At 30.8% G+C, this 121,896-nt stretch overlaps 2 protein-coding genes and 1 non-coding gene across 3 annotated transcripts; 2 read left to right on the forward strand and 1 right to left on the reverse strand.

Moving 5' to 3' along the window:
- The first annotated feature begins 29,762 nt into the window (after positions 1-29,762).
- LOC129973032 (calcium permeable stress-gated cation channel 1-like) lies at positions 29,763-44,628 on the forward strand. Its single transcript, XM_056087384.1, has 7 exons — positions 29,763-29,811; positions 30,635-30,797; positions 32,338-32,443; positions 34,384-34,551; positions 37,337-37,461; positions 38,669-38,716; positions 44,257-44,628. The coding sequence occupies exons 2-7, from the start codon at positions 30,783-30,785 to the stop codon at positions 44,425-44,427; spliced, it is 633 nt and encodes a 210-aa protein (XP_055943359.1). The 5' UTR covers positions 29,763-29,811; positions 30,635-30,782; the 3' UTR covers positions 44,428-44,628.
- On the reverse strand, positions 43,024-43,112 carry Trnay-gua (transfer RNA tyrosine (anticodon GUA)). Its single transcript is given in 2 exon segments — positions 43,024-43,059; positions 43,076-43,112. It is a non-coding gene; the product is annotated as a tRNA-Tyr (tRNA).
- A 9,614-nt stretch (positions 44,629-54,242) lies between the features above and the next one.
- On the forward strand, positions 54,243-115,928 carry LOC129972791 (uncharacterized). Its single transcript, XM_056087058.1, has 28 exons — positions 54,243-54,303; positions 57,935-58,012; positions 58,093-58,258; positions 59,890-60,096; positions 62,168-62,301; positions 63,120-63,264; positions 66,784-66,946; positions 67,035-67,312; positions 69,399-69,586; positions 72,766-73,045; positions 73,147-73,294; positions 74,828-74,973; positions 77,366-77,734; positions 80,105-80,710; positions 83,359-83,406; positions 85,099-85,578; positions 86,923-87,273; positions 88,272-88,642; positions 91,994-92,141; positions 97,302-97,415; positions 99,506-99,666; positions 103,543-103,693; positions 104,757-105,026; positions 107,411-107,674; positions 108,450-108,650; positions 111,086-111,336; positions 113,795-114,110; positions 115,800-115,928. Exons 2-28 carry the CDS (start codon positions 57,935-57,937, stop codon positions 115,835-115,837), a joined length of 6,072 nt encoding a protein of 2,023 aa, XP_055943033.1. The 5' UTR covers positions 54,243-54,303; the 3' UTR covers positions 115,838-115,928.
- The last annotated feature ends 5,968 nt before the right edge of the window (positions 115,929-121,896 follow it).

Below are 121,896 nucleotides of genomic sequence, written 5' to 3' on the forward strand. Positions count from 1 at the left end.
TAACAAACTATTTTGGAATTTACATTAAAAACTTCTAATAGCATGTATTGATTATTAGTTATATACGATCCTAATTTGTAGCAATAAAAAAAATCAAATTATTGTGTGGAATAAATAATTTTTCCTGAATACTGACTACTTTATCATTTTTTTTAGAAAAAATACATCTTCAAGCCCATTTTCAAATGTTTTGTTTTAATTAATATCTTTCACGTTTGTAAAAATGGAATTTCGAAACATTTCTTACTCCTTCTATTATGTGTTATTAGTTTTGCAGTGTCACAAAGTGGTTAGTTATTCCTAATGGTAATGGAAGTTCAAATAATTTTAGAGCTTACTAATCGATTATCAATTTTGATTCCATATGAGTAGATGCCATCAGAAACGGGATAACGAATATGTGAATCAGCGGGAGTGGTCTCATCAAAACTTTCCCGTACAGTATCTAATGAAGGTGCTAGAGAATTTGATGAATTCCAACATTGAAACAAAATGCTGAATGTACGAAAGGCGTTTAGACCAGAGGTTCCCAAACTTTTTTTTCTCGTGGACCACTTTCAAAGTTTTACTATTTTCGGTAGACCCCCTGCTGCTACATTTCTTCTGTATTCCCAAAACTCCTAAAAAATATCACCCTAAATTGGGGGGGGGGTGCTAAGAAGAAAAAAAAGTAGCACATTTTCTTGTGTCCTATTTATTAAAATAATACTTGTGGTTATACAAAATTATAAACATTTATTATTACAAACAATTACAATGAACTCTGAAATGTAAATCAACAATAAAAAATAGTCATACTTTTAATGAGACGGATGTACTTGATGAATTGACAGCAAATTATCAATATTTGGCTTCAGTTTTGTAAGAAGTAATCTCAAATTTCCTCGTTCTGTGATGTTCAATCTGCTCCTTTTTTTTTTTTTTTTTTTTTTTTGTTAACAGGTTGGTAACGGCATTAAAACTTTTTTCGACAAGATATGACGAGGGAAACGCTATCAAAAAGTTTCTCGCAATTTCCCACAGTCCAGGATATTTTTCGGGGATTTCTGCCTGCAGCCAAAATGTTTGATAGCCTTTTTTAAATTTCACCTTCAGTTCCTCGTTGGTGCTGAGCTCAAGTAGCTCCTCTTGTAATACTATATTCGCTTCTTCGTTTCATCAAATGGGGTTATGATCCATGGTGGTATTTCCATCGTCAGAATATCTTCAAATCTATTTTTGAAGTCACCATGTAGGATATTTAAATGTTGAGCGTATGTCTGAATATCCTCATCAAGACATTCTATCTGTGACAAGTGCGGAAACTGGGAGAATTCGCGCCGACTAATATTTTGCTTCATTAATTTCAATTTACCAAGAAAAGCCGAAATTACACCCTTTGTTTTTATTAAATTAAGGCTGTCCACTTGTAACTGCAAGTTAACTTCATTGAATTTTATGAACAAATCTGTTAAGTACGCAATGTCCGCTTTATATTTGATCAGATTTTCTTTTAAATCTGGTGCTTTAGTTTCCAGACACTCTATCACTGATTCAAAAAGTGAGTAAAATCTCCATAAGCATGCACCTTTCGACAACCAGCGTACTTCAGTATGTAAGAGCAGTCGTTGGAAATCTTCATCATTTTCATCGCACAATAGTGCAAATAAACGGGTATTCAAAGCATTTCTTCTTATTTTATTAACTGCGTTAATCACAAATTGAAGCAATTGGTGCAATCTATCCCTCAAATTTTTCGCTACAAGGTGTTGCCGGTGGATGACACAGTGAATTGCAATTAGTCCTGGTATTATTCTTTTAAGATGGCTTATAAACCCACGATATCACCCGAACATGGCAGGAGCTCCATCTGCTCGCATTTCATCCCTTTGCAGGTCTAAACAAGCATCTCGGACGAACGGGCGCACGGGCGGCACTTTGCAAGTCTCGACATGTGGTGTACACTTGTACTATTATCTGTTGTTCTATTCAATTCTGTGTTTGAACTGAGTCTTGAATATTTTTGAGTACCTACCTAGTGAATGATGCTACCTGCCTACGTTGATAGGTAAATCCAAGCCAAATTTTTTGTTCTTTATTATGAAAACCAGAAAATTTTTCGTGGACCCCCACTTACAACTTGTGAACCCCTGTTTTCTTTTCACGTCTACGTAGACCCCCGTGTGGTCTCCTATGGACCCCTGGTGGTCCACCTGGACCACTTTGGGGACCTATGGTTTAGACCCAGAGAACGTCTTGCACCTATCAACAACAACAACAACAACAACAAAATAGGAAATAGAAAAAAAACGAAACAAAACCATTAAAAATATTCTAAAGAAAAAATTTTTATGAATATTCATTAAAAATTTAAATATGTTACAAATATAGCAGAAAATGTAATTGATAGTTTTGTTAAAGCCTCAAACTTTCAATACTTCTGTTTTGGTATAAAAATGATTTTTTAAAATAAATTTCTATTTTTTAGTACACGAATAAAAGCAAATTTTTATTTGTACTAAAACATTAGATTTTTGCTTGAAAGTCATCTTCATAAAGAAAAGATGTAGAAAATGGATACCCACTTAATTCTACTGAGATACAGAGAATTATTCATCTGATATTAAATTTAAGCATTTTGAAGTTCCTAAATATATAGAATTTTTTTATATATTAATATTTTAACGTCTAAGTAATTTATTAATAAACATTTTTCCTCTATGTTGATGAGCTGTCATCGCGTGCAGGTTTTCACTCATGTTTACACATTTTGATTTAAGCAAAGTGGTAGCTAGATCAGCGCTAAGAATTGATTTTTGATTGGATTAAATTTTAAATAAAGACTTGACACAGATATTAAAATATATTATTTTCATGTCTGAGAAAAAGTACTTAATTTGTTTCACTTAGGTAGGCAAGAATGCTTAATTGAGTTTTTCTTTTCAGTTCGGTTAAGATTTGGGTTCCCGTTATATCGGGTTACGTTCTTCTGATTGTCATTGTAATAATTGTGAGGATTATAATGCTCAACTTGAGAATATTCTACAAATGCGCTTGGGTAAGTAAATTTCATTTCATTTTATTTATTTTGGAATTGCTTATGACAATGAGACATAATCACCGGATGCTTTTTTGCAAATTCATTAATAAATGTATTGTCTTTCATTTAATGTAACTGTACACTGGTGTGTAATTTTACATTCCCATGTAAAATTGTACACCTTGGCCAAGGCCATGAACGCCACGAAGGCTCAAATTTTTATTTTCATTATTCTGTATATGAGTGTTTTTGGGTTTCGTAATATATTTAAGAAAATCAAATTTGCATTTCGGAGAATGTTTTTCGATCATTTAGAATCAAAAGTCAACAGAACTACAACTGTAGTTAGTCACAAATCACATAAAAAATTCATTTGTTAAAGTCTTGAGCCTTTTAGTTATTGCGTTTATCTGCATGCGACCAACAGATAGACCAAGAAACGGCCACAGAATTAGCTTAAAGTTTGATAATATCTAAGCCTTAAATGATAAAACCGAGTACTAAGTTCCATCTAAGCTATTGTGTTTTTGTGTTATCACGCTGATATGCTTACGAACCCTTTGTGAGATTGCGTTCAAATTTTGTTATGTATTAGTTAAATGCTATATCCGACACTGAATTTTTATCTATATTGCTCTTTATGTTTTAAAATTATTGGTTTCGCTTTTACTCGAACAGTCAACTGATAGACTTTATTTAATTGGATTTTATTCAAAATGTGATAGAAATTTACAAATTTGGCTTTAAGACTTGTATCAAATTTTATTTGTTTAGTTCAATGCATTTTGAATTATAATGTTCGCAAACAGAAATAATTCCAAATATATTTTATTCCGATTCAAGGAGGTACGAAACGTGGAAAAAGTTCGATTTTTTTTTTTGTTGAGGATTTTTATGTTTCTTTTTGATATTTATATTATATTCTTTTTCCTTTAAAGTAAAAGTAAAGAATTTTCCTTAAATCTTTTGAGTGAATTTTTTAAAGGAATATAAGAGTGAAGGAGTTTTAAATGAAATTAAGAGTGCAAAACAATTGCATCGATTGCAAATGATTATACTTTATTTTTCAATAGCGTTAAGAAGAAAATTTTGAACACAGTGCAAAAGAATCTTAAAGTATCATTCAGTCATTCTATGTGAGTTTCATTGGTCACACGGGTAATAATCCTATTATATGTAAATATAAAGAAGCATGTTCCTAACCATTGATGCGCTTAACCTGCATCCATATTCAACATATAGATTTCCACATGATAGCATACTTAAGCCACTCTGATCTACCCGAAGGCATATAATTAAAATGATTGATTCCGATAACAATAGGCAGGAACAATAGTTTAGTCTTAATGGACCATCACCGGTTACAGCACATCCTCTCCGATAGGAGGTATATCAATGCCAGGCTTTTTCACATATTGTTATTTACAAGGATGTTATAGCCATTTATAATAAATTAAAATTCTTTTGAATAACATATATTGAAACGCACAAATGTACTTTCCATAAAAAAAAAAAAAAAAAAAAAAAAAAAAATTAAAGCAATAAGCTTGTTTACTTAAGGTATCTCAGTCCAGACATGTATTTTCAGTTATTAAATAAATCTAATGAGACGTTTTTTTCAATATTTTAAATTTTCTTATATACTTTCCTAACCATTGAATTTCTGCCTTTTCTGAGTAGAGGGAGCGATCCATCATCATCAAAAACATTCAAAAGGGGAAAGTATCATCAAGAGCTATTGAAATTTACTTTAAGTGAGTAAAATATCTCCGATTATTCTTTTATATAAACTAATCATTTCTTTAAAAAATCTAAAGCTAATCTCTATCTAATTTAAATCTGTGCCATTTATGTAGAAATAAAATACTAATTAAAATTGTGAATATTTCACGATGAATTGTAACACAAAAAAATAAATTGTTGCTTTGAAAATTTATATTTTCTCCTTTTTTGTCGAGAATTATTCACAAGTATATGGCTTTCAAAAGTAAGAATTCTCATCATGTTTTTTTAGAGCTTCTTTCTTAGTCCAGTGGTAGTTTTTTGAGAATTTAACACAGAGGAATGTATTTGTTTGTATCTAACAAATACAATAAGTTGCAGCAACAATTTTTCCCTCCTTTACAGATTTATACGCCCAATTAACAACGTTTTTAGGAATAAAAATATCTTGTGTATGTTTTTGAAGTTATTAAGCAGCTTAAGCAAAGCACTTATACCTACATATTATATTTCATTTACTTTTCCCAAAAATAGAATTATATGATTTTACATCTATTTATGCACGTCTTGAATTACTGGGTTTCTTGAAAAATAATTTTTATTAGCAAAAGAGGATGTTTCTTGAAAGATAATTTTATTAGCAGAGGATAACCATCAGAAATCGAACCATTATATTTATGTCTATGTGCTGATTAGATTTTTCGCGTCACCTATCTTCAGATAATTCAAGTTTTCCCCAATATAAGCAGAAATTGAATCGTCCTTTTTTTGAAGTTCTTTAAGCTGACTTGTCAAAATAGTCGTAAATTGCAGTAGTTATGATTACAGAGCAATTTTAGAAGATCTAAAGTTGCTGAACTTCAGAAACTTAAGAAGATCTAAAGTTTTATGAAATGAATGTATCAATTTGCAAAAAAGGTACACTTGTTCCATAAGAACGTCTTGTTAAGATTATTTGCACTTTCTTATTCTATAGAAATTTTGTTCATTTTTTAATCCTATTTTCACTGAGTTTCCTTAATTGTATCAGATATTTTTAATGACATATCCAAATTTAAAATTTTTGCTTTTCGAAGTTTTTTATTTTAATCATTAGTTGTTTATTTAAAGACAGGTGTGTCATTAGAAAGAAAGTGCTCAATATTTCAAAATAATTATCTACAGCATAAATTCGTATGAAACGCTTTGGATTACCTTGTAATTTACGTTAAAATTCCATTTTATTTCCTGTCTTGAAAATTTTGCAAAGTAAGCGACTATTGAAAGTAAATTCTTTCAGATCAGTTTTTAAATAGACGAAGCAGAAAAATAAACCCTTGCATGGACATTTATAAAAATAAAAATGCCTCGTTAAACAATAATGTATTATTCTGTTTCCAATGGATTTAATTTTTTTATTTTATTTCTAAAGCAATTAAAAACAAATTACAATCTCAAATGTAATAAGTTAAGCATGTATCCATCAAACATTAAAATCAAAATACTCAAAACACGAGAAAAATTTTAGCAAAACATATTTATTAGTTATATTATAAAATATGAAATAAAAATGTTCTATTTTATGTAATTTGATAGATGAAAGATTTAGAAAAAGCGTTCTACAGAATACGTGTACGTTCTACAGAATTGTATTTGATATCTGAATCATGGAATTTTATGTGAAGTTGTTGCTAAATGTGTTGTATATTCTATTAATCTTTTAATTTTATTACAAGAAAAGAATATCAAGTAATCTATTCTTTGTTTTAGATTATTAACTCGAATTAATAATGAGTAATATAGTAGAAAGGACTTTTCAAAATTAAATATGGATATACAGAGGTACTTCGAGGCAAGCGAAATTCGATATTTGATTCCCTGTAAATCGTGGAATTTCGAAATTGATACTATTTGTCCATTTCAATGATTCAAGGGGTGATCAAATGAAAAGGTACGAAACGGCTCTGTGGTATAAATGAAGATTGTATTCAAAGTATACACCATAGGCCTGAGCACAACGATCCCATTGATTAACGAGCCGAAGGATTCCTTGTTCCCAAAATTCCAGTGGCCGTGACGAGACCCAGTCCTTCGCAGCGTCCTTGAGTTCTCCGTCCAAAGTCCGCTAATTGTTGAATTCCTCGATCACAGAAGAACCATTAACTTTGAAGTGTACTGTGAACACTCCGAAGACTACGTAAATCCATCTAGAACAAAAGACTGGGGCTACTCACGGAGGGTGTGGTTCTGTTCCATGATAACGTGCGTCCACACGTCTTCAAAATCACGCACGCTGAACTGACCAAGTTCAAGTGGGAGCGGTTCGACCATCCGCCCTACAACCCGTACATGTCACCCTGCGATTTTCATGTGTTTGTTACCCTGTAAAAACATCTGAAAGGGAAGCGCTTCAACTCGGACGGCGAACTCAAGGACGCTGTGAAGGACCGGGTCTCGTCATGGCCACAGGAATTCTGAGAACAAGGAATCCTTCGGCTTGTTAATCAACGGGATCGTTGTGCTCAGGCCTATGGTGTATACTTTGAACAAAGTCTTCATTTATACCCACAGTGTCATTTCGTACCTTTTCATTTGAACACCCCTTGTATTAAGAAACCATAATTAGAGAAATTTAAAAAATCAGATGAGTCATTTATTCTAAAAAAGTTTTGATTTATTGCTGCATGCCATGCACATCTATACCGTCTGCTGCATGGTTTGAATATAAATTTATTTAAACTTCTTTATATATATAAATGAATTTATAATTCTTTATCTGTTTATGTTGGCATTGTAATTCATGTGTGATTATTTCAGGATTACCTTCCCTAGTGTCCAAATTGAAGATATAAAACTTGCATACGATTATCAACACTTGATTAGCATGAACGCGAAACTGTAAGTAATTTTTTTTCGAAAACTTTACAAATAATCTAAAGAAAGAATACAATATACAAGATGCTTGGCAGATTTAGGAACCTCTGAAAAGTTTTCAAAAACCTTAATTCTTATTAAAAGACTATTGATTGTACTTTAAGTGCATTGATTTTTTTTTATATTCCTCGCATTCTCGCATATTATAACAAGTTTGAAGGACAGTTGTGGTATCAAAGTAGAATTGATTGTAGAAAAATTAAATTGTTTCAAACCCAATGTCCTCTCTTGTATGATCTGTAAACTTGCAATTCAGATGCCTTCATATCATCTGACAATGTGATATGTTAATGATGAGGCCCGTTTCGAAACTACCTTCATATAATTTTCAAGCAAGTCATTATTTTAACTGACCTTTTCTTATCATACTTTTCTTTACAAATTTGATTCATCCACAAGCAACTTAGCTTTGTCGGTAATTTGCGTTTGCTGTACCAAAACATCGTGCATATATTCTTAAACTATTGGTAAAGATGAAAATTCGAGACCACTCAACAACAGTCAGATTGATTTACTTACTAAAGACTTAAGAAAGGATGAATCCTCACAAAACAAAATTGTCATAGCTTATAATATGGATTTTTTTAAAGCTATTCTTTGTTTGTGGAAAGTATAGTCAATCATTTTTATTATGTAAATTCCACCACCACCCCTCAAGTAACAAAATTAATTGTTCTGACGGAGTGTTGCCAAAAATAACAAGCTTTAAAAAGGATACAGTTTCTAAAATTGCACGATGATATTATAATATTTTTTTCCTTTTTCATAAACGAAGTACACAACGACAAAGTACTGAAAATGCCAAAAAATTTCGAACTCGAGATTCTGAAAAATTTCCAAGATTCCTTCCTCGAGCTCTAAAACGCGTATTTGGAATTAATTATGTCTGTCTGTTCTTTGAATGCAATAACTCAAAATGCTTTGAATTATGAGAATGAAATTTTTTATATTATCTTTGCACTAAATTTCTATATTTCTATCCAACTTGAACGAAATCTATTCCAAGAAAGACTGCCTGTTCGTCTGTACATATATTAGTTAACACGATAACTTCAAAACAGAGAAAGCTAGATGGATAAGATGTATTACATATATTTAACATCCAAAGTGCAGAAGCATTAAATTTTGAACCGCATTCATTGAGGGGGTTGACCGTTCGTTGAGCTGTACTTTTCCAAGATTGTAAATAATATAATGATAAACGCAATGATTTAATATGTGAAAATTCAAATGGGAATTTGTGACTATAATTGTAGTTTTGTGTCAAATTTTAATTTCTATCAATCGGAAAAGTTCCCCCCAAATATACATTTAGTATTCGTGCATTCACAGTATGCCATCAATAAAAGTCAAAAATCTCATGGTAACAGGCTCTTTTATAACTATTGTTAGCCATTCGCATGCGTTTAATAATTTATGTTTATTATTAAGTATACAAGGAAGTTTCGACCTGCATGGATTACCTATATAGAGACTTACAAAACCTTAGGAAAATAATTCTCATTTAAAATCATGTGGAAATACCAGGATAATTTGAAATCAGATCAAAATTATAGTGAATGAACTTACGTTTCCTTCTAATACGTTTCTTTCCTATTAATACAATATTTTAAAGTCTTTAAATGGAAGTTAATCCTTAATTATATACCCTATATAATATATATGCTACTATAAAATACTATGTTATCTATGTTTATCTATGTTTTAGGAGATACGCCGAGGATAACTTGGATATCTGCAGGTTCATCAAGTCTCGCCAGTCTCGCGAAGTGATGGTTCTAAAGTCAGGTTCTTTCCTCACACGAATACTGACATGCAGAGAAGGTGAAAAGGTACGTTAATGATAGAAATTGTGTGAACTTTTGTGATTTATTTAAATGTTTAAAAAACTATTTGTTTTATTTAAGTAAGGACCTAAAAAAAGTTTACATTGACCAATCATTTGTATTCAAATTCTCAAAACTCTTATGATCAAAACGCGTAATTTGTTAATAGAATCAATTAATATCTCATAAAAAATAATATCACCTAACAGGAAGCTTTCAAAATAATTATATGAGAAAATAAGTTATGTTTAAAAAGAAATAGCAGCTGATAACCAGCGAGTGTGGTTTCTCTGAAACTTTCTCTCATACTCTTCAATAAATATCTTATTCCACTTCCTCCGCATAAAATTGTGGATTTTGTGTAAAGACCCGAATATTTTGAAAGGCATTGGATAATAATCATGAAATATAGATTTTTCACATGAAATTTTACACTTAGCACCTGAATGCATTTAGAATTTTTACTGATTCTATCACATGAATTTATATTTTGGACACTCTTTTGCTGGCCGAATACACCAAAATTTGATACAAAACTACGGTTGTAGTCACAGGATTTAAATCATTGCGTTTATGAGTTAATGCATTTAAATGCATTCGTACAGAACCATAAAGGGTTGGAATTTGATGCATTTGGTTTTAAACTTTTAAAGTTTCTATATTTTAGATGCTTAACCTATGCACCAACTTTTAACTTCTTAGATCTCTGTGTTTTATAATTGTCGCGTTCATTTTTACTTGAACATCCACTCAGACTAACTCCCTGGGAAATGTCCTGTTTAATATTTGGCAAGGGAGAGAGTGGAGAAACCATGTGTAGAAATAAAAAAAAAGAGACAAATTTAGCATGACCAAAAAAAAAACAACAAAAAAACAAAAAAAAAAAACAAATAATAAATTAAACTTGGTCCAAATACAAAAATTTTGAATTTATTGGTACTTTACGACTATTACAATAAGTTTTAAAATATCCTAGATAAATGCCACTACAAATCATCTTACGGCATCACTGTGATCAAAAATATTCGATGTTTCGAGAGTAGATGCAGTGGCGATGGACATTCTGCCATTTCTTCATTCGTTTCTTCGTAAAGTTTTGCTACCAAAGCTTTAAAGGCAATCGGTGAAATCTATATTCTGTAGTGACGCACAGCGCTATCTCATTTGGGTCAAGTTTACAACCATATATTAATTTAAAGTGATTGATTAATGTAAGTGGAAATATATTGAGCTAGTTTCCTTGGATAAGATCATCAAATGAGACGTGATGGACAGTGATATAGTGAAAGAAAACGAAAAGACAAATAGCATAAAGAAACCTCTGGAGCAAACATTAGAGGGCGCCATGGATCAGATATATTAGCCCTCCTATGTCAAGTCTTAAGGTCAAATACGATGAAGGTGTGAAAAAAGTGCTTCCTTATCCTGGTTGTCTTTTACATTTTCTAAACCTTTGGAGTGGTAAGAAATCATATTACGTTTTGGGCGACAATTACTCTCTTCTGCATTACTCTAATCGAAACAAAAAACTTTATAATGTTATTGAAAGCGTTTCTTTCGAAAACAGTAATAAAATAATCTCTTTGAAAAGGTAGAAATAAAAGTAGAGCAATAAAATGGTAACAAAAAGGAATTTAAATCATTAATTTAATAGTTATGTTAGCAGAGGGTGAAAATGAAATGTGATTGATATATATGCGCTAGTACACTGTTACATGAAATGGAATTCTAGTTTGATACTGAAATCTGGGAAAAAACTATTATTTATTGATGTATAAATAATAGTTTTTATTATTTATACATTCCTTTTCATGTAATATTCTTAAAGAAGGGTTCGCTGCAACATCAGTTACAAAATTTTAATCTTTTAATATGAAAGCAAGCACTTATTTTTTTACAAATTGAATACTCATACTTTTTTATGAATTTGAACCATGATTATATTTTATATATAAAAATACAAAATTTACATCATTTGAATATTATCAAATTAAAATCTTTATCATAGTCGTAGTTAGCCAAAACATGGCTCTTGCATGAATGACTATGGCAAATCAAACCAAAACATATTTCTGTCAAAATAAAATCTCTTTCTTTCTCTTTCAGCATTTTATTATTTTTATGACATAGATAAAACAATCTATGCGATTTTTATGTATTTTAGAATTGTTTAAATTATTCTTTTGGAATAGATTTCAGGTGCAGAGCATTATGAAAATAAAGTCAATAAATACAAAATAGCTATAGCAGAGGAATTAAATCGTCTACCAAAAAAAGTTCTGCCAATTGCATTTGTAACGTTTAAGCATAGGCGAGATGCTAAACTGTAAGTAGGATTTCATTTCTCATGTTACACTTCACTAATAATGGATATATCGCTATTTCATCATAATAAGCTTAGTAGACTTTAATAGCTATTAGAATAACTTGAAAGCTTTTGGAAGTAAAATTAATTATTTAAATAAAAATACCATTTTAATATGCAACGGTTTAAAATAGACAAAAAAGCAAAAAAAAAAAAAAAAAAAAACATTTCTCCGAGTAATTTATAGAAAATTTTGATGGTGAATTTTTAAAATTCACAAGAAGAAATTATTTTATACATTTTAGCCTGTTTTAAAAACTAGGTATATTAATTTTATTTATTCAAATAATTATTTTTTCCTTTTTAAATCTTATGTGTGACAAATTTTGCAATAGATTTCAAACTAATTTCTCGATGAGCTACACCCAATGAAAAAATTTATACAGAACAAATGAATAGGCAGACAAAAAAAAACGAATTAGTATCGCGTTGTCATCCAATTCTGAGCTATGTTTAAAGTTTCAAGTCTCTAACTCATCAAGAAGTTAATTTAAAATCGATTGCAATAATTGTACCGAACAAACAGACAGACAAGGAATCAGACAGACGAATTAATCAAAAGATATTAAAAAGAATATTTTATGGGAACTTCTTTAAAAGAAATTTTTTAACATTGACATCATCATAAGTGCACTCTGACACTTCCCAATAGATTTTTTTGTTTTAGTAACAGTATTAATGTTATTTGCCCTGGTTTTCTTATTGTTTTGACTTTCTTTAGCCTTACTTTAAGGAGATGGTTGGTGTGAAGTAAGAATTGTGAAACGAGTCTATTTTAATAAATTAAGAAACGGATGCTATCCGAAATTTGCCATATTTGACTGCATTACACTCTTTTATAACATCAAATTCGCCAATAATAGGCAACGCATTAAGGAGAAAAACACGTTGAGTTCAACACAAGCGTATTCTTATTATTTCGTCGCAATTTTGCTCTAAATATCAGATTTTTCTTCCTTTCAAAAAATGCTGTTATCTTTTTGAAATCGCAGGCCACTCCTAAAGTTGTCCGAGCTGTACTATACCATGTACAATACTCCAAATATTTTTCTCTTGAATTAATACTCATGACACCCTATTGTATTACATTACTAAAGAATTAATGACATTTTCAGATAAAATACAGATCAAGATTCTTTAACACTAAAATTATTCCTAATAGCATCCTTTTTTTTATTTTGCAAAATTTTTGTGTTTAACACATGAAATATCTTTTTTTTTTTCTTTTTTCGAATGTTTCATCATACGTTAGAGGATTCAAAGTGAGACAAAAAAAAATCATAAAGTTATAATGAAAAACCATTTGCTGAAATTCTTTAAGGCATTATGAATTTAATTTGGGAAAATAATACTGTTGAAATGAAGATAACTTTGATCTTTTTAAATTAGAAAGATAATTTTATCATCCTTTGCTATTACGTCATACTTAAAATTATTATGTTAGCCTCATGTATAAAATAGACAATTTCTAGAGTGGTATGTTTTCACTTGTCACTTCTGTATGTGTAATTTTCGCATCTTTAAAACATTTCCCATTTTGAAAATTTTATGCCATATCAGAGTAACAAATAAATGTTTCGCTCTTTATATATATATATATATATATATATATATATATATATATATATATATATATATCCAACATTTTCAGAAAACATATTAAATATTCTAGTACATATAAAATAATATTCTGCGTTATTTTTTTTTGGAGGGGGGGGGCTCCTTTGCATTTTGAGGAAATAGAACGTGACGTCAGAAAATGACACGATACGAAGTATAATTAAATATTAAATGAAATGTGTTTTGTTATGTAATTGTGAGATTACATTGAATTTAGTGAATTTTGTGCTTGTATTTGGTAATTCTTGAAATAGGAAAGTCAATGAAAATGCCTGAAACGTCTTTTTTGTTTCATTTTGCGGCTTATTTAATCAGAGTAAAGTATCTAATTTAGAGCATAGTTAAATATATAAAAGCAAGTCATATTTGCAATAAAACATGATGTTGCAAACGCACAGGGTGGCCATTACATGGGAACTTGTTAGTGAAGTACAGTATGAGCATAAAAAATGCTGCTTTTATAAGGCTCGTCTTCATTAATTTACAACTTTTATCATATCAATTCCTGGGACGTTTAGCATTTATCAGCATTCATCATCCATTTATAATCTTAATATATCTACAATATTTTCTACATACGTGAAATTTTTTTAAAAAATAAAATTAATCGCCTCCTTTTTTTGTTTTAGCGAATGTTTACACCTTTTTCTTAGCTATTGTCTTGTTAGATTCCGTTTTTCATACTGATCGTTCCACCTCCACTTATGCCATTTTATTTTGAAAATGAAGTTCCATTAAAAAGATAAGATGTTACTACTGCAATTTTTTAAATTATGTCACATTAATCGTAATTGTAGGAACTAAAGTGTTCCTTTTCATGTCATTCTTGAGAGCACCATTGTAATTCAACAAAGTTCCACTGTAACAATCGCCTTTGTATTTGCGATTCTCTGCTCTATTGCAAAAATGACTTTCTTGTATGGTTTACTAAACCTTTAAAGCTTACCCGATGATTTTGGACACATTCTGTGTATTAAAATCGATACTCAGATTTTATAAAATAGATTGTCCTATTATTTTGGAAATATTCAATATAAGATAACTATTCATTGTATAAAACTTGATTCTTAGATTTTATAAAATAGATCACCCACTGATTTTGGAAACATCTTTGTATCAAAATTCATATTCAATCACAGATATTTGCAATATTTTTGAAAAATTTCTGAGAATATAATTTTAATAGTAATACTTTTTTATTTTCTTTTGCAGGTTGTAAAGATTCAAACTTTCTCAGCCTCTTCAACTGATGAGAAGTTTTTTCTCGAAAAAGTAAGCAGGAATACATATTCACATTTAACATTAACACAAACCAGGCCTAATTTCCCGTTTTTGTCTGCTTTACCGGCCAAAAATTGTTTTCGAATAAGAACAAAATGACTAATTCAAAATTTCCATTTATTTAGATTACAGAAATGATTATTTAATATTATTATCTATAAAATACAAATTTATTTAAATTTGCCTTTTTTTTAATTAAGGAGTTGTGTAGATTGATAAGACAGAAAACTGCTCATCTGATACGAATTTTTTTTTTTTTAATTATAAAGAAATGAAAAGGCTAAGAAGGTTTGAATCAATTGACATATCAGAAAGTTAAATTTTCTCTTTTATAAAATATCAAAATATTTATGAATTTTGTAGCGCTAAAGATAAAATTCTTTTCTAGTGCGTGTGGCTTTATCAGTTTATTTATTTTTATAACAAAGCCGCCTTTGGCGACCAGCCGGTTCGCCAATCTTAATGTTCATTTAAATTTTAATAATTAAATAGGTTGAACCGGAGTTTAACCCCCTTCTTCGCCAAGTTGCGATAACGCGCCAAAGCTGGCAATCTTTATTATGCACTATAATTGAACATCTGCTCCTTTGCTTTCGAACATTTCGCAAGGCCATTTTTGGAGATTTTTAAAAATTGCCCCAAGCAGGGAGTTAAACTCCGATCGTATCTTTAAACATTTTACGCAATTCCAACTTTAATAGATTCTTCAGCAAAATATTTTAAAACTTGAAATTTTGATAGTCATATAATTCACTCATAATATTATAAAGGCCTTCAGTCATAACGTGATATGTATCTCTCTCATTTTCTGTTACCCCTCGTAGAATTTATGCTTTAAATTAAAGTGTAAATGATTAATCTGCAATTAATATAATAATATTTTTTACTGAAACAAAGCATTTTTTTAAATAATATGATTACTGATAATAGAGTCACTGAGCGTTTAAACTTTATGGGCACTAAAGAATATCTTTCTTAATTTATGTAATATCTCAAGAATTTGTCAACAAAATTTTCTCAGATTCATCATGAACAGATCGATTCATTAACAATGTTTAATTTTAAATGCATCAATCACTAAGAAAATGAAATGAATCGTTTAAAATAATCGGTCGAAAACAGGTTTAAAAAAACTACTTAAAAATGATGTACTTAAAACTATAAATATATACAAAAAATATATAACTAACATAAATAAAACTTACTTACAAATGCATGCAACTAACCTAAAAATAATTTAAATCATCCGTTGATAATGGTTGCCATGGCAACAATCAAAACACAATGCGCAAGCGTGAATTTTCTTCACCACTTACGGTAACGCAAATGCATGGATTTTTCTACGCCAGTTGGGGTAACGCTATGCAGATAAGAAATTTTTAATTTCCTTTATTCTGTGTTATTTTAATTCAAAAGTACTTCAGAATGAATCTGAAACATGGATTAATTAACAATGTTTAATTTTAAATGCATCAAACATTAAGAAAATAAACAGAATCGTTTAAAATAATCCGCCGAAAAATGTTAACCCTAACCTCATCACTGTTGGGAGAAAAGAAAACTGACGCCTTACTCATTTGGCGGTGGGGAAAATGGAAGATTTTTTTGGCGGGAAAGTTAGTTTTTAATTAATATTTAAAATTTCAAAAAAATGGACCCCAGGTGCACATTCAAGACCTCTAAGGTATACATGTACCAAATTTGGTAGCTGTATGTCAAATGACCTGGCCTGTAGAGCGCCAACACACACACACACACACATTGAGCTTTATTATAAGTACTAGCCGCATTTGGCGACCAGCCGGTTCGCCAATCTTAATGTTCGTTTAAATTTTAATAATTAAATAGGCTGAACCGGAGTTTAACCCCCTTCTTCGCCAAGTTGCGATAACGCGCCAAAGCTGGCAATCTTTATTATGCACTATAATTGAACATCTGCTCTTTTGCTTTTGAACATTTCGCAAGGCCGTTGTTGGCGATTTTTAAAAAATTGCGGCAAGCAGAAGGTTAAACTCTGGTCGTACCATTAAATATTTTACGCAATTCCAACTTTAATAGATTCTTCAGCAAAATATTTTAAAACTTCACATTTTGATAGTCATATAATTCACTCATAATATTATGAAGGCCTTCAGTCATAACGTGATATGTATATCTCTCATTTTCTTTTACCCCTCGTAGAATTTATGCTTTAAATTAAAGTGTAAATGATTAATCTGCAATTAATATAATAATATTTTTTACTGAAACAAAGCATTTTTTTAAAATAATATGATTACTGATAATAGAGTCACTGAGTGTTTAAACTTTATGGGCACTAAAGAATATCTTTCTTAATTTATGTGATATCTCAAGAATTTGTCAACAAAATTTTCTCAGATTCATCATGAACAGATCGATTCATTAACAATGTTTAATTTTAAATGCATCAAGCACTAAGAAAATAAAATGAATCGTTTAAAATAATCGGTCGAAAACAGGTTTAAAAAAACTACTTAAAAAACGATGTACTTAAAACTATAAACATATACAAAAAATATATAACTTACATAAATACAATTTACTTACAAAAGCATGCAACTAACCTAAAAATAATTTAAAATCCATTGATAATGGTTGTCATGGCAACAATCGGAAAACAATGCGCATGCGTGAATTTTCTTCGCAAATTACGGTAACGCAGATGCGTGAATTTTTCTACGCCAGTTGGGGTAACGCTATGCTGATTATACATTTTTAATTTCCTTTATTCTGTGTTATTTTAATTCAAAAGTACTTCAGAATGAATCTGAAACATGGATTAATTAACAATGTTTAATTTTAAATGCATAAAACATTAAAAAAATAAACAGAATCGTTTGAAATAATCCGCCGTAAAATGTTAACCCTAGCCTTATTACTGTTGGGAGAAAAAAATACTAAAGCCTTACTCATTTGGCAGTGGGGAAAATGAAAAGATTTTTTTGGCGGGAAAGTTAGTTTTTAATTAATAATTAAAATTTCAAAAAAAGGGACCCCAGGTGCTCATTCCCGACCTCTAAGGTATACATGTACCAAATTTGGTAGCTGTATGTCAAATGACCTGGCCTGTAGAGCGCCAACACACACACACACACACATTGAGCTTTATTATAAGTATAGATAGAAGTACTTAAAATAAAAAAGCACTGGTATTTCATTGTCGTAAATTTTATACAAAAGAAAAATACAATGTTTTGCATAGAAAGCTTCATAAATATTAAAAGTGATACTTCTACATGATACTTTTTTTATTTGAACTTATATAAACACTGATTATATCTCAGCACAATCGCTATCTAACACTCTCGTATTCTATATGTATTTTTATGCAAAATACGTATAGAAACAAAATGTTTTGATATTTTTAAAAAAACATATAAAATCTTTTATTAATCACTATTTGAAAAAATGTAATTGATTTATTACCAAGAAAATCCCATTAGTGAGCATTCCTTAAGTGTAATAATTCCATATATTCGTAAATTTCTATCACAAAGATATTTCACGCACGTCTTTCCTATTATGAATTCTAGCTTATTAGGTTACCTAGTCACTTCAGTTTTTAATGCTATTATCATATCATGGAACTTGATACCATTAAGAAGATTCATATGTACACCATAAATAAAATTTATTAAAATAACATGATTTTAATATCTATCACGATTTAAATCTTTAAAAAATACTTTGTTGACGGTTTATAAGCATCGAGTTACGCATAAGCGATTTGATTAAAATTGTTCAAAACCAATATTTTCGGTGGACCAGCTGGTCCAATGATTTAGAAGAAGGCAATTTATGTGCTTTTCTATAAAAATCTAAACTTGTACATAGTGCCGTGGTCATTAAAGGATGAAAATTTATATACTCAAAGATATTATTCTTTCTTCTGTATGCCGTTTAATATGTATCTGATTTTGTTTCTTTATTTACTTTTTTTTATTTCTGGATGAGAACATATAATGTTTTATATTTTTCTCTAATTTACTAAGCAATTAAGGGGAAACAATAATTTTTATTTTGAAATATGCACTTTCTTTTTTTCTTTTACTTGTTTTGAAAATGTTTCTGTTCAGTTTTCTTTAATTCGATTATTCTAAAAGCATGCTATAGTAACAGATATTATTTATTTATATTTTTGAAATAAAAAGAGTTATATGATTTTTTTATTCAAGATTATTTTACATTTATTTCCAAATGAATTTTAACAACGAAATCTGAGACAAAACTACTGTTATGAGGAAATGTTTAAGCAGAAATAAAAAGAACCATATTTAGATGTATTGTAGAAACTCTCGTATATCATTCTTACTATAAATTTTATTACTGAATTATTTATTCTCTTTTTAGTGTGAACGAAGCTCATACGCCTTCCTTTTCCGACAAAATGGGCGGAAAATGGATTTTTAACGTAGCTCCAAAGCCTACGAACGTTATTTGGTGAGTATTTAAAAACTCCAACATAAATTTGATCTTATTTCAAACAGGTGTGTTTCTGAAACGTAAATTTATGAAATTCATTTAATTATTAAATTTAATTTATGAATTTAAATTTATGAAATTCATTTATATTTTTGCATACCCGATGAGCTAGAAATTGTTTCCCAATGAAACAAGCCATCAGCCATCCAAACTGATATAAATCCGATAACGCTAAGTCATGACAATATATAGTGGATGGGACAAAAATGCCTATTTGTAAGCGTCAATGTTAAGAACTTTCAAATGTGTGTCATGTGTCTAACACTATCTTTATGCAACTGGAAATCCGTTGTGCGCTATTACTGCTTCGCTGCTTCTAATGTACACTTCATATCGCAAAAAAAAAAAAAAAAAAAAAATGTTTCTTTTGGTTAACTGTTATTCCAAGATCTAGAAAGTTTAAAAGCATGTTTATGATTTCTAAAAAAATTCAACTTGAATTAATTTTTTATTCTGATAAATTGCGGTTCCTTTAAAAGCAAAGATCTAGAATGCTTCATTCATCAGGAACTGCCTACAAGAATTCGATCACTGCTTGTTGGTGTAGTAAGATTTCACTTTGAGCATTCATCTATATTACAGATTGTAGAAATATATGAAAATGCTATGATTTCAAAAATAATTTCAATATGAATTAGCTTCTAATCCTGATAAATTTCAGCTTCTTTCAATTCAAAGATGTATTATGGTCCAATCGAAAGTGCCAGAGTAATACAGTCACTGCAAATTGCTGTAGTTGGATGTCACACTGAATATCTATGGTGGCAAATCGGCAACGAGAGGGAATAAAAGTCAAATACAGACGAAATAACAGATGACAGTGCGAAAATGTTATTTCTTTAGTGAACTATAGCTATCGATATTTTACAGTGCTCGCTTATTTTTAACTGACTTATATACTTATTTCTATCATACAATCATAAAAAAAATCCCATTTCACATAATGAAACTTTTCTTAAAGTATACAAGACTATGAAAACAATATTACTCTTCGATGCAGATTAGAGAAGTATCACTCAATCGACAACTACAACATTATTTACCAGGGAACTTACAAAATAACGATTCTTACCTATGTACATCTTTTCTTTTCCAGGGAAAATATGCAGTTGGGACAAACACTTTGGAGTGTACGGGCTGCCTTCATTAATTTCGTTGTCTTCCTCGTCGCCATTTTTCTCACCACTCCAACAATTGTCATCACCAGTTTTAGTTTAGATAAAGTTAAAATGGAAATTGAAAACAAGGTAAGCCATCCAAGAGTATTTTCTGTACTTTGTTCTAAATGTTTTTTGTGACTAAATTTTAATTTTATTTTTAAAAACTAACAAATGTTAACTTTAAAAAAAAATCTATTTTTAAACGGCAAGTAAAAATATTAATTTTTGTAAATATGGAAGTAGTTCCATGAAAGAAACCCGTGAAATGTTAAATCAAAATGTAATATTAACACTACAATGCTTATAGTTTTTAATGGTATTTTCTGGCATAGTAATATGTAGCTATTGATATTTTACCAAACAAGTTACAAAACAATATTTTGTTTTGTAACGTGTTTGGTGAAATATCAACTATTACAAAACAATATTTTGTTTTGAAATAGATAAAAATCAGTAGCTGAGGCATTTTTCTACAAACCTTTACATTTTCATTTGATATGTAAGAAAAAAATCGTAGCATTCTGTCCGTATATGCAGTAATACTATCAATAATTTTAATATGCCGTATTTTTTGCCAAATCCTTCATTTAGTCTTATGGAATCCAAAGTGATCATTGATTTTAAAAACAAACTCAACACTATAATATTTCCTTAACAAGTCTCTTTCAAACTCTAATATGTTGAAATTCTTTAAAAATAATGAACAAAATTACGATCAATTCGAACTGAAAGCTTTACTTATTCAAGTAAATAGAATAACTGCAGAATTTGTCTTTGAATTTACCTTAATTGATTAGAAATTTGTATTTAAATCTTTTTTTTATTTACTTTCATAAAAGTCCTATCTATCAATAAAATAGCAAGGTTTTCTTATTTCCCAAAACATTGAGTTCTCTAAGCCATCTAATTTATGCTGAAATCCATGTTCTAGATTTCATAATTATTTTTTTCTTTGAAAAATCAACTGTGAATATTCTATACCTGTAAAGAATGAAAAATAATCTTAATTCCTTTATTTTCTTTCATTTTAAATAATTAGTAATTTCACTAATATCTTACAATAAATGAGAGACTTCCATTTCCAGAACTTGGTTTTCGCCAGGTTCTTCTTTACTGTCATTATTTGGATACTGTCTTTAATTATACCGGCCCTGATCACTTATTCGTCCGAATTTTTGGAGTACAAAACGAAGTAAGAACAACATTATTATTCTTAAATAAACGTTGAAATTCTTAATAAAATAGCTAAACGAAAAACTATAAATGGTGCTCAGAATTCGAATTGAATTTTATTGCACGTATATAAAGCACTTCAAAGCAGAAATAATGAAAATAAATATATTAAAAGTAGTACTTCTTCATAAACAATTTCCAGAATTTTAAATTACTTTTGCACTTCTGCTTTCGAAAAGATCCCCAAAGTATCAATCATGGAATTCTGCATTAAATTCTTTTTTATGGCATTAAACACAAAAATGTTTATATTTACATCAGTATTTATACAGCACTTATATACAATAGTATTTTTGAAGTACTTAATTCACAATAGTATCTACCATAATAAAATAATTATTCAACTAATTTTAATCATCTTTCCATATTCAATTGTAAGCGAGTTATAAGAAGAAAAACAATTCTTCATTTCACAAATATTCCTGAAAATACAAAGTATAAACGAAAAAAAAAAAAAACGCAGCCAAGATGTACATAAAAAACAGAACATGTAAAAAGTAACAGCACAAGCAGACAGCAAATCATTAAATAGAAAATAGTAATCGCCGTCAGCATAAACAATTAGAAAGCTAGTTCTTCGATCAATACTCCAAGAGAAAATGGATTTAATTAATTTAGTCTTTCGAGTTTATATAGATTTTCTGATAGAAGATCACGTCACACGGAATTTTCAGAACCTTCATTTTTGTCGCCAAATCGCGGATTAATTTTGTTGCTTAGGTCGGAAGCTATTCGATCATCTATTCAATATTCATTAAGGAATATCTGAAAATCATTTGTTCCAATGATAAAACTCACATCACAGCAAAATAGTATTACAAAATTATAACATATTATTTATCGAATTAACATATTAATATAATGTTATAACATTTTATTATTATTACAGATCATAAAATTATAACATAATATTATTGCATATTATTTATCGAAATGTTTAGTTATTAAATCATAAAAATTATACAATATTTAAAATAAATTTTGATAAATAGAGTTGACGATTAAAGATTTAAATAAAAATTCAAAACATTATTTTATTAAAAGAAAAGTGCTTGCATATTCTGTATTCATTCAAATGGTATATTAACAGCAGCACATTTAGAACGAATCAGATCATTCAGAGTCACATATCCATTATCGATGTAATTTTCTTGATTTAATGATTAAAAGTAGTAATTATGATATGTAAAAATATTAAAAATGGTATTTAATTAAACCAAGTTGTTTGGATATAGACTTTGATTTGTAAAGATTTTAGCATGTTGGGATTTCATTTAACAGGATTTTGGCTTGTCGAGCATTTGCCAGATATTTCTCCAATATGTTTTTGAACCACTTTTAATTTTAAAAAATTGTATCAAACTCAAATAAGAAATTTGAAATATTATTAAGAAATTAATTGATCTGTATCTAATGAGATCGTTAATTCGCTCTGCCCTATGAGTCAATAGTATCAATAAACCCCGAGACTTTTCGTATATTCCATGATAAAGATGCTATCCCTCTGCCCCTTGCATGGAAATCGTAGATTTTTTATTAGACTGTGATTGCTCTGAATTTTATTTTCAATCTCGTATTTGAGTGTTCTATACGTCTTAGTATAGTGACGAAAAATGAGTATGTATTTTAGTCACCTTATTTTTTTTTTTTTTTTTTTTTGTCAACTGTTTGAAACCCAAATTTTATACGGAATCATAGTTTTAGTAACAGGATAACATACCAAATTTCATTTATCTAAAGAGTTAACGCGATTATACGCAAATGAATGCAAAGATCGCAAGGAACCTTATCCTTCAATTCATTGACGGATAAGGTTAAACGTTGGCACATTTTTGTCAATACTTTAGATACTAAACTGCGTCATAAATTTTATGTAATTTGTTTCATTTTGTAGTTATAGTGTTAACTTTTACTTAACAGACAGATAAATAGAAAATTTCTTGTCAAAAATATTAAGAGAATAGAATTTGGTGTAAATACCGCATGCACAATTTCCTTTGTTTAGCTGAAAGTATTTTTAAGTTATTCTGTTAAAAGACACATTTAATTACAAAAATATGTTTTCAGAATCAGTAAAATCTCAAAAGTTAAATTCATCAAAATTTTTCAACGATTGTAATGATATCTCTTTGTATACATCGTATATGAGAAAATAAAAAAGCTAGGAGGAAGATAAAGAAAATGTTATGGATAAACTACCTTAATCATTACATTCAAGGGTCTGATTCCTTTTCATTCATTAAGTATTGAATTAGTTATCTTTCAAATTTCTTTAAAATGTGTATACATATTTTTTTAACGAATAACTTACAATCATTGTTGTACATTATTCTGAAAATTTCAGGTCTGCCATTTATATGTCTGAAATGAAGAAAACTGTTGTATTTCTAATTTTCACTGTTGTTATCCTGCCTTCCCTTGGCTTAACAAGGTAATTGCTATTGTTCTTTAGAAGTTTCCTATATTCTCATCCTTTATGAAATAACGATATAATATAAATTTTATTTTAACAACATCCCAATTCATTAAGATGACTTTCTTCAGGGTGGTTATGTAAGAACTTTGATCAACATTTAATCTTTGCTCGATCAAAAAGATTGTTGAAAGTGTATAACGTTTTAGTGCTGTTGTTTAGTATGTTTTTAAACCATCATAAGTAGAGTAACTCTTAAATATCTTTAATGTAATAAATAAGCCAAGAAACCTCTCAATAGGTGTTAAGCTTTAGAAAATATTTTCCTTTCTCAATAGACTTGCAAAGCAGTAAAAAGAATAAGTAAAGAAATAGTTTTAAACTTAACAATAAAAACATAAAAAATAATAACCTTAACAAATAATAACATAACTAAACATAATTGTTTTATAAAAAAAATAATCGGCATGAATCGATAATTACTAAAAGAAACGTAAGACGAATTAATTGTTTAAGATTTTTTTTCATTTACCATACTTATTTCATTTACAGATATTTTTATTTTTCAGCTATTTTATTTATAAATTTTCTAATGATAAATCACATACTGATTGCCTATTTATATATATACTAATAAATAGAGATCTTTTTAAGTTTTTTTTTTATTTACCGATTTATAATTTATTTATTGTTTAAAGATTATCATATTTTTAGATTACTGACTTATTTACCTACTGGAAGAATACAGACATTTTTTTAAAATTTTAATTACAGAAGTTATTTTATTTAGAGAATTTTTTGTTTACCAATAGCGTCACATAAAGATCCTTTCTGTTAGTGATTTCATTTATTGTTCGTTGTCTGATGCGTTAGCTTTACTTTTGATGCATACTACGCGTAAGTCTAATTAAAGATCATCACATGGTGTTAATGTTAATATGAAAAAATAATAAGACAATTTTCATCGTATTTTACATTTTATTTTCTCGGGAAGACAGATATAAATGAAATATATAATGTCACTCACCTGTGAATGTAATAGTTATAATAATAAATAACAAATAATTCACTTATCATAACTAGTTCGCTAAATTTCTTCCGCGTGATATTTTACTACGTGACTTCGTGGGGAAACGCTGTAAAATAATTGTATATTTGAACTTTTTCATAAAATAGATTGGGAAAAAAAACAGAATTTTTTTTAAATGATAGAATAAATTCAGATATTAGTTAAAAAGATTTCTAAAGTAAACTCTTTTAAGTTTGAAGTTAATCAAATGACTTAATCAAGGCCTTGCAGATAGCTTAACAAATATATATTAGCTAGAACTAAAAAATATGGCTTTCTATCTAGGGTTAAAAATTGGGGTTCAAATGATAAATTGCATGAAATTTTAAATTTTTTCGCATTGTAAAGTATTAAAACAATTATGGAATATTTCTAAATAATCTAATTGCTTATTCTCTAGTTCAGGAACTGTAGAACATATTGAGAAAATTATTATTACAAATTTGAACAAAAAATATGCATTAGTTTTTAATTTATGGAGTTTTTGTTTAGAAAATTCGACCAGAATTTTGAATTTGTGGAAATTGTATTTTGTGATATAAAATAACACTAAAACATGTATTATGAAAATAAAAGTCAATGTAAGTTTCCAAGAAATGAATTTAGAAACAAAATTCATATGAAGAAGAATTTTATGAAGAAGACTGTTCAGAAATTAAAAATATTGTATAAAAGCACATTTTATTTTTTAACAAAAAAGTTGATTTTTTAAATACATTTACTTATTTGTCTAATCATCTACAGTTGATTATGTTCAAATTGCCTTATCCAATTCGGATCATTATATTTATATACATCAAATTAAAAAAAAGGCTTTAAAATTATTATTCAATGGTCAACAGGCATTTGTAAAGGCTGATATTTTTCTTTTTATTAAGATTAATATTTGAGTTCTACCTCAGCTAAAAGAAATTCAACGAATTTAGCTTGTCAAATCTATTATTAACATCCCAAACATATTGAATCCATGCCTTTTTTAGAAAAACTGGTAAATGTCGATGAAAAATGGATTATTTGTTTCACTTGAAAAGTTTACGATAAGTCTAAACAAACTAGAGAGGAAGCTATAATTCTAAGAAATTTATGTCTTTAATTTGATGGTATCACAAAAAAAAACACCAAGTGGCATTATTTAAATAGCAGAAAAAATATCCTGAATTAGCAAATCATTTAGGAATCATGCTATTCGATACTAGAGGATCATTACATATTTGACATACCTGTCCAGATGTAGCGCCATCAATTTCTTGTCATTCTCACATACATACAGAGACGTCCCAAAATTTGTCGCATATTTCAAAGAAGTTCCGAAAAATTATTTGTAAATAAAATAGCAGATATAATTGATCACATTTATTAACTAATCTTCTTCAATTTTTTTTTAGCTTGAGCAGTTTTTTCAGATGGTCACTTTTGAATGAAAACCCGATTGGAGGTAAGATGCACATTACTTTAATAAAATTTTTTAGAGAATTTCATTGCTAATACATTACTAATCACTATAAACTTTAAAAATAATGTTAGAATTTAAATAATTCGAAATGCATATAATTGATACTCAGTGATTTTCTCCCAAATAGAAACAATAATTTACTAAATTAGTTTTCGAAATTTTCCCAGACTCGGTCCTTTAACCAGATATATTTTCATAACACTCTCCTGATAAAATTTTGAATACAATTACAGAAATGAAAAGTGAATTTAAAAAGGTAATTGAGTATTGTGTGTGCATGCGTTATAGCTTAAGAGGCCAGAGCGTTTGATCTTTTCAATTTCAATCAAATTTCCCACATACATGCCTCGGAAAGTGGAAATTTTTAATTAATTTTAAATTTAATTAAAAAAATTTTAATTAATTAAAAACTAAGCAATATTTCGGCGTTTCTTCCAGGATAACTATCGAAAATATTATTGTACAAAGTCGATATTGATATCATTCAAAAAAATTTGAAAACTACATTTTAAATTATGCCAATTTAACATCTGTGCAAATTTTTGCAGAAGTTTATCTATTTTTTAAAAATATCATTCTGCCTTATTTTAATTCCTACTATTAGCCTCACACTCTCTCTATATATATATCTTGTTCAAATTTTCAATCGTTAATAAAATACTTTTTATTCATCCACTCAAGTTCAAATACATTTTTTTAAACTTGCAGTGGATGACATTTGATGTTAATACACTTTTTTTTATCAAATATTAATTTATTAATTAAATTTGTCCAGTAATTTCAATTTGGTCGCTAAATCCGTCGCCAAGCTCTATTTTGCCACTTAATATTGTAATTCTGTCATACGTGTATACATATTTATATTAATTGTAACTATCTAATAAAAAGTAACTAAAATAAATTTTTGTTGACCTAAATAGGAATTGATTTAATTTTTTTTTAAATATATTACTTCTTTTTAAACAATCCTTGTATTGTTGCCCCAAAATTCAAACTACTACCAATGTTTCACCAAACCACTATCGGCATGATTTCAGTCCATTATGGAAACAAAGGAAGAAGATTTCCGTTTAACATGATGAATACGAAAATGAAGTTAGAAAATTGATAAAATAGACAATTACACATTTAATTGAATTATAATGTAGTTAGACATAATTATAATGTCATTGGAATTTTTTAGGATGCATCATAATACAAAATGAACAAAATAGAAATAAGGTTATAAACATGCTTTTGATATCTATTATAATCTGATGCCTAATAATAATTTTGAGGGACCTATAAATATTACGCTATTATAAAATATTTGATTGACATAAAATATAGCCAATGTTCCGGACGAACCAAATAGTTGCGAAAGGCTGCTGGTGAGGAATAAAAAGAGTTTCAGTAACTAAAATGACTGTTACGATGCAAAAGTTTACAAAAGTTACGGTACTGTTACAAAAGTTTTCTTGAAAACTTTTGAATTAAGATTTTTTTTGAATAAAATTATGTTATAAATTCTGAACAATCTAAAAGGTCTTCGCAACCGAGTGTCGTTCTTCATGATTCCACTTTGTGTAAGAGGGAATGAGAACACCATTTTGAAAGCTCTCATTTAGCAGAATCATAGTTTGTTTTTTTAAACTTGAGTTTTGCACCTTATAAATTATTTTGAATGCTTTTAATTTACTATTTTATAAATTTTCTTTTTTTCCATCTTTGACCACTGCACCAACTCATTATATTTCTAATATAACATTAGCTGCAAATATAGTGAAGAAAATATTTCAGATTTAATCAACGAACTCAAAAAACTCAAAAACCCAATCAACGTACCTGTCCCAAAGACAAGTTGTTTGTTTTAGCGGAAACTCTTCTCAATTCCGATTAAATAATACAACAATGCCTAAAATAAATACGTTATTAACCAAACTTTGGAGCCTTTAGCCGATATCCAGAATCTTAAATACGCTGTCAGCAGCAATCAAAAAGTGCTTTTCCCCATTTTCTCCAAAAAATTAATCCTCTTAGCTACTTTTAGCTGACTATTGTCATCATTAAAATTGCTCTTGTAACCAAACATTTACAAGCATTAAAATATATATACAAAACCGTATCAATAAATCTACATTATCTTCTTTGTATAATGTGATTCCCATATTATTCTGATATTTCCAAATTTTATCATATAATAAACTTTATTAAGATTTAAAAAAAAAAAAATGTTTTTGAAATTTTATTTTTAAGGAACTTTTAATGCAATATACATAGTAAGATATTTTAATTAATAAAAATCCACAAAATTATTTTATAATAATATTTAGTAAGTTTTAGAAGATATTTAGTTCTTAATATCATATTCTTGAACATATACAACAGATTTCATACGTCTTGAACTAATTTTATTAGTTTTTTTTTTCAATTTTTAAAAAATATCCGTATTTTTTTATTATCACTGCTTTTTATTTTTATTTTTTTATTTTATACATTTTTGAACTGCAATCTCCAGTTCTGTATTAACGAGCTCAATCTGCATTAAATCCGGAAGATGTAGTCACATTTACAGAACAACTGAACGATTGTAGATACACCAATAGTGAATATTCAGAGCTATTTACATAGAATTATATCCTAATAAAAAGTTAAATAAAATAAAGATTATTCCAAATCTTGTTGATGTTTTTCAATGATATTTTAAAATATTTGATTAAATATAATGAAACATTATGGAATCCATAAACCTCAAACTGTCTGGTTTTGGTGCTGACATGATATGCCCAAACTAGAATGACTCCACTTCCATGCTTCTAATTCAGAATAAATAAGACTTTGAGTTGAAAGAACAAAAATAGTTTAGTCATTTGGGTCAACTTTGACAAACTGCATTTTATCACAACACAAGTATAATAAAAGTAGAGTTAAAAAATACAAATAGGTATGGAACATTCTAATTGTTTATCTATACTTAAAAGTGGCGAAATTGTTCTATTTATTGAGGTTGTGTCAAAGTTTTATTTTGTAATAACTTTTGAAATGGAGAGAAATATGGATGATCAAGGACGTATAAAGCAAACATTTTTGAAATTACTTCAGTGGTTGGTGCTGACGAATTCTGTTGCGAATTTTCGTTTTAAAGAATATACAGTAAAGCTTTATTTATTTGTTATGATTTCTCCAGAAAACGGAAGGAGATGGAAAGCAGCTGACCCTTAATAACGTATCTTTTTGAAATCGGTCCAGTGACTGGTACTGGTAAACTTTATTGCAGGTTATTTTCATCAATGATGTTTATTTTTTCAATTTCTCCCAAAAAGGAAAGGTGCAGAAGGCAAGTGACCCCTGATAACCTAACTAGAGATCATTAGCTTTCATAAGAAAAGAATTGACAAAATCGGACCAGTAATTGGAACTAGGAAAATGATTCACTGGTTTTCTCTATTATTTGAAATATGTTTATAATAATAATTTGGGAAAATAAAAAATAGCAGGCAACTTTTAATAATTTAATGAATGAATTTTTCTGAAAGGTGTTTTGGTATCCTAATATTTTTTTTTTTATTTATTTGTTTATTTATTGCATATTTTTACTCCTCCTGTTTAAATTCTATTTTTATAAAAAAAATTAATACCTATTTTTAAAACTAAAAATTGTATATATTATTAAGAAAACTGAAAAATAAGAAAAATTAATTCATTTGCTTCTTCAGATTCTAATTTTAGAAATTTTTCTGCCAAATTCTTAAGTATTTGAACACTTTTGAGATCTATTACAGCCCCATAAAAATATCCTTTATTTATTCAAACTATAATCAAGAGCTATAAAACGCAATTAATTAAGAATATGCTTTGTCTTTTTTCGCCGTATCGTTCATTTCTCATGCATTAGAGGTTAATGAGCTTTGAGTTTTCGTACTACGTTCTCGCCCCTTACCCTCTTATCAGGGCTACTATTGAATACTTCGAAAATTGGCATTGTAACCGAAATCAAAGAATATATGATATGCATTTCTGAAAAGTGACTGAAGATAACTATTCATAATTTATGGGAAAATTATTTTTATCTTTTTAGTTGCATTTTCTTTCCTGACAATGGAGCGTTTTTTGTGGGATACGTTCTTACATCAACTTTTATTGGATCTACCTTACAGTTAATTCGACTGCCAGACATTTTGTTGTGCACTTGGCAATTACTAACAGCTAGATCGGAAGTGGAAAGGATGTCAATAAGAAGAGTGAGTTGAAGGTCATAATAAATTTAGGTGATAAGAATTTTATTGCAGCAATCAATTGTATTTCGATGTAGATATTCATTTCTTTAAAGTATAACTGTGGAGGCGTTTTATAAAGAGAGGAAGTACTGCAAAGATTGTAACACAGTAATAGTTTGGTTACATTTTTTTGGATGCAATAGAAATCTAAATTAGAAAATAGATTTTTCCTCAAATTTTGCTCAAAAATATTATAAAGCATAAGATATATTTAGTGAAAGTTTCATGACAATTATCTAAATTATTAAGATTTTTTTTATTAACACTACATAAGTCGTGTGTTTTTCTTTCTTTCAAATAAATATGGTTGCGCTGTATCTGTCAGGTACACCAGTATGCATTGTTGATATTAGTAAATAATACAGCTTAGTTATTGTATAATATAGATATAGAAGCCCTATTTAAGATAAACACAAACAAAAACAAAATTCATTTTTTACAACACAAACTACGAAGACAGCAAAAAAAAAAAAAAAAAAAAAAAAAAAGAATTTTTATTTAAACATATCATTATTTAATTATTGAAAAAAAGTATTCCTATATTTGTCAGATAAGGAACGACTAACGAAATATTAATGAAAAATTATATTTCGATTGGGCAAGAATAAATTAAGACCATGCTTAAGATTTCCTTAGTAAGATGGACTTAAAAGAGTTAAAACATGGATAAAGAAAGATATTTATTTAAATAAGATTTTACTTAGCTTATGGATATACAAAATGGTGTTTCTAACTTGAAAAGGACTTCTAGGCTTCCTTATACTTAAAAACTGATTCAAAACTTGAATGCTTGCTTCTAGCTTCGAGTGGAAATTTAAATTCTATTGTGGTTCAAAATGGTTGCATTCTTATTTCAATTTGTAAACAATTGAGTAAAGACAAACAATGTTTCATAAAATTTTACATCATCCTAAAAAATAACGGAAGAAAAACGAATTGTATTTAAAAATCGTTTTGACATTCTATAATTTTTTTAAAAAACTGTGAAATTTTAAAAAATTTTGGTGCAACTGATTTTCTTATTTTAATTAAAGAATAAAATTTTCTGTCCAAATTCTGTTAATAGTAAATATATTGTTACTTTCTTGCATATGAATTATAGCCTCCAGCAGCTGATTTGATTTCTGGTAACTTTAAAATTTGTAATAAAAATTTGTTTTATTATAATTATGTGAAATTTTGCTCTCAAATATTCATGTATAAAAGCGATTTTAATAAAATTTTGAAATAATGAATATTAATAGTGAATTTCCCATCTATTAAAAACATGAAAATAATTTCATTTGGAACGGCTCTCGACATCATCTAAATACAATTATTTTCGTCAAATTTCAAAAAATGCACCTTAAAATGAAGTTTTTGTTTTAAAAATAAAACATTTATGTTTTGAGTCAATTCTTTTCTGTTATACATCCAATTTTAGTATCAGTAGAAAAATTTTAATTAAATTTTTCCATGTTTTTGGAGTTAATATATTTTAACCTTATTTTTGGAATAATTCAAGGCCGTTATATGGGACTTCAGCTTTGGAATAGAATACTCGCATTCTTTACTTATTTTCTTCATCGTAGAGTTCTATAGTTTGGAATGTCCTATCATATCATTAACTGGTAAGAATACTTTTACTTTTCGTAATTAATTAAATTAAAGGCTGATTAAAGGGCAATCAAAGTCGGAATACGTTCTAAAAGCATGATATACAATTAAAAAAATTGATTTTCACTTCATTTACATATAGAGATATTCATTGATATATCTACAAGGCCCTATTATGAAATTGCAATAATAATAATTGTTCTAAGCATCAGCCATACAGGGATGGATTCAAAACTGAAGGTCCAAATTGTTAAGGTAAGCTAGAAAACAACAAAAATATCAAAATGAGATTAGAGATCATAGTAGAAAACCTTAACTAGATGTGCCAGAGATCGCCGTTCGCCAACGTTACTTTTAGATTTCAGAGTTAAATTCTCGACTATGTATGGATAACATATTACTATTAATTGATGTTGAGAGGGTCTTATCATTGAGAATCTCTATAATCATAGTTGCTGTAAATGTCAAAGAAATCCGAGATATCCGAACTCTTTGCCTACCTATTCGAAGCTTCTAAATTGTAATCATGAATGGAAAGTATTTTGAGCAGTTGTTGTCAAATTGGGTTTGCGAATATATTTCGCAAATGTACGGCATTGTTTAATAAAGAGCTCTCATCTATTATTGGCTGGTGTATTTCGGCCTTTTACATGCTTATTTCTTCCACTAACTGTTTATACGCGCAGTCACCCTGTATTCATATAATATTTTTGTTATTTACTCATCTTAAATGTCAATATCATCCTGCTGCATTTTAAATTTAAAAATAGCTTTATACCAACAGTTATTGCCATTTTGTATAGTTACCATAATTAGTTTTACAGGAAAAATTTATTTATGGATATCTTATTTCGTTCCTTAAAATTGTGTTAATATAAATAATAACGAAAATATTTTTTAGATTCCAAACATATTATTATAACAGAAACATTGTTTGAAATAATATTGAATATATTTTTTAAAAGGTTTTGCATCGAATTTCTATGAAAATCTATTCTTCAAAATTGCTGCAATTTTCTGCATATATATATATATATATATAAATATATGTAATATTATTTTGGTTGAATCAGAATACAGCAGGTTTAACAAGCAGTGAAGAGACTTCGTATCTTTAATTCGGTTTTATTCTATTCCAAATGGCAGGCATGATTTTTTACAAGAAGGCGCAGTGCGGCAGAAAAGCAGAAGTAAAGAAGAAAGAAGGGCAAAGAAGGGGTGAAACAAATGATCACTAGTCTTATATAACATGGGATTTCCGGTCACGCACCAATTCAATACATGTGTTGACCTTGAGAAGGGCAACGGAAGTATCACTTTCTCTCGATGCGTAGTACTGATGGCGCATTATTTTTTACAGAGGAATTAATTAAACCGAAAGTGGGTTACGAAATAAGAGAATATTTTACTATGGGCTAAATTAAGAGTTTAATACATATATATATATATATATATATATATATATATATATATATATGAACATTTACCTTCCAAGTACAAATCCAATGACTCATAACATGAAACAGTTGTATGAGAATATATATAGCTAACAGATTTCACATTAACACCGCAATGTGATTTTCTTGGTCAGTGTGTTTAATAGATTTGAAGAAAAAAAATCAACAACCCAAAGACTTGGTTAAATTTTTACTAATACTTTTCAATAATACTTTTTTATATTTGACTATTTCTCCGACTTGATACACCACATGTACGTTATGAAAGAATCATGAAATTCGTATAATACAAAACTTGTAATAAACTCCTTAAAGCTAAAAATAAAAAAAGTTATAGAAAGCAATCTCAATGTGTTAAATAAAAAATATTTTTTTAACTTTCTTGAGAGACATTCATTTTTTCAAGAAAGTGAATAAATTAACAATACTCATTTTGTAATAGCACTTTGATTAATGTGTTGAAAGAGCAGCGTAAATAATCTTCTGCCTTCTTATAGGTGTGGCTTATTTTTTCATTAAATACCAGGTGGATCGCTACAACATATATTTTGCTTACAGTCCGTCTCGTATCAGCCAGAAAGTGCACATCTTGGCCGTTAAGTTTGTAATGTTAACTATATCATTCAAGTATATTGGTTTCTTTTTCTTGATACTCGTACGAGGAGGTGAGTGCAATTGCCAAACCCATAAATGTTTATTTAAAAATATATAAACATCTGCTTTTAGTTATCATTTAAATTATTGTTTTATTTAAATTTTTAATATGATTTTCTAACTTCCCTTTAATGATTTGTAAGTTATTTTTTACACTCATTTTTTTAAAAAAAAATTAGGCCATGTTTGTAAAAGATGGATATTTGCAATTGAGTTTTCATCCACTTTTTGATGTAGTATTCTGAATATCTGTATTTTTGTATGTTTTCATCTTCAGAATAAATTTTAATTTTCAGAATTTAATTATCCATTAATTGATTAATTTTAGTTAAAATTTGATTCCATATGAAACAGCATCTAGATATGAATTTGAAAAAATATATGTAATACAAGATTCCATAATATTTATACTAATGAATTGGAAAATATTTTAAAGACTGAAAAATAAAAAATAATAAAAATAATTTTTATTCGCTTTTATTACAGCACTATAAAATAAAAATAATTATTCATCAAATGCATGGAATCAAAACTAAATCATAAGATTATAAGACGCTGGAAACGATACTTTTATCTAAAATTAAGCAGCATTTGTATATATAAGAAAGAATGTGATTAATTAATAATATATTATAAATGTGATTAAACTCCAATTTGTTAAGATTTTTTCCTGTCGTCTTCTCACGCTTGCTTTTAAAATTCTGTTTTGGAGCCCATTATTTTGGTGAAAAATAATAACTTTCTACTTTAATGGGATTTATATTATACATTAATAAATGGGATTACTAACATTAATAAATGGGATTTATTAAAATATATTTTCTTAATTTTTTATTCTACTGAACAACATTTCCAGTAATTAAATATATAAGCCATCTTAATTTTCTTTAAAATATGACAGGTATCAAGTGGCATTGTAAGGTGGAGTGCATTTAGTGGCAAATTATATGAAATTTTCAAGAATTTCTAACTGTCATGTCTAGTAAAATGGAGAATAAGAAACGATTACGTAAAATCTTGGCTAAATTTATCCCAAGAATTTTGCGTTCTGAATTCTTAATTTAAAAGACTATGTTTTAAATTCTGCATCTCAGAATCGTCTGCTTTGCTTAGTGTTTAGAAAGCTTTGATTTTTCAAATATTTAACCAAGTAATATTTTATTCTTACACTTTAAATTTTGCAGTTCATTTAAATCTTTATTTGAGGTACTTAAATAATTAAAAAAATTATATTAAGAATTTCCTATTTTATGGGGGGTTTTGTAACATATATTATTACAGGAAAACTATATCAGTTATGAATTTTAATATAATGTGATAATATATAGAATAATTAGTTACCTATATTTATGAAAATTCATATGAATTTTAATATAGAATATTTAGTGAATAGTATTTAATGTAGAATAATCGTATGAATTTTAATATAGAATAATTAATTACCTATATTTATGAAAATTCATAGTTTTAGTTTGTTCGATAAACAAGATACAACCGTTTTGCGGTTTGATTTTTTTCAAATTTTCAAAGGGTGTGGGAGTTCTCGTCCTCAGAGGTGAGAGCCTTTCGGTTCTCAATTCCTAAAATTCAAAAGAATATTAGACTAAAATAAATATTTATATATATAAATTCTTCCTCGAATTGCAATAGACTAATTGTGTGAACTGATGTTTGTGATGTGTCTTTTTTGGGCATATACTTCGTAATTTGTTCTCTGTACTTTATTAAAGATCTCTCAATTTGTGTAATAGCTTCATTTTTGAATTATCTTAACTGCAGGCGATTGATAATCAAAGTTCAAGCAATTGGGAGAGATCTATTTTCAAAGCAAATGGAGCAAAATGACAAAAATAGGGCAAAAATGAGATAGGAAATGAGTCAACAAGCAAAAACGTATGTAAGAGCTGGTATCGGTCTACTCATGAAAGTCCATTGCTTGATTTGAAGAACAAACACAATACATTCTTCCAGTGAATTTAAAATTATCAATTCGACCAAACCCAACTGGAAGGCACCTATCTTTCTTTTTCACTTCCATCCAAAGCTCGCCTTCCTACTCTCAATGTATTTCTTTCTTTCCTTTTTTTTTTTTTTTTCCTTCTGATTACTTTCGTTGATTGTTTATGAAATTCGGTTTCACTTCCTGTTGCCTGGATACGAAAAAAATATAAGTGGATGATTTTCTAAAATGTTATTACGGTGGTTTGGTTTTTTTGTGGTGTTTTATGGCGCAAAGGTCATATCTGATCATACTGCGCTAAGTTATTCCGGTGAAACTTTTTATAAAAGATAAATTATTATTAATTATTTCATGTACAATATCAATATATTACACTTAAAGAACAATAAAATGGGGTCATTTATTGCATACTTTATTTGGTATTCATTTTTGGACGATTAGGAGAAGGTAGAAGTAGATTAGTAGATTAGGAGAAGGTAGAAGTAGATTAGTAGATTAGGAGAAGGTAGAAGTGTAAGGGGAAAAGAGAAGATTGGGGCTTCTATTTGTTGAATCAGATATTCAACATTCACATAATTTTTTTTTGATAAAATTACAAAGAATTTATATCAAATAATAATTATTTAACGTGTTTAAAATGCAATAAACTTCATATCTGGTTTTTCAAATAAAATTTTTGGTTTATTTATTGGTAAGGCAAAGTTTTTTTTAATTATTATTTCTTGATAAACATTTTTGTAGTACTGTTAATTTCTGAGTTTACAAGCCACCATTGCAAATTTGATTACTCTTTATTCTACCCACAAACATATATTTATTGTTTCGTCTATCAACAGATTGGATAACAGTGACTTACGCAGCGAATGCACTCATGTGGATCAGCATTATCATTTTCATCATTGCCTTTGATCCTTGCAACTGGAAGCATATTTGTATGGTCGATCTGATATTCCGCCCAAAGGTGTGTTGACATTATAATATTTGCTTTTTATGAATATGGAGGAAGAGGTACATTCGGAAACAATATCGACAGAAGCCCCGTCTGAAGATGGCATTGTCTCATAATATATTATTTCAAAATTCCTCCTGTGGATATATGATGAAAAGTACACCAGGCTCAGTAACGATAAAGTCGCGTTATTCAACAACAATAAAAAAAAACGTAAAAAAATAAATAAACGAAGCTTAGGAAGAGAACTAGAGCAGAAATGTAGAAGAGAGCGTCACTTTCAGAATTCAACAATAATTTCTCTATGCAGCACGGAATTTCATTTTGCGATCAAATTCCAAAAGAAAAACTAATTGGACTGACTCGATCTGGTGGTCTCACATACATTTTTATACATTTCGTAACATTATACAGAATTTTCTCGAACAGTTTTTGAATCTCAAATCCGAATAGAGATCGCCAAAATTCTTGTTTCTTCTCAAATTTAATTCTTGTCGCTAAAGTTGCCAAATGATCGCCAAGCTTGTTGCCAAAGAAGGGCTTATGACCTCGCAACCATTCAACATCATTAAAATATTTATAAAATTCCTTTCCTTATAACAAAACAAAGGAAGTAATATCAGAGATTAGTAAAAATATCATCCTGTTTCGAAATGCAATTTCAATTTTTAAGAAATGTATTACAATTTTAAATTCCTAACATGGATAATAATAATATTTCCTCAAAATCTACAATATTTTGATCATCGGAAAATATCGAATTCAATAATATAATTTTGCAGAAGGTGTAATAATATTTTCTGAAGGAATTATTTATATTGTTATTATAAGTGCGTCTTTAAAATATTGCTGGCAGCTTTAGTATATAATTTATCGGAGGACTTCGTTACAAATTTAGCAGCAATATTTGTTAAAGTGCCGAAGTCTGTAAAATATTGTATAAAATCATGAATATAAAACGTAATTTCAATATTGATTCTCTGTTATACAAAAATTTATTTATAGTAACATTTCAGTTTTAGATTGAAAATCAACAATAATGTGCTCTAAAAATAATAAATCAGAATGATCAAAACTTCAGTGTTCATTTAGTCACATTTAGTATGAAAAGGCGCCAGGAATTCTCAGCTTTATGAACTGAAAATATTTGGTATAATTACATAGCATGTTTAAAAATATTAAGGCGGCAAATGTAGTGATTTTTGACCTTTCATTCCAGAAAAAAAGAGAATATAGAATAGTGCATCGGAATATAGAGCAAAGAGAGGTAAGCAAATTATAAATTCCACCGTTACATTTTAAGCAGCATACTGTTGTAATACTCAATTGTATTTTTTGTTGTGAATAAATTTGTTCGGAAATAACAGAAATTTAGGATTACAAGCTGGATAATATGTGTGAAATGTTCCCAAACTGAGTATCGCTGTCCAAAGTTGAGTTACGAGTCAATTTTTTAGTGGATCACGACAAGAGCATGACTATATATGCATCTTGGGAAACAAGGGTTCAAAATGATGAATCAAACCACATGGTGGCAGCAGTACCAAAAAAAAAAGAAAAGAAAAAAGAAAAGAAAGAAAGAAAAAAGGCAATGCGCAGACAAGGGAATCGTGTCAGCTCAGACCCTGGCCACCTAATCAGAAACTCTATTTCACTATGATCCTTCAATTCAGTTTGTATACACATTAATTTCATAACGGTTTGTTATAATTTGTGGAAATTTTTATTATCTACTTACACTAACATACATGGACGAGAATTTTTTTTTATTTTTATTGAATGGCAACAGTTAAATGTAAACAGAATGCAATATGAAAGCCTCTAATTTTTCGAATGTTTTTATAAATGCGCTTAATTCAATGTTTCGGTTATTTATTTATCGTTAAAAGGAGATTATTGAAAATGCTTGGAAACAAGCTTGTCGGGTTACCGAAACCTCTTTTCGGTAAGAAGAAAGAAGGGGCAAAAAAAAAAAAAAAAAATCTGAAAAACAAATATGGAATTAAAATAGAAAGTTTAAACGTGTGCAGAAATAGATTTAACCATCCCCAAAAGGTAATTGCTGTAACTTGCCTATGTAAATTGAATTTCATATTTTTTAAAACTATAATCTCGCAGAAATAATCCTTACATTATCTGAAAATTCAAAAATTGCCTTTTTTAATGATATTTATCTATTTTTCGTACAGCTTTTTCTTTATTTTTTATATTTTTTAAACATTTATTTAAAATATAATTGGTAACAATGTTTTTAGTGATGTGATGAAATTCAAACTGATCCAACAAAACCATCCTTTTACCTATGGTAAAATTAAGATTTTAAAAATTGTATACCAAACCACCGAAGTAAGATTTTCACTTCTGTTTTTATCCCATAATATACTCTTTCATTTAAACGTGCAGTAATGTGTAATAGACTGATGCAATTAAATCCATTGTTCAGCCCAATTAAATACTAAAATAATGTTGTTGTTTGTTTTCTTTAATGCATTCCATATTAACAGTTTAATAACCTAAAAAGTCAATAATATGGACGAATAAGCTAGGCACTGTGAACAATTAGTATTTAATAATAAATATTTTTGCTTAACAACAATTCTTTTTTCTTCTATAAAATCGTTTTCTTAAAAAATGTATGTTGCTCTTCTAAAAAAAAAAAAAAAAAAGAGAAGAAGAAACATTGAGCCCAAGATTAAGAGAATCGCAATAGATTCGGTTTCTAAAAAGTGAAATCCAACGTTTAAAAAATTGGAAATCTTTGCTATAAGCTAATATGCGTTTATATATAATTATATTATGTTATATGCTTATATATGTAATATACATGCTTGCTTTTAAGTTACATCCATTTTATTTCTGAGCAGTTTATAATTTTAAATTTAATAAAGTTTTGCGATTATATAAATTCCCTGTTGATATTAAATACTTTATTTATGCGCGCATTATCATTGCTATAATTAATAGTAAATAAAAATCAATCAAGCTTAAAGTATTATCCTGATACAATATTTCAGAATAGAGTTTCAAACTGTTTAATTTCTTTTTTTCTTGTTTCATATGCTCTCGTAAAACTCTAAAATCAGAAATAAGGTATTATTGAAATGTACAATAGATGGCAGCACAAATTTAAATGGATCGAAAATGATAAATTTTTCGTGTGTATGGTTTCTGATTTCTCTTACACGAAATAATATTGTTATCGTCGAAAAATTCTATCTCGAGGTTTTGACGAATTCCCATATTTCAGACCACCCGGAGTCCTGAAAAAACGCATTTTCAGAATTATATCCATTTTTCCATCTGTCGTGAACACAATTATTCAAATTCGTTTCTATATATAAGGAAGAAATTCAATATGTGGTCTGAAGACGGACTGATAAATTTACAGATATCTATCAAATTTTGAACAAAGTCTATTGAGTGGAAATTTGTCTGATTGTCCGTATACAAGTGAACATAATAATTACAGATCTTGAAGAGTTATGCAGATATTTATTACTCAAATTTAGTATCTAAAATATAGATATATAATACTTTGAAGCAATTCTTCAAGTGGTGGATCGTTTGTCGGTCTGTCCACCTTTCGTCTGCATGTTAAAGCGATAACTAAACACACACAAATAATTTAGATAAATAAAATTCGATACAAATTTTTGAATCTAAAAAGTTTTTTAGCTTCTAAGTTTTTGAAAATCCATTCATTTGTATATTTACATGTACATTTTGCATTCGTGTAAATGTAATAATTGAAAAATGCAACAATTTAGATAAATGAAATATAAGAATTGTGAAAGATGACATGAAATAAGACATGGAAGGGGATATAGATGCTTCGGGTATTAATCGTTAATAGCGAAATAAAAGCAAAACATTTATTATTTTGCTTTCTAAAGTGAAACATGACGAGAAAATTGAAAAAAGTAAAAATTTGTCTTTAGCGCCATTTTTCTTGGCTATACGACTATATTTGGAATTAGAAAGGAATGAGTTTCCTTCAAGTTTCTGTTAAATAGTTTGAGTAATTCTTAAAATTTATTCACTCGTGTTCACATTTGTATCTTAAAAAAAAATCACTATCTGAAACTTGTTTAAGAAATTAAATAAACAAATGAAAATTTATTTAATAATAACTGATTCTGATATTGAGTCCAAAAATTTTTATTTTGAATAATATTTTTATGAATTAATTTATGTTAGATCAATCTTTTCTTTCTAATTTTTGTAAGTAAAAATTACTCCATTAAATATGACGAAATATTAATAGTTACTAAGCGCAATCAAAGTGAGGTCACAATTGCCCTTTCTGTTTAGTGATTTTCCTTTATAATTTGAAAATTGAAAAAAAAAAAAAAAAAAACATTTTTTGACAAAAGAGGTAGTCCACTGGAGCAGGCCGAGCTAAATAAAAGGGTGCTGGTGTAAAATTGACTTGCGGGATCTTAAAACATATTTCAAATAATAACATGAAATAAATATATATTGATTTTAATAAGCACCAAATTTTTTACAAAAGAACTATTAAAAATACTTGGTAATGATAACTAATTGTATTATAGTATTCTTATAAAATTGGCGATTAACCTCATAAATAATCGCTAATAAAGTAAATAAAAATGATTGTTTAGTAAGCTTATTAAAGAAATTTTTATAATAAGAGATTGTGTTTGCTACATTTTCTTGTATATTTTATAACAAATTAAGGGATAACATCCTAATTAGTCATTTCGTTGCAAATTCGGATATGATAAATAAAATAAGTAAAGAGGTGAATTGTTTTTAACTGATGCTAAATCTCAATTATTTTCTCATTATTTTTAATTTCAAGGGAGACATTTCTGCAAATTCGACGATAATTGGTAAGGCCAATATAGCTTTTAGAAGAGAAAGACATTAAAGTTACAATTCAAATAATATTTTTAAATCAATTACACAATATTTATATTATTGAGAAACTGGAAGGTAAAGCACGGTGTTAAAATTTGATTTCATTAAATCTAGCTGAATCGCATTTAAGTCTTAGTAACAACTAACAAGATAGACTTCGGTCAATTTCTAAAAATTTCGATTTTTTTTTATAAATATATTAACACTTTCTATTTAAATTTTGGTCATGTAAGTAAGCTAGCTACCTGCTGAAATAACATTAAAAGCACCCAACTTTGTTTTGGACGTGAAATGTGCATAAATCGCAGGATAATTCAAATGTATATATATATTCTGAATTAAAAAAAATAGAAAACAAATCTATTGTCCTTTTATAAAATTATTCAGCTGCACAGGTTCTTTGGAAATGCTTTACAGACCTACAAATTTTATGTTTTAAAAAAGGCATTTCTATATTTATATTTCGATTATTTAGTTAATTATCCGCTATTTATATTTTTTAGCTGTAATACGAAAATGAAATTCATTTGACGTTGTTCAAAATATCAGCGTAAACGGAAAGCTAAAATTTATACCGCTTGCATTTATTATTGTAACTGGTTGAAAACTGTAATCTAGAGTGAAACGGTATTATCTTAAAATAACATATGAAAGGAGGGAAGCGGCATTTTCGATTTAAAAAAAGAATTATCCGTCGAGCCGGAGTCGAACCAGCGACCTATGGATATCTGTTGCATTTCACCTACAGTCCACCGCTCTGCCAACTGAGCTATCGACGGCCGCCGTAGTAGAGATAAAGAAGTTTGAATCTGATTTCTAAATGTGTTTAACAAGAAACTTTTAGTAGGAGGATGTCGTTTTTCAAGCATTTATTTTTACTTATCTTCTACTTCTTCCATTCGTGGGATCTTAGATTTAAAAATAAAATATTCTAAGATTCAGAAGAATAACGCATTGATCTTTTCTTCTAATTTAAATAATTAAATTTGAGTGTGTTGATTTAAAATGGTTATATCGGCGAATAAAAGCAGAACTAGATATCGATTCTGTATTCTAGCAAAACCGCTCATAACGCCGGAAATGACATGGAACCGAAATAAAATCAATGCATGAATACTTTTAAAACTAACGGGAGGTGAGCCCCCAAAACCTTTCTCGCTTCCTCTCTAATAAACTTATCATGCCAGAGAACGCTTTATTAACTTTTGGCATGAATTTTGCATTTTATTGAATCTACTCTGTCACCCTTGGCGAGCTATTTAGCGATTAATCGTTGACATGTGTTAATAAAATACAAAATCGAATTTGAGTTTTAGAATGTTTTCCTTAACCGATTGACACAAAAATGAAACAAAACGGCACTAGTAGTTACAAAACTCCATATCAAACTTGATATATTTAAGCCATCGATTTCTTGAGTTATCAGGATTACATGTTTCTGAAAAGACAAACAGTTAACCCGTTAATGAATTTGGCTCAGAATCTGACAGATGTCTACACTATAGAAGATAAATTTGTGCAATGAACTCTCTCGAGTTCTCTTCGTTTTATAGTTATAGTGTAAAATTATATTTACTGTACTATAAAATACTGTACAGATGGACTTCCTCTAAATAGATTCTACACAAAATTTGATAGAAACATTTGATGTAAAGACCGTGTACCAAATTTCAATTGTCTAGTTCAAAGCGCTTTTAAAATTATCTTCATCACCGGCAGATGGGCATTTTCCAAAATTATATTTTTCGTGCTCATGGAGATTTGAAATGTGGAGATTCGTCAAAATCCCGAGTGAAATTTTTTGACGATTACTATACTTTCTCTCTACTACGTAAACAAGAAAGTAAAAACTAATTTGTGACACACGAATAACCATATAATTACGATAAACGATCTCATTTCACATAAATTCTTTTTCAACAGGTCTATCAACCCATGGCACTTAGAAAGTATTTGCCCTATATCAGTAGCTTAGACAAATACAACAATCCCATTCAACCTCGGAAAAGAATCAGAAGTTTGGCAGAGGCTCTGGTCAGAGATATTGAGGGCCTAGAAGATTCAAGCTCTGAGAAAGAAAGTGACCACCCTTGATCTACACTGGACAATCTGGATGTATTTTATTTTCTTACATCAGTGTCTTCTGTATACAGCAGAACATCTAATTGACAGTAGTTTAAGATGAACGAACTGGACAAATATTGAACAATTTTCCCTTCAATGGTTGTCCTTTATTCTATAATAATAATAAAAAAATTCTAGTTTGTATGACAATTATTATGAATATTATATTCATCTAGGGCCTAAACGAGGAAGTTTTTTGGGTTTATTAATTTCAACATTGATTAGGAGATGAGTGTATAGGTGTATCATATTTTCTAGGATTTATTTTACTTGTTATAGATTTTCAATAAAATAAATTTATCAGCTTCTGTTGTTTTAAGAAATAATTTAATTGCGCAATTTTTTTGCTATATTTTGCTCAAATACTGATTTTCAATACAAAATTGGAACAAAAGAGGGAGAAAAATGAAATTCCGTCAATGAAGTCATTTGTTGAAAGAAAATGATGAGCTCATAATATTTATTTGAATTTATTTTACAGAAAAATAGGATACGTAACTTTTATATTTTAAGATCAGTTGATCATATTCTTTTTGTCTATTGTTATAAATTGAACAGGTATCATAATTTTATTAATTTTATAAAATATTCTTGTTATATGTTAATTAAAATTAGAAGAGCAAAAATAGAGTAGGTAATAAATGAGAATGTTTAGTGTACTTCATACTTCTTTAATCTTATCAGTACTATTATTAAATTTATCTGTACTATTTGAAATTTATTCGAACATATAAGTAAACTTTAAGTTTTGATTCTGAATTACTAGATGTTAAAAGTATATATAGTTTTTCAATGAAAAAAATATTCAGTATTAGTTTTTTTTTTAACACTTTTCAAGGGAGCAAAGGAATAGTAAAAATATGTGAAAATTCTGAGATTAAAAAGAAAGTGCTTTTATCGACAGAAAATGCTAAAAGTGGGAACTGCGACATATCGCTGTGTATCGGAATTTTTAATGAAAATAATTTATTAGGGGAATAAAAAAACCGCAATCACATTATTAAAACAAATCAATATTTTTTATACACTCGGACTTAAGATATTCGGTTAAGAAATGAATAACTGATTTTATTATTGTTGTTGAACGACGAATATTTTCAAATGCTCATGGGAATTATACGTTAAAATATGCATTTTGTTCTTGAGATTAGTTAGAAAGGGTAACTGGAACAAAGAGTAATTGAGAATCGTGATTATATGACCCACCGGGGAAGCCTTTGGGTGTGTGTGCGCGTGCTTGCATAAATATCATCTTTTTCCTTTATTCATCTAAATAAATTTTGAATTACATTTTAATACTACTATCCGTTATTTTTATTTCCCAATTATTATTTTCTTCTAATCTAATTTTTAAAAGTTCAGGTTAGTTAGTTAGATTAACATCCCTTTTTAAAACCAAGGCTACTTTCGGATTCTTTTTAGAACTAAGACTATCTCGTAATTCTGCGCCGTAGTCAGATGACGAGGACCTCCATGATTGTAAATGTCATAAAGAGTTTCGTGTTTTTCTCTACTTTTGTTGTAGTTTATTCTCTTTTTATAATTTCTAAAAACTTATGTCTTGTCCCCGTGTAACCACTGGCATCAAAATAGCCTTTCAATTTATTTTTTTCTGTATTTCATAGTTCCAAGGAACAAACAAATCTATAATTTTGTGTGTGTATGTTCCTTTATAAAAGTGACGTTTTCAAATCTATTCAACCTTTCAGTACAGGCATGGAGATCTATCTCTTCACAACTAAAATATATTTCGTGAATTATTTTATTTGTCATGTTAGCACGTAATGCGAATGTAGATAGAAGTATGAGATACAGCCTTCTTAGAGAAATAAGTAATGTTTTAGTTTGATTTTCATATATAATGCATAAGAATTTGCTCATAACGATGAATTTATAATATGCGCTCAACTGTGTTGTATTTGTGTTGTGCAGTCAAATATTCTCAATTGACATCCACAAAATCATCCTTAAAGATTTATGAATCCACAAATGGTTCGCTATCTTTCTTTCATAATTACTAAAATTTGATTGTTCTCGATGACTTAGGAAATTATTTCTCTAAGAAAATTATTGTTGCGACATCTTTATATTAAAAAAATTATCAATTCAAACTATGCAAGTTCAGCTGATGTACCTATTTTTATTTCCACCCTTTAGTAAAATATATAAAAAATAGCCTCGATACTTTACCTGTTCATAAATATATTGGTAATCAGCAGTTGTACGAATCGAATGTTTTGCAAAACTCTTTACGGAAGTTCCCTGTTTATGATCCTATTATCTCAAGCTTCCCCCTCCCCCTCGAACGACCTCGTGTCATTTTGAAATATTCATTCACTCATTTTCCGTCAATCAAAAAAAAAATGTCTTTTCTTAATTAATCAAATTTGAATGACGCTTTAATTGCGTTATACACATCACTATTATTTACCTGAACTTCTAAATGAAATGTTCGACAATTTTTTCTCAAATAAAGGAGTGCGTTCTTGTAGGCATCGGTGTTACGCTTCCTTTTCTTTTAAAGAATTAAAACTGTTTCTTTTGTGAAAATTGATACGAGAAAAAGTTCCTCTTTTCAACCAAATCTTTCTTTATAAGGAATTATCTTCAAAAAAATTTAATTTCTCTTGTTCTCTTCTTAAATAAACTGAATTTAAATTCATCTATCTAATTTTGATGTGATTGTCAAGGTTTACATATTACACGGATATATATTGTAGCTTTGACTTAGTACCCGAAATATACTGAATATTTTTATTGAAAGGTGGAGCCTTCGTATGAGTAAATGCAATAACTAAATCATATATTATTACCCATACATAAGGGACAATATGGTATGACGAAAAAAATATTTTTTTTGCTGGAAAAGACAACTTGAAGGCTGAAATTACTTTATATATATATATATATATATATATGCGGTTGGAATAAAGCCTAACCTTATTTGGTCTCACTTTTGATTTAAAAAAATTAGAACTTTGATGTATAAGCGACATGCCAGATATCATTCATCTTGTTCATTGCGTATGTGAGTTTGTGTTCACATACACACGAACGGACAGACAAGCAAGCATGCAGAAATAACTCCCAAAACAATTTTCTGTAGTTTGGGAAGTCTAAAATTTCAAAAAAATTGGAAGTCAAAACATCTGTACGCTTATAGAGTTTTTGCTTTGTATAGTTTATATAGAAGAAATAAAAATCAACGAACATTGTAAAAAGATCAGTAGCAATGTCTAAATTATGCTCTTTTTATTATAGAAATTTTGTAATTTATATGCAGTACAGTAAAATTTAATTCTACGTTATTATTTTTAATATAATACTAAATTCTACATAAAAGATTATAATTAAAACTAAGCAATTTGATCAAACTTAATAAGTACATTCTGTGAAGTACTCATCCAGTGTCTTCATTATGACAGCAATTAATAGGTTTACTTATATATTTAGAAATCGCTAATATAATCTCTAAATCTTTACTAATACTATATCATATCTCTACTAATCAATCTAAATCTATATTCTCTAAATCTAAATCCATCTGCGAATATAATCTATAAATCTAAAGCGAATTAGTTCAATTTTCTAACCGTGAACATAATTGATTTCTAAATGAAATGTCAAAAAATAACCGAAGTCAACCATTAAAAAAATCCTTCCCCGCTCAAAATTTAAATATAACCACCATAAGACCCTAAATATGCTGATATGAAATTGCCCTAAAACAGTCTTGAAATTTATCTGCAAATATTTCAGAGAAACATAACAAAAATTTAATTATCACATATACATATGAAAATACACGAACTATTTAACATATATAACATCAAGAACACAATCTTTTTGTCAACCTTAAGAAAATTATTACGAGAAATATTTCTTATTTGGTTGCCATCGCCGCAAAGTAAATAATGATTAAAAACCGATGGGAGGGATCTCAACAAAACCTTTTTGTAAAACTCTGTAATAAATTTGTCATGCTAAGGAACGCCTTACATGGAATTGGCATACAATAGTTACGAAATATTAACTTTTGGCGTGAATTTAGTATTTTTACTCAATCTACCGCGTCATTCTTGGCGAGTTATTTGGCAATGGACCTCTGTATAGATTTAATGCGTTAATAGTAACTGAATTTGTGTTTTAAACATGTTTTTCTCAACCGATTAAAAATTTTATACAAAAATGCACTTATAGTCACAAAACTCCATATGAAATATAATATATTTAAATGATTGCATTTATGAGTTATCACGTTTATAGATTTCTGAAAGTACAGACCGACAGACAATCAACCCTTAGTTGTATTTAGTTCAAAATTTTATAGGTGTCTACACTATAGGTGTTTACTCTGTGTACCAAATTTTATCTATCTAGCTCTCTTCGTTTTGTAATCATCGTGTTAATTTAAATTCAAACAGATAGACAGACGGGCTTTCACTGAACAGGGTTTGCATATATCTATCAAATTTTTTATTCAAAATTTGATAGAAATCTGAAAATTCTGTATAATAACCGTATGCCAAATTTCAACCGTCTAGCTCAAAGCGGTTTGAGTTATGTTTGTCAAAGTTAGCCGGACATTTTCCAGAAATGTGCTTTTCGAAGTCAGGGTGGACTAAAACGCTGAGTTTCGTCAAAATCTCGAGTTCAAATTTGTTGACGATTACTATACTTTCTCTATACTATGGATACGAGAAAGTAAATAGCTCATAATTGGTTATAGAGTTTGGCCTAATGCGTTTACTCTGATTTGACTTTGGATTAGAATTTCCCTTCAAGGCATTTGTGCTATTTCAACAAGAGCCAGAAATCTGCTTTTGCGCGATAAGATGAAATTCCGGGCCAGGTCTGTGACTTTGGTGATTATTTTCGTCAGAATGCCAAACAAAAAGAATATTTAAAAATAGCTTTGGCTCTAACACTTTGAATATAACATTTAATTAAAAAAAATACCAGAACAATATTTCCAAAATGCATATAAAATAGATTCTCGTAAAACACGTTCTTGTATAACGTGAATTTGTATACTACTACTAAAATGCTCACTTCTAACGCCATAAACTGTCGCAGTTAAGGATTTTCATAGTTTTTGATTTTTTTAATAGTAGAATTATCTATAATTTATATATATGAACTGTGTATAACCACTTCACTAACAATATGTATATGACAATATGCTATAAATTAGTGACATGTATGAATATTAATTTCTTGCGATAATGCATATGTAATATATTTCCTATTAGACGGAACGTATTCCCGCATGGGGCCCATTGTATTTTTAAAAGAATTTTAAAATATCAGCTGATTGGTTTAGGGATTAACAGAAATCCCTATACCAGAAAGAGTAGGGAATTAGATAAATATGAAAAGTTAGGCTCCAAAATTCCAAAGGATAATTTACATAAGGCTCGATTTTTTGGGGGGAGGCGAGAGCAGATGAGAAAATTGGGATGAAAGAATGCTGTGTGAACATATGAATGGAAGAAATCAGTTCTGAATTCAGGTTAAAACCAGGTTAATTAAATTAAAAGCGAAATCAGAAATTCAGTTAGTGTAATATATATATATATATATATATATATATATATATATATATATATATATATATATATATATATATATATATATATATATATATATATATTTCCTCTTTTATCATTTTCTTCTTTTCTTTTTACAAGACTTACCAAATATAATAGACAAGTGTGCGTGTGTGTGTGTGTGTTTGAAAAACAACAATAATTATTGCCTAAATCTAAAGAATACGATTAAAACCTGTAGTCTCTAAGAAATTAGAGACTATTTCAGTAAAGTACTTTGACACAGGACAGAAAACTATTTTACGTGAAACCACAACAAACATTATCATATCCTAATTTAGAAATTTCAAACCAAAAGGTCGTTTATCTGGAATGCAACCCTGCGTATTTTTAGAAAGGTTAACACGAAGTTTACATGTGGAAAACAGTTGGAAAGGGCACATTCCATATATTCAAAAAGCACAAAGATTAAATTGGGTGAGCTAAGACGAACTATGGAATGCAGAGATTAGCTGCATATTTCCAAGTCTGATAAACAAAAAGCTGCAGTTTCTAGGGAGTAGGTATTTTGATTTTAGATTTTTCGGTAATTTTCCAGATAAATATCAGAAAATTGTCGTATGGTAAATAAAAGAAAGTTTTCCGTACCATAAAATATAAAATTAACCCATTCGAGCCACTGGACGATTTCTTTAATCTTTTATTTCATTTCTAGTTATTTATAAGAATGAAAAAAAAAATTATTATTACAAAATTTCAATTAATCACTACCAATGAAAAATGTTCGATTGTTCTAAAAAACAATAATGCTTTATTCATAGATATTTTTTCTATTATTCAAGTATTAAGTAGAAATTAGGTCTGTTTTCGTCAAAAACATTCTCTCGTCAAAATACTGGTTATGTAAAAAGAAAGAAAATTAACAAATAAAATATCACTTCATGTTAAAATAAAATTTCTCTAGGCACGCCGGAAGGCTTAGACAAATTCTTTATCACCTAAATAAATACTTCCAGATTTATTTCAGTGTTAAAGAGTGAAATATGGAAGAGAATATAGATAATGGATTTATTCATATCGCATAATTCAGCCTTTATTATTTAATAAATATTTAACGTAACCTGTATTGTCATATTTAAATAAACAAATAATAATAATCAATTGCATTAAAAGAATTAAAACATGAGCAACTTCTAGAATTTTCTAAAACTGGCTATTTCTGCATAATGTTGCCAATAAATACTTCAGTTGCTTTATTTTTAGTTATTTAGTTTTCTTCAAACTATTAAACTTTAACCCGCATGTATTCATACAATTTTAGATTAAGATAAGAAAGTAAGCTTACAAGTGTTTTTACTTTTTCAAATGTGGCGAAACAGATCATATTAAAAGTAGTGGGAATTAGAGATAGCAAATCACCTTTCAGTTTTTAACTCTTAAGCAATCAAAAAACTTCTAGTACAAAAGTTGTTCACCTTAATAAGACGCTAATTCATCTAATTTTATTTAATTTTCTATCTGCAATCGAAAGGAAGTTATGGAAAAATGAAAATTTCCAACCGGAACACTGTCTGCATCCATTGAATCAAATAGCCCATTTAGGAGCACATCCAAGATTTTTACATTTCGAACAGCATATTCCAAGGCGGTTAAAATCCAAAGAATATTAATCTAGTTATCATGTTAAATGGGAAATGCGTTATATATATATATATATATATATATATATATATATATATATATATATATATATATATATATATATATATATATATATATATATATATATATATATATATATATATATATATATATATATATACCATGATCAGTGAAGATCTGCAGATATTTTCTCAAAGTTAGAGACATATCATCTTCCCCTAAAATATCTACCTCAAATTAATAAAATAATTTTATAAACTGTTCAATATATATATATATATATATATATATATATATATATACCATGATCAGTGAAGATCTGCAGATATTTTCTCAAAGTTAGAGACATATCATCTTCCCCTAAAATATCTACCTCAAATTAATAAAATAATTTTATAAACTGTTCAATATATATATATATATATATATATTATTTAAAAGTTAGAAATTCAATACTATTCTCGATTATTTTGTTTTGAAAGATATAACATAAAACTTCATGTCTAAATATGATCTCATTATTCTCACCGAAAATCCTTTTAGAATCAGAAAGAAAACCAGCGGGAGTGTTTTCCGGGAGCACTGACGTTATGAAACATTAAATTTTAGGATGAATTTAGTATTTTTACTGAATCTATCGTGTCATCCTCGGCAATTAATCCCTGAAAATTTGATATATTTAAGTCATTGCGACTTTAAGTTATGATGTTTATATGTCTCTGAAAATACAGACCGACAGACGATCGATCCGTTATTGGATTTGGCTGAAAATTTGAAAGTGTCTGTAGAAATTAATTCTATGTATCTAATTTTATCTAACGAACTCTCTTCGTTCTTTAGTTATTGTGTTAAATTATATTCGAACAGACGAACAGAGAGACTTCCTTTCAGTAGATTTTGCTCAAAATTTGACAGAAATCTGTAAATATGATGTAAAGATCACGTATAACAAATTTCAACCATCCAGATCAGAGATGTTTTGGGTTATTTTTGTCAGAGACCGACGGACATTTACCAAAAATGTATTTTTCGAACTTAGGGCGGATCTAAAACGTATAGATTCGCCAAAATCTGGAATTCGATTTCTCGACGATTGCTATACTTTCTCTATGCTACATATACGAAAATGTAAAAAAGTATATCGCTACATATACGAAAATGTAAAAAATTATATCACATTTCAATCGTCCAGATCAAAGCCGTTTTGGATTACCTTTGTCACAGACAGACGGACATTTTTCAAAGATGTATTTTTCGAATTTAGAGAGGTCTAAAACGTGTAGATTCGCCAAAAACTAGAATTAAAATTTCTTGACAATTACTATACTTTCTCTATGCTACATATACGAAAAAGTAAACAATTATCCATTGATGATCTATTTATCACTATAGGCTTTGCATTAGTTAAGAAAAGAGATTTTGACAATAGAAACAATATATTGATTTTCAGTCAATAAATAATTAAAAATCGATGCCCTATTTAACTTGAGGAATGATCAGTTCAATGTAGATATTGACGATACATGAGAATCAAGCCTCTTAAACATTTCAGATCGTGGATGAAATAGAGACTCAGAACATTTGACTATCCGATCACGAAAATTGTACTACGAACTCGCTGTAGTTTCCGAAACTTTTAATAAACACATTACATTTTTGTTACACCCTGCATCTAATTAATTAACTTCAAGTTATAAATATCCCATCAAGATTCAAATTTAATTTGATTGCATTTTATACGTTTAGAAGAAAATAATGTAATCTGTATGATTATTGATTCAAGTCGACCACCTACTTTACGAATGGGCTCCTGTAAGGCTATATTAGTAAGGATTGTTTAGTTTTATTAACGTCCCGTTTTAAAGAAATACTAGGACTATTTTGGGACTGATCTCGTAATTTTGAGCCATGGTCAGATGACGAGTATGACACTTGAGCTAGCAGACCCCTCCCCTTTCCAAAAGTTTCCACCTCACCAATGGGAGAACCTTTGACCTCGGCGGATTTAACCTCGATTAAAGACGCACTTAAACGGCGGTTCTTCGATGGAATCGATCCCGCTGGTGTCGTGTGCAAGTTTGGAGAGGAGGTACCAGCTCAGATGTCGTCCACGTCATCTGACCGCGGCTCAAAATGACGAGGTCCGTCCCAAAATAGCCCTAGTATTGCTTTAAAACGGGACGTTAATGTAGCTAAACTATACTGAGCTCAGTGGAATCGAATCTCGAACCTGCAGCCCTCCGGTCGAGAAGTCGAGACCTTACCACCAGACCACCGCGGCTTCATATTATTTAGGAACGTAAAGAATTACGTTTAAGTCTGAAAACTCATTCTATAATAAGGATGGAATAAAAAAAAAGATTTTTTTTTCAGTGAGCTTTATTTGAGATCTTCAGAAATAAAAAACTTTACTTTATCAATATAATGATAATTCTCAAGAAAGAACTTCTTAAGATTCTGGGTTCGAGAAAAGTCATCAGTAGTCTGTTATGGTTTAACCGCAAGAAATTACGTCATTTCAGAACCAATGAAATTGAAGAATGGTGGCTTGTCCCCTTACGTATATGTTATAAAATGAATTGAAACTCGAGTACGAGGCTGCTCGCTGATTGTTACTGACGAACTTGGTATTAAGGTAGGAGTTGAATTATTATTTTTGTTGATCTAACATTGTGTTTTGAAATATCTCATGTGTACTTATGGAATGAATAAATTAGAATTCATATCTTAACTGTTAAAAGGTTTATTTATCATCAACATATTTGGTACATTCTCTATATTTTAAACTCTTACTGAAACATAGTGGGTTGTTCGGAAAGTAATTTCACTTTCTTTATGAAATGAAAGAAGATTTTCTTACAGTGAATAAATATATTGAATCGTCTGTTCTAGTCCAATATCTTCTGTCATCTTTCTAGCAGTAGTATGATTCCACAGTCATGAAATTTTTATTTGCTGGCAAAAAACTGATCATGGGATTTTTGACCTGCTCATTTGAAGTTAAGATTTTGCATCTAAAAAAATTTGTAGAGACCAGAACAAATTATAAATAGAAGCAGCCAGATCTGGAGAATATGGTGGGCCTGGCATATATACCATCCAAACTGCAAAAGTTTGTGGCAAGTTGCCAAACTTATGAGGTCTCGTATTATCTTGAAGGAACCCTACACCTTTTCTATTTAAATGAATCATTTAATTTGTCCAGCTGATGACGGTATACTTCAAAATTGATTGCTGTGTTTTTCGGTAGAAGTTAAAAAAAACATCTGTTTGGTGGGATTTCAAATGGAATCATCTCCTCCTATTGATGAATATCGGTTTTCAAAGTGCTTTGAATCAGTTAATGTTTTTTTTTTTTTTTTTTTTTTTTTTACAGCGGGATCTCTTGCCTTTAATATTGTTGTAAACTCATTTGTAGTTCCCAGTGATGATGCGCTTCAAAAATGAACTTGAAGCGCATCATCACTGGGTTTCTTGACATTTTGCGCATCATCACATTTTCTTGAAGTTTTAAAAGCAAATCATTTTAAAATCGTCAATGTGACAGCACACATTTCTTTCCGTAAGAACATGAGGAACCCATATGTCGAGCTCTGAGATTAAATCTAGGCCTTTCAAATAATCATTAACAGTTGAATTCGATAAATTTAATTTCTCAGCGACCTCGCGAGTTGCTATTCGCAGATTTTCATCAATAATTGTCATTATTGTGGTTTCATCGGCTTCAACTGCCCTTCCAGAACGTGGTACATCTTCAAAATCAAAACTACCAGTTCAAAAATTTGCAAACCAGTTTTGACGCAGACACTATGTTAACACACTGGATAATTTCTTTTCTAGCTTGGACAACATTTTAAACTTTCAGATAAAAAAAATATGCCGAAAAGGCTGCCTTTCACTTTCCATATCTAAAAGGGTACCAATCAAAAACTACTGCGCGGAATCAATCTTTTTTTCACAAGCAAACCTTGCTATATCAACTGTCAAAATATATCGCAATTCGGCTTAAATGTGAAGTTAACTATGAAAAAATACAAAGTGCTCTGTTGGGAAAAAGCGAAATTGCATTCCGAGCAACTTAATAAATTCGATGGGTGATTGAAGATTTAGTTTAAATCAACCTTGCATACTCTACCAATCTAAATATGGCTTTGTTTTTGAAACCATGGTAATCCTAGTCAAAGTTTCGTTAAAAATGTGCGCAACAATTGAAACTTCTATCCAAAGAAATTTTATTTTTAAAATGTACCGAAAAGTCGGCAAAATCATGTAAGGTTATGTTACTAAAATAATATATTTGACTTTGATATTGCATCGCATTTAAATTCGAATATTTTCTTGATTGTATATACATTTGCAGACTGAAGAAAATTGACTTGAAAAGAACTTTTTCAAATTACCCGCCATTATTGAGTTATTTTACCATTGCTATCGAAATTCCACTTTAAGACACCACCCCTCACCCAACTATCAGGTTTTTGTAAAATGGCACAGTGGTGACTTTTTTTATGTATAACATAGCAAGTTTTTTTTAATACATCCTGTTAAATGCATACTTTTCTGTGTTTTATATTCTCATCTTTGAATCTAAATAATTTCCGTTGCTCGGAAATGCATTAGGATCCAAAACCTTTTTAACCCTTAACTGGGGAGGTGAAATTTTAGGACTTAACTGAGGAAGTGCGGTCTACGAGACCGCATTTCATTTACACTCAAATTTAAATTTTTTAATGAATGTATTAGTATGAAAAACTGCCAATATATTTTTCAAATATTTTTCTTGATATATAGGTATGCTTTAGAAAATTTTCAAAATATATTATCATTGAAAAAAGTAAATGCGTTGGAACATACATTTTCTCCTCAAATTACATGTTACAATAAATATTCTTGAAAAAGTATATTACTTTTTAAATGATATTTATTTTTACAGTATATGAAGGTATATAGAAAACAATATAATGTATAAATCGGCAATTATATGAAAAATAAAAAATAAAAATGACACTAGTTAAAATTGGCCCTTTTTTATATACTTGTGTGACTTTCATAGCGCGGTTTTCTAGAGCATTTTAAACATAAGTTAAGAACTAGTATAAAAATCAACCTATAAATTCTGTATATATATCTCTTGGTATATTAATATATTTTATAAATTTTTCAAAATACATTATCACTAGAAAAATTATGTTTGAACATACATATCAAAATCAGTTGAATGCGAACTTTCATCGAGAAACTCTTCTGTACAATAATTCTTATCACTAAAACCACTTTCTGCTTCATTTAAAAGTGTCTCGAGCACTGCTTCATAATAGGATCAGTAAACTGAATGATATTTCGGGTACACGTTTTAACGCCATCTGCTAAGCCTTGTTTATCACTGGGACACTAACAGGGAGATGCGGTCTTAGACCGCACTCGAAGAAATAACTGAATTATTTTAAAAAGCATCTGCTGAAATCGGTTGAAAAAGTGCACGTGTATTGAAGGTCACAAAACAGGAAGATACAGGGTCAATCCATTCAATTGACCTAAAAATAGAAAAGGGGTGACAGAAAAGCCATCGCCAGCGGTCTCACAGACCGCACGTCCCCAGTTAAGGGTTAAATACAATTTATCAATGTTTGCTGGTGTGTTATTACCACTTTTTTAATTCGAAGGCAGCCAGTTTATCAATGGAATAATTTTTTGATAAAGTAGGCAAACCTGCTATTGTGTTATTTAAAATCGAAAAATTTCGCAACACAGAAAAGGCTCCGATTTCCCTGGGAACTAAAGCCCCAAGGATATTATTTGGCATTGCTATGCAGGATATAATTCAGTGTAACTAATATGATGCCATAAATCATCGCCAGTAAATAGCAGAGAAAATTTCAAGCCAAAAGATAAAAAAAAAAAAGCTTGTCACAGAAATATAAAACTGAACAAGGTAAGAAATTAGACATAATGGCTAAATGGCAATCAAAGTAATTATGTTTAAAAGCCTTAAGAGATAAACACGAGAGTACAAACTCTTCAGTTTGGTCGGTATCTGTAAAAACAAAACTAAAAATCGCCAACGTTTGACATTAAATTGTGATCATTTAATGGATGTAATGAATATTTCACTTGCAGTGCACGTTGAATGAGCTAAGGTTCCCGAGCAAATCTAAATTCAGCATTCTAATATGCCATTCAATTCTCAACAAAAGGATATTTTTTAAGGCCGTTTAGTTTAGACTACCATACTCGATCTTTTCTAAAAATTCATCTGTTTCTTCTAGATGGGATGGTTAATACCCTTGTTGCTGACTTTGAGCGTCGCTTTGATGCTTGGACAAAATTTGGCCTCCGAACAAGACGTGAGTGCTAAAAGGTAAAAATTTGGTATAGTTTCCAATTTTTCACCAAATATTTTATACTATTTGTTTATGCTTTGTAGATAAAGAGTCGAGAAGAATTCGAGGCCGAATTGCAAGTAGAAGCGTTGAAAGTACTCAAACAGCACATGGACGAAATGTCCCAAGTACCTCAGATTTCGTCTTATGCTGCGCCACAAAGATTCATGCGATCCTTTATTCCGGGGACAGGCGTTGGGAACAGAGAAGGTAAACACTTTCCTCTAACGCTATTTATCCATAGTAAAATTGCACCAAGTAAAACGAATGCTTCTGGCTTAATTAAAACGATTATGTTGAATACGAAAATGCTCATTTTATTCCATGCTTTCGAATTGGAAACTGTTAAAATTTTCAGATTTCAAAACTTTAGATAAATTTTTTGGAAATAACTAGAAATTCTCGTTGCTTGTATTCAAGTTATTTTTTTCTTTTTTTTATGCAAACAATTTCAACATGAAACATTATGCATTGTATATTTAATCATTTCTAATATTTCAACTGAAAATATTGAACCCATAAATTTTCATTCTTTTATAAGTTGTGGTTCCTTAATAATCAAGTCAGTTCTATTTTTATTTGAAAAATTATGTGTTAGCAGTTTTATTGCTTCAAATTGGCTATTCAAAATTAAACCTAAATTTGCAATCCGATATATTGCTTTATAAATGGCGGCGATGGACGTTTACACGACGATTTTTCAAGAAGTAAAAAGCACACTTTCATTACCGCAGCAAATATTTTTTCAATTTAATCTAAGTTCTTAAATTTTCATTTAAATGTTGTATAAAAGAAAATAACTAGCAAAAATTTCTAATATCTGAACCATTTTTGAAAATTTTGACCTTATTTCGGAGGGAGGGGGCGTGTAATCGAAAAATGCCTGTTTTGTATTTTGTATCAATGACAACTCACGAATTATCATAGAAACTAAGATTTGAAATGATATCACAATGGTACTATTTTTCAAAAAGTTGTAGTGAAAATTTAAAGCTAACATATACAGATTGTTAAAATTATTCAAAGATGAATTAATTTTCCGAAAATCATTACCTTGTGAATCCTTTTGTTTCTCGAGAATCAATCGCCACAAAGATTTTTGTTAAAATTAAATTTTAACCTTTTTAAAAAATCATTTGAAATCGAAGAGCAGCATTTTAAATTAGAATCTTTCTTATCCTCGAATTCTTATGTACTAATAAATATATTTCGATGATTCTGTTTTTCCAACTTCGTCAATTTTTTCAAAAAATGCTGCATATAAAAAATTTTACCAGTTGTTCCTCTCGTAACATGTACTTACGATTCCAAAAAATTTTCTCAAATTCTGGAAAATGGAATATTTTTAAATTTACTCCTAGCCCAATTCTGTCGCTGCGTCTTTTAATTAAGCAGATCCTTTTAATACGTACCCCCCCCCCCTTCTTTCTTGACGCTAATAGTTTGTCGTTTAAACGCACAAACCGATGTTAAAGTTTTACCAAAACCACCGCCACCATCTCTTATCGGAGTGCAAACTCAGAAGCTTGTTTTGTTAGTAAAAGCAAATGTATATCAATAAAATTGCCGTCATGAATTTTTACGCATTTTCTGTGTTTCATGAGTTTGATTGGATTATAAAGGAAGCATTTTCTGACAACTTTTTTTTGTTATTCTAATTTTTCTTTGTTGATAAATAACTTTCGGCAGACGATGAATCTTATTTATTGGAAGATTCCACCCCGAATTTCGACTTGGGTCCCAAAATTCAAAAATCTGTGGTTCTGATTTGTATATAAATTTAATTTTTTACCTAATATTAAGCTTGTTCATACTATAAAATATTGAAATTTATTTTTCAGAACTCGTTATAGACAGTATCAAGCAAATACCAGCGTTCCAAGAAGAAACCTACACTCAATGGCGTTACAAGAGATTCAACAATACGGATTATATTCTGGGCCTGAATGAACGCAAAGTGATTCTCAACAAGCTCGATTCTACCAACTTGGAATATTTTACCTTTGCTAATGACAATGTCATCTTTAATTTCATTGCAGATCCATGGAGTAAGGACCACTTTGTGTTTTAATCTTTAAAGTCATTTACAGCCTTAAACGGAATACTCTGAGCACTATTAACAACCGTGGAATAATAGACTAGTGATGATGTACAACGATGTATAATCGCGTAATTAAGCCATTATTAGTAATAATTCATCGTCATACAGGGATTATTTAATATTCTTGTAATTTAACCTTCTTTGGTGTAATTAGTTTAGGAAATTCTAATTTAAAAACCAAGAAGCTCGTTTTTAATTGACCAATTTTACTATATATTCTAATTATCAAAAAAATTGAATCTGTAATTGCTGCCAAATTGCTATGTTTTAGATCTCCACGAATTCAAAAAATAACTTTTGGTATTTCTGTGCTAAAAACAACTCAAAGCTAGACTCATGAAATTTGGTATATGGTCTTTACAATAATTTTTTAGAATTCTATCAAATTGAGCTAAATCCATTCAGAATTCTGTCTGTCAGAGTTCAAGCGAATAACTACAAAATGAAGAATTAGATGAATAAAATTTGATGCACAGACATTGATCTCAAATGTCGGATTTTATTCCAAATTTGATGCGCATTTACAAGAGGATGACTTTTTGTTGGTCTGTACTTTAATATTTCGAGATTTTGATGACTCGCATTGTGTTTTCTAACTCACGGTGGTCTGTCACATCTTTGGTATATCTGTCTTTGAACAAATACTTCGAGTCAGACGGATGAAATCGGGTATATGGTCTTTGCACCAAATTAGATTTCTCTCTAATTTTGTGCGAAATTCAATAAAAAGACTGTCTGGCTATACGAGTACAAGTGAATATAATAGTTAAAAAACGTAAAGAGCTAAATAGATGAAATTTGCTACTCAGGATTAGCATCTAAAATATAGGTTTTTATCAAACTATGAACCCAATTTGTTAGTCTGTAATTCCTATTTATGTGATTGCAATGACTTATATCGATGAAATTCATTTTGTGATTTGTATTATTACAATTGTAAATTGCGTAACGCATTTCGTTTCAACTAATCTTTAAAAAAGCTTTCAAAGTGTATTCATACGGTGGATTCAGTAAAAATGTTACATTCACGCCAAAGATCTATATTTCGTGACTATTATCCACCGATGCCATGAGCGGAATTCATGCGCTTACTCAAGGTTCTCAGTTTCGTACGGAAAATGGAATACAAGACCTTCATTCGAAAGTATACAAGAATTTCGAAAAGATACGTAATATTTGAGCTGAAAGTTATTTTCAAATAAGCTTCACAAGGTAAAAATACTTAATCAAAACAGTATTCATGTTAGTTTATAAAGTTTCTTTGCTAGTTTGCAAACTTTGTTAAATTATTTTCTTAAATGGATGGTGGATTCCATTTGGCACTTTTGAGAATTATTCACTTAGGATTATGAAATTTTCTATACATACGTATTAAAATATAAATACGTAAAGTTTCTTAAACTTTTTAAAACATACATTGTTTTAAAAAGTTTAAGAAACTTCATGTATTTTTTAAAAATTTCAAAATATTTCAGGCGATTAAATTTTTTCCTTAATACCCGATATAAATTGATTTGAAACAACTTATAATTTCGTAATTCCGATTAAATGCTAAATTTTTAGAAATATTTCAATGCACTTTTACTGAATTTTCCTAGTAATTTTATGTCTTACTGAACTAAAATAGACTTTTAACTGTCTAAAAACTCAAAAGAAAATATGCATTTTATATTTAAATGTTTAACCAAAATCTTGATGATCAATTCTATTTTATTTCTTCAAATTAAGACACCTGGAACACTTCAGATATTTGAATCTAATTACAATATTTTGAGAAGTCATTAAAATGTGTTTTTCCCTGGAGGCCTTTCAAATATTTACTTTATTGAACATAACATTTATCGCTATTTTAGTTAAATATAAACGCATTTTGGTAATGATACGATAAAAATAAAATTTCTTTTTCGTCCATTTTTTGCTAATTTCAAAGTTCACTGTCCCCTTAAGACTCCTAGAGAAATTTTAAATATATTTTAAAGAAATTGAACGATCTAAAATTGGAAAAAATTCCATTTCAGGTACTGTGAAAGATGTAACCATTTTCACTCGAGTCATTAAACGATCCGCAGCACTTTATGTAGCTATCCTTACGGAAGCACCGAGGGCGAGCCTGGTTAACATTTATGAAATCATTGGAGAAAGAGGCATACCAGTAAGTAATCTTGTTTATTTGATTGTGTTCTTAATTAAAGGAATGAATCTGTTCGAAAGATTTTAAATGATTTTCCATCACTCAGAAATTTTGTCGAACCATTTTAAATGATGTATGTAGCCCTGAAGGGCTCTTTATGTGAATACGGGTATCTTAAGCCCGAAGTACCCAGGGATCTTTCCTCCCCTTAAATTTCTTTCTCCACATCTTCAGCTTTTTACTTCCTTCCCTCGACGTCAAGCGAGGGAGCTCTCCATGAGAAACTGTCTGCTTCGTGCTCCTCGTGGACAATCAAAAACCCCTCATGTTGGCCGTGCGTGGCTGCCTACTAGATGGTTGGACTGTTGGTCTGTATCAATTCGGCTGGTAGCTTGGTACAGAAAATAAACTAAAATTTGTGGGACATATAACACCATGGAATTATCTAAACCACAGATATGTCATCCTAACCCGTTTGAGGATTGGTCGTTCATAGCTGACCCACAAATATCTACTTTTCTCAGAGGAGATGCGGTGGTCTGGTGATAAGGTCTCAGCTTCGGAACAGGTGGGTTTCAAATTCGAGAGCCGATACCATCGAAGAACCGTCGTGTAAGCGGGTCTGGTGCAAGTTGAATCCATCGGGGACAAATATCCTTCCGCTGATGTGGTATGAAAGTTTGGAGAGGAGGTGCTAGCTCAGGTGTCGTTCTCATCTGACCACGGTTCAAAATTGAGGTCCGTCCCAAAGTAGCCCTAGTGTTGCTTTCAAACGGACCGTCAATGTAACTAAAACTTATACAACTTCTATGAAATTTGATTTGTATATTTCTTTTTAGGTAGGCCTAATTGATCTTGGCATTAGTCCATCGAGTGTCCCAAACGAAGCAAAAAAGATAGCCTTTGTTGAATCCGAATTTGGATCATCGCTAGTGGTTTTGATTGATACTCTAGAAGAAGCACGAATAATCTCCCAACAAAAAGGTAAGTTTCTATATAATTTTGTAAAAATGGATGAATTTCTTTCCCCTAATTAACACAAGATATTGTGCTCTATTCCCACGATGTTATCCGATGTCCTGAATGCTGGCCAATGTCGGGTAGATATCGAAAAATGTTATACGGCATTTTGTGCTAAGATCATTGTGCGCTATTCGGAATAGCAATCTGATTTCTATGATATTTTGAATCAACTCGTTCTGACGATTATAAATTATTCCATGATATTTTTATTGATATGTAATATCAAGCAATTCTGCGTATTTTATTATCTTGTACATAAAGTATATTAATCATCAGATTCGAACTCTACAGATCTCCATGTTTCCAAGAGTCCGAAAAACATTTTTTGCATACTATCCGTTTGCTGTTCTCTGTGCACAAAATTCAAATACTTTTAACTAGATGCATGAAATGCATGTGATCTTAGTACCACATTGTAAATATATATCAAATTTTGAATAAAGATATTCAGAGAATTTTTCTGTATCAAAGTATAAATGGCCACTATAACTACAAAGCATAAATTTTATATAAGCCTTTAATACAGATTAATACCTAAGGTGTAAATTTTTAACTTTTGAACCAAATTCTTCAAAGAATGGATCGTCTATCGTTCTGTCTTTTTGTATGCATGTAAACTCGAATCGAACGGCATAGGTAAATAAAATTTTTCTCAAATTTGTTACATTATCGTTCTGACTTTTATTTCAGTTGAAAAAGGCATTCAAAATGCATATTAGGTTTTCTTTTCGACACTACAAAGCACAAAACGCTCATATGCGAAGCTCTGAAAATCTGAGCTTTTGTGGCGTGAACGGCATTATCTAACTTTCAGTTTTCTGAAAGGGAAATAAGGCTTTTTTAAGTAGTAGAAAGTGGGCGAATTCGGTGCATGGGGCTCGAGTTAAAATTTTGCGAATTGGAAATAAAGGTACTATTTCTGATGAATTCTAGAAGCATTAAATATGGCTCGACTTTTATTTTAGTAAAATATACTAATAAGATACTTTATTAAAAGAAATTAAGTTTATTAATGTTCATTTACATTCGCATATCTTCTGAATACAAGAGTTCTATCTAGAGCAAAATGATCAATTGAACTTTAGACCAAAATTTTAGATTCCAGCAACATTCAAACCACAAAAAAAACCCTAATTTTTTTTTCTCTCCCAGGATTCTGAAATGCAGAACTGTTTCGTTCTTATCTGGGGGCCGCCGTGACCTGGTGGTAAGAACTTGGCTACGGAACCTGATGGTTTCTAGCTCGAGACCCGATTCTGCTAAAGAACCGTTATTTAAGCGGGTCTGGTGCAAGCTAAATCCGACAGGGCCGAACGTCCTCCCACTGATGTGGTGCGGAAGCTTGGAGAGGGGGTGCTAGCTCAGGCGTCATCCTTGTAATCTAACCGCTATGCCAAATAACGAGGCTGTCACAAAATAGCCCTAGTGTATCTCTAAAATGGGATGTTAATATAATTGAATTGAACCTTATCTGTACCAATCTTTTCAGCCTTTTTCGTGGTTTTTGGCTTCTAAATTGTAAATTCGTTTTTCCATTAATTCTTGAAAAGTACAATTTACTGATAAATTTTTGGACTTGCTCTGAGTCTCCTTTAAATCAGTGACATGGTACGATTGCCGGTTTGGGATATATTTTATTTTTTACATGAATATCTTGAGAAATTCGCCTTTAAACCGATAACGTATAATTTCATGGCATCTAATTTACAAAATGCCTATTGGGTAAAAGCATTTTTTGTACAGGAAAGTACAGACTTCTATACTGCGCGGAATTAATCCTCTCCGAATTTATTTATTCATTTCTTTTTTTTTTTTTGGTTTAAAATTGAACAATTCTCAATGGTCTATTCTAATGTTAGGTCTTATATTATTTGCAATTGTAAATTTTTATTGCTCTTTCAAAGCAATAAAAATATTGAGTCTAAGTTCGAAATTATAAGAAAAATTCAGATATTTTAAAATAAGCGATAATGTCCTGATAAAAACAAGTTACTAGGTTAATGGGGGGGGGGGGCTTATTTGAACGCACACCCTTCCGTAATTTAAATAGATGGTTCCAAGACCATTTCGCATGATTTTTACTATGGAAAACGATAGCACGCGAAATTATCCCATTCTCACCTACGCAAAAAATTGAGGGGCCACGGTGGCCTGGTGGTAAGGTCTCGGTTTCGGAACCGGAGGGTTGCAGGTTCGTGACCCGATTCCACCGAAGAACAGTCGTGTAAGGGAGTCTGTTGCACGTTAAATCCGTCATGACCAACTCCTCCCGCTTGTGTGATGTGATGTGGTGTTGTGTGGAGAGGGGGTGCCAGCTCGGGTATCGTCCTCGTCATCTGACCGCTGTTCAAAATTACGAGGTCCGTCCCAAAATAGCCCTAGTGTTGCTTTAAAACGGGACGTTAATGTAACTAAACCAAAAGATTTTGAGAAGACATAACTCCCTGATTAAACAGAGGTATTGAGGTATCCGACTAGGTTGAAAACATGGATTTAGATAAATTTGTATTTTTATATTTTTGCAGTTTTAAAAAAGTACGCTTGTTTCCAGTGATACATTTCTTTAGTCTTTCCAAACTATAACAAACTATTGACATTTCAATGATGTTTATTTATAAGCATTTTAAAACTTAAAATGCATTTTCTAAACGAGTTCTTTTTTTATAATTAAGAGTATCGTCATCTCAAACAATCGATACTTTAATGAAATTTATAATTAATGCTAGTTATTCTATGCGGAATGTAATGAACTGTGTATTTGTTTGTTTAATGTTAATATTGTTGAAAAAATTCCAAAATTTCATGGATAAATTCATATATTACAAATTTTATTTTTGAATTTAATTCTTGGATAATAGTTAAACTCTAACATGCGTTACACATGTAATGATGCAAAGAAAATGAAACTAACATTTTTTCTCTAGAACAATCCTAGTTTTTGTAAATGCTAAAATTTACATCAATGTTTTTTCTTCCAAAACTACATGTAACATAAAAATTTCACTTTCATTCATAATTTTATTCTTGTATTAATAAAAACTTTTACGTTTTTTGGAGCCTAAATATATTAATATTCCAAACCTAATCGGATACCTCGAATGAGGCAATTGGAATGCTTCTTTAAAAGTAACTTTTTCGAGCTTGACCCTTTGTACTCAGAAAAGTAATTCGATGCATAATTATTCACATAATACAAGGGTTTGTTTATTGCTCCAAAAAATATATAATTGTTTTAAGTTGAATTTCTCCAAAAAAATGGGTTTTTTTTACCATTCTGAAGGTATTTTTTTTAACAATCAAAATTGAAAAAGCGTCAAAATGATGCACCGTTTGGAATAGTGAACGAGAGGCACCATTTGAATGCAAAGGGTTAATTTTAAGATTCAGTTTTCAATTTTCTTGATACGAGATGCCAGTTAAAATTGTGTACATTTGATCTGATATTTTTGAAGTCCACTCTATTTATATTTGTTTTCCTAGGAAGCAGCGAACTAAATCACTACTTGGAGGTTCACTATCCCTCTGCAGTTGACTTAGTAACTTTCACAGTCCATGGTAATGGTTACCTGGCTGTCGCCAGTGACACTTCTTGCGAAATTTTCAAGCTGGATAAAAACGCTCAAAACAGTCGACAGTTTGACAGGTAAATATGAATTTGCAGTCGAGAAAAGTTCATAATGAACTGCTACTTAAAAGGGGTTTAATTTTAAATATTTTTCATGTTTCTTCAGAATAGCTCCACGTGTTGATCTAGTGGACCTCGAGTACTTCCGGCTAGGATTCCATCACTATCTGGCCGTTTCTGGTAGAAATGAGCAATATCTTTATATATGGAAAAGCGGAGAATTTGCGCTGAAACAAGTTTTACACGAGCAGAATGTGGGACAACTATACTCCGCGACTTTGCCCACTTGTCGAGATGACGTCATCGTATTTGTAATTAGAGATGTTTCAGTTGGGATATACGTTTATGATGGCAAAATAGATAACTTTGTGTTATCAAATGCAGGTAAATCTTTTAATATTCTAAATTTAATATATTTATCAGGAATAAATAGCTAATTTCTGTAAGCTGCAAACCTTGAGTAGGCTTTTTTAAATATAGAAGGGCGATGGCTGAATAAGAACTTCCCATTCAAACGGCTGATACAAATCGCGATTTTTCAATCCATTTGGAATAAAGATATTTTGCATACGAAGTTAGATTCCAACAATACTGCAATACAGATGTAATTTTCAGTTCTACTACATTCAACCACTTGCGATGGAAAGACATGCCACCTACATAGACGCTTTTGTCACAGAATCGCCCAGGACTTCCTACACGTCAATACAAGTAAAAAACTTAGCGACCTGTCAACTGCGACTATTTTATGGAACAGTTTACAAGAACACAATCTTGGATAGAAAATTAAATCGGGAAAACTTTATCCTCTAAATGATTTCTATAAGGTATCGGATACTTTGTGTGGCCTCGCTGCGAGTTAGAGAACTGTTTTGACACTCTCGCTTGTGAATTTTTCCACCGAAAGTGATTAAACCAAATTCAATAATAAAGCTCCCTCATTCACAAATATAACCATTTATTTCTACATCTGGTTTACATACATAAGCGAGTTTTGAAGCGTAACGAGCAAAGCGGCTAGAACGTGTCAACGGATTATATTAATCGTCTGCTATAGAATATTTAAATATTCCATAGCAGACAATTAACAACTTCAGTTAGGGACGACAAATTTACTTTGTGAGCAGTAGGCAATCCGTTTCTGCAAGAAATTTTTCTCCATATTTTGCACTATTTATCTTTGTACTTTTTGTAGGCTAATAGTTGATATTATATTGGCGCAGTTCTGGTCGTAAACTCGAAACTTTGCAAAGGCTACAAATAATCCAATGAATCATTTACACGTTTTTAATTTTGAAGGAAAATGTGCTTTAATATTTCCTAATGCACGAATTTAAAACTTGCAACTCTTTCACATATGGTTTAGGATCGATTTTTGAGAAATTTAATTCATAAGGAAAAGAATCTTTCATATATTCTAGAAATCTGCAATTGATCTTCCCAATTTTGCAAATTTTATTGGTAGTATTAAATCTTTGAGACGCAGAATTTAGTATTTTTCTAGATTGCATTATTTTTGCATCTTTTTCTCTTGAATACTTCCTTTGTTGCATAAAATTAATACATGGATCACCATAGGGAAGGGGTGATTGATGATAGACATTTGATTTAATTCAGTAAAGCGATTAGTTACAGGCGACTCGCAATATCATCTTTGAGCTATTTTTAACTGTGTATTTCGCAACATAATGTGACCTTTCTGGATATTACCGAGATTTAGACGGATCTTATTTGAAATAAAAAACATAATATATCCCAATTAAAGTGCCGTAATAGGAATTGGTGCCCAAACATAAAAAAAAATTAAATTTTGTTAAAGAACGCACCAAAATATATTTTACAGAATAAACCTAAAAACAGCCTTTTTTCATTTAATATAAAATTCTAAAACGATTAATGTATTAAATTTAAATGGAAAATTAACATTGAAGAATTTGAATATCTTGAATTTCAGGTACATATTTTATCTTGCATTATTTGGTGTAGAAACTTGAAAAATATGGATGAAATATTTTTATTAAAAAATTAAACGTGATCGCTTCTATGCTTTTCTTTTGCTGATTTATGAATTAAGTTTGATGCTGACTTTTAAGAATAGATCTGTACAAGGAATAACGGTCCGACATTTATCTACAGAACTCTAAAAAAAAGTACGCAGATTATAAATGATTGCCGAATTCAAAAAAGATTCAAACCTTTATTAGGGGCGATGATTTTTTGGATATGCTCTCAAGTATTGGAGCTATTTCGATTTTTAGGAATTTGGCAATTATCCATTAATAATACAAAATGTTAAGCTTAGTGTAATTAGAAATTTAATCGATTTTTAAGCTGAAATTTAAGAAACTGGCGATATTTCAAGTAAACGCAACACGAACTTTGTATCAGTTATGACCAGATCTCTAAATGATTAGCCATTTACTTATTGTCTTTAAATAAGATCTCATTTGAATTCTACATTCAATTTCAGATATCCCGTCAACATTTCTCGTTTCTCCTGGTTCGATTACTTCATTCACGAACAAAAATAAAGTAGAACTTGTATTCAAAGGCTATGATAATCTGGTAGCTTTCATTATAGAAACAAGCTTGAAGCCTACTGAAAATCCCTTCCTTGTCGCTGGTGAAAATGTTTCAAATTACATGAAAAAATTACAGGTAAATATTCTACAATTCAATTCAACAAATCAAACTTAGATTTAAACAAATATGTAGCTTTTTTAATATCGAGAGAGTTCTCTTTTGGTGTTAGTCAATGCACAACGTTCAACAGAATTTTGTAAGATCGTATTTTGTAAGCATGTATCGAGGGAGTCTTGCAGGAGTTTGGGCGTCGAGGGAGTCTTGCAGGAGTTTGGGCGTCGAGGGAGTCTTGCAGGAGTTTGGGCGTCGAGGGAGTCTTGCAGGAGTTTGGGCGTCGAGGGAGTCTTGCAGGAGTTTGGGCGTCGAGGGAGTCTTGCAGGAGTTTGGGCGTCGAGGGAGTCTTGCAGGAGTTTGGGCGTCGAGGGAGTCTTGCAGGAGTTTGGGCGTCGAGGGAGTCTTGCAGGAGTTTGGGCGTCGAGGGAGTCTTGCAGGAGTTTGGGCGTCGAGGGAGTCTTGCAGGAGTTTGGGCGTCGAGGGAGTCTTGCAGGAGTTTGGGCGTCGAGGGAGTCTTGCAGGAGTTTGGGCGTCGAGGGATTTATTTATGAAACTTTACTTCCCCGTATATGTAGTGTAGAGAAAGTATTATAATCGAAAGAAAGTATTAATCAGAATCTTAATTTTGATAACTGATTATCCAGAACTGACTAGATCCCTACGATCTGTGTTGTAAACAACTCGTTTAACCTCTTTTGTATTGCTGTGTAGTTTTGGCTCTAAAGATACAATTTACGTGTAGAGGGGATGCATAAATATCATTTATTTTAAGGTATGCGGTAGATTCAGCTAACATTTTTAGAGCTTCTATCGATATGTGGTTCTAGTAATAAAAAGGTAATGAGGAAATTTGTTATATTTTCAACTACTAATATTCAATGTAATGTATATGTTACGGCCAAAGCCCGAAATCGACCAGTTCGCGAATTGACTGGCCAATTCGAATTTTGACCAATTTTGCTGTAAACTATCCGATCTTTTCTTGATTTCGGGCTTTAACCGACCAATTCGCGAATTATCTTGGGACTATCGGCCAAAGTAGGAAGAAATCAAGAGCAGATTGTTTTACACTGTTAAAAATGAAGCATTTAAAAATTAGTACTTCTGTTGTTTTTTTTACAATTGTTTCAGAAACGAGTTCAAATATAAGTAACACCTTTGAGTTAAATAAGCTTGTAATATATAAATATGATCTCGTGTTATTCTATTCTCATATTAAAGCCATAATAGAAATTATTCAGTGAACGTATATGCTGTAACAACATGATAGCATGAAGATTAGATTTGTGCCCTTCAAAATGACGAATTATATATATCTTGAGCAAATGCTTTGAGCATCGTTAATGAATACAAAGATAAATTGAGTATTCAATTTTTCAACTACCATTAAGGATGATCCTTAGTCTTTTTCTGCTCCATAGATCTAATGTTAAAGATCCCAGATCACATTGTCTCCCGAAATATCACTTCAAAAAATATGAAGTTTTTTGCAAAAGCAAATAACCAATATAACGGCTAATTAAAACAAATAGGAAGGAAAAATAATTTTGTTAATATTTAGACATTTCTTTGTCATCTGTCGAAATTAAACTGCATCATATCCTTAATTATATTTTATACATAAATGGCATATTTATTTTAATTTACTCATAATATTGTTTTTCCCCTTGTAAAAAAAGTTCGTATTTTATGAATCGATATTTCGGAAGAGAATATAATCTGGAAAATTTAGCATTAGATCTATGAGGCAGAAAGACTGACGATCGCCCTTAAGACATTTCTTGGAACACGCATTTGACTGCTGGTCGAACGATCTCTTCGAATCCCTGTGGGTCCAAACATGTCAGTCGTTGTCGCGTTGATTCTCTATATCTATTAATATTGTCTATGTTTCAGCTTTTGTTTTGTTCCGAATGGCAACGGTGTTAAAAAAGATGTATATGTAGTTTGGAATTCATTAAAAAGAGGTTGTGTTACTTTTGAGAATGGCTTTGAGTTTTATATTTACGCCATAAACAAATGCCCTTTCATCCAAGAAATCGAAAGCAGAGTCTTTAATGAAAGTATCTGAATAAGAATATTATCTGATTCGATGTCAAACCGTGACAGTCGTTGTTTTTTGCAAGTTTAAGTTTGCATAATTTCTGCAGATTTGGAAAAGCACATACTTGCTTTCGAATCCTTGTACATATTCAAAAAGTGAGTATATGCAATTCTCAAATTTAAGTCTATCTTACTCGGAGCTATTATAACAACATGAAGTACTAAAGAATGAGTACATTTTACTTTTTAGTATTCTGTTTAATGTGCCGTCTACCAGTCAATCTACCATGATCACATCGGGCTTTGGCCAGGGATTCCCAGCCACTTCGCGAAATGGACAGAAAAAGTGGAATATACAAAATTAAGTGCAAGTACTTCGGACTTTGGCTAAAACGCGAATTGGCCAGCCAATTCGCAAACTCGCCGAACTTCGGGCTTTGGCCGTCACATATATAAACAATTGAAATGCAGAAGTAGTTTCATTTTCAAATCGCAGATCGTTTAATCTTTCAGAAAAGGCACAATTGGCCCTCTTTTTAAAAGATAATAGATAAGAAAGGATTTTAAAAATTTCAAAAATGCTTCACTCTGAACCGAGTGTTTTACTATGTCCATCTTGAGAAAAATCATCTTTGATGTCAGAACTCTAACTCCAAACAAAAAACTAGTTGAAAAGCTGTCGGTAAACATAAAATTGCCTGTATGCATTTTTTGATAAATTTACGAGGAAGTCGGAAGATTAGATGAAACAACATGTAAATTAAATAATTGTTCAAATCAAAACATATATCATCAAATTTTTGCGCAGTAACGAGGAAATTTTGGTGCCATTTCTACTAGCTTTTTTATATCATCCTTCATTTTGTAACTGTAAACGGTACTCTTCATTTGGCTTCCTTCGTCAGTACTGCTGTCTGCTCGGTATAGCAACACGGCTATAATATCCTATGTTGCATAAGACTAAATGCATTATAGGAAACTAAATCGTTAGTTTTCCTCGTATCGGATGTACTGTAAAATGTTTACAACCACTTTATGAGAATTGCAGATTAAATAGAATATTTATTGAATATCAAACTGAAACTTGACTGGAACGCTATTTATAGTTTTTAATTTTTCTTCTCCGAAGAATTAAAATGTTGCTTTTCTATCTGCAGCAAATATTGGAAGAACAAGCTAAGCAGCTTCAAGACATTAAAAACATTTTAAGCAATGCTGTTAGAACTACTGGGGATCAATACATCACAGCCTATCAAAAATTTGATAATCTGCACGCCAATGAAGGAGCCGTTGTTAAGAACATTGAAGAAATAATTTATGTCGAATGGGATAACACTGATCTGACTTTGGAACAATATAAAATTGGAACTGCAGACTTGGAGAAGAAAGTTACAGATCTTGAAAAGTTAGTTGAAGATATGGAGAAGATTATACCAGGTAAGATTTCACTCCTCATATTCTTGCCATAAAGCGTATTGCATAATGTAATATTTTATTTTGAACCTAACAACTTTAATAATCACTTTCTTTCTATCTAGATGTTGTTCGCATTGATGAAGATGCTGAAATAACTGGTGCTAAAACATTCTTGGGAGATGTTTCAGGATTGTCAATCTTGGCAGACTCCGTATACCTTCAAAATGTGGCAGGAATAAATGTTCCACAGCTTCAAAAGGAAATCTACAGGTGAACTTGCCAACCTTAACGGGCAAGAATTTGCAATTTCTGAAAAGATTTTAACTATGTGCACCATAGGCGACTATTTATATCTTAATATATAATGTCTGAAATTAAGTACAATAAGGGGCAATATTACACTAGGAAAACAATATTTGTTTAATTTATGGTCATAATCCATTCTAACTGATAGAGAAAAGTATTTTTGGACTTTTATACTTCTATGAAAGATGGCGGAAGAGGAACAGATATCGCATGTTTTCATAATGCTTCTCCAAAATAAAAATAAACATCCGTAGGCTGAGATTAGAATGGACAAGAGGATGATCTAGTATCGAGTATTCACGATTAAATGAATACTGTTCTTCATTTAAATGTGGCTCTCGGTTTATTCAAAAATTGCTTGTTCTTTTTAAAAACAGTATCGTTCTTTTCTGCTTGTTTATATAGATGGGTCAAAATGTGGTAATCATGTCAGCTCGGCAACAGTTTTCCGAAATGCAACAATATCCGAAAAACTTCACTCATTGTGTTCTGTCTTTACATCCGAACGTTATGCAATATATCTAAGCTTTCTGAAAATTGCAACGTTACCCCCCCCCCTCTAAATTTATTGTATATACTTATTCTAAAAGTAGTATTGCAGCTTTTAAGTAAGCGGAAAGTCGTCCCTTAGTTCTACATAGCTTGCACATATGCAATTCCCTCAATTTCGCAATTAAATCCTATTGGATTCCTGGACATGTTGGAATTTGTAGAAATGAAAAAGCGGACAAGGCAGAAAAAAATCATTCCTGATGAAAGAATTTTGTTCCATTGCCCGATGCATTACAAGCAATTAAAATAATTCAACACTTTTGGTAGTCTATGTAGCGAAAGCTCTCTGCGAATAAATTATTTCAGATGAAGCCATCTGTCAAAGATTTCAAAAGTAAAACTCTGACCAGAAAAAAGATGTCATTATCACGAGACTTCGAATAGGCCTATTTAACCCCAAAACGTTTTTCATTCTGATCATACACCACTGTAATATATGCAGTTACGTTTTAATCATTAAGCACATTCTGTGCGATAGCCAAGATTTTGGTACACAACGACAAGTTAATTTCGGCGCGATTTTTTTTTTAACTTAAAGGATATTTTTAGTGATAACTCTTCAAATAGTTTTGCCTTTTTAAAAGATATTCAAATTTTACATCAGATTTAATTGCATTTTTTTAAGAATGCTTTAATTTTTAACACGAAAATAATGTCAAACAAATTGTTTAATGCAGATTGACTAAATCTGATCCTTGTGCCATCAAAACCAAAGTTTGAAAAACGTTAATATATCTTAAACAAAATTGAAAAAGATTGTTCTTCTCTGCTTCGATTTCAGCTATTGAAGATAACTTGCAATTAAACTCAAAATTTTTAAATAGTTCTTTATATTGTGAATTTTGGCAGTTTAATGCTTTCTATAAAGCTGTCATTCGTTCAATCGTAGACAAATAAGTTATATAAATCATGTATTTGTAGGTATACAAAATATATTCTTTTCAGGCTTGATAAACCTCAGCGAATCTCGGGAACCCTCATTTTTGAGCAGCCTTTGACAATTAAAGGTCATTTAGAGATTGAAGGAACTGTAAATGGAATTGACATCAGCAGAGATGTCATGACCACAAATACTGAGCAGACTTCATATGGTAAGATTAGTTTTAGCGATACCGAAAGCTACCTTTTCCAATTTCATTGTGCAAGTTCGTTTCATTGGAACTCAGTTTGGTTATTTTTAATGGTTCAAATGCTTGAAAAGTGTTAAAAACTATACACTCATAATTAACCAAATATAAAAATAGATTTAAAAATAATACTGATAGTTTTTAAAATCAATTCCAACATGACAAATAGATGCATTCTTTGAAGTGTTATTGAAAAGTGCTTTGGATGAGAATATTATGTTCTATTTTCAAATCTTGTTAAGAAAAGTAGTCGTTAATCGTGTACATACTTAAACTGATTTACTGCACATCTTAAGCTGTGTTAAGCAGAATTGCATTTAGCAGGAGAAACTTTAAAATATATTTCGTAAAACACTGCGATTCATTTGCAGTTACTGTTGGCATACTACATTTTAACCTTATGATTAATTTAGTTTTCGCAATATAAATTAAACAAGCATGCATGCCGTGCAACTATTCAAATGGATTATCGTAACAAATCAGATTTTCGATTCGACAAGAGCCCTGGACCGTTGGCAGGTCGAATACAAAATGGCATTTGCCAAATCAGTGAAACATTCAATGAATTTTAAAACATAACGACTAGAATATAATATAATGGTATACAATTATTAAAATAGTTACTAAAGAAAATACAATCTCCCTCGTATATAACGCATTTGGATACTAATTATTTATGCAAGACTTGATAAACGGAATATGACAAACATTAATGTTTCATATTAGTTTTGAGTTTTTCTTTCCAATCTTAAATTAAATGCCTTAATTTGTAAAAGAAATTTACGAATATTATTGATTTCATAAAATTATATACATTTTGTATAATTTAGATTAATTTCTGCAATTTTTATCAATATGCGTATGTTTATCTTAAATGACATTTTGTCAATGTGGAACTAGATTGAGTCTCTGAAAGAGGTCTTGTAATGTGCTCTACATAGGTTCACAAAAGGCCTAAATCCACCATCACAAATCATTTTTGCCTGTTGCAACAGAAGTTCTAGAATTTTACTACCGTTAAACTGGAATTTAGAATATGTAGTTCGTGAATATTAATTTCGAACCCAAACTTCAATGTTATTTTACAAAAATTAACACTATTATAATGGCACCTGTTGTCATGCAGTTCGATGGATGCTCAGTTTTGCGAATTTCTAACAAAATAAGGCGTTAATTCGGTTCAATGTGTAAGTACTCCAGCACAAATAAGTAACAAATTGCATAGCAAATATATTTTAACAATTCTTGAATAACCCAAAATTTTCTCGAGTTCGAGTTAGTGGCTAGTGTTTTTTTATACCAAACACTTAAACATATTCAAAAAGTTATATAAACTTTTCTTTCATGAGCAAAATTATCGTATTTCTATATTAATACACCTTCAAATAGTGGCAAGCGATTGAAGTTGGGTGATTATATTAAATTCTTAACTATATCATGAGAAATTACTTCCTCAATGCATTTTGTCTGGAAAATCATCACTAAAAAATCTCTGGATTTAACGTTCAATTGGTACTGATATATCGTAGGATATATTCCTATTATATTTTGTCTGTAGGAATTAAATTTATGCTCATTGCATTTAAGACAAGTAAATACATTTGATCGTTACTGTATCCCTGTACTGAGTGTCACTAGCTGCACGTTTCAAAACATGCTAGTAGTGTAGGGACATCTGGATCGTAGTAGTGTAGGGACGAACTGCCATTGTGATATAAGGAAGACGCAATTTTGTCAACGCAGACAACGCATACGCAGAGAACTGATTTTTGCAGTTTCATACGATTCAGGCATTTTATGCTTGGCTATAAATTGCCGTTTTGGCATCCCTGGAATTTTCTTTTTCACTGCGTATCATATTTAAATCGTGAAATATTTGCACAAACATGGTAAAATGAAGTTCAACATACCTAAATTTGGAAAAGTATAGAAAAAGACAAAATGAAAAAACCGCGATATCGCATCAAAAAGAGTAGTAAGCAAAACACGCCAATTAATCTAATTATGCCAATTAATAATGAATTATCAATTTTTATGTGTGTCGCCAATTAATAATGAATTATCGCCAATTAATAATGAATTATCAATTTTTACGCCAATTAATAATGAATTAATTACACGCCAATTAATAATGAATTATCAATTTTTTTCAAACAAAAAAAGCTAAATTCTACAAACGCATGAGCAGTAAGAAAATACAATACAACGGCATGCTGTCCTGTCGGGGCAAGTACTTGCCATAGACAGAGCAGCATTTTTCAACCTTTCTACGAATGCACTGTTTACTGGCCGTCTTATAACTAAAGTGTAAACCCATCTTTAAAATCGTGTATCTTAAATTACTTTTTTTGTGTAGCTAATATGATTTTCAAGAACAAGGTGGTTGTTCAAGGCGATTTGAGCATTTCTGGTAAGCTTAATGATATAGATGTATCAACAGAAGTTGTCACTCTGAGTGGAACCCACAACATCACTGGACGAAAAAGCTTTCAGAATGGAATAATAGCTGGAAATGTGGAGACCAGTCTTCTGGATGGAGTAGATATAAACGAATTGTACGGCAAAGCTTTAACAAAAAGTGGAGACCAGATAATTTATGGTACAAAGACTTTCAGTGGTGGTTTGGTGACAAACAATATAATCCTAGATGGCTTACTAAATGAACTCAACATTGTAGATTTGGCTAATAATATTGTAAGAGTGGATCGACCAGCACATATTACAGGTAACGTTTTAGTCTAATATTAGTTTTACTTGCTTCAAATGTAAGATATTAACTCGTCTTGTCTACCTCAGAATTAGACGAATGTAAATTAATATTAAGGTAGCATGGTTTTACATGCAGTATCTATATGAACAGTTTATTTTGAAAATGGGGCAAGTCCATTTTTTGTTATTGTCAGATATTTAAAGGTTTGCGTTTCAATAAATTTTAAAAATATTGGCAAGTATTAATAGATATATTTTTTGTATTTTGTAGTACCAGACAATGTAGGTTTATGATCCAATAGGGTTTACGGTGCCGACTTAAAAAATAAAGAGTTCCATTATAACTGAATGAACTTGCCTCACTTTCAAAATTTAAGAATTATTGAAATCATTCATTTAATTGGAAAAATATTTCGGTTGCATCAGCCTTTTTTTAAGAATAAAAACAAAATACTATTCAAATTTTTATAAATATTTATTCATTTGATAAAAAAGGAAATAAAACCAAGAATAGTCTAGTGAAAAATATAACATAACAAACAATTCAGTTTTATTAAGAATTTCAATGAAATTCTATATTTCAGTTTATACGTAGGTATAATCAATTTGAATGTTATTCAAGATTTAACATTTTTAAAAATTCATGATGAACGGTAGGTATATATGGTAATATATCCATTATATCCTTGTATTTTTCAGATGTAATAAATCTCCTTTTTTTTTTCCTTGCATAAAAGATAATTTTATATTTCTGTAATTACTTGGAATTATTTATCTTCCTCGTTGTGTTGACAAATCGATAATTTTAAATTCAAAATCTCGTTTTATCGAAGTTTGGTTGAACATTTTGAATGGTGCATCCCTTGTAAATCCGATCCAGCATATAGTTAATCAATTTACGGTTTCTCCATCGGTATTTTTCTTTTTAAAACCGCTTTTTCCATGTTTAATTTCGTGTACTAAAAATTTGTTTTCGACAATTTTGTATTACTTTATAGTAATCTTGGGGAATATGCAAGGAACTGGTTTCTGGATTGAATAATTACTGGATAGTTCCGCTCCAAACTCACGATCGTTCGGTAGAAATGAATGTCCTTACAATAAATATTTGTGATCAATATTTATTTCGTTGTCACTGGACTTAATAATCGGTGATGGAAGTAAACATTATTATCGACACACAAAATTGCGATACTTTTTATTATTTATAAAATACTGTACAATCACCGATTTTCAATATCAAAAATAGATAAATAGAAACGCCCTAGATTTCAGACATGATGTCAAACGGCCACATTTGCTTCACCATAGAGCAACCAGAGCTAAATTTTGCCATAATATATTCGGCTAAATATAATTCCAATCTAAAATGGACTTGCCCTATTTTCAAAATAAACGGCTGATATGTAACCTGTATTTTTTATAAAGTTATAACAGCTGCTGGAAATTCTTCTGTAATTAAGTGCAAGAGGGCTATAAGAACATACTTAACCAGGCAATGAGTAAAATTTAAATTTTTCGCTCTATCGAGAATTTGATATAAGAGTAAGCGGTTTAATTTCGTTTGATCCTGAGATGTAGAATTTACGGCGCAATGAAAGTTTGAATCCATATTGAGAAAGCACGATTCAGATAATAAAAATCTAAAAGTTGCTCCATGACTTTTGCTTATTTCTCGCAACGCAATAAAACTAAGATGTTCATACCAGACGGTTGAAAGGGAAGAAAATGTCTGTTTTCACTGTAATGTATATTTTGATAATTCTATTTGTGGTTAAAATTGAGCGATTTTGTATGAATTTTCACTACCTATCCTGCTTAAATCTCTTTTAAATGATAGTTTATGTAGTATGTGAATATAAATGATGTATCAGGCTTGTGTAGTTTGTAAATGTTGTGTATGCTTTCCTTACAGCCCATTAAGTAATTTAATATATAAGGAATATTCTTGACTGTAAAAAATAAAATGGCCTGCCTTACCCATGATACTTGACATGCGTTGATTCCATCCAGAATTTTGAGGTGTCCATGTGTGTTTCCTGATTCGTGATTCATTTTAATCCATGTTTGTTAACATCCTACAAAAGAGAAATGTTGTGAACAAATTTTACTATCGAGCTGAATAAGAAATTTTAAAATGCAAGGTTATTTTTTCAGCATGTTTTTTAGTGCATCAAGTCTGCAAACTTAACGCAAATTTAATCGATCCAGTTTCACAACTAGATTAATTGAAATTTGCTTTAATAATTGAATTACGAGACTTTTATAATCTTGAGGATAAATTCTAGCTGAAATTCTTCATCCAGGAAGATAGAATATCTTTTTTATCCTAACAAGGAACGCTTAAGTTATATTTTTTGCAAATTAGATTTTACATTCTTTCTAGGAACCAAAATATTCTTTGAGGATGTCCACGTGCATGGCGCTCTTTCTGTGAAAGGGACAGTAAATGGTCTAAAAATTCCTGACGACTTGTTCCTCACTGACGAATTCCAGACAGTTACTGGGGAAAAGAAATTTACTGGAGTTGTTACTGCCCATAATGTCGTTGTAGAGGGTACAGTTGATGATCTTGACATTCCTAGGGACGTCGTTACTTTATCTGGCGATGAAGAAGTATCTTCGACTTTATATTTTACGGAAGGAATCAACGTTGATAACGATATAATAGTACATGGCTTAGTAGATGGAGTTGATATAGCTGAAGTCGCGAAACAAGCTTTGAAAATAAACGAAACGAGAACTTTTAAGGATGCCATTTTCTATGGCCCTGTGACAATTGCAGATAGCTTGAAAGTCGGTGGCACTGTGAATGGAATAGATCTCGATGCAATCGTGAAAGATATAATCTTCAAAGGTGATAAAGTCGCTGTAGAATCTGAAAAGCATTTCAAAAAAGTGGTCGCCGATACCGTTCATCTTGAACATATGATCAATGGTTACAATATTTCAGCAGATTTCATGAAAGCTAACGGGGAACAAAATATAACGGGTAAGTGAAGATTTCTATCTCAAATTTTTGTTTTTAACCAATTTCAAATATTTTCTCAACTTTTGTAACATAGTCCTATCGCATAATTATTTTAAATTTTGGCTATAGCGAAACATTCTATCTGGTGCTAAGTACATAAATACATTTTTGTATTCTAGAGTTGTACAAAAATTAAAGGGAGCTCATTTTGTGAACTCAAAATATGTGAAACAAATGGATGCTGCCTAATCAGAATTCCCCAGCACTTTCTCACTACTTCTGATAAATGCTTGATTAAGGAATTATTCGAATTGCAATAACACTAGTGAGGGTACACTCATTACTGTCGGATTTTGACCAGATTTTGAAAAAATGGGTTGATTTTATGCAAGACAAAAACGTTCGGTACTCGTGTTACTTCCTTTCGATGTATTACTCGGGTGTTTTCTTTTTCCGTTATTGAACATTTATAACTGAAAAGCCAGAAAAAAAACTAAAGTCATACCTGAAATGAAACGACTGGTTGCTTCTATGTACGTCATTTTCTTTGCTTATCATTGAGTTTGATTTTATAAAGTAAGCAAACTGGAAGTGACTGCTTTAATTAGTTCACTTTATTGCCATTGGTTTTCAGAATTCTAAATATCTAAGATTCTGCATATTTGGATTAGATTTCTAAGTTTCTGCTGTATTCAGTAACGATTATTCATTATTAAAATAAGTAACCATTACTGAATCTTTGAATATAAAAATTTAATGACGTTTATTTATTTTAATGGAGTGCAAGTATTACGAATAATAAATTTGATCCTCTTTGTATGTTCCCAGATTTATTGGAAATTTCAAACGATTTTTTTATCGCATGATTCTGCTTTGAATCTTTCATTTTGAAATAGAAATGGCAACGAATCAAAATGCATGTTTGAAGGAGTTGTAAAATCGCAACTCCTGACAAAGAAAAGTACCTTGGGTTTTTTCTGTTTAATATTACTACGGTATATATTGCATAGTTTATTTCTTAAAAATTATCCAAAACGGAAGTGAAAATCAGTTTGGTGAAAGAATATTGGTTATAAATTAAACGCTAAAAATGTAAATTAACATAAAACTGTATCATATTGTAGATCAATTTATATGCATATTAAATTAATATTTTGATTTATGGAAATATTGATCATTTTTAATGAAACTAATGCCGAATATTGTTTAACCTTAATCGCAAGAATATTACATAGTTATGTAAATTTTTATAAATCCATGAAATGCTATCGCTTTTGCGTATTGCTTTGCTACAAATAACAATCGAAATTACCAAATAATTTTAAATTGAGCATCTAAATTTTGCCCACTGAAGTTTCGTATTTTCACAAAATAAATTGCAACTCAGGGACTTAAACATTAAAACTAAATCCCTAAGATTTACAAAATATTAGCCTGAAAGTTCATTACAAATCTCGATAAACAGATTGAAATAACCGAATTCCACCTATTCTCTCTGCCCTTGTTGTGTAACGGTTAAATTTTTTTCTTATAAAAAAAAATTTACAGGTTTCATTGGATCGATTGAAAAGCTGTGAAATAATGCAATATAAAATCGAGTTCTTGTTTTTCCCTATAAGATTATCTTGGATTTTTGATGCCGAAGAAATTGGCTAGATATGAAGGTCATGAGAGAACGAAGATATTGACTATGGTAACAATGAAAATCTAAAATATAGAACGGCATTCTAATTTCAAAACGTCTGATTTTAGATTCTGGAAAAATTATCAGTTACTGTTTCTAATGACAAATTTCAAAATATTTCTGAAAAATGATTATATCAAGAATCTTAATCTACTTTTAAAAAAGAATATTTCTGACGGCGCATTTGAAAAATTTATTACAAATGACCAACTATGGTCAAACATACGACTCTCTACATCAAATCTAATATTGCAAAATAAGTGTGCTCATATGATAAACTTGGCATTTGTGAAAGCTGATATATGTATTCGAAAGTAGGAAAGAGTAGGAATATAAGACAGCTTTACCCTTTCTAGGGACGTGGGAAGTATGCTTACCACCAAATGTATCCATCTTTATGTGAAATTATGTAGGTTGGCATAAGTTCCGATTAAATTTTTTTTAGTAAGTCAGAAACTTAGATGCTTCAGTTCTTTATCTCAGACAAAATGATGCGTCTTGATTTGTTACTTAATTATTAATTAACCAAATTAATTAATCAAATTAAATTTATCTAATAAGCTAAATGAATCTCTTTTCTTATTTTAATTTCAAATCTAAAAATATTTTAACATGACTAGAAGAAAAAAAAGGGTAATTTAAAGGGTTAAGACATGATTTGTAAAAAGGAAAAACAAAAGTGAGAACTGTTTTTAATTTTTTATGGGCTAAATTCATCACATGACCGATCAAACGAATATGCCAGTTGTATTTCAGGATCTTGTGCACATTTTCCTGGAAGAAAAATGACGGTATCTTAGCAACTAGGAATCGATTTTATTAAAATACTGTTTAATTTAAAACTGTAGAAAAACTCGAATGATTTTTTACAATTGTTTTGCTAATGTAATGTAATTGAATCATCTTTCTTTGAATTATTCTTTTCCCTATAGAAATATCTGCAAGAATTCATCTTGATATTAAAATCCTTTTCATTATATTACAGGCACCAAAGTTTTTAGGCAACCAGTTATCTTCAAATCTCTGACTACAAGTAAGTTTCTTCTATCCAAATCGACTTCTTCAGTATCCATTCCATGTTTTTATTTTAAATAGAAAATTACGAGATGAAAAACTAGCAACTTTTAATATGCTGCTCGTGCAATTCTAAAACATAGTAGATGATGGATCTCACTAAATGCCATCATATGCATGTTTAGATTGATAACTTAAAACTGAAAAATACCTTTTTATCAAGACAATGGTGGCTGAAATTGGAAAAAGAAATTTAAATGCTCCAGAAAATGAGCCAAAAAGTTAAAATCAATCGGGGCTGTTCGGCAAATATCCGTCAAAGGTACCCAAATCGCCCGCTATGGTGTGATCTTTTTAAAGATCAAAAGTAATCATTTGAATTTAGAGAATCATTTGAATGAGAGGCTAACAATTGGAGCCGAGATCTGACTAGACCTGCCTTGGTGTGAAGCCAACTGATCTTTTAATTTCCCCTCATCCAAACATTCCTTACGTTTTTCCGATATTTTTTGCTTTTCTAATTGGTTGCGAGTTTTGTTTCTGAATTGCTTTGTCTCGATATTAATGCATTTAATTTAACAAAAGAAAATTATTTAAGAAGTCCCCCTTCAAAAAAAGTGTAGATAAATTACAGATGAGTTTCTTAAGGAGGGATAAACTATTGCATGCAAAAAACGATTAGCATTGCTGATCGGTTTTTAGTCTTCTTACTTGATATCTATTTTTGAAAGAGCTGACTGCACAAAAGAAGCACGTAGATGTATTTGCTGAATAATCTTTCACCATTCGAGTAATTTTCTATTGCCAAGGTTACGAGATTATGCTGGTTAGTTGATACATTTGAAAGATTTGGTTTTAAAATAAAAACTAAGCTACTAATGGATAAAATAACTTTTATTTCTAAATTGCTATCTCTTGATAAATATTTTTTGCAACACTCGTAATTTCTAGCAAGCCTCTACTATGCAGAAATCGAGTGCTTGTTTAATTCTATAAAAATCAGAGGTTCAAACATAGTCCAAATCATTGAAATATGATTTAGACTTAATTCTTCTACCATAATCTTTAAAATTTAATCTCCCATAACAGATATACAAAGCCAAATTTTTATCTTGCTTTAGTTATATTAATGCGAAGCCTAGTTTGAGATAGAACCTCGTAATTCTGAACCGTGTTCAAATGACATCCGAGATAGCATCCATCCCCCTTTTGCGTCGCAAAAAAAATATTTGGCCCCGATCTCAGATTTCACTTGAACCAATCCATCTACAAGATTCTTTGTGGATTGATATTTAAACTTTTGGGTACATTTGTTGTATCAAAACGTTCCGTATTTGCTTGGATTTGTTTCCTTTTTTGTAATTCTAATTAGCTTAAGTCGTCTCAATATCATGTAGCAGTATATATTCTGAATAATAAGAAATAAATGAATTCTTGAGTAAAAGCAGTCTTCACATGTTCAAAAAATTAAATGTGCTTTAAATACAAAAGTCGTTTCAAATATATATGTAGTCAAAGGGTTAATTTCATGCCCAAGACTGGGATCTTACCACTCGATTCTCGTAATCCGAAAATGTGAACTTCTAGCCATTTTGTTCATTTTTATTAATTTAAAAGGCAATTTAAGACATTACTTTTTTTGAATAAACGTGCTTTCATGTATTGTGCAATACGAATTTTTAAAAAATTAATATAAAAATTTGCCTTTCAGGCGACGGAATGCTTGGAAAATTCAACGTTACCAAATTTATGGAGCATCGTATTTATCTCCAAATCGAAGACGACCCTGTTGATGTAGAATTTTCAGATGACGTCATTGTTGAAGGCAATCTGCAAGTCCACGGTACAGTTGGAGGTTTAAATATACCACAAGATGTGGTACTGAAGAACTCCACTACTTCTATCTCAAATAAAATCTTTACTAACAAAGTAACGGTTGACAATCTCATCGTCAGGAACAATGCGGACATTTCTGGAACATTCGGCGGTATTGACTTGGTTGAGTTTTATAATAACAGAGTAACTTTGTCTGGAGAGGATGTTATAGAAGGTGATGTGTGGTTGGGAAACACCACTATTCAAACAGTTGAACTTTCTGGTTTGGTGAATGAAATTGATATTGAAAAATTTGCAAGTAACGTTATGTCAAAGACAAAACCGCAGGAAATTCTTGCAGAGAAGATTTTCACAGGTAAATATTTAGATATATTAATTTTTGAGTTATTATTCCTTTTCATAAGAATATGATAATTCTTTTTCATAGCGTGAAACGTTTTCTAGGCTTTTAGTTGACTTATTTCAAATTTGCAAAGATAAATTTCGGTTATCGTTATTTCATTCGATTCTTGTTGTGCTTGAATTCATATCCTCTATGCAGTTCTATATCTTAATGATAATTTAATCTATATACAGCACACTCCGAATATCTGTCTCGCGATTTTCCGGCTTCCGCATTATCCGACCTAGTTTCATTGTAATTAAATGAGGAAGGCAAAGTGTTGCATTGGCAACATTGCCAAGGGATTGGAAACGGGCGTCTTCTAGGATCCTCCTGATTGTCGTGAGTAGAATACAAGTTGTGACATAAAAAGGGCAACTCTTTGTTTCGTTTATGTGTAACGAATTTCATTTGCTGCCGCTGTTCCCGATTGCAACTGCACAGTACGTACAGTATTCATAAGTTCTTTGTATATTCCTAATGTATTTAAGTGTACCATAGTGAAGATTTCAAAATGGGTCATAACAGAAAAATTGTAGTGACTAGAGCAGAAATTACACGCTATATAGCGGCTAGACTAATGCAATAGCAAAAGCAGGCAACTGCTTCTGATTCATTATAATATTGAGTGTTGGTATAAAAACGCCGTCTTCTGGTGTTAGTGGGCAAAGAAATGAGTTCTATGAACTCCGACCTATCCGTCTTTTTTGTTACCTACCCTTCCGCTACACTAATATTTTTGCCTTTTAAGTTTAACTGAAGAAACGCGATTTTACACTTACAAAAAAAATTTTGTTATAATTTTGGAAGGTTTTTTCTATTTGCCCTCATGCTGACAATGCCATAACGCCATCTTGGACCCGGTTTCACCATGGTAAAACAGAGTACAAGTTCAAAAATATAAATGATAAACAGTAAAATGTTAATATAGCAGATTGATTCGAATAGCATGTTAAAAAACCTTGAATGCACTTAGTTTTTATTTAAATGACCAGATCATATGCAAGTATGACAAATATTCGTATGTAATCGGTATGTAATTCATATCGAAATGTTTCCTCCGTAAAAATACGATATTACAAGAACTATCGAGCAGTGCTCAGTCTTCCAGATATTAACTTATTAGAACTCTTATTTCTCAGATTTTTTATTAAAATTTTACATTTCAAATAAGTTTGAGCTTTGACATTTCATATTTAATCTCATTTTTTTAATGCTTTGAAACAATTAAACGAAAAATGTGGCGGTTGTTTGTTATCAGCTAAACTTAAAGAATATGGAAATTTACTGTAACAACTCGCCAAATATTTTTTTCAGGAGAGGTCATTGTTCATGGACCGATAACCACGAAAGAAGGTATTAATGGAGTCAATTTGGCAGACATGAATAACAGAGCTTTTAAGCTTCGTGGTGACAATTACGTTACGAAAGCCCTTGAATTCGAAGACGTGACGGTGCAAAACATACACGTAGCTGGCTTAATTAATGGCTTGAACTTGACTTATATAGCTGAGGACAGCCTGAAGAAAACTGGCCCTCAGGTTGTAACTGGCAAGACTACTTTTGAAGCTGGCTTTCAAGTGGATGGTGACATTGATGCCGATACTGTAAATGATTTGAACATACCACGCGATATTCTGCTGAAATCCATTCCTCAAGCTATTACAGGTAAGTAGAAATGGTCAATTCTTTGCCTTCTAATATTTAACGGCGAGTGATCATATTTATTATGGCTGAAATAATAAGGCTTTGTTTAAGAAATTTGCTGAAAATTCAAGCAGAAAATTGGTAATCCTCATCATAAAGATAACGAATTTTTTTTATTGCGTATATATAGAATAAAGTATAGTAATCGTCAAAATATTCGAACTATATTTTGAAGAATCTCCGTCTTTTTAGACCTCCCTAAATTCGAAAAACAATTTTTGAAAAATATACTTGTCTGTGACAAAGAACCCAAAACGCTTTGAGCTAGATAGATGAAATTTGGTATACAGTCTTCACACCAAATTTGTAGATTTCTGTCAAGTTAGATTAAAATTTATTCAGTGTAATTAATCTCTCCGATTTCTCGAATATAAGTTGATATGTTAATAACAAAACGAAGAGAGCTAGATAGACAAACTTTGGTGCACATATTTAAGATCTATAGTGTAGACCCGTTATATTTTGTGCGAAAACCAATAAAGAGTTGACCGTCTGTCTGTACTTTCAGAAAAATGCAAGCGTGATCGATCAAACGCAAATGACTTAAATATATCAAATTAAATATGGAATTTTATTACAAATGCATTTTGTGTTATAATTGTTTCAATCAGCGAGGAAAATGTGTCTGAAACAAATTCGAATTTTGGATATTGACCCATACCAGGGAATATTCGCCAAAATACTCGCCAAGGATTTCCTGATAAATTCAGTTAAAATGCTAAATTCGCGCCGAAAGTTATTTCCTATTTAGTGTACGTCAATGCCATGCAAGACGCTCTCTGGCATGATAAGTTTATTAGAGTATGCTAGAAAGTTTTGGGTGACTCTCACTGGTTTATTAAACATTCAAATATCTATTTAGATCTGAATTACTAATTCAAATATTATTTAGTAGTAGTCTATACGATTTGGTTTAATTAGCTTGCTTCTAAACGAATTTCATCTTGTCTTATTTACAGGTAAATTTACAATTCAAACTCTGAATGTTGCCGGTGATGTGGTTATTGATGGGTTGGTGAATGGTTTGGATCTGTCGGAAATAGCCCAGAATATTGCACAAACAGGGCAGGACACTGTTATAGATTCCAATGTGACATTCGCCGAACCTATTCATGTATATGAGGATGTGAATGTAACCGGTGTTGTCAACGGAATAGACTTGAATCGAATATCGGAAACTATTCTTCTGAAGGAAGGCGATCAAATTATCACCGGTAGTAAAGTCCTTAAAGGTAATGTCACAATCCGAGGCAATTTTGAAGTTGATTATGTGAATGATCACCACTGGAAAAGGTTTTTGGATGACATAGTTCGTATAGATATACCACAGGTAGGCATGTTTATAATAGTTTCTTATACCTTTGCTGTTTTTTACTTTTTAGTATGAATCGTCTATTTTGAGAATGTAATTTCGTTTTGATTCGGGAAGTTCATCAAAAAACCGAAATTTTTATGGATTTCAATTTTTAATTAATTAACTTTTTATCATTTTAAACTAAACTGGCATGGGCACATCAAGAAAGTGACTAAGCTAGATTTTCTGAAGCTTTTCTGTTTTAACTGTAGCCCTAGTAACAATCTCTTTATCACAAGATTCTCAAACTTCACTAAATAAAAGTGACATATTTTGAGTATGCAGTGGTACGCTTCAAATAGTTACGAACTTGAATACTAGGCCGTCATAAAATAATCCACCCAAATTTGTAATGCGAAGATGAGTTAAAAATATCCTCGCCACTTTGGTCTACTTTATTATCGGATGTGCAAATCTCAACTTGTATTTTGGTGTAAAAACAATCCGGACATTTGACTATGTGGCTATATTATTGATTTAACGTTATTAAAAACATCAGCATCTCTTGTGTTTGCATTATATGTTGGAAACTAGGTGACCAGGCAAATGTTGTTCTGCCATATAAATTATTTCTAGTGAATATTTTGGTTGTTAATTAAAAAATAACGAATGTATTGCAAGTGTATGGGGATGGGATCTGACAGAAAGAGGAATGGAGCGCTGTAGACGATGATCGCCGATAAAAAAAAGAAAACGCCAATCATTCATCTCTTATTACAATGTATTTCATTAACATAACGAATATATACATTGTTTGATCTCTTAAAAGTTAAACGTAAAGTGAAAAAAGCAGTATAATTTTTATCCCAAAGTATAAAAATGAAATAAAGCAAATCAATATTCATTTCGAAGAGCAATTGAGTGTACGATATTTTTTTGTCAGTCCGTCTTTAGCCAACACAAATAAGCTCGATGGTTTGACCACGCGAGAACATGCCACGTATAATTGTCCGTGTGAAAAACAGTGTGCCCAAATCTAAGCCGCAAACAGACATCGTTAGGCCTTACGACTTATTGATTGTCATTGCGAATGCCAATCTAATAGGAAATTGAAAGCATTTGAATTCAATTGGCAAGTCTGCGAGAGTGATTGGAATTCGTGGCAGCAAAACATTTTCGGCTAGGAATTTGCCATTCCAAATGGTGGCTTCGATAACATTTTTCATCAATTTTTTTAATGACCAATCGCGTGCCATTGCACAGCCGTGGTGGGTTCAAATTCCGAAGTAAAATAACCGGAGATCCAACTTCTGTCGTAGAAGGTGTGATATGCTTGGCAAATCCAGTGAGTTCAAAAACTCTGTTGGATAATTTACAGCTGCGTTAGCATCACAAACTGTATCGATCGATTTGTATGATACCAAGTCGCCTGGCAGTGACTGCTGTATCTTGAAGTTTAAATAGTCGACGTCCATATTTTTTGCTGCCAAAATGACTTTCTGTCGGCCACGCATGATTTATGTATTGTGTGCGTACATCGGGAAATATGCGGTCAATGAGAGTATTTTGCGAATCAACGATTATTAGTGGGCAATTTTATGCATCCAGTATTTTCATAGACAGCAACTTTTCCATCGCCGATATCTAACAATTGGTCCGAGAATGTGTCAGCAGATGGATCTTGTAGCATTTGGATGTGCATGTTTATTTTTAGCTGGACTTTTTCTACTTTCGCCACAGTGGCGAAGATTGATCTCATCAGCGTACGCTGAACGTTGATAGGGACACCCTAATTACCTAGCGTTATGAAATATACTTTACGACCTATTCTCATACCTACCAAATACACATAAAAAAAAATTCATAAAAATCGGTCGAGCCGTTTCGGAGTAGTACGAACACAAACACCGTGACATGAGATTTTTATATATTAGATAAATTCTATATTTAAAATCATACGCATAAAATGTATATATATAACCAATTAAAATGTTTTTAATCAAGAATTTTATGTTACATTTTAGCCACGAGACTATAAGAATTGTTTAATGAAAAGACAGCATTCGGCAATTTACCAGTCATTGGAATCTCTTTTGAAACTTTGTTAATTAACTAACCGCAGCATTGAATTTAGTTATAAAAATACTCAATGAAGCAGTTTGAAATGCAAGTATGGCGGTTGGTTTTTGAAGTTGCCATTCGACAATAAGTAATAACTGCATTACTGTACCTTACTGCTATTTCTATAGCTTTTCGTAATTTTAGGTATTTAAATTGACCGATTTATCGGTGTTTCATAGCTTACGGCCTCGCAAGTTCCATCTTTATCCATGAAATAAAAATTAGTTGTGGGATCGCAAACTTCATATTTACACTTTTTTATGCTGGATTGTAGCAAAAGTCAACGAGTTTAAGTCTGCAGTTTTTATTTATATTTATGCTGATAATTTCATTCTACAAGCCAGTTATCGATAATATTTTCTTCCAAAGTTTTGTATTGCGGTTTTTGGTGGTGGTTCACTTTGTTTCGATCAGATTTCAATGCGCTTAGATTTGATTGTTCATGAGCATTATGTATACAGAAGATCCCACAGTAAAAATTATGGCAATATGGGGAACAAAACAATACCAAGAAATATTAAATCAGAACCTATATATTACTAATGCGATAACAGCTCTTCTAAATGTGCACATCTTCTAGTATATTAATAAAACTATTCTTAAAATTGTATACATCTACATTCTACTACCCGATCTTAGTTTATTTTCTAAACTGACGGATCTATTTTTGAAAATTTCAATCTACACAAAGCCTAAAATACAATCGGAAATCTAAAGAGATCTCGATTTTCATGTCTTAATCTTAAAATTTTTTTAAATCTCGAAAAAAATCTAAAGCGGATCGTTGGATGGTGAGCTAATAAAGTTGGTAGGTATCTTATGAGCACCAACTAAAAAAGTTTTTCAATAGATACTTGATATAGATTTCTTGATATAAAAATTTTATTTCCATTTTGGGACATATATTTAAAATCATCTTTACGCTATTCTTAATATTAAAATTGCATTTCAATAATATCAATTTTATAGATATTCTCAGTTTTAGTTTCAAAATATGCTTTAAAACAATACTTTTCATTGTATGCTCTATGCAATAATATATTGTGTGCTACCATCCGTGTATGTTATATTACGAATTAAAATTCTAATCTTCATAAATTGCTAATAATGCCTCGAATTTGCAGTCACTGTGAACTAAAAAATATCAAACGGACGAAAATTGTATTCTTCCGTACTCTTTGCCATGGGAAAATATGTGAAAAGGAATCATTGTACTATGAATGTATTATGATCCGAAAATCTTAAGCAACGAAATATTTCGTGTAGGTTATTCGAGCACCTAAAACTTTCACCATGGATACAGAGATCAACACGGTCGTTGCAGAAAAAGCAAATGCTGCTCTGATAAACGGCAGAAGTTTAGAAGAATTTTTAAATGATGCAGTATTCATAGATGTTCCAGCTCGTATTACAGGTATGCAATAGTTTTTTCATATATATTTAATCGCAATTACTGTATATTAAAACGCTAGCAATTAAATTTCTTTAACACTTTAATGGCCGCTAACACGTGTGATAGCCGGAACAACGGTTAGTGTTCTCTCACAACAACATGTGTGCGTTTTATGCGAATGTTCGCGAAATAATTCAACATGCGCGAATTTAAAATATTTTAATCAACTCTTGCTGACTCATGTTCGCGTTTGATTGCGTAAATGTATGGCCATTAAAATTTTTATTTCCCCCTTGAGGTTTTAACTAATATGCCAACTCAAATAATCAATGCGGTGATTTGTTCCATTTCAGTGAATCGATTGCTTTATAAGTCATTGGTAGAGCAAACTAAAGCTGATTTAATCCAGTTTCGGGTTCGTATCTCTTGGTTTGAATTTTTATCACTTTTTATATTATGTTAGTCTTGTATTCGTTTATGTAATTTCTATTCTAAATTAGATAGTTCTTTCTCCCTTTTGTTCAACAAATTTTAAAATCTTACGCGGTATCCAATTTTCTTTTTCTAATCCTCGTTGTATACAACGATTACAAACTTGTAAAAGACTCTTCCGTATTTTTTCTCTTTAAATAATGCTCCTAAAAATAATAGGTTGTCTTATACCGGATTCAATTGTGTGAAACTGCTAGTTTTCATACAGGGAAAAATCTGCAAATAAAGAAGCGAATATTTTCCTTCGGCTCGCCAAGACTTAAGAACTGTCCCAGAATTGTTGTGGCACCAGTCTGGAAGGTGATTTTCTTTATATAATTGTCTATTTGTACGAGTTGCCCTGTACAAAAAAAAAAAAAACTGTTACCCCTTCGTATGGGCCATGAGGTTGTCAATTTTATTTCACTCGCTGCACTAGTAGATTGATGGCGAGTAGCGTGATGTCCTTGCGTAAAATTTCATTGAGGTATTTGTGTCCCTGCTCATCACTGAGAAGAAAAAATTCGGGTGATTGTTTTCCCTGCCTTATTTATGAACCCAAATCTTAATATCGGTGGATCGAGTTGATATGGGTATCCATTTACCATTCAGGAAATCACTTGCCTTGTGTGCAGCCAACCACCCAGCCACCACTGAACGAAGCAGTATTGACAAGATTTGCTATAGTCCAGCGTTTCTCAACCTTTCAGTATTCGCGGCCCAGTTTTCAATCATATTTTTCATCGCGGCCCCCGCTTACTATAAAATGTATACAACAATGCATATTGAGTATTTTGGATTCTGTTTTTAAATTATTTTTAACTAACTGCCAAAACAAGAGTAAAAGCGAGCCAACGTTGGCGAGAAACCACATGTGACATTTTGCCAAGCGGATAGTGAACAGATGAAGCGAATGAAAGCGGGGGAAATTTAAATATTATATTTGAAATGAAAGCCAAACAGGGAGATAATGTTAAAAGAATATGAAAGTAGAAAAATTCGATAATGAAAGCTAACCTAGACGGGGTGAGCTAAATTTAGAAACTGGGAATACATTTTTCGAATAATAAAAGAAATAAAACCGAAGCACGACTAAACAAACAAAAAAAGTTATGTTTGTGGGAGGGAATCCACACGACCGATGGCTTCTCGAGCAGACGCAGAGCAAATGTTTTCTCATAGAAAGAAGAAAAATGTTCGACAACGCAAGTTTCAATTCCTGCCAGTCTCATTCGAGTCGATCCTTCTATCGCTATTGAATCTATCGTGAATGTGTATGTTATATATGTTTTCGTGTTAATTGCATTATTAAATATTCACGGCAGTAGGTTTATGCAGACTCGTGGATCAATTTTTAAGCGGATGTAAGCGCGAATTAGACGATAGTCACGCACCAACAAATACACAAACGAGCGTGGTTCCGAAAATAAAACCAAGAAAATATTCTCAAGAATACTTAAATTTTGGGTTTATCAGTACTGAAGTAAATGAAGAAGAAAGGCCCATGTATATAATTTGCTCAAATTTTGGCCGCAGATAGCATGAAACCTAATAAACTTAAACGACGACATTTGGAAACTCTTCATATTGAGTACAACAAACCAGATAATTCTTCTAATTAAAATTAAAATCATTTAAAAAGCAAAAATTACTTTTTAAAGAAACATTGTGAATAAAGAGCTTTAATTGCATTTTACAAAGTTTCATATAAAATAGCCAGATGTAAAAACCCTCACACCATTGGTGAAGAGCTTATTTTGCCAGCAGCAATTGAGATTGCAGAAACTATATTTGTAGATATTTTTTCAAAACAATTGCAGTCCATACCTCTTTCAAATGATACTGTTGCTCGTCGAATTGGTGATATAGCTGAAAATGTACAGTATCGGCTTTTCTCGAAGTTGCGTGACAAATTGTTTTCATTTTAGCTTGATGAAGTAATAAATAATAATAAAGATGCTCATTTAATTGCCTAGGTTCTATTTAGTAGAACTACTTTTCTGCAAACCAATAGAACTCAAAACAGTGCTCGCATTATTTGCTATTTTAAATGATTTTATGAATGAGGCAAACATAGAATGGAAAAATTGCGTCGGAATATGCACCGATAGTGCCCGTTCAATGTCCGGAAGATTCCAAGGTATACAAGCACTTGTAAAACAAAAATCATCTCAGTGAGTCTGGATACATTGCATGATCCACAGAGAAGCTTTGGGTTCGAAAGAAATTAATCCTTGTCTAAATATTGTGTTAACTACGGTTGTAACCGTAGTAAATTATATAATTATTTAAACTTAAATTATATAATTATATAGTAAGTAATATAATATATATAATTATTATATATAAGAAGAATTCGCCATTAGAAGAAAACAGACCGGAGGCCGAGAATTTTCGCGATGGTTTATTTGTGATGAAATTGAGGTACTTGGTCGACATATTCGAGAAATTAAATGAATCTTCAACTGCAAAAAGCAAATACACATATAATGGATACGAGTGAAAAAGTTAATGCTTTTTGTAGAACATTGAAATTGTGGAGCAGAAATTTAAAGCAAAAAACATAACAATGTTTGCAAATGTGGATGCTTGTACTAAAACTTGTAAGGCTGAAGAAGAACATGTAAAAGTTGTTTTGTAACCATTGAAAATCATTTAGCCATGCTGTCAAAGAATTTTAAGAAGTATTTTCATGCTGACGACAAACTGATAGCAAGTTACGAGTGGATTAGGGATCCATTTCATAAGACTTCCGAAGGAATTGATGAAGAAGAAAAATTCATAGAATTCACGACAAGTGGCGAAACTAAAAGACAATTTAGTAATAAATCAATATTTGAATTTTGGGCAGGTGTAAGGATGATTTTTCTGCACTAAAAACAAGGGCATTTCACATTCTATTACCATTCAACATCCTACATTTGTGAAACTGGATTTTCTGCTGTGGCTTCTTTGAAAACAAAATATAGAAGCAGAAATGAGAGTGGCTATTTCTAATACTAAGCCTTCCTCCGAAAAATTTTGCTCGGAATGACAGGCCCAAGGAAGTCACTAATAATTATTAAATTTGTTTTTAATTTAGTATGCTTTAATTAAGTAAATTTTGATTTAGTAAGTTGTTTTACTTTAATAAATTATTAAATATGTCGAAATGTATTTTGTTTTATGTGTTTGCTTTCCTTTCAGTCAGTTGATCAATTTTTTTAAATAATATTTTATCTTGGATATTCTCGCGACCTCCCTCTAGTGTGCTCGCGCTCCACAGGTTGAGAATCGCTGCTATAGTCGAATGCCATCTTAAACATTTATTACAAATGCCTAGAAGATTGGATGCGATTCCATTAGATCTCTAACATTCCAATATTTCTGAACTTTACAATTTAAAAACAAATACAATTGCATTTTAAAATTAATTACTAAGTGCAGAGCTCGAGTCAAGATGAGTAGCATCAAACACTTGATGTTGTCCGCACAGAGGACATAAGGGACAGTCAAAGCCCAAACCAATACAAATATGCGGGCAAACTGTCATGACCTATAGTAAGGCAGAAAAGTGCCACAGCTGCACTTTTAGGAAAATCTGAAATCAACTGTGCATCCTCAAGCAGTGAGGCCCATGACTTAACGGCAGAGTTCTTTTCATGCGAGAGGCCACCAGTAATCCACTGAAGCAGTCTCAAAGCTTTAAACATCTTCTTTACACAATACTTTACACAAGCTTTACACAGCACAAAAATTCTCAGTAAAATTTCAGACATAAGGAAGGAGGCACAGCCGTAGCAGATTTAGCGTTAACCAGCGTGCACCAAGTAGAGGCCTGCTACATTACACTCCTGCCTTAAACATAACTCATCCATAACATGGCCCGATTCACCAAACTGACATCCTCTTCAAGGCGGTTGGCCTCCAGCCACAAAGTGGTTAATCTGACTTCATTCCTCATCTTCTCGTACACCTATCATCCTATTAAACGAAGTGCAGGCCATCACTTTAAGAATCTCCTTCAAATCACTCGCCTATAGGAAAAACTTTTGAATTTCTAATTGTATTCTAATTTAACTTTCAAATATTCGCAGAATTCTAATTACATATCAAATTGAATTGAATAATTTTATATGTATAATTTAATATAAGGGAAATACTCGTATAACTTAAAAAATATTGTCACGACATGTATATATGAGAACGATAAATAACATCGAATTTACCAGGCTTTGTATGCCTCCGCCAACTTTCAGGGGAGAGAAACAATTTCCTACGAAGTAAAAATGTAAATAATCTGGCGCACTTCGCGTTCTGTGAAATACAGTCAGCAAAAAATTGGCTTTTAATATCATGAAAACTTGTAAAAATAAAGTCGGGATATTTTGTATATTCATATAGTGGCTGCAACCTGTATAACATTACTGAAAGTTGCGTTTCAGATTTTATAATAAAGCTCAATACTTCACTATTTGCAGTTTATTCAGACAGCACCGCTAAGACAGTCGAATTGATTTTAAGAGGAGGAACTCGTTGAAATTTAGGTGGCTTCATCATAAGGTTTTATAAAAGCATCAATTTTCAATTTCTGGCGAATGCAGTTGATTTGTGATTGTTAGTTTGCTCAATCAAGTTCATGATGAAATGGACTCGTATTTCAATTAACTTCTTATAAGATAACTATCCAAAATTTGAATTTAATTCAACTGTTTTTCTTCCCTATTTCAGGCCATAAAGAATTCAGGAGGGACGTAAAGATAGAAGGTAATCTTAATGCTGAGCTTATCAATGGACTAAATTTAGAAAAAGATGTTATCACCCTTGCCTGCATTTTTAATCCTTGTAAGTATTTTTAAGCTTTATCTACTGCCTTGGTATAGAAACGGGTACTTCAGAAATTATTTCTACATCATGGAAAAACTAATTTTGATACTGATAAGATAATTATGGAGAAATCGGCTTTTATTTTCTATTGATTCTGAAATGATGCTCCTGGTTAGATATGAGGAAACTAAGCATTTTCCTAAATATTTATTTAAATGTGAATTTTGATCTTTTAAAGCATTGGAAATTGAATCTACAGATACATTTGCCTGCATATTTGTTTAATCTGCAATAATTCCTAAAATTTACGAACTTGAAATAGGCAATGAATCGATATTTCAGTTAGAATTAATATAAAAACAAGTACTAATATCCATGTCATAAAATAGTTGTAAAATGTGCAGTGTGATTTGTGATCCACTATTTTTCTAAAATTGGTTTATTTTTGAAATCTTCATTTGATTTGCGAATCAAAATCTATCATCAAAATGAATTCTAAGGGGGAGGGATCGTATTCAGTAAATGAAATTCCGAGATTTATAGATTCTGAGCGAAACTGTGGGATAAAACAAAATCCAAAATCGCAAAGGTAAAAATAATTGCTCAAAATGGCAGAAAATTTATTCATATCATAATTAAATATGCAAGAAAAACTTTCAATTCAACCAAGAAATTATTGAGAACTTATTCCAAGAACTACAGAAATTGCAGATTCTACTGTAGGAAAGTGCAGTCCTACAGAAAGTTTGAATACGTCGGGAAATATGTAAAGATGTTTAATAGAATGTTTCTTCTGCTAACTAAGAAGGCCGCGGCGGCCTTGTGGTAAGGTTTGGGCTTCGGAACCGGAGAGTTTCACGTTTGAGACCCGATTCCCCAAAGAACCGTCGTGTAAGCGGGTGTGGTGCACGTTAAATCCGTCGGGGCCAAACGTCCTCCCGCTGGTGTGGCATGGTGTGGAGAGGGGGTGCCATCTCAAGAATTGGCCACGTCATCTGACTGCGGTTCAAAATTATGAAGTCCATCCCAAAATAGCCCTAATGTTGCTTTAGAAACGGTACGTTAATATAAGAACTGATCTTCTAGCTAAACGCTTCTAGATAATTGACATCTATATATTATCATTTGAAGTATGCAGCGTGTCCCTGAATTCATGGGCCAAACTTTATAGGTATTTTACCTAGCCTCAAAGAGGCATTTTTTTGTCTAACAATGTGGGATCAAAAACGATGAGTTTTGGCTGAAGAAACAAAGATGTTGAAGGAATAACATTGCAGTAAGTGCTCAAAGGTGTCACCACCACTAGCAACGATAGAGGCCTGATATTGTCTAGCAATTGATTGGCGTACTCTTTCAAAGATGTCTATTTCATGAACAGTTGTAGCAACAACTTGTGTACAGCCGACCACCTCGCCACCTGAACGTAGCAGTACCGACAGGATTTGTTGTAGCCGACTATCTTCAGCATTGTCCATCCTTACACTGACCGATTCATCAAACTGACATTAGTAGTAGCAGTAACTGATAGTTTTGCAGTGAGGTCGTCATCGAAATCAATTGGATTCTCAGACACTGCATTTTCTGCCTTGCTTGTATTTACTTGTTCCGCCTACTCTTGTCACTTCCGATCCCATATTGCTATACAAAAATTGTGTAAGTATTTTACCTATCCTTAAACTTTGGCCACGAGTTCAAGGACACCCTGTATACTGTTGATCATTTATAAATGTCATACAAGTGTTTTCTGAGCAGAAATATCACAAATTGCAAAGGATTTTTAAAGTTTCAAAACATTTCTGAAAGTGAAAGCAAGAACAGAAACTCGGGAAAAAAATTATATAAAAAGCGAAAAAAAATCTAAAGACAAACGTTGTTTTAGTTCTCTTATCCTTTAGAATTTCCAGTTAATTCAATTATGAATATATCCGAAATTTTTCTTTACAAAATAGAGAAATAATATAAATTTGTATCTGAATACAAATTTGTTTTCTTGATGATGGAATTAGAATTCAAACTCATCTCCTATAACCGGCAAAAAATAACTTTTTCCTCTCTGAAGCATATCTTTGATTCACAAGTCCTGATTAAACTTTCTTATATAATTTTAGGTCCTCAAATTATCACTGGAGAAAAAACATTTGACAAATTAACAATTCATGGCAATGTGCATGTTCCTGGAACAGTAAATACGTATAATTTATTCGACTTGTACCAGGATACTTTACTTCAGGAAGGCGATCAAACTGTTTATGGAACAAAAACAATTAAAGTAAGCATTTTAAGATTTTTTATTTTTCGTTTATAGCTTATTTTTAAAAAGGCTCATAAGATAATTGGGAGTCTTCTCATCAACACTTCTTTTCCACTTAATTTTGGCCACGGGTAGTTTCCCTATTTAACCGCCTATAGGCTAATAAATTATTCTACGATATTTTTCTGCCAGACGTATTTAGTATTTATAGAGACCGGAGTTGATAGCAGAGTTTTTGGGGAGAACGCTTGCGTACTTTAATTTAATGTATTTGCGATTCTTTAACTTTTTTGATAGCTTAATCTTTCATAATATGCATCCAAAAAACTTCTAATTTTCATTGCACCAGAAATATTCCTTCAAACTTTATCAACATTTACATTTTACTTTGAATATGCAGAAAAGTTACATTAATAAAAAAACTGCAATTTAATAAGACAAATATGAAAAGCGCAATAATTTTGAATATCGTATAAGGCATAAGGCATTGCAGTAATGATATCGCATAAGGCATTGCAGTAATGATATCGCATAAGGCATTGCAGTAATGATATCGCATAAGGCATTGCAGTAATGATATCGCATGAGGCATTGCAGTAATGATATCGCATGAGGCATTGCAGTAATGATATCGCATGAGGCATTGCAGTAATGATATCGCATGAGGCATTGCAGTAATGATATCGCATGAGGCATTGCAGTAATGATATCGCATGAGGCATTGCAGTAATGATATCGCATGAGGCATTGCAGTAATGATATCGCATGAGGCATTGCAGTAATGATATCGCATGAGGCATTGCAGTAATGATATCGCATGAGGCATTGCAGTAATGATATCGCATGAGGCATTGCAGTAATGATATCGCATGAGGCATTGCAGTAATGATATCAAGTGCTTTACAATGAAATAAAGATAATTATTTAAACAATCAACATAAGTCGATCGGCATCAGAAATGGTTAATGCAAGTAAAAGCTATAGCACATGTCTTGTATTCATTTTTACTTTCTCGTATACGTAATATAGGAAAAAGTATAGTAATAGTCAAAAAATTCAAACTTTAGAATTTGGAAAATTTCTCTTTCAAATCTTTCCGGGTTTGAAACACATTTTTGGAAAATGTCCTGTCTGTGACAAAACTCAAACGCTTTGAGCTGGACAGTTGAAATTTGGTATACGGTCTTCACAAACTGCAGATTCCTTCAAATTTTGAGCCTGTCCACATGTAAATGGGGGAAATTCAAAAACGCAATGTCTTAAATGTATCATATTCGATACGAGATTTTGACTTCAAGTGCAGTTATATGTCAAATCTTTGTTCCAATCGGTTGAGAGAAACGAGTCTAAAACAAATTCGGTTTTTGGATACTATTAATGGTATGCCAGAGAGTAATCACCAAAAGTCTCCAAGATCACACGGTAAATTCGGTAAAAATGCTAAATTCACACCAAAAGTTAATACTTCGTTCATTAATACCATGCAAGGCGCTATCTGCCATGACAAGTTTTTACCACTCTCACTGGTTTGCAAATTAAGCATTAAACCCACTATCGGAAGTGAGTCGCTATTTCCTGTTTGTAGTATCTTGGTATGGGGGCCGGAGTGGTACAAAAGATTTTGCCGAAACATCTTGTAAAAAGTCTTAGTGTGCATTAAATTTGTGGAGGCTGAGTACCTTCTCCCTGCCATGACACGGAAGAGAACGTCCCATCCCATTCTTCTAATCTGTGTTGAAAATTACATGGTCCAATAATCTCTAAAATCTAAAATCCTATTGCTCATAATGTTTGTTATAGTATAACAAACATAAATATCCGTTGATTTGTGGTATGTAACACCAAGTTTTCAGAATTTGTATGTTAATTCAAAATCTTTCAATTTTTTTCCTTTTCTCGTTCGGGTTTTTATTTTTAAACTTTTCTTTCTTATTCTTTTTCATTTATTTTTAATTGTCATTTTTTTACATTGGTTCTATACTAGTTATACGAGTTTGGACCTTTTTCTTTATGTGGGCCTCTGTAAGACGCTAAAATGCGCGTCATTAGAGAAATGTAAACGTCAAATGTCCATACTAATATTTAAAGTAAAGTCTAATTGCATGAATCAAACGCAAATATAAATCTCGCAAGTTGTAACATATTACAACTTGCCCATTGAACAGTGTGGGACATTTCTGTTGATTAATAATAAAAAAATATTAGAAAATTGCTTTTAACGCACTTTTGTTTAGTTGCCTGTTCGGTACAAATTAAATTCCCAATGAGTTAGAGACTAGAAAATTTAAACTTAACTCGGATGACGATGCAATATTAACTCAATTTCTTGTCAGTGAGTATAAATTGTCATCGGCTATCTCTTCGGGTATTAGTTCAAAATCGATTGTAAATTTCACAAACTCGACTAAAAAGCAAAAAATCATTTTAAAAAACTGAATATGCTAAAAAGGCATTTTTATCTTGGAATCCTTTCGGCCACAATAACGATGTAAAAGTCTGTCTTTTCTAAAATAGCCTTATTCTAAAATTATTAAGGGTAAAGTACAACAATTTTCACACTTTAAGTGGGTATTTCTAACTAAAGCGAAATTTCTCGGAAATATTGATTGGGTTTTTAAAATTTTTTAACTAAATGTAATTTTGAATTTTTCGGAAAGTGTCATTTTCTGGACTAGATCAGCTCTATTATTTTTGGAATTTCGCAAAATGCGTACTTCCATATATATACTTACACGAAATTTTTTCCCATATATCATATGTATATGTATATTCAAGTATTCCTAAGAACCTAGTCACAAAAACCTAATCGTTCAAAATCTTAATTACAAAAAATAAACATAGTATTTACTGTAATAAACAATTCTGATCTATTAACTTATTTTCAGATATAAGTGAGCCTATACTCATTACATTCCTCAGAATATCTTAAAGAATTATTTAACACCTGTTCTGCATGTCCATATGTTAAATATAATTATGATCTTGCAACTAATATTTTTCAGAACTAGCACAACATTCTACTGCGGTATATTATGGAAAATTATCATCAGTGTCGGAAACCTTGTCTTTCTTTGCACAAAAAAAAAATCACTTTCTACACTTAGCATTGACATTACGTTTGCCATTTGATTGTATTTGTAGTTAATTTTTAAAGTTTTCATAAAATGTTCCTGCCCTTTTTGAAAAACTTTTATAATAGCATAGTTAAGTTTCTGGTAGATGATTCACGAGAATCGAACGTTTCAGCAAAAGTCGAACACAGAAATAGATAAATTTTCAAGTTGTAACATAATGAATCGGCGATAAACATGTTCAAAGACAAAACAAAGCAGTGTGAATAAGTTATATTTCACAAATGCAATTAAATTGCAGTACCCACTACAATAACTTGAAGTTTTGCAGTAGCAGCCATAGAGTAAAGGCTAATGTTTGTTTTTCTTTAGTCAAAAAAAATACGATATGCCCCTTAAAATGTCTTGCATTTTTTTTAAACTTGTTTTATTTGACTTATAAGTTTAGTCCCTGCTCATATTATATCATTGGAAAGATCCTGAAGTAGATTTTAAATGCATAAAAATCAATCTAATTTTCGAAAATACTTGATACCGACTCTCCACCATTTATAGTTAAAATAATATCCATCATTCTAATTCTTCCGGTTTCGTGAATTGTACCCATCTTTACTATCAATTGTCATTTAGAAAAGCTCTAAAATACTTGATTATTAGTATTAGATATTTAACCTCCCAATATTTATAAGTTATAGTAAAATAGTGCAAAAGATTCTTTTCCTTCGCTTCCAAAAGATTATCATTCCTTGCTTCTGTTATAGCTGTAGAAATTAGCTGCTATTTCTCGTTTGGCTTTTAAATAAAATCATGAATTGTTTTCTAGGAAGTCCATTTTCTCGGCAATGTATATCCGCAAACTGTCAATGGTATGAAATTGCAGAGAGATCTAGTTACTTTGCATACTGATCAAGAGATCGAAGGCCCAATTGTTTTCGAGGGGAATGTGATTGTGGAAAATAATGCATCTGTAGGAGGTAAGAATTTTTTTTATATAAAGTACTAACAATAGGCCGTGGGAGCCTCGTCTAGCGTCTCCAAAAGCACTGATAAAAATCCATTTCTTCACAAAGATAGTGCTGCTTGGAATTATGCCAATTTCCAACTTCTAACTGGAGCTTCTTTCGATTATTTACTTGGCATAAACTTCGCGGGTGTGATTATCAATATTCTTGTCTCGGGGATTCAATTAATCGATTTTAATGAGATCAGTGCAGCCTAATTTGTAGAGACTCTTATTTTAGAACCAGATGTTAGCTATTTGGATTGTATTCGAAATCAGATTTTAATAAATTATCCCAATAATCACGTGGCGTCAAAAATAGTTCGAATTAATACAGTAATGGGTCCAAAAGCCAGAAAGACATTTTCTTGGGGGATATTTAATTTGTTGATGTTTTTGCTAAAAAAGTAAATATTACTTATTTAAATTTTTATTGTCCTAATGTAGCATTATGGTTATTCAAATACGATTCAATAAAAAATTAACAATTTGAATCTGATTTTAAGTATAGCTCAAACGGTCCCGCAAAAATACGAGTTTCTATTAGGTTACATTGAACTCATTCAAATAGCCTTATTCAATCTCCAAACAAGAATATTGGTAATCACGACCGCGAAAGTTCATGCCAAATAAATATACTAAAAAAAATCAATCTTAATCGCGATAGTGGTAACCTTTCTATGCTTCGAAATTGGAAAATCGCGTATTCGATATCGAATTATTCTGTTTATGCCTATAAATGTTCATGTGCCCGTGCTTAAGTATACACATTTGAGATTTTATCATAACTAGGCCATGTTCTCGGATTAGCATTTGAAATGTAGAGAATTTCGCTTTCTTCATCTGACAGTTACTCAATTACGATCCATCTCTAGTGCGACTGATGGAATCTCAATGTGCCTTCAAATTAGAACAATAGAAATATTTCAGAAAACTATTCAATATGTAATAAACTGACCCTGACAATAAATTAAAATGCACTTCTAAGGTAGCAGTTTCTTTCTAAATTCTCATTTTAACTTCATTCTTTTTTCTAGGATTGATAAATGGAATTAATTTAACTAAACTGGCCGAGGAAGCTGTCTACCTGAACACGAACGATACGATTGAAGGCTCTTATAACTTCCGAACCGTTAAAGTGGATGCTGATGTTCACGTCGAAGGGTTTGTAAATGGCATTGATCTTCCATTATTTGATAGACAAGTCGATGGTTTCTGGCTGGATGCTGTACAGTCTCTTGAGATAATGGACAGACATTCGGACGACAGCTGTGAATTGACAGATTACTTGCAGGATGTCCTATCAAGTAAGTTTTTAAATTTCATAGTCATAAATCTTCACTACCAGAAACTATGAATCTGTCTCGACTTGGCCAAATTACAAATATAATCGAAGGCTTTCTTAAATTATGATCCGTTGTGGATTGAACCAAATGGTCCTTATTAGCACAAGATATTGTGTATTTCCACGATGTTGTTCGATGTTCTGAATGCTGGCCAATGTCGAATCGAACAATATTGGCCATTTTGTGCTAATAGGGGTGTTGATAATTCAAAAATAGCAAAATATGCCGATTTCGAGACATAAAATAAAGAATTGTATTGAATAATTCCATTTAAAAAGACTAAAATATCCGAGTAACTTTACGCGCCCAATTATCAAACAAACGAAGGAATCTTATTTAGTGAAGTATCTTTTCATACATTTCGGTATGAACTTATCGGTCCTGTAACCATGTAATAGAATACTGATTCTTTGTCTATGACAAAGATGAAATCACAATATGGTTCAAAGGAGTTGATCGTTTCTTTCCTAACTCTACTGCCATATAGGAAAAATAGTGGTAGATATTACCACGTTTCCATTGCTTAATTTTTTCATTTTTCATTGGTGATACAGCTGGCATAAACTTTCCCTGCCTTTTCGGCAGCTTATCTAAACCAAATTTTTCTTAATTTTCTGAGAAGGCAAATAAGTCTCATGAGAGGTCACAATGTACCAATAATAAAGAGACCTCAATTGAGATTAAATCGCCGTGGTCTTTCACCATTTATTTTATCCCATCAAATTCCAATACTAGTTAGCATTGCCACCTACAGGTGGCACTGCAATCTGCATCAGTATTGTTAAAATGAAATACTTCATTACCATTCTGTAACTCCTTTTTGCCTCAAACTGTGCCACGTTATTGCTGCATTGAAAAGATTTTTTTTTTAATCCTTGTTTCATTTTCATACCGGTTTTTATTTTCCTATTTTTCAGCGCCATCTAGTGGCAATGCTAATTAAATTAGAATTTGGTGGCTTGATTTCCCAAGCATAATGCCTCAAACAATACATTTCTATCGCATTCCGTCTTTTTATTGATCTTTCAAAATCCATCAGTCGTTTGAGACACCCGGTAACTACTCATTTTTTTTTTTTAACAGTTTAAGATCTCGCAGTTATTTGTTCATTTTTAAGATGACCACAAATTATGGTTTCTCTTATGGTTAAGGCTGATCAAGATTTATTATATACAGTTAACCCGGATTTTTATTCATAAATTAGATTTTCTTGAAAAATTGAGCAATAATTCAATTGTATGAAATGGCCAATTTTATTTTTAATCTCGGAAATTATTAAATATTTTTACTCTCTAATTGATGAGGACACAAATAACCGACAGAATATTGTCCTTTAAATATACTATTCGATTTTAATACTTTATATTTTTATATCATTTGTTATACTTTAGTTCAGAAAGTAAATTAGAGAAAGGTAAAACTATTCCGAATTCTTAATAAAAATCCCTTTATGATAACTCCTACTTTTTTCACCATCCACTTTTTAAATGTTCCAGTACTATCTTGAAATCTTATGGAATATATTTGCATTTGTTTACAGTTAAAATGGCTACGGAAATGGAACAGAAAGGTAAAATCTAGGCTTTCAAATAAGATTGCATTTAAGTTTACAAAAGTCATTGTAGCACAGTTTTTCCTACACTGGCGGCATTACTTAGTCTACAACCTTTTAGGAATTTGTAACTTTAATTTTCATGAATTTAAGCAATTCTATTTTTACCATTTTACTACTTTTTTTATAAAAAATTTAAACATAAGTATGTAAAAGGTTTAAAATTCAATTGCATTAAACTTTTATTATTTTGTATGTCGACTTGTTTATTTTTACAACTCCCCAGATTTGTTTAGCGCAGCATGAAAAAATGTCCCTCGCGCTGTAAACCTCAAGTAAACCCGATAATTCATGCTGTCGACATGAACTGAAGCTATGAAATAACGCTTTGTAAATCTTCTTAAACTAAATGCCAATCCATTAACATGAATAAATATCTATCGACTCGTCTACCTAATTATCCATAATCTTTAGTATAATTTTACTGATTGGGAAGGGAAGGTTTTGTTACGAGTATAGCAACACTAACTTTGAAGAAAATTGGCTGTCCAAAAATAATCATTGAATTGGTCAGATAATTTTTTGGTAAGCATACAGTGCAATTTGCGAACCTAATTTCCTTCAGGACAAAGCCATAACAATTACTTAAAATATTTCTCCAAAATTACTGCGTTTAAAATCAAGATTCAATCAATACGTAACTAGTGTGAACACTGAGCTTGCGCAAATGCATTTAACTCGTCTGAGTTCCCGAGGTATTTATTTTTAATTTTGCTTATTCTTATTTATTTAGAATCCTATTATATACTGGATGGGTTGAATCTGCATCAAGATTTTGGATATCCAGCAAGTTTCCTCCAAATAAAGTCTTCGAAAGAAATAAATTTGGTTAAACTCGACGATCTGGCAACAAGTGCTACCGCTATTCGACAATTATGGAACTCGTCAATAAGTGGTTTCAACACCATAAGCGAACAAATAACTAGCATTCGGAAATACATAATTAAGAAAGTTGGCAACGTAGAAGTCTCCATTAATATTGGTATACAAGATAAAGGTAAAGATTTTACCGATTATTTTTAATTTCGCAAAAGAAATAAGAATTTCTAATATTTATTAAGGGACTATAGGACCTATAAAAGTTAAATCATACCTCGAAAATTGGTCAAATGCGACTCACCGTAACGCAAAACAAATTGCTTAAACTTAATAGATCTGTTTACCACGGTTTTATCAGATATTTAACCTTATCTTTCTACTTGTCTCCTTATATGAGAGAGAACTATTAAAAATCATAATTGAGATTAATTTAAGATTAAGCACACTTATCTTTTGGAGTAATGAATTTTCACTTTTTTTTCCCAACTTCTCATATAAACAGATAATCAGCAAAAAATTTCTTCAGCTTTTAGCAATAGAAGAGAAAATCGGACGATTAAATATTTAAACAATGAAAATTCGAATTTCATCGCAACAATAAAATATTTACATAATTCTGAACCATAATTTTAAAGTCTAAAATCCGAAAAAATAAGCACAACTAAACTAATGTAATTGAAAATTTCATTTTTCAATGACATAAAAATTATATTTGCACAAAATAGTATATTGAAATTTTTCTGCGATAATTTGTAAATCTCGCTTAATTTTTAATAACTTCGAAAATCGCGCAAGCATATATTTCCATACACTAAAATTTGTGCCAAATTTGGTAGCAGTTGATCAATCTGGCCTATAAAACATCAACACGCAAGCCATTAAATTTATATAATCTGTCTGTGAAACTAAAATTGCAAATGCATTCCAATCATTTTTTTCTTTTTTCCCTTTAGATTCTTTTGTGAGTATTGGAGGTGAAGCCTTGAGTATTCCTGGAGGTTTTAAAGAGGCATCCATTTGGATAAAAGGACATGAAGCTATCATAGCTATCTTATTCCCTACAAAAGGAATATGCGACTTCTATAGAATAATCGCCAACAATGCTCTAGAATCTCCTGCTTTAGAGAATTACGGCACTGTAAATGTAGGAAAAGGTAAGCCTAAAAACCTAGATTTTTTTTTTATTTCGGACACTATATCAATTTTACCGATTTATGAGTTTAAAATTTGAAGCTCATGTCATTGCTCATTCATTATATTCTTCTGTTGAAGGATATCGTCATTTAACTATCTCAAATTTCGATTATTTTAAAAGAAAGATTTTTTTCTCGGGTAATTATCAGGATTAGTTTCCCTTCCTAATTCCAGATGATAGCACATTCCCGTTGTCTTGAAAGTTATGCAGAAAATATTTCTTGTTTGCTTGGCACTCAAGAAAAGTAGTCGTTTACGTGGAGTAGATCGCGAGAAAAAGCAGAGCAAATTTATTTTAACGATCACGCGGAAACCCAGCTAGTTTTTTACGAAATTAGTAGTTTATGGAGAATTTTTGTCTTTAAGAAATATTCGTAACGGTAATATGGAATTGCTTATCGGAAATTGTATGAAAATGTGTGGCTCGATTTGAATAAATGGACGGTTAGTCAAGAAAATTATTTCCTGATTTCTCTTGCTTAGGATCTCCCATTTCTTGCAAACAGGAGCATAGTGTATATGTTCATGAACAGTGCAGAAAAGACTTCGTTAAGGAAATGTCTCCTATATTCGACAGGTAATAATTCGGTGACTTTTGTAAAAGAGAATCGGGAAAAATTCGCAGTTCGTCTAATGGTTACAAAATATTTCTACCTCCAGCAAAATTTGGAGATTGGGATAGATGGTGTTAAGCATCAAACGACAATAAAAAATATGAACGAAGCGCATATGTAGTTTCTTTTTTTTAACTTCAATGCTTTTGTCATATTTACTTTTTCGTATGTAGTATAAAGTATAGTAATCTTCAAAAAATTCGAACTCGAGATTTGGAGGTAAAAACTTGGAGATTCGTCAAAGAGTTCAATAAACAAATTTTTAGAAAGTATCTGTCTGCGACAAAGGTAGCTTAAAAACGCTTGGAGCTAGACTGTTGAAATTTAATATACGATCCTCGCCCCAAATTTGCAGATTTCTATCAAATTTTGAATAAAATCTGTTCAGTATTCGAAGTCATATTCGAATGCATGTTAGCACAATAACTACAAAACGAAAATGGACTAGATAAATCTGCGTACCGAATTTTATTCATCTATACTGTAGTAATGTATCGAAGTTTGAGCCAAATGCAACTATGGGTTGACTGTATGTCGGTTTGTACTTTCCGAAACATGTAGACGCGATAACTCAAAAATGTAATGATTTAAATATCAAATTTGATATGCGATTTTTGTAACTACCAATGCAGTTACGTCAAATTTTAGTTTTCAATGGCTGTGATAAACATCTAAATTGGAGGCTATTAACGTATGTCGGATATTAATCGCCACATAATTCCCCAAGGATTACACGATAGATTCAGTAAAAATGAATACATTCAAGCAAAAAGTTAATATTTCGTATCTATTGTACGTCATTGCTATGTGAATCGTTCTTTCGCATGTTTATTAGAGAGTATGCGAGAAATTTTCCAGGGAGACGGCTCCCAAGCTCCCGAAATCCAAATGTGATGTCAAATCCCCATATATCCTCCGAAGATTAATAACTGAAGCAGCGGATCTACATTGCTTGAACACACAATTTACAAACAAGCTGGTGTTTTGTATTTTCCTCGTGATTTCTGTATTCATGACTGTTAAATGTCAAATCAAGGTTCGAAAGAATATTGCTTTGTAATAAACGTTGAACCTGAATGAGGAAGTACGAACTCCGTATGCATTTGATCTATGCATTTTGTTGCCGCAGGCAGTATGCATTAAGGTCTTTTTAAACTGGTGGCCAATGTACACATTTCTGCGAATTTTTAACTTCATCAACTTGCTAAAATTAAAAGAAAATGAATTAAAATAAATCGGCAACTTCATGAAACCTGTGTGCAAGATGGGAAAAATAGACTTAAGTAATAAAATTCTTGAAATATTGAATATAATTTCTTGGAATTCAAATAAAAGTATCTTATTTCCGTATAATCTGTCATGAACTAATTTTTAATATTCTATTTGCTTTATCACATTGGATTTATCAAATGAATTTTAACATTACCGAGTCGATAGAAAAATCAATATTCCATTTTAATTTTTTTTAGTTTAATGCGAATTCTTATTGCAGGCCCTAATATATCATAAATTAGTATCTCGTATACAAATTTACATGACCTGGTGATTAATATCTTTATTCGGCCTGCATGCGCCCCCTCATTTATTAAACGGTCCTTAGCATATACTTGGATAGAAATCTACCCCTGGAAATGCCACCAGAAACGTCAGATAATATTGAATTGTGTACCACGTAGATGCCAATGCATTCAAGAGCTTGGGCATTTCGAAATCCATGACCAATTTCAAAAGTGTATGCTTGCATCCATATTACAATAAATCTTTTTCGTTTATACTTCTAGATGCAACTTCAGTCGCAGTGTTTATGATCAGAAACGAAACATATCTAGCAGTCTCCGTTCTCTCGGATGCTCACTTCAGTAAAGGATTCAGCAAGATCTACAAGAAAGAGGATGAGGATTGGCAGCGCGTGCAGAATATCGCAGCAAGTGCCAGTAATCATGTAAAACACTTCTTCTATCACGGTTTTCACTATTTGGTTTTCACTAATAACGCTCCTATTCATGAAACACGAGAGCCTAAATCAATTCAGGTAAGTAGTCCCAATGCTTTTCTCCATTTTAAATGACCAACATTTCTACAAAGTTTGTTTTTGCAAAATGCTTATAATCACAATACTTTGAATTCTATTTACAAGTTAAGTAGCTGTATTACCTTACATAGAAAATGTTTAATTGTAAACCTCGGCACATATTTTTTCTAACTGTCGAAACATACACTTCTAGAATTGGAGATGTAACAACACTCCATGGAAATCTATTCAATAACCAAATCTTAAATATGTCCTATGGTAGTGGGTAGCTAAGAAGTATTCATTTCAGAATATTTCACTCCGAAAATAACAAATCTATTTAAAATAGGAAAATTGAGAAACTTATCCCTTAGTCTCAACTACTGTAACGGTTTCGTCAATTTTTATTTCATTTAAAAGCCTATGAAGTTTAGAAATGTTATCAATGGTCGCTTGTTCAGCGTTACTCAGTTCCCATTTTCGAAAGAAATTTCAAATTGCAATGTATATTCATTATGGGAAACAAAACCTCTCAACTCAAATTGCTGCTCCGATTTCATCAACATTCATTTCAATTATAAATTTATAACGTCTAGATAACTCATCTGATGCCTGCTCTCTCTCCTATTCCACTTTCGAGAAATATGGTACTGACACGAGATAATTCTGACATTTTTCATATTGATACTCCCCAAATTCAACAAATAGACCGAATTTGTCCAGTAATCTCGCCCTTTTGTGGACATAGCAAACGAAGTGAAATTATACATATTGTGCAAGTATAATTTAATATAGTATTTTTTCTTGTGATAAGGTGTAGCTAATCGAAATTGATGAACAATACCGAGTTAATATTATTAAAAGGTTAAATGAATGTCTGGTGACATAAGACGATTCTTCTGGAAATTAAAACGAATGATTTGAAAGTTTGAAAAAATGTTACATTAACATTTTTTTAAATCAAATTTCGTCTAATAATAAAAGGCTGTAGCCTAAGAAACTCGTTTATGGGTTTATTAAATTGTATCAATCTTTGAATTTCGAAGTTGCGTTATTGCAAATGAAAAGGATTGAACTCTTGTTTCGTTGGCGTATTAGTACTATTGTTCGGACGTTTTCGTCATTGCACTAGAAACAATGCAAGAATCTATTTTATCAATATTTTTATTGAAAAATGGTAACATTCAGGTGTTTAATCTTACTACAAAATACCGGTCTAGTTATAGGACAGCGAGAGTGTAATGAAAGGAATAAACCTTCAGCCCAATCAATTGAGTCCACTTGAGACATATTAGGGCTATAACATCTTGTACTATTAAACGGCTATTCCAATTAAACTTATTCTTCGATCAAATAAGCAGTTTTTTCCACTGTTTTAACATAACTTATTAATAACTGTTGATATTCACCCAACAGAAATCATTAGACATTTCAATCGCGTTATCTTTTTAGACGTTTCTGTTCACCAATTTTGAGATGCCTTCTTCCCGTACTGTTTCCTTAAAAGACGCAAAGGTATTTTGGGAATTATATTAGCCAGTCGACGAATACCTGTTTTAAGTGGCAAATTTTTAACTTTATTCAGCCAGATAATTTCGCTTGAAAGTGTAAAGTCGTGTCCCGCCATCTTGGCATGACTCTAATGAAGAATGAGGTTATCCGTTTTTCATACGCTAGTTTCTCGTTAATATTATATAGATAGAATTTTTTTAAATTTCTTTCGTAATCAACGACAAATTATTGACTCAGCAAGAATGAATATAGTATCATATAGAAGCATAACCTCCACTCGTACTCAGTGAAACTTCAGAATTGGTTAAATAAAATTTTTTAATGTAATCATCCTTTGTTAATGTTTAGGGAAAATAAAACATGGTTTAGTGGTACATTTCAATGGCACCTTGCATTTGTGATTTGTGGTAGTACGTTATAGATAAAACGACTTATAGGGATGATTTTGATTTGGCACACAATGCCTGTTTAGAGAATGTTTCATGAAATTTAGTTCTCAAGATACGGGAAATTTTCTGGAAAGTTTTATCTCTCGCCTCACTAGACTAATATACAAAGTGAACAGTACTAAATTCCTACTTCAAAATTGACCAAATCATTGAACATGGTGAAGCCTAAAGAACTTTCATTTGTGCCATTAATACATGTAATAATACGTGTTTTATTACGATTGAATTTTGAGTTGCATAAATTCTACATACATTTGCGCCTTTTCACTGCAAAAAATTGCCTAGGTTTTTATCGAAGAAACGTGCGTTATTGTGTCACTCATTTCCCAAGTGAAGGACTGTGCAAAATACAATATAATTTGTCTAATTTTCATGACACTCCCAAAATTTAATCATGGAATGATGCTATCCCATTAAATGATATTAAAATTATACTACTCACTGTATATAGCTTATTCTCTTAAACGGAAAATAGTTTCATATTTTAAAGTTAATTAAGGCAATTTTGATATTTTTAGGTGTACCGCAACTCTGGATACAGCGAGCAATGGTTCACCCTATTCCAAAAAGTTCCTTTCGATGACACCAAGGGTCTGGAAACATTCGAATTCGGTGACTTATCCGAGCTTTACCTAGTCGCTTGGAATGAGACAAGAATACAAGTGTTCAGATTAGAAGGTGAATCTGGTCTAAGAACTAGCTTCACTTTACACGGAAAATGCATCAAAGATGTTCAAGTCCTACCGATAGATGCTGATGTTTATTTAGCTGTAGGTCAGCAAAACCTAAACGGTGAATCAGTTTCATCACTACTATACAAAGGCATAACTAAAGGTATTTCATTTGTTGAAGTTTATATATTTGTTTTAATTTTAAAGTTTGATTCTTGCATGCAACATTTTTCTTTATGGTTGGATGCTTTTATATACCTACAAATTTATAAATATTTCGATTTTAAAAAAAAACAATCGCCTTGTAGTCCTTGGAAGGTTATTCGGGTGTGTAGAAACGATTTTATTAGATGCAATGATAAGTCTAAATATTTGCATCCATTTCGAATATGTACATATCGTACAGTAATATACATTGTCCATGCACTACTGATAAAAATTGGTTGGCGAGACCGTCAAATATTCTAAATAGTTCTATTCTCATCTTCGAGTTCGATTTTAAAGGATATTATTAAATCATTAACAACTGGGCCTCACTTTTCAATATTTCATTTTTTTTTTCTGTCACAATCTTATCCATCTTTGTCTTGTAATTCTGTTAAGTAGCAAGATGGTCTTTCACGTGGCTAAAATAATGCAAAGATTATATGCTGCATGTAAAAACTGAAGTCTTGATATAGTGACATGAGGTTTTTAGAAAATTCGCGTAAACATCAATTGCGAAATTATCAAACGAAAGGTCCAAAATGCACAACGACAAAGTACTGTCTGAAAATACTGAAGGTCTTAAAAATTTGCTTGGTTATTCAATCCCAGAATATTACCAGTTGACGAGTGGATGTTATGACGATTCGTTTGACCACAATTTATTAAGAAATCATCGTCTTAACGCAGAAAACTGAATGACAGGTATAGTAATTAAATCAACGAAACTCCTAATTATTGACCGGAATCTATTTTTTATCAGCTATAAAACTCTGCACACTATTTTTGCATAATGTGCGATACATGCGTTTGAGGCATCGTTCAAATTACGCATTTTAAGAACTTTTTTCTAAAAACTGATAAATACTTTATAAATTGTATTGCACGAATGGAACAACTATACAACTTCTCAACATAATTTTAGTAGTGTTTTAGCATTGTGTTGAATATGTTGAAAGTAACGAATTTAAATTTTCGAAAGATGTGAACGAACTTAATTTTAAATTTTGAGAAAGATATTCAAATAAGTCTGTTCCTTATTTTGAGATTAAAATTCAAATTTAAATATTAAATTTATAAAAATGCTTTATAAACTTCCAGAAATTCCTATGTTCCATTGAATTTATGGCTTCACTTTTAAAAATATGAAATACTGATGAGTTACTTTTGTCATTTTTTTTTGTATGGAAAAACTAGGACGAAATGAAAAATGAACAGTGCTTCTTTCATATATTTATAAAATGATTTATTAATCTAAAAATTTACAGAATCACGAATTCCAGAAATTTTTTAGCGCAGACGATTTTATAATGCAATCTAAAATCAAGCATTTTTAGCTGAATTCTAATTTGAGTCTCCTTTGCTTTCATTTAATACAATAGACGGGGAAATTATCGTTAGAAACTTGACTCTTTAATGCCACAAGTTAAACCAATTCATAGTAGCTGATGTTATAAATGCTTTGTATAAAACTATTGAATTCAATGTTTATATAATTTTTTTCTTAGTTATGTTATTCTGTTACTGCCTCAATAGAGTTGGAATGAAATATTTCTGAATTTTTCATTCATATTTATGTATTTAATAACAATTTGCTTTGAAAAAAAAATCCTTCATGGCGTATCCTAATTTAAATTTTATTTTTCAGGTATAAAATACGAGCCTCGTAATTTAGAACATTGTTAAAGAATAAGGTGGCTGGTCCATTCTTTTTAACTTCAACGAAAATTTGTTTTGACATATTAACGATTCGGTTAAATTTTATGTTGTATTAAAAACCTTTAACAATTGTTATATTTTAATAAATTTTTACGTTTTTGCATTAATTTCGTATTGTTTCACTGCTTTTGATGCATCACAACCCTGTAATATTATCTACATGGAAATTCTATGAAGACTACGTAAATGTGAAAATCTTAAAATCTTGCCAGTTTTTCAAGACTCTTTTTGATAACATTGGTATTTGAGTATTGCTGTATCTGAGTTATGATTTTATAATCTGAAAGGTTTTACATATTTTTTTAATGCAGCTGAACAACTGCAGTAAATCATTATATTGACTTTTGCCTGGTATCAAAAATCTGCATCATAAAATGGATGCACTCTATTTTAATCCACTAGCAATATGAGGTAGGGGTGTTATGAAATTTTAACTGAAAAGGAGTTATGCAGCATTTTCTTGCGATAACTCCAGAACATACTTTTGCACAACTCGTTCTTATATCTATTTAATACTTAAAAATTGATCTATTTGTACTACACAGAATTGCATCCCACAGTTTACAGATAGAATGCCGAATGCCACCTTATAAACACTAACATGTCAATAACTAGCCGATACATCCGGCGTTGTTCATAATTTAAAATATTACAAATAAGTATTTAAAGTAAACTGGTTTTATATATTTATATGCCCACAATGCTTAATATATTGCACCTTGATTGTCACTTGATGCCTTGATCGCCTGGAAATCAAAAGTATATTATATTCTTTGTTTATTAGGCACTATTGGTTAATTGCTTTAAACCAATAAAAATTTTCAAGATACGAAACAAATAAAAAATGAGTGCATTAGTCTTGTTATTATCGTATATCAAAGTAGTTTCCATTAAATTTTTAAAAAACCTATAAAAATTGAAGAAAATTGTTTAAAAAAGGATTTGGTAAGAAGTTGAATTTTAAGATATTAAAACATTTCTAGTAGAATTTCCTTAGAAGTTACTGGAGAAAAATGGAAAATGCCTATTGATTTAATATTTAATTAACTTTTATGCTTTGTAAAGTTGGTGATATTTTCTTTTGTCCTAAAACTGAGTAAAGTGTGATTGAAATCCATCTAGTCGTTTCAGATGTGATGTATATATTGCCTCAATGATTGTTTTTATAAAGATAATATTAATACATATTCAGAGCTCTGGTTCAAATAAATTTGAAGCGAGATGTTAATCGTAAACATTTTGAAATTCAATATTTGTTTCCATTGTACACAATGAAAATTTTGTAGTCACAAATAATTCGTTTGACCTCTAGATTCTTAAATAAACTTCAGGATAATGCATTAATGAAAATCATAAACATCAATATAAAGCTTAGAATGTATCAATAGAAACCGAAATAGATTTTTTTCAAAAAAAGATGTCGAATTGTTTCCTCGGTCTTCTGGTATTCTTCCATAAAGATGTCATTTATAAATAATAAACTGTTTTATCTGTTTCATGTTATTTTCTCCGTTGGTGCCTTTAAAAATAATCTAAATACATCAAAAAAATGCCTATAGCATTGATACTTTCTCACTTCTTACAAAAACAAATTTTTGTAATTAAGTAAACGTAAAATTTCAAACTCGTGATTTTGACAAATTTCCACGTTTCAAACCTTCCCAAGTCGAGAAGATGCATTTTTGAATTATACCTGTCAGTCGTTCCGTCTGTGAACAAGGCTAACTCAAATATTTTGTGCAGAAAATATGGTATATAGACTTTACACCAAATTTGTAGATATCCTTTAAATTTTGAACGAAATCTGTTCAGTGGAAGTTCGTTTATCCGGCTGTCTGAGTAAACATGGCAATTGCAAAAGCGGGATATGAGTAAAATTTGGTTCACAAGTTTAGGATTTAATATGTAGATTCGCATCAAATTTAGAACCAAATCTGATAAGTGGTTCCCCGTCTGTCGGTCTGTACTTTTGCATACATGTAAATGCGATAATTCAAATGCTTAACTCGGGTAACCGAAATTTGGTTCGCAGTTTTAGCGTCTAAAGTGTAGTTTCCGCTTAAAGTTTGAACCAAATCTGTTGAAGGGTTGACTGTCTATCGGTCTGTACTTTCATACTTAAATGCAATAACTCAATCAAATGAAATTTGGTATTTGATCATGAGACTACAATTGCAGTTCTACACCATATTTTAATTGTTCTGAAAAAGACGTCTAAAAATATATTCGATTTCCACGTACTTGCGTATTAATAGCATGCCAAAGATTTTTCCCCAAAGATGACTCACTAGTTTAGTTATATTAACGTCCCGCTTTAAAGCAACACTAGGGCTATTCAGGGACGGACCTCGTAATTATGAACCGTAGTCAGATGACGAGGACGGCACCTGAGCTGGCACCCCCTCTCCACACCAGCGGAAGGGCCAGGGCGTTTAACGTGCACCAGACCCGCTTACACGACAGTTCTTCGGTGGAATCGGGTCTCGAACCTGAAACCCTCTGGTTCCGAAGCCGAGACCTTACCACTTGGCCACCGCGCCCTCAAGATGACTCGCTGTACTCTGGGGGGAAATGCTAACTTCACGATAAAGATCTATATTGCGAAAATACTGCCGGTCAGTTTTCCAAAATTGTGAAAAAAAAAACTTATATGCGAAGTATATAAATAAAAGGTATTTGTAATAGTCAAATATTGCAAAATCGAAATTTTGATAAATCGCTTCGTTTCAGACATCTTTAAATCAAAAAAAAAAAATTTTTGGCAATTATGTCTGTGGACATTATAACTTAAAAAAAGCTTTGAACTAGACGAATGAAATTTATTGTAAAAACTTAACAGCTTATTTGTAGATTTCTATCCTATTCAAAGAAAGTGTTTGTCCGATTGCCTGAATGCAAATAAACATAACTACAGAACAAAGTTGTATAAATGAAATTTGGTACGAAATGAAATTTGGTACGAAATGTGGATTCTTATGAAGTACTGAATCAAATCTGTCAAAAGGATGACCATTTGTCAGTCGGTACTTTCGCATGAATGTAAATGCAATATTTCAAAACCGCCATGATTAAATAAATGAAATTTGGTATGTGATGTGGCTATAATTGCAATTTTTTTATCAAATTTTGATTTTAATTGGTCAGAAAGTCTTCCAAAATACGATTTCGATTTTCGTGTTAGCCTTAGGAATTAACCACCAAGGAACAGGCAATAAATCTGTTCAAAATACTAGAATGTAACTAAATATTAATATTTGTACTTATTGTTCGCCAGTGCTGTGAAGATATTCACGTCATTATCTAGGTCCCAGCAATTTTATACGGAGCGAGGTGCGTGTCTGACAATATTGAGTCATTTCACTGATTTGTACACGTTATCATTCAAGTAATTAAGTGAATATATATAAGATAGGGAATTCGAATCTGAAACATTATTATTCTTAGTTGTATAGGATTAAATCTTTAATTTACTTTTTGTGATTTCATGACTTTACAATTTTTGAAAGAAAATTAGAGTATACATTTTGAAACCAACGGTAATGGTCTCCCAAAACTTTCTCGTATATTCTGTAATAAAGGTTTATCCCAGAAAATTTTTATTATGAAATGGGATATTATAGCTAACAACCTTCCATAGAATTGGCATATAATAATTACAAAATATGAACCTTTGACACGAATGAAGCATTTTTATTGAATCTATCGTAAAATCCTTGGCGAGTTTTTTGGCGATTAATCCCTGGAGTGCGGTTAATAGTATCCGAAAATCGAATTTGAGTTTTAAAGCAATTTTCCCAACCGATTAAAATCAAAATTTGACACAGAACCATCACTGTATTCACAAAATCCCTTACCAAATTTATTATATTTAAGTGATTGCGTTTTTGTATTATCACATTTACATGTTTTTGAAGGTATAAATCGGCAGTCAACTTTTAGTTGGATTGGTTCAAAATGTGACGGGTGTCTACATTATAGATGTGCCAAATTTTATCTAGCTGTCTTCGTTTCGTAATTATCGTGTTAACCTATATTCAACCGGACGGATTTTCGATAGAAATCTGAATTTGATGTAAAGAACGTATACCAAATTTCATCAGTATAGCTCAAGGCGTTTTTGAGTTATCTTTGTCATTGACAGACAAAAGGGCATTTTTTTAAAATGTGTTTTTTGAACACTGGGAAGCCTAAAACGTGGAAATTAGTTAAAATCTCGAGTTCGAATTTTTTGGCGATTACTATGCTTATTATTATTATATTTTTACACTAATCTATACTACGTGTGCGAGAAAGTAAAAAGACTTAATTCTTATGAGGGATCGAATTCAAAATTTGATTCAAATCTAAAACTTTGAAATATTACTCAAATGTCGAATATCATACGGGGCGAATTTTTTTTGTTTGTTTTTATTGATTATACTTAGAAATGCATGGATAAACTGTTAATTTTCTCCGGAGAGATTTAAAATTTCGGAATTCATAAAATTTTCGCAATCGAATTTTTCGATGATAAGTTATATCTCTGCGTCTACAAGATACAAGAGACTACATACACGAGAAAATAAAAAAAAAGTAAACAAATGAACCCGTATCGCTCCAATTCTCTCATGGCTTCAAAAAAAAAAATCCATCAATGCATGACCTACTTTCATTCAGCGCATCTTTCACTATAGACAACTAGAAAAGTAATTTCTACAACTTATAATGAGTTCGACTTCAATCTCGCAGAGAAAGGTAAGTTTTGGCAGGACCTTTTTTTTTTTTTTCTTTTTTCTTATAAAATCTTAAAAATCAGAAAGAAATGTTGTCTAGATCTCCAAGTTTAATGAATTAAAAGATAAGAAAAGATATTCTTCGCATTCCTTTAATATGATTTCGTTTAACTATTAGTTATTAGCACAATTAAGATGAAAAGGTATATTACGTTGATCTAGGATGTCAAACTCAAATGCTGACTCTGGTCAGATAAATAGTCTTTGTGGATCATAAAAATATACAAATTTCAATTGTTAGAGGAACATAGATTTAATTCGAAAATGCAATACAAAGAAGAGAAGGCATAACGTAAAGTTTGTTTTCCTCTTTAAAGAATCTCTTCTCAACTATCGTATTTCCGACTTCTGGGAATATCTTATGTTCAATAAATACTTTCACAACTGTTCCAAAGAGTATGTTTTAATGTATTTTCGTTTCATTTCATTTTAAAGGATGTCCCAAAATTAACGCAAGATATGAATTTGAAACCATTCGTAAAGTAAAGTGTTGGCAACCCTATTTAAAAAAACATTTGACAGCTGATAATTTAGGGTTAGTAAAAGTGGAATGTTACACTATAGAACAATGTGTTAAGGCACAATTTGAATTAAATAAAAAAATTCAGTTTTTTTTCTTCAGATTGCTATATTTTTATTCAGTCGTAAAGTACACAAGATAGGATTATGTATGGAATAACACATATGACAAAAGACTGCGTATGGCCTCCACGGCTTTACAGGCACATACACAGTCTTTTGTCGAAATTTTTCTTGACCATTTTGCATAAATGTGGCTTAATTTCTTTGATGCGGCGTTGAATTTCTTCCTTCAATGCACACGTACTTATGTATTTGTTGGCATAGGTCTTTACCTTCAATTAGCCTCATAAAAAGAAATCCAATGGTGTTAAATCATACGATCTAGGGGGCCAATTCTCAAATTTTTGAACTGTGGCCGCCAGACTTTCATTATTTTTGAAATGTTGATCAAGAACGAAAATTCCTTGTTCTATCGCGAATCACACTATTTTTACTGACCCTAAACTACCAGCTTTCAAATAGTTTTTTTAATAGGGTTACCAACCCTTTATTGCACGAATGGTGGCAAATTCAAATCTTGCGTTAATTTTGGTCACCCTTTATTTTGGAACATTAGTAGAATACCTCTGTAGTGATGTATATTAGTGTATTAACGACTTTTAAAATGTTTACTACTGTTAATGAAAGAAACGGTAGTCGCTGTAAAATTATTTGTTACTAGCCGCCTTTGGC

The sequence above is a fragment of the Argiope bruennichi genome, chromosome 6 (genome assembly GCF_947563725.1).
Source record: "Argiope bruennichi chromosome 6, qqArgBrue1.1, whole genome shotgun sequence".
Taxonomy (NCBI): Eukaryota; Metazoa; Arthropoda; class Arachnida; order Araneae; family Araneidae; genus Argiope; species Argiope bruennichi.

Coding starts and splice junctions, on each gene's coding strand:
- LOC129973032 (XM_056087384.1), top strand. Junction 32,444..34,383: donor TCCTATCATATCATTAACTG/GTAAGAATACTT, acceptor GCCTTCTTATAG/GTGTGGCTTATTTTTTCATT. Junction 34,552..37,336: donor CTTGATACTCGTACGAGGAG/GTGAGTGCAATT, acceptor GTCTATCAACAG/ATTGGATAACAGTGACTTAC.
- LOC129972791 (XM_056087058.1), top strand. CDS start 57,935: ATGGGATGGTTAATACCCTTGTTGCTGACTTTGAGCGTCGCTTTGATG. Junction 69,587..72,765: donor ATTACATGAAAAAATTACAG/GTAAATATTCTA, acceptor TTCTATCTGCAG/CAAATATTGGAAGAACAAGC. Junction 73,046..73,146: donor TATGGAGAAGATTATACCAG/GTAAGATTTCAC, acceptor CTTTCTATCTAG/ATGTTGTTCGCATTGATGAA.